This window comes from Bufo bufo, chromosome 3, assembly GCF_905171765.1.
Source record: "Bufo bufo chromosome 3, aBufBuf1.1, whole genome shotgun sequence".
NCBI classification, from domain to species: Eukaryota; Metazoa; Chordata; class Amphibia; order Anura; family Bufonidae; genus Bufo; species Bufo bufo.
The window spans coordinates 49,505,325-49,649,503 of NC_053391.1; positions in this window are offsets into that span (position 1 = coordinate 49,505,325).

A 144,179-nucleotide genomic window follows, 5' to 3' on the forward strand; every position below is an offset into this window, starting at 1 on the left:
GACGTTACATAACTTGAAAACTATGCAACCTAAGCCATCAGCTCTGTATCACAGATGGAGCGGCTGCCTGGTACATACAGTACAGCAGATTGTGTTGTTTTGTATTACGGCAGCTTTGCTGTTGCCCATTGACATACTGTAGCTCAGATCATGAATTCAGACATGGCGAGATCACGTTTCAGCGTTCTTTTAAAATAGCTCTGAAAACTGTCTGGCATCCTCCAGAGAATTCTAACTGTATGCTAGGTGCAGGAATAGCTATATTCTGCTCAGACATTGTATGCTAGTGCCTGGACTTCCAATTTGCAAGACATGAATTGATTTGGTAGAAGGTGTATGGGTTATTTTGAGGGCTACGAAGCTTGGTAGGAGAAAGAGGAGATGGCATGAATAAGGAAATGCTTGTTATTTACCACCCTAGTGATTACACCTAGGGTGGACGGATCGCCCTGGGGGCCAGCTGTCAGGAGGGTGCCAGTTGCAATGAGTGCTTCCATCAATAAAGATGGAAGCGCTCCTTGCTAGAGCGCTCAGGAGCTGCTGGTTCTATTACTTACTGACTGCTTAGCTCTCCACGCTCCTTCTATCCGGATCATTAGGAACGGGACAAAGTAGTTCCTTTTTTTTTAAAGTTTATTAACACTGAGGGGCACAGAGAGGGCATTACTACTGTGAAGGGGCCAAGGGTGCACCTAGCCTTCTGCTGCCTGAGGCGAACTCAAACGGTGCCTCCCCCACTGCCAAATTCTCCACCTAACCCCTTCCCTCCAGCCCTACTGTTAAAGTTATACTTGAAAAACATTACATACAGCGCTACAAAACATACAGGGTATTACATCACCACATACCTCTTACATCCAGTGATCTTCTTATGAAGACATTCTGTTTCCTTATCTTCTCCATTCACACCAGACCGCCAGGATGAATCCTTTCAGATATCTCTTGTCTCTGCAAAGTTTGGCACACAAACATCTTAATTTCCTACTTTTTCATCCTCCTCCCACCTTATGAACAGCTGATCCTGCCACCTCTAATACTATACCCAGTGCACTCCCCAATACTATACTGCAGAAGGTCCACCTGAAAATACTAATACCACATAGATAGTGCCCCTTTCAATAAGTGCCCTAAAAATAGCTGTGCTTAGCAAATGCCATAAACATAGTGTCCTCCAAAAATAATTGTGATAAGCTGATGCCGTGCCAGGTCCCCCCCCCCACCCCAACTGTAACAGTGCTCCCAAAAGTCCCACCAATAGTAATAATTCTCTGCCAGAGTGCACTATGTTGTAACAGTGCCCCCAATGGTAATAATGTCCCTCATTTTGCCCCCAGATGTAATAATGCCCCCATAATTTGTATGTTCTCACCGTGTTTGCGTGGGTGTCCTCCGGGTTCTCCGGTTTCCTCCCACACTCCAAAGACATACTGATAGGGACCTTAGATTGTGAGCCCCATTGGGGACAGTTGGATCATAATGTCTGTAAAGTGCTGCGGAATATAGTAGCGCTATATAAGTGCATAACATAAATATTTTTTTATAATAATAGTGATCATACTAGTAGTCATGTTCCCTATAGTCCCCCAGTAGTAATAAAGCCCACCATAATGCCCCCATTAGTAATACTGCCCCCTTTAATGCATGCCTGTACAAAAAAATAACCCCCTTAGGCCCCTGCACACGAACGTGTGCACCCCGTGGTCGTGCTGCGGCCTGCAAAATGCGGGCTGCAATGCACGAACACAGTCCGTGGGGCAGCTACAGCGGATCACGGACCCATTCACTTGAATGGGTCCGCGATCCGGCCGTTCCGCAAAAAGATAGGACATGTTCTATCTTTTTGCGGAACGGAAGTACGGGACAAAACCCCACAGAAGCACTCCGTAGTGCTTCCGTAGGTTTCCATTCCGTGCTTCCGTTCCGCACCATTCCGCATCTCCGCATTTCAAGTGAATGGGTCCGCATCCGTGATGCGGAATGCCCACGGAATGGCACTCGTGTATTGCGGATCCGCAAATGCGGTCCGCAATACGGCAACGGGGTGCACACGTTCGTGTGCAGGGGGCCTTATAATGTGATCCAGTACAAAAAAATGGCACCTTATAATGTTTGCCAGCACAAAAGTCCCCCTTACAAGGTGTGCCAGTACAAAATACTCCCTTATAATGTGTGCCAGTACAAAAATGACCCCTTATGTTGAGCAATACAAAAAATGGTCCATTGTAACATGTGCCAGTACAAAAAATACCCTTTTAGTGCCCCCCATAGAATGAATGTCCCCATAGTGCCCCCTTAGATTGTGTGCCAGTACAAAAAATACCCCCTTATTATGTGTGCCAGTACAAAAATGCTCACTTATAATGTGTGTCAGTACAAGAAAATTACCTCCTTTTAGTGCCCTCAGTAGAACAAATGTCCCCATAGTTACCCCCTTATGATGTGTGTCAGTACAAAAATGCTTCTCTTTCAGCTCCCAATGCACCCATAGTGCTTCCTCCAGTACAGTATAATGACCCCCACCCCATTGTAGCCCAACAGAATGCTGCCAAATAAAAATAATAAACTCGATACTTACCTCCATTCTGCTGTCAGCAATGTGGTGCAAGACACAGATCTCTTCCGGTCCGTGCCCTGAGCTCTGTGCAAATCGGCTCAGGCAGTGCGATAATAATGACACCGGCCTCTGATAGGCTACAGGAACTAGGACTAAAGCCTATTAGAGGGAACGGTGGGGCAGGGAGACATTGCTCCTGTGGCCGCAGGTGCAGCCATTAACTGTATCGCTGTCCTGAGAACAGCAATGCAGTTGAATATGCAGAGATGGACAATACTACTAGTGTTGAACAAATCGAAGTATCTGAAGTGGACTTTGTTCCGAATTTGAAGAAAAATTGGACTTTCCTCGCGCTTCGTGGTGACAAATACATTTTCCCTAAAATGACATTAAAAACAAAAAAATACAAACTCCCCTCATTAATTTGCGCCCGAAGAGGCAGCTGCCATCGTGATTGAAAATACTACACAAAATCTTGCGCGTGGTGTCTTCAATCAAGATGGTCGCAAGGGGTTCTACGCGATCAAATGGATAAGGTGAATATATATTTTTTTTACCGGATTAACCTTTGAAAGCACTTAATCTCAGATGCTGAGATCAGCGATGAACGCAGCATCTCAGGGGCTCACTGATGGGTAGGTGGCGCCATCGACGTTCCCCGTCAGTTCACCCGACATACAAAGAAATGCGCTTCGTGACAAAGTAATTCGTCATGAAGTTAATTTCTTTGTAAAATTCGATGAAGCAGCCGAATCAAATTTTCCATAACTTCTCTCATCTCTAATTACTACTGTCAGGGGTTCATAGAAAAGGGCATTTCTACTGTGAGGGGGCATAACTACTCTGAAGGAGGCACAGAGGACATAACTTCTTTGAGGAGGGGGGCACAATGTGGGCATAACTACTGTAAGAGGGCACAATGTGGGCATAACTACTGTAAAGGGGGCACAATGTGGGCATAACTACTGTGAGGGGGGCACAATTTTGACATAACTACTGTGAAGGGGCACAGTGTGGGCATAACTGCTGTGAAGGGGTGCATGGAGGGCATAAATACTGTGAAGCGGCACAATGTGGGCATAACTAATGTTAGGGGGCACAATAGAGGCACAACCACTATGAGGGGGGGGAAATTAAGGCATAACAACTGTGAGGGGCACAATGTTTTAAAGTATTGGGCGCTGCCAGAGAAAGGAACCGACCCGGGTGCCAAACACCTTAGGCACACCACTGCTGAGGACAATTATCGGGTCATAAACTATCTCCATAAGGGCACCTGTCGCAGTGATCACATACGGCAGGTGATCACTGATACTAGGGGCGTGTCCCCGTTGTACAGTGCCTCAATCAATTTTATTGCACTATTAAAATGGTCCTGAAATTTTTCTACGATCATGGTGGAAGTGTATCTCTGTCACAGCTGCAATCCTATCGGAGATCTAGTGAGCACAGTGCCTGTGTGATCCCCTACAGATTATAGTACATCAAAGCATGTGAACCACCTCAGCCCTATGACATTCTCCTAGTCTGTAAGGTGCGAGGAGGGGGCTAATACTTTTTAAACAAAGCTCACCTTATGGAGCATTTTTGCTTACTCATCCCTAGCATATGATGAACTTTTGTGCCGCTGCCAAACCAAGGCCGTGGACTGAAAGGAAACGGTTCAGTTCAGAGAGCAAAAGTTGAACATAAAATAATGAACGGTATGACGGGAAAGTGAGAAAAGGAAAACATTATTGCATATAGAATTTCTCCCGAAGTTAAGGGGCGCTGTATACATAAGAAATACAGAGCTCGCGTATAGAGGAGCTTCGAACTGACTCCGTATTCATCTTTGTCACTGCATTTGAAGGCGAAAGTAAATTCCGGTGCCAAGGAAAATGTGCAACTCTATAGACAGAGCACCCAGGCCGGCTGCAGTATTGACTCGACCTGTATCATCTGATTTTCTCAGTCTCCCCGGAGAAACGGCTTGTATCTTGTCTGCAGATATTCCAGCTCTGCAAAATATGCTTCCATTTATTTTATGAGCTAACACTGACCTCTGAAAGCCATGAAACCCTTTCCCTTATTTAGTAAAATTCTCTCCGCAGCCACATCTTCATCAGCTTCATACCTTTTTATAGGACGCAGCTTGAACGTTGCTAGAAAAAGTTCCTGGGAAAGTTCAAAAGACGTTCAGATTTTTATGGTAATGTCCTATAGATGCATAAAGATAGTACTTTGATGAGTGGTGTGATTGTAAAGGGACAGTATAGAAATACTTATAAAATGGTGTGTAGCCAATGCTAAAAAGGGGAATTGCAATGGGCCGCCCCCCAGGGCCGATCGTGTCCCAGGTTTATAGGAATGCCAAGTGTTGTGGTGTGGTCTCAATAATTACTGTGTGTGTCACAGTGCTCCTACCTGGATACTGTCGATCCCCAGGGTAATGCTCCGGAGCAATAAAGGGGAAAGTTGTAGGAGGTGGAGAATAAGTCGAGTCCCCTCCCCCACTGACAGCAGCATTGTCCCCATTTAAATGTCTAACCTTTTGTTGACGTTTGCAGGACAGGAGCAGTAAGGCTGGCGTTGGAGGAAGACAGCCTTTTGGTAGAAGGTAGAATGGAGTGGGTAAAAGGAGGTGTCACGTCACAGTTCACAGGTTTCCGATGGTCACATGGTAAAAGGTATAATAGATGTAGTGTGTACCGATATATAGTATATACAGCAGTGTAGTGATATGTGAGGTGCGAAGTATAAATTACACCTCATACCCAGGTTCTTAGCTATGGGGGTCTCAGAAGTCTCAATTGAGACTGGGCCCCTAAGTCATGACATAAGCAACACACATTATAAAGGGGTATTTTTAAATATTTTTTTTGCACTGGCGCACATTGTAAGAAGCTGTTTTTTGTATTGGCACACATTAGGGGGCATTTTTCTACTGGCACACATTATAAGGAGAATTATTACTACCGGGGAACATAGTTACTTGTGTGGGCACTATAGGGGCATTATCACTTCTGAGGCACAATAAGGAAGATTACTACTATTGGGAGCACTGTTAACACTAAGTGCACTCTGGCAGGTAATTATTTCTATTGGTGGGGTGGGACTTTGGGGAGCACTATTACTTTGCAGAGCCCCCTAACACAGTATAGGTTTGGCACAATTATTTTTAAGGCACATTATGTTTACACTATTACTGTCAGAGACACTATTTGCTCAGCACAGTTATTTTTGTGCCTATAATTATTGAAGGGGGCACTATTTGCGTGGTACTAGTATTTTTAGGGGGACTGTTTCTGTAGTATAGTGTTGGTGAGCACAGATGTCTGTTTGTCAAACTGTGAGAGACAAGAAAAGGTCAAAATAAATCATCATGGTGGTCTGGCCCGAATGGAGAAGATGAAGAAAGAGAACATCTACATTAGAGGAGATGTCACTAGATATAAGAGGTATGGGGCGCTGTAATGCCCTGTATGTTTTGGAGCGCTGTATGTAATGTTTTCCAAGTATGCTTTTAACAGAAGGGCTGGAGAGAAGGGGATAAGGTTGAGAATTTGGCATGGGGAGGTGCTGTTTAAATTTTTGCCTCAGGCAGCAGAAAGGGTAGGCGCGCCCCTTACCCTTTCCACAAAGTACTGAGGAAGGGGGGCCCAAGCTGAGCTCCTGCACTAGGTCTTTAGCTACACTGCTGCTCGTACCTCACATATCAGTACATTGCTGTATATGCTATACAGTATATTTGTACACACTGCATCTATTATACCGTAAAATATATGCAGTGTGTGTACAGGTATAAAAGTATATACAGCAGTGTACTGATATGTAAGGTACAAGGTACTTTATAATTGATGCAGTGTGTACAGGTATATGTGGTCAGTTATACATTATGATTAGGGATGAGCGAACCCGAACTGTATAGTTCGGGTTCGTACCGAATTTTGGGGTGTCCGTGACACGGACCCGAACCCGAACATTTTCGTAAAAGTCCGGGTTCGGGTTCGGTGTTCGGTGTTTTCTTGGCGCTTTTTGAAAGGCTGCAAAGCAGCCAATCAACAAGCGTCATACTACTTGCCCCAAGAGGCCATCACAGCCTTGCCTACTATTGGCATGGCTGTGATTGGCCAGTGCAGCATGTGACCCAGCCTCTATATAAGCTTGGGTCACGTAGCGCTGCACGTCACTCTGCTGATACAAGCGTAGGGAGAGGTTGCAGCTGCGACGTTAGGGCGAGATTAGGCAGTGATTAACTCCTCCAAAAGACTTAATTCAGTGATCGATCTCCAGCTGTGGATCATTGAAGTGCTGATATTGAATTGCTCACTTGTTTTAGGCTGCCCAGAGCGTTTTTATATCACTTTTTTCTGGGGTGATTGGCGGCCATTTTGTGGCTTGTGGTGCGCCAGCACAAGCTGCCACCAAGTACATTTAACCATCAATAGTGTGGTTATTTTTTGCTATATCCTACATCAGCTGCAGGCTGAGCCTGTGTCACCCAAGTGCATTTAACCATCAATAGTGTGGTTATTTTTTGGCCATATACTACATCAGGGGCAAGTGAGCCTGTCACCCAGCGCCTAAAAAATAGCCCTGACATTTATATTCCTCCAAATCAGTACTGTTTTAGCTGGTCAAGTTATTTGTAGTGACCGTAAAAGCACAGTTTTTGTTCTGGGTTGAAAAACAATTCACAAATTTGCCATTCTCAAAATTAGTAGTTTCTGCTATATCAGGCCTACTTTAAATCTATCCCAAAAAGGATATCTTAGATTGAAGGTGCTGATAGTGTCATTCTGAAAAACTTAACACACACGCTACAGTGCAGATACAAGTCTAATTCTGTGATTAAACGTATACCTGTCACACAGCGCCTAAAAAATAGGCCTCACATTTATATTCAGCTAAATCTGTCATTACTGGTGTGCCTGTATTAGTGTAATACGGTACCTAAATAGATAGCCAGACAGTGTTAGGTGTCTGTAAAAAAAGGCCTGAATTTTAATTCAATACATTGGCCCGAATAATTTTTTTCTTATTGTGGTGAACGGGAACAATGAGGAAAACATCTAGTAAGGGACGCGGACGTGGACATGGTCGTGGTGGTGTTAGTGGACCCTCTGGTGCTGGGAGAGGACGTGGCCGTTCTGCCACAGCCACACGTCCTAGTGTACCAACTACCTCAGGTCCCAGTAGCCGCCAGAATTTACAGGGATATTTGGTGGGGCCCAATGCCGTTCTAAGGATGGTAAGGCCTGAGCAGGTACAGGCATTAGTCAATTTTGGTGGCCGACAGTGCATCCAGCACGTTCACATTATCTCCCACCCAGTCTTCTGCAGAAAGCGCACAGATGGCGCATGAAAACCAAGCCCATCAGTCTGTCACATCACCCCCATGCATATCAGGGAAACTGTCTGAGCCTCAAGTTATGCAGCAGTCTCTTATGCTGTTTGAAGACTCTGCTGCCAGGGTTTCCCAAAAGCATCCACCTAGCCCTTCCCCAGGGGTGGAAGAGATAGAATGCACTAACGCACAACCACTTATGTTTCCTGATGATGAGGACATGGGAATACCACCTCAGCACGTCTCTGATGATGACGAAACACAGGTGCCAACTGCTGCGTCTTTCTGCAGTGTGCAGACTGAACAGGAGGTCAGGGATCAAGACTGGGTGGAAGACGATGCAGGGGACGATGAGGTCCTAGACCCCACATGGAATGAAGGTCGTGCCACTGACTTTCACAGTTCGGAGGAAGAGGCAGTGGTGAGACCGAACCAACAGCGTAGCAAAAGACAAAGAGGGAGCAGTGGGCAAAATCAGAACACCCGCCGCCAAGAGACTCCGCCTGCTACTGACCGCCGCCATCTGGGACCGAGCACCCCGAAGGCAGCTTCAAGGAGTTCCCTGGCATGGCACTTCTTCAAACAATGTGCTGACGACAAGACCCGAGTGGTTTGCACGCTGTGCCATCAGAGCCTGAAGCGAGGCATTAACGTTCTGAACCTTAGCTAAACCTGCATGACCAGGCACCTGCATGCAAAGCATGAACTGCAGTGGAGTAAACACCTTAAAAACAAGGAAGTCACTCAGGCTCCCCCTGCTACCTCTTCTGCTGCTGCCGCCTCGGCCTCTTCTGCTGCTGCCGCCTCGGCCTCTTCCTCCGCCTCTGGAGGAACGTTGGCACCTGCCGCCCAGCAAACATGGGATGTACCACCAACACCACCACCTGCGTCACCAAGCATCTCAACCATGTCACACGGCAGCGTTCAGCTCTCCATCTCACAAACATTTGAGAGAAAGCGTAAATTCCCACCTAGCCACCCTCGATCCCTGGCCCTGAATGCCAGCATTTCTAAACTACTGGCCTATGAAATGCTGTCATTTAGGCTGGTGGACACAGACAGCTTCAAACAGCTCATGTCGCTTGCTGTCCCACAGTATGTTGTTCCCAGCCGCCACTACTTCTCCAAGAGAGCCGTGCCTTCCCTGCACAACCAAGTGTCCGATAAAATCAAGTGTGCACTGCGCAACGCCATCTGTGGCAAGGTCCACCTAACCACAGAAACGTGGACCAGTAAGCATGGCCAGGGACGCTATATCTCCCTAACTGCACACTGGGTAAATGTAGTGGCGGCTGGGCCCCAGGCGGAGAGCTGTTTGGCGCACGTCCTTCCGCCGCCAAGGATCGCAGGGCAACATTCTTTGCCTCCTGTCTCCTCCTCCTCCTACTCAGCTTCCTCCTCCTCTTCTTCCACCTGCTCATCCAGTCAGCCACACACCTTCACCACCAACTTCAGCACAGCCCGGGGTAAACGTCAGCAGGCCGTTCTGAAACTCATATGTTTGGGGAACAGGCCCCACACCGCACAGGAGTTGTGGCGGGGTATAGAACAACAGACCGACGAGTGGTTGCTGCCGGTGAGCCTCAAGCCCGGCCTGGTGGTGTGCGATAATGGGCGAAATCTCGTTGCAGCTCTGGGACTAGCCGGTTTGAAGCACATCCCTTGCCTGGCGCATGTGCTGAATTTGGTGGTGCAGAAGTTCATTCGCAACTACCCCGACATGTCAGAGCTAATGCATAAAGTGCGGGCCGTCTGTTCGCGCTTCCGGCGTTCACACCCTGCCGCTGCTCGCCTGTCTGCGCTACAGCGTAACTTCGGCCTTCCCGCTCACCGCCTCATATGCGACGTGCCCACCAGGTGGAACTCCACCTTGCACATGCTGGACAGACTGTGCGAGCAGCAGCAGGCCATAGTGGAGTTTCAGCTGCAGCACGCACGGGTCAGTCGAACTGCGGAACAGCCCCACTTCACCACCAATGACTGGGCCTCCATGCGAGACCTGTGTGCCCTGTTGCGCTGTTTCGAGTACTCCACCAACATGGCCAGGGGCGATGACGCCGTTATCAGCGTTACAATACCACTTCTATGTCTCCTTGAGAAAACACTTAGGGCGATGATGGAAGAGGAGGTGGCCCAGGAGGAAGAGGGGTCATTTTTAGCACTTTCAGGCCAGTCTCTTCGAAGTGACTCAGAGGGAGGTTTTTTGCAACAGCAGAGGCCAGGTACAAATGTGGCCAGACAGGGCCCACTACTGGAGGACGAGGAGGACGAGGATGAGGAGGAGGTGGAGGAGGATGAGGATGAAGCATGTTCACAGCGGGGTGGCACCCAAAGCAGCTCGGCCCATCACTGGTGCGTGGCTGGGGGGAAACACAGGACGATGACGATACGCCTCCCACAGAGGACAGCTTGTCCTTACCTCTGGGCAGCCTGGCACACATGAGCGACTACATGCTGCAGTGCCTGCGCAACGACAGCAGAGTTGCCCACATTTTAACGTGTGCGGACTACTGGGTTGCCACCCTGCTGGATCCCCGGTACAAAGACAATGTGCCCACCTTACTTCCTACACTGGCGCGTGATAGGAAGATGCGCGAGTACAAGCGCACGTTGGTAGACGCGCTACTGAGAGCATTCCCAAATGTCACAGGGGAACCAGTGGAAGCCCAAGGCGAAGGCAGAGGAGGAGCAAGAGGTCGCCAACGCAGCTGTGTCACGGCCAGCTCTTCTGAGGGCAGGGTTAGCATGGCAGAGATGTGGAAAAGTTTTGTCACCACGCCACAGCTAACTGCACCACCACCTGATACGGAACGTGTTAGCAGGAGGCAACATTTCACTAACATGGTGGAACAGTACCTGTGCACACCCCTCCACGTACTGACTGATGGTTCGGCCCCATTCAACTTCTGGGTCTCCAAATTGTCCACGTGGCCAGAGCTAGCCTTTTATGCCTTGGAGGTGCTGGCCTGCCCGGCGGCCAGCGTTTTGTCTGAACGTGTATTCAGCACGGCAGGGGGCGTCATTACAGACAAACACAGCCGCCTGTCTACAGCCAATGTGGACAAGCTGACGCTCATAAAAATGAACCAGGCATGGATCCCACAGGACCTGTCCATCCCTTGTGCAGATTAGACATTAACTACCTCCCCTTAACAATATATTATTGTACTCCAGGGCACTTCCTCATTCAATCCTATTTTTATTTTCATTTTACCATTATATTGCGGGGCAACCCAAAGTTGAATGAACCTCTCCTCTGTCTGGGTGCCGGGGCCTAAATATGTGACAGTGGCCTGTTCCAGTGGTGGGTGACGTGAAGCCTGATTCTCTGCTATAACATGAAGACTGATTCTGTGCTGACATGAAGCCAGATTCTCTGTTACGGGACATCTCTCCTCTGTCTGGGTGCCAGGGCCTAAATGTGTGACAGAGGCCTCTTCCAGTGGTGGGTGACGTGAAGCCTGATTATCTGCTATGACATGAAGACTGATTCTGTGCTGACATGAAGCCAGATTTTCTGTTACGGGACCTCTCTCCTCTGTCTCGGTGCCGGGGCCTAAATATGTGACAGTGGCCTGTTCCAGTGGTGGGTGACGTGAAGCCTGATTCTCTGCTATGACATGAAGACTGATTCTGTGCTGACATGAAGCCAGATTCTCTGTTACGGGACATCTCTCCTCTGTCTGGGTGCCAGGGCCTAAATGTGTGACAGTGGCCTCTTCCAGTGGTGGGTGACGTGAAGCCTGATTATCTGCTATGACATGAAGACTGATTCTGTGCTGACATGAAGCCAGATTCTCTGTTACGGGACCTCTCTCCTCTGTCTGGGTGCCGGGGCCTAAATATGTGACAGTGGCCTGTTCCAGTGGTGGGTGACGTGAAGCCTGATTCTCTGCTATGACATGAAGACTGATTCTGTGCTGACATGAAGCCAGATTCTCTGTTACGGGACCTCTCTCCTCTGTCTGGGTGCCAGGGCCTAAATGTGTGACAGAGGCCTCTTCCAGTGGTGGGTGACGTGAAGCCTGATTATCTGCTATGACATGAAGACTGATTCTGTGCTGACATGAAGCCAGATTTTCTGTTACGGGACCTCTCTCCTCTGTCTGGGTGCCGGGGCCTAAATATGTGACAGTGGCCTGTTCCAGTGGTGGGTGACGTGAAGCCTGATTCTCTGCTATGACATGAAGACTGATTCTGTGCTGACATGAAGCCAGATTCTCTGTTACGGGACCGCTCTCCTCTGTCTGGGTGCCAGGGCCTAAATGTGTGACAGTGGCCTGTTCCAGTGGTGGGTGACGTGAAGCTTGATTCTCTGCTATGACATGAAGACTGTTTCTGTGCTGACATGAAGCCAGATTCTCTGTTACGGGACCGCTCTCCTCTGTCTGGGTGCCAGGGCCTAAATGTGTGACAGTGGCCTGTTCCAGTGGTGGGTGACGTGAAGCCTGATTCTCTGCTATGACATGAAGACTGATTCTCTGCTGACATGAAGCCAGATTCTCTGCTACGGCATGAAGAGACTGATTCTCTGCTGACGTGAAGACCGACTCTCTGCTATGGGACCTCTGTCCAATTGATATTGGTTAATTTTTATTTTTTTTATTTTTATTTTAATTAATTTCCCTATCCACATTTGTTTGCAGGGGATTTACCTACATGTTGCTGCCTTTTGCAGCCCTCTAGCTCTTTCCTGGGCTGTTTTACAGCCTTTTTAGTGCCGAAAAGTTCGGGTCCCCATTGACTTCAATGGGGTTCGGGACGAAGTTCGGGTCGGGTTCGGATCCCGAACCCAAACATTTCCGGGAAGTTCGCCCGAACTTCTCGAACCCGAACATCCAGGTGTTCGCTCAACTCTAATTATGATCACTGTGTGAGATACTGTCATGGTCCCTCCTATGACAGAGGTGAGAAGATCTGAGAGACTGGCGGCACGTGAGGGTATCTGACAGTCTTTCTGTTTTCATCTTGCAGTGTTGTTGTTTGGTAATGACCATACCTCTTGTCAGGTGCAGCTTGTGATCATTACTGAGGCTCTATTTAGTTCTGAAACACACTGCTTCCCCTGCGGTTGATATTTCCTGCTGGAGTTGGTTGAGCTGGTGTATTATTCCTTTGGATCTCCTGCTGCTCCATTCTTCTCTAAGCTAAGTGCATCTTGTTTTGCATTTTGTTGTTCGCTTGTGTTTGTTGTTTTCTAGGCCTCAGGAAGACGCTAGTTCTTTCATCTGGGAAGGAACCAGTAGTCTCATTCCCTGCCACCGCTCCTAGGGCTTTTCAGGGTCTCCAGGGCTAAGGTTACGGTGCTGTGAGTATTTCCACCTTCAGGGTCTAATCATATTGGCAGGAGTCAGGGAGAGGTCTAGGGATTCCTAGGAGCTCACCATCCCTCTCCCTTAGCTTTGAGGCCTAGACTCCGGTCTATTTCCTTCTGTGTGTTATCTGGTGTTTTCCCCTCCCCATTAACTGTGACAGGTACATGAGATATTAGGGGTTGTAGTTATCTGCAGTACCATATGTGAATGAGGTTTGAGGTACTTCTCAGTTATAATGTACAGTCCTGATCAAAAGTTTAAGACCACTTGAAAAATGGCAAAAAATCATATTTAGCATGGCTGGATCTTAACAAGGTTCCAAGTAGAGCTTCAACATGCAACAAGAAGAAATGGGAGTGAGACAAAACATTTTTTGAGCATTCAATTTAATGAAAACAACGAATAAACTGAAACAGGTTGTTTTTCAGCTGATCAAAAGTTTAGGACCACATGCCTTTAAAAGGCCAAATCTGTGCAAAGATGTGGATTCATTGTCATTTTCTGTCAGGTAGTCACACGTTGTGATGGCAAAGGCAAAAAAACTCTCCCTTTTTGAACGTGGTCGGGTTTTTGAACTGCATAAGCAGGGTCTCTCACAGCGCGCCATCGCTGCTGAGGTGGGACGCAGTAAGACAGTCATTTGGAATTTCTTAAATTCTTAAATGATCCTGTCGGTTATGGAACAAAAAAGTCAAGTGGAAGACCCCCAAAAATGTCATCAGCACTGAGCCGGAGGATCCAATTGGCTGTCCGTCAAGACACTGGACGATCCTCGACCCAAATTAAGGCCCTTACTGGTGCTGACTGCAGCCCCATAACCATCAGACGGCATCTGAGACTGAAGGGCTTCAAAAACAAAAAAAGTCTTCAAAGACCTCGTCTCCTTGAACGCCACAGAATTGCTCTTTTGGACTTTGCAAGAGAGCACCAAACATGGGACATTCAAAGGTGGAAGAAAGTTTTATTCTCTGATGAGAAAAAATTTAACCTTGATGGTCCTGATGGTTTCCAACGTTACTGGCATGACAAGCAGATCCCACCTGAAATGTTTTCTACGCGCCACATTGGAAGGGGCGCCATAATGGTCTGGGGTGCTTTTTCCTTCAGTGGAACAATGGAGCTTCAGGAAGTTCAGGGTCGTCAAACGGCCGCTGGCTATGTCCAGATGTTGCAGAGAGCATTCCTCATGACTAAGGGCCCTTGTCTGTGTGGTAACGACTGTGTTTTTCAACAGGACAACGCTACAGTACACAATGCCTGCAGGACAAGGGACTTCTTCCAGGAGAATAGCATCACTCTTTTGGCCCATCCTGCGTGTTCCCCTGATCTAAATCCAATTGAGAACCTTTGGGGATGGATGGCAAGGGAAGTTTACAAAAATGGACAACTGTTCCAGACAGTAGATGACCTTCGTGCGGCTGTCTTCACCACTTGGAGAAATGTTCCCACTCACCTCATGGAAACGCTTGCATCAAGCATGCCGAAAGAAATTTTTGAAGTGATAAACAATAACGGCGGAGCTACTCATTACTGAGTTCATGTTTGGAAGTTGGATTTCTGTTTTGGGGGGGGGGGGGTTAGTTTTTTTTGGAGGTGTGGTCCTAAACTTTTGATCAGCTAAAAAACAGCCTGTTTCAGTTTATTCGTTGTTTTCATTAAATTGAATGCTCAAAAAATGTTTTGTCTCACTCCCATTTCTTCTTGTTGCATGTTGAAGCTCTACTTGGAACCTTGTTAAGATCCAGCCATGCTAAATATGATTTTTTGCCATTTTTCAAGTGGTCTTAAACTTTTGATCAGGACTGTATAAGGTGGCACTTGAGGTATGAGAATCAATGAGGCATGAGGTACTACTTCTACATGGAAAAGGGGACTGGGGGGCACATGGAAAGAAAAGTGGAGGACCTCCTTTTACCCTGTCCATTCTCAATGGCTATCTTCTCTGACAGTTCTTTATGTCATCACTAGTGTTGAACGAATCAAAGTCAAAGAAATTGAATTCAATCCAAATTTCAGGAAACATTAGATTTGCCACAAATCCGAATTTCATCGTGCTTCATGATAACGAATCCGATTTTTTTCTAAAATGGCTGCTGCACATGTTACAAAGTGAAAGTAAGAAGCCCGGGACAGAGATATGACCCATAATGCCGTGCAGCCAGTCAATCAGCAGATATATAAAAATCCTAATCCTGTCCGGTCTCCACAATTTTACAGTGAACTAAGCATAGGGACAGATGTGCCAAGTGCTAGGGACAGTGTTTAACAAAGCTTAAATGGTAGAATATTGGATAGGGACAGTACAGGGACAATGTTCAGACACTGTATGGAGAACATAGGGAGAGCACAGGGAGACTGCAGGGACAGTGCAGGGTCTGTGTAATTGTCCTGTGCATATTGTTCCACTGCTGCACCATTTATACTTCATCTGTTCTGTTATATATAGACCGTGCATCAGACTTGGTCTCAACAGCCATTCTAATATATTGGCATGTGTACCTACGTCATCTGCTGCGCCATCAATAATTTATCCGTTCAGTTATACATAGGCATACTGTCAGTATTTTGCATTAGGATTTGATAATGATTTGGAAGCCAAAAGCAGGAACGGGTCTAAAACACAGAAGACATGCAAATATTTCCATTACATGTTATCTCTGTTTTGGACCCACTCCGGTTTTTGCCTTACCAATACTGATCAAACGCTGACCAAATACTGCTCAAACTACAGGATCCACTTTTTTTGGGCAGTTCTTCTGATAGAACAGAGTAATAGAAAAAAAACCTGGGATGTGAACACAGCCTTACTGCTGACACCCTCCCCACTGTCATGGGCCACTACGTAAATTTTGGGCCACTGCACGGTGAAGTCCACCACGATAAATTTAGAGCTGACGCTCACATTGAAGTTCATAACTGTTATTTGGTCAGTTATTTCCATCACTTATTGTGAGCCAAGCCTAGTCTCTGATTAGGTATCAAGAATAGATCTGCACCTGTTCTGTGGGTTTGACCTGCACCTGGTATGGGCCACAATAACTGATGAGAATAACTGACCAAACAAGTGAAGTGTGAACTAAGCCTAATAGTGATGCACACGCATTCTACATGTAACACAACTACTTTATTGGCGCTGCCTCCATGTCCTTATTTTGTTACTAAAGAGTCATTGGGACACCCGCAGGGGCACACAGCATTTTTTTTTTTTGCTTTACTGAAGGATGCTGTATGCTTGTTTTGTTTAGCTGGGGTTAGCTAGGAATGTTGGTGGCCTGCACGATAATGTTCACGGCCATATATGTGACCTGCCTGTTATTCAGACACACAGTAACTGTTTCGCTACCAGAAAGGACCAGCAATGCATGTTGCTGCAAATCACAGTGATGTACACCAGGATACATTTTCCCTAAAGTTTAACTGCAGCCTGGGATGGACCTGATTTAATGTGGTTCGTGATAAATTACTTCGGATTGAAGCACATTTTTTGGAAAAATTCAACAAAGCGACCTAATCAAATTTTTTCAAACTTTGCTCATCTATAGTCATCACAGGCCATCACAAGTCCTTTATGTTTTCACAGGTCCTTTAGCTTTATTCTTTAGCTTTCTGAGCCTGCGGACTACACTGATGATGCAGGGTTATCAAAATCAGTGCAGTTATTGTTTAATCTTGTCAGGCAGTCCCCTGACAGACTGGGGTGCTGCCTGACAGGGATTCTGGACAGGAGATTGTATTAAATGTAATTTGGGAGCAGGGCCTTTCATCCATAGTGAGGGTTCCTTCCCCACAGACCCAAAAGAAGCTGTGTGGTCTGCCTCTATTGGAAGTAAGCCACTCAACAGGGTCACATGTGCCACTAAAGTCAATAAAAAGTCTCCGCTGTGACGTGTCCCCATGATGCACTTCACAGTTCACTGCTGGTTAATGTGCCACTTGAGAGCATTTTAATCCATAAGTTTACAGAAGGAGACTGGAGGATCACTGAAGAGACCCAGGGATCTATAACAGAGAGGTGGGGAGCAAGTGAGCATGATTTTTTCAAAAGCAGGCTGGGAATTCACAGTAGAAAAAAATATTCCAAAAGCCGGATAGCTCCTTTAAGGCTATCTTCTCTCAGTTCAGTGGATGTATGTAACCTGTGTAGACCCAGTAGGAGCCAGATCAAAAGGCTGGAGTGGTAGTGGCTCTGGCACTTACAGTCAATAACAGTGGCTCACTCTGTTGATAACTAGGGCCGTGCAGTACACTCATTCCTACCTCAGGGCACACCCTGATTCTGGGGCTCCTGACTGATGGCGATTGGGGTGCCCATAATGGTAAGTGTCTGGATGGGTGCAAGGCAGGGCCGACCATTTGTAGGATTTGCACCCTGCAGTGGGAACTGCAATACTTATTTTCCAGAGTTTTGCATACCTGTAAAGATCGTGGAAAGGTTCCAAAGTCTTTATAAAGTGATCAGGGTCTACTACTCCTATTATCATCATAGTTTGCATTGGTCTGTATACAGCTATTTGGAAAATACTGCACTGTGACTTGCCTTGGAACTGTGCCTTGATATTTTTGGATGTACTTCAACTCCCATTCTGTATTTTAGTAAAAAGATACTTGGCTATTTGCTACAACTGGTCTGGTCTGGTTACTGACTCCCGCACCATTTGGTGACCACAACACAACATCTTCTGCCTTGCATAAAACTCAAGGGAACCTTAAGTAGGAGCCCCAACACTCCTATCCTCCGCTCCTGCTCCCCCGGGGCTTGCGGCAATATGAATGTTGCTAACAACATCAGTTCTCGGTATAGACTGCACTTTTAAAAGCTTCTTCTTTTGCTTTGGAGGACATACCAGGCCAGTCCAAAACTATTATTTCTTCTCAGCCTACAATTGGCCAACAATCTAGGACTCCATAGGAAAGGGATCCAACATGCATGACCATTAGTTTCCTAACAGCTTATTGCCTTCTCTCCACTTACATGAAATATGAATTCTTGGCTGATCCGACCATGCATATTAATGAGTGAGTCAAGAGAACCCCATAAAGGCATTCAACAAGTTATAAACTGTATGGGTTTTATTAGAAAAAAAAAGTCACCATTTTTGCTTCCAAAAATTACACCAATCTTATGCATGAGTAGTACCCCAGAATGACTCCCGCGAAAAGTTAATTACAATGGACAAACTAAATGCAATGTTTATTGAGTCAAGTCTTGTAATTTGTTATGTACACGCACTTAATGGCATTGTATGGACAACATAGGGTTAACAATTGGAAAATTGTATTTGGTTGTCAGAGGATGGACCAGGTCTGCCCCCTGACTGGTTACTGTTGCTGCTATTCAGACAATATTGAACTGTGATATACTGCGGAACTGTGTCTTGCTGCTGTATGTACTACTACCCCTATCATCAACTTAGTAAAGAGAGACTTTATTTATTACAACTGACAGGTCTGATCATTGCCTCTGATATCCATTGGTCCTGCCTTGCACCCAGCAAATCATCCAACAATAAGGGCAGCCTAACCAACACCTGGCAGGAGTCTCAATACCAGGTTGTGCCCTGAGGGATGAAATGGTGCGCCCTCCAGGCCCTAAGGATGCAAAACCATTACTCTCATCTTCCACTCACTCCTCCTGGGCCACTGCACATGGGCTGTGTCTGGTTTCCTAGGGTGGGTTTCGTATTACCTTGAAAGTTTTTGTGGAGAAAACAAAGGTTCTCAATGGGCGTCTGACTCCCATCGCCCCATCAAACAGCATCCCAGTCTGTGGAAGTCTGCTCCTATGTATTCAAGACACCTGCCCATATGGGAGTGTACCTGATCAATAGGTTTTAGTTCTTTTGTGTCCTGCAAAGGTGCACTACATGTCTTGCTCGTTCTCCCATGTACTGACGTCTGTATGACTCCAGATTTGACCATTTGATGCCTGACATGACCTCTGCCTGATCTCTGCACTGACCCTAAGCTGCCTGCCCTGATCCTTGTACTGTTTATTGGATTGCGTGAACTCTGCCTGCCCTGACCTCGGCTTGTTCCTGACTACAGTTTTGCCTGACCCCTTGGGGCTCTGCACCACTGTCTGTCTGAGGAAGAAGACGGCAAATACGTTTCATATCACTGACTTTAAATCTGGCTGCGGCTCTCCATGGTCATCCCATTACCAGTGTGTTTTCCTATTGTACTCAAGAAAAACAACTTCCCAAACAAACTGTATGGTTATTCCCTGTTTCTCCCGTTACTGGCAGACATCATACAATGACAATATTATTGAACGTGATGTAAAATACACAGATATTACTGAAGTACAAGACCTTAAGATGACTCTTCTTATTAGTGTTCTTATATTACTGGCCAGGGTCCAGGACGATGTTATGAGAAACATTTCTTTCTCAGCCCATTTAACCTTACATTAACCGGTCGCTGATGTTCTAGAGTCTAGACTCTTGGGCACAAGTCCAGTCAGAGAACTCGAAAACAATGCACTTTAACAGTGCGAGGGACTAAATAATTGCCTAATGGTCCCAGACAAATTGTACATCTTGACAACTGAGCCCTTTTGTTATTCAGTGAATCATCTTAATAGAATTTATGGGAAGCGAGATAGAAGGGATAATTCTACCTTTTGCACTTGAAATATGGATTAGATTTGTATATTCTTTGCTTTACCTAATTTGTACTGACCTTTAGGTACAATTTTTTTTATCTCAATTTATATCCAAAGCTGCTTTTAAAATTCTCTTGGTTGCACATGGCACCAGACAGCTGAGCTCTATTTTGATAGCTGTTTTGATTCCTATTCTCTGCTAGAATGAAACTAGATGGATTCCAAATTTAGAACTTTGGATGTAAGAAAAGCCCATTTTGTGTAACTCCAAATGAAAACAAAACATTTGTTAAGTTAAAGGGTCTGTTCCTATCACTACTTGTTAGAAGGTCGCCTTGACAATAGGCCGATCACAAAGTATTCTCCAGTAATCGGCTGCATTCTGCAGAGAAATTTGGGCCTAGAGTCTAGGCCAAGATCAGCATCCCCTACACTGGTCTTGATGGGCATTGCGAACAGGCCTCGTCATAAATGAAATGCCTCCTTCGGCCAGCTACGAGCTATGAGCTGGCATAGTTTTCAGTCACCGTTTACATCAGTGTCTGATGTAAATGAGGATGAATGTGTTGGGGCCCATGACCACTTCCATGGACCACCCTCATCATGCCCCCTTTTAAAAAAAACTGGCAAGGGGGACTGCTAGTTAAGACTAAATCTAGTTGCAATAACATTTAAAAAGTCCCCAAACTTAATGTATAATGAGTTCCAAATGTATAATGATTCAGCTGAATTGTATACTTCAGGTTGATGCTTAGTGAAATGGGACGTGACCAGTGGTTAAAACATCAGATCTTTTTTGGACTTTTACTAGAAGGACGTGAAATGAAGCACTTACAGTTCTGTTTTCCACATAGACAAAGGACTCTTAGGGGGGCTTTAACAGGGAAAAGTTGGACTGGCCAAGGACTTTAGGTACTGAAGGTTTTATTGAGTTTTTAAAACAAGAAGCACAATATGTATATAATATAAAGTTGCTGACATTGACAGAACTGAGTGATGCAGTTGTACGTAATTGATACCAGAGAAAGCATGATGGTTCACATGCATTTTTTTGAGTAAGAGCTAATTTCAGAAGAATCATAATGATTCTTGATTTTGGAATCCCTGTGGTGATTCACGTTTTGTTAGCCCATGTTCCTTGTAATGTGTATGTTGACAGTCTGAAATGGATTTAATTTCAGATTATTCAGTTTTTTTTGGATTGGTTTCAGCAGACATCATAATGTATTTCTTTAGCAAGTTTCCAAAAAGCCTTGATGGTCAAGAGATAATACTTATTACACTTGATTCTTTCTATGTGCACCATCCAAGAGTTTTCTAGGATACTAATGACCTACTATATCCTTAGGGCAGGTCATGAATATCAGATCATTGGGGATCCCTCTTCTGGCTCTGGCACCCACACCAATCAGCTGCTAGCAGGCAGTATAGACTGCAGAATCAACACCATGGATAGAGTTGGAAGCATACAGCTATGTGCACTTTGTAGTGTCTGTGCTGGATTACTACAGCTCAGCAACCATTCTAGGGAAAGGCTAGGTCAACAATATCTAAATCCTGTTAAACCCCTTTAAACTGTTTCCAGAAATAGGCAATGACTGAGCACTAGTTTAACCCAGCAGACAGTTTTAAAGTGGACCCGTCATCTCCCCTGACATGTCTGTTATTATGCCACCAATGTATGTGAGAGAAGTCTCGGATGAGTGCGAGCGGTAGTTTCTTGTAGAAGCAATGGAAGATGGTGAACTCGCTATAATCATTCCCCTAGTGACACCAGTTGCATGTAGAATTCCAGTGAGAGAGATGCAATGCATATGCCTTTAGGTTATTTATTGAATGTACCTTAAGAAATGATGATAGAGGTCAAAGGAAACTCTTCTCTCCAGCTGTGTGACACATATCTGACATGTGAGCTCACAGAAGAGGAGGAGTTACAAGATATATTACAGCATAGATAACTTAATAAAGGCAAATAAAACAATGCCCGCAAGTTGGCAGCAAAGTAAACTAAGTAAATAGTTAACAGACAAAACACAATACCATTATGATGGATTGTTTGTTTTTTGTTTTTGCTGCCAGTTTATTGATAGATTACTGGGAGGGGCTGACGAAGATCAAGTGGTCATGGTCCACATTGGAATCAATGACAAAGTTAGGTAGGTGTAGTGTCCTTAAAAATGATTTTAGGGATTTAGGTCACAAGCTCAGGGCAAGAACCTCAAAGGTAGTATTTTCCACACCAAAACGGCAACGGGGAAATTAGGGAGATTAATAAGTGACTCAAGAACTGGTGTAGGAAGGAAGGGTTTGGGTTCTTGGAGAACTGGGCCGACTTCTCTGTCGGCTACAGTATCTATTGTAAGGGTGCAGCTGTTTTGGGGAAGAAGATGGATAGAAGGTTGGAGGAGTGTTTAAACTAGGGACTGGGGGAGAGAGGGTAATTACATAATAGGAGGGAAGATAGAGACATGGAGAGAGGTAATGGAACTGGGGGAGGAATGTAAGGACGGTCTAGAACAGTTCATAAGAAAAGGTGTGGGAAAATAAAATAAAAATCTTAATTGTATGTATACTGTAGGAAGACGCAAGGGACCGTCATTGATGGAAGGTATGTGTCACCGAGGTTCCTGGCCTCGGTGAGGTAAGAGTCGGTAGTTTTAAGTGTCAGCGGCAGTTAGTGCTGATTGACACTGTTTGTTGTTAGTATGGCTGTAAAGTCGATCCGGGACGGCTCTTACTGGGAGTAGCCAAAGTGCTGGGTGGGTGGCTCCTCACCACGCTCCAGGCCGGGTCTTTATGGCCTATATAAAAACCCAGCCAGCAGTCTCAGCTGGGGGTGGATGATCCTCCATCTGACAGGGAAGCTGTGGAGACTCTGTTTTGGAATCTGTGAATTGGTGCCGTGCTAAAGGCTTTAAAGCCGCATGCTGGAAAACAGGCACCTAAAGCCTGCTGTGGATGGCTGGGGGAAAACTGCTAACCAGGTGAAGATTTTGTTCTATGGATATTGCATGGTGTAAACAAACACCAAGACTGTGAATGGTCATTTTGTGTTTCCTTATGTGTGAACAAACACCAAACTGTTTAAGTTAAAGACTTTGTGATTGCCTCTATACTGCATCCGCCAACCTGTCTACCAGAGCAAAATACTAATGCCAGAAGCCTGACTAATAAAACTGGTGAACTGGAGTAGTAATGACTGAGGAGGACTATGATATAGTGGGAATAACTGATACATGGCTGGATGATAGCTACGACTGGGCGGTTATTGTAAAGGGTTACAATCTGTTTAGAGAGGATCTTCAAAACCGGAGAGGGGGAGGGGTCTGCCTGTATGTAAAGTCCTGTCTAAAGCCCACACTCCGGGAAGATATAAGTAAGGGACATGAACATGTGGAGTCACTGTGGGTAGAAATACATGGAGCCAAAAACAATAATAAATTACTAATAGGAGTTTATTATTAGCCACCGAATATACCAGAGTCCACAGAAAATCTACTACTAAAGAAGATAGATGAGGCGGCAAATCATGAGATCATCAGATATAGACTGGGAAACTGAAACTTGTAGACCATATAAACAAAACAGGTTCTTGGCAATAACCAAAGACAATCAGCTTTCCCAACTGGTTGGACTAGTCTAGACTAGACGAGAGGGACGACCATACTGGACTTAGTACTAACTAATAGACCTGACAGAAAAACAGATGTGCAGGTTGGGGGACACCTGGGAAATAGTGACCATAAAATAATAACCTTCCAATTGTAATTAAAAAGAGTGTTTCTTCAGGGAGGCACAAAAATACCAAACTTCAAAAAAGTTAAATTTCATCAGCTAAGAGAGGCCATTGGCCTCATTAACTGGGACAATGTGCAGCGACAGGGACCACAGGGGCAAAGTGCGAGTGTGGTGGCCTGGTGGGTATAGTAGTTGGTACTCATGTTTCTGCAGCTCTCTGGGCCGGCGTGCAGTGAGTAGAAGGATAGCACAGGATTCCTTTAGGGCACACTCTGATGTTGAGCGATCTCCTGCCGGATGTTGGTTGAAGTGCCGTTGATGGTCTGGATTTTAGGTGCAGGGAAGGCAAGGTGCAAGTACTTGTAGGTGATTAGTTTGCACAATAAGGAGACCAGTTTTCTTAACAAATTCCCAGTGCTTTATTGAAGCTAATCCAAAGGTCATCAATGTGCACAAAAGTCATTTACAGCAATGCAGCTTCTACAATGGCTCAGGTTAGTTCCCAAAAGTTGCATAAGTTTTTTTTTTCCTTTATAGAAATCAATCTTTCTCTCTTGTTTCTCCAGGCTGGAGGGATGTACTGTATAGTCATATACTTCGCTTCACAATAGCTGCGGTATCCTCTCTAGGAATACAGACTCCTGACAGGTGGCCTTTCTTTCTTTGGTAATGGTGGGCAGCTTGGAATCTCTCCACCAAATGCAGAGGAGGCTAGAGCCTGATAAAAAAACAATTACCTTCCTTTGCCAATATTCTCACTCCCTCTCTGGGTTGCCTGGATCTTTTGTAATCTTTCCCTTTTATGGGCTGGTACATGAAACTAACTCTGGAGTCAGGATAACTCTCCACATTGGCTGCTGAGGTGTTGCTTCTACATCAGATAACACACTTCACTTCACTGCTCTACACTAACTTCCTTCCTCTTACAGAGAGAAGGGTGGAGTCAGCCCTGGGAGGTTTGTTAGAGCCGCCTCCTTCCTATGCAACTTTATGGGAACTCAGTTACAAGCACATTTTCCTGAAACACAATTACAGGTAAAACTCGAAAAAATTGAATATCGTGCAAAGTTCATTTATTTCAGTAATGCAACTTAAAAGGTGAAACTAATATATGAGACAGGCTCATTACATGCAAAGCGAGATATTTCAAGCCTTTATTTGTTATAATTTGGATGATTATGGCTTACAGCTTAAGAAACCCCACAGTCACAATTTTGAGGTCCCCTTTGCTAAGGGGATATGGATTAATTAGCTGACTAGAGGGTGACACTTTGAGCCTAGAATATTAAACCTTTTCACAAAATTCAAATTTTAAGCTGCATTAATGCAATTCCTTTTAATTTGCATTACTGAAATAAATGGACTTTTGCAGTTTCACCTGTATAGTGTCTAGCAATGTGTTTCAAGGCACTGCAAATGTCCTCAAAAATAAAAATGCAGCCACAAAATGGGATATTTTTAAAACCTTATAGGAATAAAAGGGTAAGGAACAAGAAAAAAACAATGTGGATACATTGAAATGTCAAGGTCGCAATAAATAACAAAGAAAGCATTTAAATCAATAAAACGAGAGGGCAGCAAAGGGAATATTGAAAAACTATAAAGAAAAAAAAAGAAAAAATGTAAAAGACAAATAAAAGCAGCCAAACTGGAGACAGAGAGATTCACTGCCAAAGAGAGTAAAACTAACTCTAAAATGTTGTTGTAAAGGGTGTCGGCCCTTTACATAGTGATGAGGGGGGAGTTGCAAAGAGTGATGAGGAGAAAGCAAAGCTAATAATGTTTTCTCTACTGTATTCACTGAGGAAAATTAACTGTCAGATGAAATGCAGAATATAAAAGTAAATTCCCCATTAAAAGTGGCCTATCTGACCCAGGAAGAAGTGCAGCGAAATCTTAAAAAGATTCAAATAGACAAAGTGCCAGGATCAGATGGCATACACTCCCATATCCTAAGAGAGACTCTATATTGACAGGGACTGTTCTACAGGATTGGCGCTTAGCAAATGAGATGCCAATATTCAAAAAGGGGTAAAAAAAGAGAGCACGGAAACTATAGGCCGGTAAGTTTCACATCTGTCATGGGTAAACTTTTTGAAGGTTTTCTAAGAGATGCTATTCTGTAGTATCTCAATAAAAATAACAGAATAATGCCATATCAGCAAGGCTAATTTAATCAGTTTCTCTGAGCAGGTAAATTCTACGTTTGACCGGGGTGAGTCAATGGATGATGCCACATGAAATTATATGCCACATGAAAGTTTAGTATCTAAAATGAGAATTCTTGGACTGGGAGAAAATTTCTGTATGTGGGTAAGTAACTGGCGCAGTGATAGTAAACAGAGGGTGGTTATTAACTGTACTGTCACGGCGGGGAGTGGGGGAAATCCCCCACCGTGCGGTATCAAAGGGTAAAAGGGATCAGCCTGGCCAAAAGGAGTAATAAGGGAGCAGGTCACCTCCTACAACATCCCTAATCCTCTCCCTGACTCCTCACCATATGTGCGGACCCCGATGGTGGAACAGCTCATACCCTAGATACCTAATATCCTGAGTCGCCCTGGAAATCCCTCACTTAGGAGCAGGGGAGAGACGACCTGTTCATGCCAGCAATGGAGGAACAGGAGTCTCTATCTAAGGCCAGGCTGCAAGGAGAGGGGAAAACATACAGCTATAGAGATGGCAGGTAAGCGACACCCATAACACACTTACCTACCACAGACACACTGACTGGAACCCATGCACAAGTGCTGATGTCCACACCATAAAAGGACACAGCACACACCACAAACCACACAGGAACCCAGGACACCATAGCTGAAATAACGTGAGACACCACAAGAACATCTATGACCACAAGGGTGGCCCTCACTGGACAGATGGTAAAGCCAGACAAGGAGCTTAACTCCAGCACACACCAAGGCTGGAGTACCACATAGCTACAGGCTTCCAGCAGAGACTAAATAGCCCAAACAGCCACAGCCACCAACACATAAACCCAGTATTCACAAAACACTAGGAAGGGAGTTAACCCTTCCAACACCAGACAGAGGAATGAAGCCACTTAAAGGGGAAGTGCACACACAAGCATAGAAAGCTACACGTTGCCGAAGGCGACAACATGCGTGGCAACCATGTCATGGCAATCACCCAGAAGGCCGAGACACTGCCACTGAATGCTCTCACAGCAACACGTTGCCGTGGGCAACTGCAAGTGTGGCAACAGTGTCACAGCTTACACCATAGGCCGTGACAGGTACACACTCAGATTGGGTCACTGTCACTAGTGGGGTACCACAGGGGACAATATTGGGCCCTATTCTCTTCAATATATTTATTAATGATCTTGGAGAGGTCTTGCACAATAAAATATAAATTTTTGCAGATGACACTAAACTGTGTAAAGTAATTAACACTGAAGAGGACAGTATACTGCTACAGAGGGATCTGGATAGATTGGAGGCTTGGGCAGATAAGTGGCAGATGAGGTCTAACACTGACAAATGTAAAGTTAAGCACATGGGAAGGAATAATGCAAGTCACTTGTACATACTAAATGGTAAAACACTGGGTAAGGCCTCATGCACACGACCGTTGTTGTGTTCCGTTCCGCAAAATGGGGTTCCGTTGTTCCGTGATCCGTTTCGGTTTTTGTTTCCGTGTGTTTTCCTTTATTTATGGAGGATCACCAGACATAAAGGAAAGTAAAAAAAAATCTAAGACAGGTTTGCCATGCAAATAATAGTAAAAAAAAGGACACGGACGCGGATGACAATCTTGTGTGCCTCCGTGTTTTTTAGCGGTCCTATTGACTTGAATGAGTCCGCGAACCGTTTTCCGCGAAAATAATAGGACAGGTTATATTTTTTTGACGGACTGGAACCACGGATCACGGACGCGGACAAGCCGAGTTTTCCACGGACCTATCACGGTCGGCGTGGCTATCACATACGTGACACAGAGGGAGGGAACAAGGAAGGCCCTGCCCAAGTGAGAGGGAAGATGGTGACCCCTGACTCACCTGGCGGCTGGCACCTGGCTGCCCTGACGTCCCTAGACGGGTTCCTCACCCGTACGCCGATCACGTGCCTAAAGCCCTGGCTTTCCCTGAGCTGAGCCCTAGGTAGTGAACAGGGCGATGGGAACACTAGTCCGCACCACTAGCTCTAAGGGAAAACACCAAGGGAAGGACAGACAACACAGACTCAACATATAATCCCAGGTGGGTGACAACAGGAGACAACAATAAGCCCAACAGGGATCCGGAGGGTAGCACACAGGAACAACAACCAGGATTAACCACTCCAGTGGGTCAGTATAGATGTCCAGGCAGGAAGCTCTATAACTGGCAACTAGAGAAGTGTGAGGGGAGAATATAAGGAGGTAGGGAGTGGCAGACACGAAACAGCTGAGGAGGAGAAGCTACGGATCCCTGAGAGAGACAAAAAGGATAGCAAGGCAAACACAGAAAACAATAACTAAGAAACACCATGATCTTTAGCTATAGAGCGCGCAGCCACCCGCTGCGACTTCCTGACCCCGGGTATAACGGAGTCAGACGTGGCTCTTGATACCCTCGTGACAGTACCCCCCCTTTCACGAGGGGCCTCCGGACACTCAGGACCAGGTCTCTCCGGATGAGAGGCATGGAAAGTCTGAATTAACCTGTTGGCGTTTACCTCTGACGCTGGAACCCACATTCTTTCCTCGGGACCGTAACCCCTCCAATGCACAAGATACTGAAGAGAGCGGCGGACCCGACGAGAATCAACAATTCTGGCTATTTGAAACTCCAGATTACCATCCACAATAACAGGAGGAGGTGGCAGCGGCGATGGTTCTAGAGGTGGAACATACTTCTTGAGTAACGATTTATGGAAGACGTTATGGATCTTAAAAGTCTGAGGTAGCTCCAGGCGAAAAGCCACAGGGTTAATGACGGTTACTATTTTATAGGGACCAATGAACCTAGGACCCAGTTTCCAAGAAGGAACCTTCAACTTAATATTCCTAGTAGACAACCACACATAGTCATTCACTCCTAGGTCCGGACCTGGCGACCGTTTCTTATCGGCCATGCATTTATATTTACCACTCATCTTTTTCAAGTTAACTTGCACCTTCTGCCATACCGATGAAAGAGATGAAGAAAACCTTTCCTCTTCGGGAACCCCAGAAGACCCCCCCTCTTTGAAAGTACAAAATTGGGGATGAAAACCGTATGCACCAAGGAATGGTGACTTGCCGGTGGACTCCTGATAATGATTATTTATGGCAAACTCAGCTAACGGTAAGTATGATGACCACAACTCTTGGTTTTCAGACACAAAACACCTTAAATATGTTTCTAGGTTTTGGTTGGTACGCTCAGTCTGTCCATTCGACTGAGGATGGAAAGCTGAGGAAAAGGACAAGTGAACCCACAAACGGGAACAAAAAGCTTTCCAAAACTTAGAAATAAACTGGGTTCCCCGATCCGAAACCACATCGGAAGGGACCCCGTGAAGCTTCACGATTTCACTGATAAACACCTGAGCAAGAGTTTTAGCATTAGGAAGTGCGGGTAACGCAATAAAGTGTACCATTTTGCTAAACCTGTCTACTACTACCAAGATAACTGTTTTACCCGCCGACAACGGTAAGTCAGTGATGAAATCCATAGACAGATGTGTCCATGGCCTATTGGGAATGAAAAGTGGCAATAACGACCCTGCTGGACGTGTATGAGAGACTTTCGCGCGTGCACAAGTAGAACAAGTAGACACGAAATCCATTACATCCTGACGCAACCTTGGCCACCAAAAACGACGAGATAAAAGCTCCAAGGTTGCTTTACTACCCGGGTGTCCAGCAAGTGCCGAATTATGATGTTCTTTTAATAATTCAAGACGCAGGTTTAACGGTACAAACAATTTCTCTGAGGGGCAAGAGGCCGGGGCGTCCCCCTGAGCCTCTAACACCTTTCCCTCTAGAACAGAGTGTACAGCAGAGACAACCACTCCTCTTTGTAAAATAGGTACCGGATCACAAACATTACCCCCTCCAGGGAAACTACGAGATAATGCGTCTGCCTTGGTATTTTTTGCCCCAGGACGATAGGTGATTACAAAGTTAAATCTGGTAAAGAATAGCGACCACCTAGCTTGTCTAGGGGTGAGACGTTTAGCCGATTCTAGGTACAGAAGGTTCTTGTGATCCGTAATCACCGTGACGGGGTGGACTGCTCCCTCTAAGAAGTGACGCCACTCTTCAAGCGCCAGTTTAATCGCCAACAGTTCCCTATTTCCAATATCATAATTCTTCTCTGCAGAAGATAATTTTTTGGAAAAGAAAGCGCAAGGACGCCATTTGCCAGGAGACGGACCCTGAGACAATACAGCTCCCACTCCCACCTCTGACGCATCTACCTCGACAATAAAAGGCTGGGAGACATCAGGTTGAATTAGAACAGGTGCCGAGGTAAACCTCTCCTTTAGAGAGGAAAATGCATCTTTAGCGGCGTCAGACCATTTGGAAAAATCCGTCCCCTTCCTAGTCATGTCGGTAAGGGGTTTAACGATCACTGAATAATTTTTAATGAACTTTCTATAGAAATTAGCGAAACCCAAAAACCATTGTAGGGCTTTAAGGTTCTCAGGAAGATCCCAATCTAAAATTGCTTGGACCTTCCCAGGATCCATGCAGAAACCTGAAGCAGATAATAGATATCCCAGGAACTGTAATTCCTGAACAGCGAAGACACATTTTTCAATTTTCGCATATAATTTATTCGTCCGTAGGACCTGCAGTACTTGCCTGACATGCACCTCATGTGTTTTCAGATCAGCCGAATAAATTAAGATATCATCTAGGTATATGACTACAAACCTGCCGATGAGATGACTAAAAATATCATTAACGAAATGTTGGAAGACAGCAGGGGCATTGGTCAGACCGAAAGGCATAACAAGATTTTCATAATGCCCCTCAGGGGTGTTAAAAGCTGTCTTCCACTCATCCCCTTCCCTGATACGAATCAGATTGTAGGCCCCCCTAAGATCAAGTTTGGAGAACCACTTAGCACCCGCAATCTGATTAAAAAGGTCAGGAATGAGAGGAAGAGGGTATGGGTCACGGATGGTTATCTGGTTTAACTCACGGAAATCTAAGCAAGGACGCAGGCCCCCATCTTTCTTTTTAACAAAGAAAAACCCTGCAGCCACGGGTGAAGAAGAGGGTCTGATGTGTCCCTTAGCCAGACTCTCGGAGATATAATCTTTCATGGCTTGTCTCTCGGGACCCGAAAGATTATACAACCTGGACTTGGGTAATTTTGCCCCGGGAATCAGGTTAACCGGGCAATCATAAGGACGATGAGGTGGTAGTTTCTGACAACCCTTTTCAGAAAAAACGTCCTCAAAGTCCGAAATAAATGTAGGTAGGGAAGCTATGGAGGCGATTAAGCAATTGTTATTTAAGCAATTCTCTCTGCAATGCTCACTCCACTCCAATATCTCCCTGGCCTGCCAATCCACCACTGGATTGTGCGCTACCAACCAGGGAAGACCCAATACCACCGGAGAGGGAAGGCCCTCCAGAACGTAACATGAAAGACACTCATTATGGTGGTCCCCTACCCGAAGGTGTAAATTACGAACAATGTGGGTGAGGTTTCTCTGAGACAGAGGAGCAGAATCTATAGCGAATACGGGAATAGGTCTCTGCAGCGTACAGAGAGACAAACCCATAGTGCGGGCAAAATGGGCATCAATCAAGTTTACCCCTGCTCCACTGTCTAGAAAAACAGAAATAGACTCCGTCTTAACACCAAAAACAATGACCGCTGGTAACACAAATTGAGATGTTCGTATGGAGGAAACATATACCCCCCGGCTGACATCCTCCGCACAGCCCGGGGTTAGTAGTTTTCCGACGGTCTTTTGTTTTTGAGAAAGGAGGGACAGACATTAATGAAATGACCCCTCCCCCCACAGAAAAAACAAGCCCCCCCCCTACGGCGAACCTCGGGAGGACGGACCTGACGAGAAGTTCCGCCTAGCTGCATAGGCTCATCTAAGTCAGTACAGACTGACTGTTGCTTGGGAGAGGTAACCAATTGCTCCGGAATTTTCGATCTCTCCCTAAGACGTCTATCTATTCTGATAGAGAGGGACATAACAGCATCAAGGGAAAGGGGGGTCTCATACAGCGCCAGTGCATCCTTAACCCTTTCAGATAACCCAGAGCAGAACTGACTCCTGAGAGCCGGGTCGTTCCACTGAGTATCCGTAGCCCACCTACGGAACTCTGAGCAATATTCCTCTGCTGACCGATCTCCCTGTAGGAGTCTCCGTAACTTTGACTCAGCCAGGGCGACTCGGTCAGGGTCATCATATATGAGACCCAAAGCCCCAAAAAATCCCTCCACTGACCGAAGAGCCTGAGAACCAGGGGGTAACGAGAACGCCCAGGATTGCGGATCCCCCTGAAGCAGGGAAATGACAATCCCAACCCGCTGTTCTTCATGACCTGAGGAGTAAGGGCGCAACTTAAAATATAATTTGCAGGCCTCACGGAACGTTGCAAATTTGTCCCTTCCCCCAGAAAATCTGTCGGGAAGAGCAACCTTGGGTTCAGTGACAACCTGGTTACCCATAGCAACCGCTGGGGGTGCGGTCTGCTGCATTTGCTGCTGTTGTTGGAGAACAGACGCCTTCAATCCTGCCACCTCCAAAGACAGGCTTTGAAGCTGTTCTGCCAAGGCATCAATAGGATCCATATTGGATTCTAAGTAGAGAAAAAAAAACAACAAATAAAAAATTATATAATTTTTTATTTTTTTTTCTCAAAAAGTAATGGCCAGTTATAATATCACGGTCGGCGTGGCTATCACATACGTGACACAGAGGGAGGGAACAAGGAAGGCCCTGCCCAAGTGAGAGGGAAGATGGTGACCCCTGACTCACCTGGCGGCTGGCACCTGGCTGCCCTGACGTCCCTAGACGGGTTCCTCACCCGTACGCCGATCACGTGCCTAAAGCCCTGGCTTTCCCTGAGCTGAGCCCTAGGTAGTGAACAGGGCGATGGGAACACTAGTCCGCACCACTAGCTCTAAGGGAAAACACCAAGGGAAGGACAGACAACACAGACTCAACATATAATCCCAGGTGGGTGACAACAGGAGACAACAATAAGCCCAACAGGGATCCGGAGGGTAGCACACAGGAACAACAACCAGGATTAACCACTCCAGTGGGTCAGTATAGATGTCCAGGCAGGAAGCTCTATAACTGGCAACTAGAGAAGTGTGAGGGGAGAATATAAGGAGGTAGGGAGTGGCAGACACGAAACAGCTGAGGAAGAGAAGCTACGGATCCCTGAGAGAGACAAAAAGGATAGCAAGGCAAACACAGAAAACAATAACTAAGAAACACCATGATCTTTAGCTATAGAGCGCGCAGCCACCCGCTGCGACTTCCTGACCCCGGGTATAACGGAGTCAGACGTGGCTCTTGATACCCTCGTGACAGGACCCATTGAAAGTCAATGGGTCCGCAGAAAATCATGAAAAACGGAACAACGGACACGGAATAAAACAACGGTCGTGTGCATGAGGCCTAACACTGACATAGAAAAGGACTTAGGAATTTTAGTTGACAGCAAACTAAGCTGCTGCCAAGGCCAATAAGGTAATGGTTTGCATTAAAAGGGGCATAGATGCCCGTGATGAGAACATAGTCCTGCCACTTTACAAATTACTAGTTAGACCATACATGGAAAATTGTGTACAGTTCTAGTCTCCTGTGAGCAAGGCAGACCAGCCCACCGAATGCAAAAATACTAAAATACTAAATTAATTGTATGAAAGCTTCTCTCACAACATATGTCAAACATGTCCTATACCTTTTATGTGGGCATCTTCAGATTTTACAACATTAATTTATCTGTGGCATTTCCTATAAGTACAACCCTGCAATATACATCATAAGATGCTGTTACGCACAATAAATCTGCAAGCAATTTGTGGATGGATATAAAAGAAATAAACAAACTGTATCACTACAACAAGTCAAAGAAATATAGTGCTACCATAAAACTGCTACCTTCTTTATTGGGGAGAAAACATCCTCTTTCATGCATGGAAAATCCTTTGTATAATTAGTTTCTCGTCTGGATTTTTGGAATCCTCTTTAGAAGGGATAAAAGTGAGCGGCTGGAATATAAAAGTAAACAACTGATCAAATAAAAGCTAAGGCATTCTGTGACCCCAGATAGATAGCACATGTAGTGTACAGAGAGAAGTATATTTATAAGGGGGGTATCACATGTAGAGGAGTTTTTTGTTTTTTTTCCCCAGTAGGGTATGTAGTACCCCAGACCTGGGACTGCTTCAATTTTGTAAATAGCTTTCTATTATTTCATATTTTAAGGTTATGTATTATTTTATATGTTTCTGGCCGTTTTTTTCAGCAATGTATGGATGGCAATATTTGACAAACAATGGGGCTAATGTCACAATGTAGGGGGAGGGGAGGTATATAGAATGACAACAGAAGGAAAATGACCAGAAACTTGGCCTCACGGCTAGGGAAAGGGAAAGTTCACCACCTAGGAAACCCTAAACCTAGCCCTGACCCCTGTCAGTATGAATAGACCCTGAAGGTGGGAATATTCATACACAGTAAACCTAGGCCCTAGTAACCCTGAATAGCCCTAGGAGTGGTGATAGGGTCTCAGACCACTGGTTCCTTCCCAGATGAACAAATCAGCGTCTCCCTGAGGCCTAGTAAACAACGAGCAAATGGGAACAACAAAATACAAAGGGAAGTACACTTACAGTTGCAAGAAAAAGTATGTCAACCCTTTGGAATGATATGGATTTCTGCACAAATTTGTCATAAAATGTGATCTGATTTTCATCTAAGTCACAACAATAGACAATCACAGTCTGCTTAAACTAATAACACACAAAGAATTAAATGTTACCATGTTTTTATTGAACACACCATGTAAAAATTCACAGTGCAGGTGGAAAAAGTATGTGAACCGTTGGATTTAATAATTGGTTGAACCTCCTTTGGCAGCAATAACTTCAACCAAATGTTTCCTGTAGTTACAGATCAGACGTGCACAATGGTCAGGAGTAATTCTTGACCATTCCTCTTTACAGATCTGTTTCAGTTAAGCAATATTCTTGGGATGTCTGGTGTGAATCGCTTTCTTGAGGTCATGCCACAGCATCTCAATCGGGTTGAGGTCATTACTCTGACTGGGCCACTCCAGAAGGCATATTTTCTTCTGTTTAAGCCATTCTGTTGTTGATTTACTTTTATGCTTTGGGTCGTTGTCCTGTTGCAACACCCATCTCTGTTGAGCTTCAGCTGGTGGACAGATGGCCTTAAGTTCTCCTGCAAAATGTCTTGATAAACTTGGGAATTCATTTTTCCTTTGATGATAGCAATCCGTCCAGGCCCTGACGCAGCAAAGCAGCCCCAAACCATGATGCCCCCATCACCATACTTCACAGTTGGGATGAGGTTTTGATGTTGGTGTGCTGTGCCTCTTTTTCTCCACACTTAGTGTTGTTTGTTTCTTCGAAACAACTCAACTTTGGTTTCATCTGTCCACAGAATATTTTGGAACATCCAGGTGCTCTTGTGCAAACTGTAAACGTGCAGCAATGTTTTTTTTGGACAGCAGTGGCTTTCTCTGTGGTATCCTCCCATGAAATCTATTCTTTTTTTGTGTTTTACGTATCGTAGATTCGCTAACAGTGATGTTAGCATATGCCAGAGACTTTTGTAAGTCTTTAGCTGACACTCTAGGATTCTTCTTCACCTCATTGAGCAGTCTGCGCTGTGCTCTTGCAGTCATATTTACAGGATGGCCACTCCTAGGGAGAGTAGCAGCAGTGCTGAACTTTCTCCATTTATAGACAATTTGTCTTACCGTGGACTGATGAACAGCAAGGCTTTTGGAGATACTTTTATAACCCTTTTCCAGCTTTCTGTAAGTTAACAATTCTTAATCGTAGGTCTTCTGAGAGCTATTTTGTGCGAGGCATCCTTCACATCAGGCAATGCTTCTTTTGAAAAGCAAACCCAGAACTGGTGTGTGTTTTTTATAGGGCAGGGCAGCTGTATAGTGAAGTATATAGTGGGCTCAGCATGCATGTTGGTACTTGCATCCCTGGATCCGATGAAAGCTGTCATGGCACCGGACGGGGTTTGAAGCAGAGTGTGCCTGGCGTGCATGCTGTACCTGCGCTCCCTGGACTTTGTGTGGCTATCATGGCCCATAACGGGTAGGTACTAGTGTTAGGGACCACTCATAGAGGCGACCTTGACGTGGTGAGTGGCTTATTACGCTTTGGCCAAAATGTACACCAATGCCTCATTCAACATCCAGCATAGAGGCAGGGCAGAGTGCTGGTTGCAGAGTGCTATTGCATTTGTGTTTTTGTGTTTTTATGTGTATTTCGCATTAGCGATGTGCACCTGCATACAGGGTTGTGCTGACTGAACCCCCCACATTTTTTCTTTGTAGTATATATTGGAGGCGTGGCGATCTCCATGCAGTCATGCACACCTGACCAGTTAGTCTGCCCTGGAGGCTGGTTTTAAAGTCAGTATAAAACTGAGTCTGCTTTTACAGCGCCTACCAGTAGCCATTTGGCTCCAGGAGAAGTATATAGTGGGCTCAGCATGCATGTTGGTACTTGCATCCCTGGATCCGATGAAAGCTGTCACGGCACCGGACGGGGTTAAAAGCAGAGTGTGCCTGGCGTGCATGCTGTACCTGCGCTCCCTGGACTTTGTGTGGCTATCATGGCCCATAACAGGTAGGTACTAGTGTTAGGGACCACTCATAGAGGCGACCTTGACGTGGTGAGTGGCTTATTACGCTTTGGCCAAAATGTACACCAATGCCTCATTCAACATCCAGCATAGAGGCAGGGCAGAGTGCTGGTTGCAGAGTGCTATTGCATTTGTGTTTTTGCGTTTGTATGTGTATTTCGCCATAGCGATGTTCACCTGCATACAGGGTTGTGCTGACTGAACCCCCCACAACAATTCTTAATCATAGGTCTTCTGAGAGCTCTTTTGTGCGAGGCATCATTCACATCAGGTAAGGCTTCTTGTGAAAAGCAAACCCAGAACTGGTGTGTGTTTTTTATAGGGCAGGGCAGCTGTAACCAACACCTCCAATCTCATCTCATTGATTGGACTCCAGTTGTCTGACACCTCACTCCAATTAGTTCTTGGAGATGTCATTAGTCTAGGGGTTCACATACTTTTTCCACCTGCACTCTGAATGTTTACATGGTGTGTTCAATAAAAACATGGTAACGTTTAATTCTTTGTGTGTTATTAGTTTAAGCAGACTGTGATTGTCTATTGTTGTGACTTAGATGAAGATCAGATCATATTTTATAACCAATTTGTGCAGAAATCCATATCATTCCAAAGGGTTCACATACTTTTTCTTGCAATTGTATCTTCAATAGAAAATGGATGAGCAGGGACTCAGATGAAGACCACACACCAGCTCTTCCAACTCCAGGCAGATAATATCAACCGCATGGTATGAAGTCCAGACTAAATACAGGAGCAGTAATGACCACAAGCTACACCTGAGACAAGAGGTGTGGGTTGTCATTACCAAGAACAACACTGCAGCAAGTAAACAGATAGGTTGTCAGATAACTTAACATGCAGACAGTCGCTCAGTTCTTCTAACCTCTGTCACAGGGGGGACCGTGACAGCTAACCACCCTGTTCCTCACCTCTTGGTAGAAGTGGGCTGGTCCTGCTTCATTCCATGTGGAGCTGCAGTTCCTGTGTAACCATAGAGTAGAGTGAAAGCACAAGCCTGAGCTCCTGCTCCTAAACAGGATTCTCCGGAGGGATCAACTTACTCTAAGCCTCAAGTGAAGTCTTGAGATGCAATACAGCAATTCTACCTGCATCACCTGATGCAATGTGAGGGACTACGACTGACACCCACCACCCAGAACATCACTAGGCCAGTACAACCTAAGTACTAAATGGCCACCATCCAAACTGCCTCCATAATCCTTACTGGTGCCAGAGAAGTTTTACACTTGAAATCTACTGCTATTGGATGTATTTGAAATTCTGTTCTACGGTGCACTCAGTAAAAAAGACTATTATACTTATTTTTCTGGCCTGATTCTTAAAAACTGTATTTCCACTGCACTGATCCTCAGGGAGCAACAGCCTGACACCGGGACGCAGCACTTCACCAGGGCCACTACCATTCCCATCCTTTGCACTGGCTCATCTGGGGCTCGCTGCAGGTACTTTAGAATATACCTGTAGGAATCACAGAAGATATGATATGACAACAAGGATTCAGAACATCATGACTTGGGAAGGGGTTCAGAGATCAAAATCTCCAGACGGCTACCTGTACTACCTGCAGATAACTCTGCCCCTACATTATTAACTCCTTAAAGGGGTTTTATGGAAGTTTACTACTGATGAATCTCAATCTTTAGGATAGGTCATTAATATCAGATTACCAGATGAATAATTTTTTGGGGTAGCATGAAAAAACAACAATTCTGTCATTATTGTGGCCTTCACAATGTGGTACAGATAATATAGGAATTTAATCATGAGGGGAATTTTTGAAGTCAGTTTTTTTGCATTGATGTAATTTTCAACAGATTTCTTAAATGTTACACATTCTGGTCTTGATTGCTGTAATTTATTACTTATTGGTCTTCCTCTCACTAAACTCTCCCCCTTCAGTCTGTCCTAAATGCTGCAGCCAGGCTCATCTATCTATCTATCTATCTATCTATCTATCTATCTATCTTCTATCTATCCACTATAGTGATGCTTCTAGCCTGTGCCAGTCACTTTACTGGTTGCCCATCCACCACAGAATACAGTTCAAACTCCCCCCCCCCCCTTACACACAAAGCTCTCTACAGAGCTGCTCCTCCATACATCTCCTCCCTCATTTCCGTCTACCACCCTACTAATGCTCTCCATTCTGCCAGTGATCTAAGATTAACATCCTAAATCAATCCTACCTCTCACTCCCTTTCAAGACTTTTCTTGAGCTGCATCTACTCTCTGGAATGTTCTGCCCCGAAATATCAGGTCAGTTCCCAACTTCTCTAATGTTCCCAACTTCAAACGTGCCTTAAAAACACATCTTCCTCAAGCTTCGTAAACTGACTGTTCCCCTTGTAACCCCCCCCCAACTCTTGTTCTTCAGACCTGAACTTGATCTTCTGACAGTAATCCCCACACCCAAGGCACTAGCACATGCAGTTTGACCTACACCACTCCTTGTAGTACAAAGATGGCTGGACCACATCATATAATAGTCAACTATCTATTGTGTCACCCCCACTTCCTCATAGATTGCAAGCTCTTGCGAGCAGGGCCCTCACTCCTAGTGTTTCAGTTGTACATTAGCTGGTAACTTTGTGATGTCTTTTGTTTTGTACATGAACCCTCTGAATTGTAAATCACTGTGAAATATGGTGGCAATAAATAAATAAAGATTATTAAGTGTTCTTGCATGGCAAGACCACTTACTGTTATCTCACATATACAGTCCTGATCAAAAGTTTAAGACCACTTGAAAAATGGCAAAAAATCATATTTAGCATGGCTGGATCTTAACAAGGTTCCAAGTAGAGCTTCAACATGCAACAAGAAGAAATGGGAGTGAGACAAAACATTTTTTGAGCATTCAATTTAATGAAAACAACGAATAAACTGAAACAGGCTGTTTTTCAGCTGATCAAAGGTTTAGGACCACACCTCCAAAAAAAACAACGAAACCCCCCCAAAACAGAAATCCAACTTCCAAACATGAACTCAGTAATGAGTAGCTCTGCCGTTATTGTTTATCACTTCAAAAATTCGTTTCGGCATGCTTGATGCAAGCGTTTCCGTGAGATGAGTGGGAACATTTCTCCAAGTGGTGAAGACAGCCGCACGAAGGCCATCTACTGTCTGGAACTGTTGTCCATTTTTGTAAACTTCCCTTGCCATCCATCCCCAAAGGTTCTCAATTGGATTTAGATCAGGGGAACACGCAGGATGGGCCAAAAGAGTGATGTTATTCTCCTGGAAGAAGTCCCTTGTCCTGCGGGCATTGTGTACGTAGCGTTGTCCTGTTGAAAAACCCAGTCGAATGCTCTCTGCAACATCTGGACATAGCCAGCGGCCGTTTGACGACCCTGCACTTCCTGAAGCTCCATTGCTCCATTGTTCCACTGAAGGAAAAAGCACCCCAGACCATTATGGCCCCCCCTCCACTGTGACACGTAGAAAACATCTCAGGTGGGATCTGCTTGTCATGCCAGTAACATTGGAAACCATGAGGACCATAAAGGTTAAATTTTTTCTCATTAGAGAATAAAACTTTCTTCCACCTTTGAATGTCCCATGTTTGGTGCTCTCTTGCAAAGTCCAAACGAGCGGTTCTGTGGCGTTCAAAGAGACGAGGTCTTTGAAAAAGTTTTTAGTTTTTGAAGCCCTTCAGTCTCAGATGCCGTCTGATGGTTATGGGGCTGCAGTCAGCACCAGTAAGGGCCTTAATTTGGGTCGAGGATCGTCCAGTGTCTTGACAGACAGCCAATTGGATCCTCTGGCTCAGTGCTGATGACATTTTTTGGGGTCTTCCACTTGACTTTTTTGTTCCATAACCCTCAGGATCATTTAAGAAATTCCAAATGACTGTCTTACTGCGTACCACCTTAGCAGCGATGGCGTGCTGTGAGAGACCCTGCTTATGCAGTTCAACAACCCGACCACGTTAAAAAAGGGAGAGTTTTTTTTGCCTTTGCCATCACAACGTTTGACTACCTGACAGAAAATGACAATGAATCCACATCTTTGCACAGATTTGGCCTTTTAAAGGCATGTAGTCCTAAAATTTGGATCAGCTGAAAAACAGCCTGTTTCAGTTTAATCGTTATTTTCAATTAATTGAATGCTCAAAAAATGTTTTGTCTCACTCTCATTTCTTCTTGTTGCATGTTGAAGCTCTACTTGGAACCTTGTTAAGATCCAACAATGTAAAATATGATTTTTTGCCATTTTTCAAGTGGTCTTAAACTTTTGATCAGGACTGTATATTCTTATTATTATAGCTAAATTTACCACCCTACAAATTTACCACCCTAACTCCTCCCACAGTTTTTACACTACATAGACAGTAATATATACCGAAACGTGCGGATTGTTCCTGATTGGTGTGCTATTACTTTGTAGAACGTTTCGCCAAATGGTTCACGAAATATAGTCGTTTTTGTGGCAAAATTGGTCCCATAGGAATAAATGGCGGAATGTTTAAAACTAGAGTGGGAGCTTAAAAAAACTAGAGTGTGAGCTGAAAAATCAGCCACCACTCCCTCATTTTCAAGCCCACCTACACAAATCTTATATCAAAACGTTCAGCTATCCCTGCTGCCACTAAAAATGTCCAGTTTATGTCTAGTTTTCACAATATGACCAATTGTTTGCAACTCACGCCACCCATTGACATTCATTGAAACTCCACTCTAGCCACCTCAAATTTGAAGGGCAATTTCTAAACTGTGACTGTGCCTTTATATTTAATATTTCAGAGACATACTATGCATCAAAATGTAGGTCTGGGTCTTGTGATTCTCACAATTTAAAGCGCTTCGGTGTAGGATTTATAATTTTTAACCTACAACCGTTTGAAGATGGCAACCGCCAGTGAAGTGAGCAAGTTGCAGAAGTTTGTTTTTAACCGCTCTTCTCTGCCCTTGCTGTAGAGTGAGTTGCCATAGGAACCCAGGTGTGTGAGCAGCCAGCAGAGTGACAAAAGCTAGAGTTTGAGCTGAAAACTCTGGACATGATTTCTAAACTGCCACCACACCCTTATTTTCAAGCCCACCTACACAAATCGGCTGCTAATCTTTTTATAAATGTATGTTTTAATGTAACTGTGAAGCACTTTGGGCAACAACATTGCAATTAAATGTGCTATATAAATAAATAAAAGTTGAAATGCATTTCTTACTCTATCAAGCTTGCCATGTGCACTTTTTAAAATTGATCAATCAATTGGTTAGTGTAATGTTTACTATCTTTACTCACTCCAAACACTCCACACAGTTTTTCTGCCCACTCCATAAATTTACTCTGCCCAGTCCAACCTTTCCACAATTACTCCAGCCACTCCAACCACACAACAGTTACTCAAGCCACTCCACCCAGTTACTCCGCCCACTCCAGTTATAGACTACTGGTGGAGGCAAGAACACCACACAATTTCACCAGAAATTTTAGCTTTTCTAGTTATTACTATTATAAAAATGTCATGTGCCAAAACGTGTGACTTTTTTCTGCCAGAATTTTGGTGCAATTAATGATTTTTTTTTTGCCAGTGTGGTTAAAGAGACTGTCAGCCAATCCCTACATAGGATGATTACTTAAGTATTATTTTCTTCAGTTCTTGCTGCTTGGCTGTTATTTTTTTTATCTGCGACTACAGCTTAGCTACATGCCTACAGAGAGTCTTATGTAATCTAAGTCACACCCACTGCTTTATTATTGGTTTCAGGCTGTTGCTCTGTCTCTTCTGATTGGCTGCTGTGTACAATATAAAGACAAGTCCATCAGATGATCACCATGAAGTCAGTGCTTGGAGAGCTAATTTTCAGTATGGCAAGAGCAGCATAATTATGAAGTACTGGCTACTAGATCACTAGTGGAAATAAAATGATTATCGAGTAGTTTCCCTATGCCATATAAAAATGAGCCCTAACAAGAGAAACCTGGATAGTCACTTTAATTTTATTCTACAAGTCATTATTATTGTGGTTATACATGGAAATATATTTTTTCCTTTACTACTTTAGCACAATAAAATCTATTTCTATGAGCAAAACTTTTTTTCATTTTAAACTTTTTATCTTGTACAAGGCCTCATAGGCATATACATCTTGCAGGTCATGGCAACCCATCAGCATCTCAGGATCATATCACAGAACCGGTGGGGTAATAGTGGGAGCATATACCCTTTATCATACTCATTAGGTTTCATGTTTACAATGGTGGTAAATGACCGGGATCGGTGTTATCTTTTGATGTCAGCTGCCCTTGTGATGCAGAGTGTTACAAAGCGGATGAGAATCCACTGTGCCACTTGAACACATTTTGTTTAGTGCTATTCCTAAGGGTGTATACAGGGATCTGGACCTTGCTGCAGGGAAACCCAGAGGCTGCTACCTCATAGAGACACTGGTGCAGAACACCGAGGGATCAGGCAAAAACCCTTTTCAGGGAACAGGCCATGGTCAGGGCAGGCAAAGTTCATTCAATCTGCTAAACTGCCTGAGGTCAGGGCAGGCAGCTCAGGGTAATATCAGAGATTAGTCAGAGGTCAGGTTGAGCAGCAAAGGGACAAATCTGGAAAAGAGGAGCTAGTTGGTACATGGGCAGACAAATGTAGAACAGCACTCCTCTGCAGGACATTAGTGAACTGTAACCTATTGCTCAGGCACCCTCCCGCAAGGCAAGGTGCTGAAGGTTCCCTTGGGTTTCTATCCATAGCTTTGGAGGAATAGTGCGTGCGTGCCCTACGGGCAGTGAGGGGCACTGCCGGTAAGAAGCAGGCTGCGACCTGCAAGGAAGAACAGCCAGGCAGCTATGGTGGCTGGGCCCGTTGAGGAAGAGGAGAGTGGAGCTGTAGGTGTGTAGAGCAGTGCCCATGTCCACCAGGGAGTACTGAGCGATGGTGGGCACAGAGACTTGCCGACAGGGTAATTGGGCAAAGGATCTTCTGATGAACTTTGGGTTTTAACACAGTTACTGGCCTCACAGGTCCAGCAGAAGACAACCCCATTTGGAGGTGACTGGAATCAAAGAGGTCTATTCACAAAATACGTTTTATATGGAAGGCTCAAGGAACCCCAGTAGAGTACTGTAACTCCCAATGAAACAGAGACTCTCAGCACTCTCTACTGAGCTGACAGAGGGAACAGGAAGTCTTATCAAAATCCTCCACCACCCCCACTAATGTACAGTACGCTTATATAACAAGACAGTCCCTTTTATTTGCAGTGGAACCGTACCATCACAACGTAGGAAGAACAGGAGTCAGACATTGTTATGGAAAAGAGGTTTGTATAATGCAGACTGCTGTCATTTGTTTCATGATTTATCATGGAAATTATTTAGTAAACCACTTGAGCTGGATTTTATTTCCCCCCCCCCCTAAACAAGTTTGTATTTAAAGGGAAACAATATGTGGCGGCCATGGTTTCTTTCATTCCCAGCCAAAATCATCTGTCCTGTGCTGAGATGCGAACTGGAATGAAGCCATCATTATAAAAGAAATGGAGTGGATTCAATTTTTAATGACTTTACAGCTAGGGATGAGCGGTCTCGTGGATGTTCAGGTTCAGCCGAACTTCGGGTCAATGTCCGAACCCCATTGAAGTCAATGTTGACCTGAACTTTGATGCACTAAAATGGCTGTAAAATAGTCGTAGTAAGGCCTCTTGCACACGACAGTTGTTTTTCTCGGCCTACGTTCCGTTTTTTTTTTTGCGGATAGGATGGGGACCCATTCATTTCAATGGGTCAGCAAAAAAATGCTGATAGTTCATCCGTTTGTGTTCCGCGTCCGTTGTCCGTGTTTCCCTTCACCAAAAAAAATAGTGCATGTCCTACTTTTTTCACATTTGCGGACAAGGATAGGCATTTATTACAAGGGATCTGTGGAAAAAACTGATCCTCCCAAGAAAACGGATACCGCATCAGTTTTTTTTGGCGGACGCACAATTTGCGGACGCAAAAAACAATGGCCGTGTGAATGAGGCCTCAGGGCTAGAGGGCTGCATAAGGAAGCAAAATGGGGGTAAGAGAAGAACAGCTGCCCTGCAAACAAATATGGATAGGGAAATGATAGGGAAATGACTTAAAATAAGAGAATAGAAAAAAATGTAAAATAATAATCTTGAACTAGGAGGCGGAGGAGTAGGAAGTTGAGGAGGCAGTGGACGTGGCGGTGTACTGTAGGTAGAAGTGGTGGTGGAGGAGGAGGAAGAGGTAGCCAACACTGTTTTTGTTGTTTTTAAATTTTTATTTCTTTCCCTTTATTTATTTATTTTTTCCATTTAAAAAATAAATAAATTTGGGAAGACCCCAAAACATTGGGAAATAGAAAAGAGAATGCAAAGAGAAAGTGCACTGTAGTATAACAATGGCTGGGTGAGGCCTGTATACTTGTCTACTCAGCACAAGGTACAGACAAGTCCTGTGGGATCCATGCCTGGTTAATTTTAATGAACGTGAGCTTGTCCACGTTGGCTGTGGACAGGCGGCTGCGCTTGTCTGTGATTACCCCCCCCCCGATGTACTAAACACACGTTCGGACAATGCACTTTCTGCAGGGCAGGCCAGCACCTCCAAGGCGTAAAGGGCAAGCTCAGGTCATGTGCCCAATTTGGAGACCCAGAAGTTGAATGGGGCAGACCAATCAGTCAGTACGTGTAGACATGTGCACACGTACTGTTCCACCATGTTGCTGAAATGCTGCCTCCTGCTAAGACGTTCCGTATCAGCTGGTAGTGTTGGTTGTTGTGGCGTGCTGACAAAGCTTTTCCACATTTCGGCCATGCTAGCCCTCCCTTCTGAGGTGCCCCAGCTGCGTTGGAGACTTCTTCCTCCTCCTCCTCTGCCATTGCCTTGTGCTTTCACTGAGCCACCGCTGTCAGGTGTGAATGCCATCAGCAGCACGTCTACCAGCGTGTGCTTGTATGCGCGCATCTTCCAATCACTCTCCAGTGACAGAATTAAGGACAGCACAATTGTCCTTGTAGCGGATATCCAGCAGGGTGGCCACCCAGTAATCAGCACTGGTTAGAATGTGGGCAACTCGGCGGTCGTTGCGCAGGCACTGCAGCATGTAGTCGCTGATGTGTGCCAGGCTGCCCAGAGGCAACGACAAGCTGTCCTCTGTGGGAGGTGTATCGTCTGTGTCCTTTGTATCCTCCCAGCCAAGATCCATTGATGCCCATAAGCTGCTTTGGGTGCCACCCTGCTGTGAACACGGTTTCTCCTCCTCATCATCCTCCTCATCCTGCAGAACTGTGCCCTGGCTGGACAGTTGTGTACCTGGCCTCTGTGGGTGCAGGAACCCACCCTTCAAGCCACTTGTGAATGACTGGCCTGATAACCGTGGAAATTATCCCTCTTCCTACTGTGCCACATCTTCTTCCATCATCAACCGAAGTGTTTTTTCAAGGAGACAAAGAAGTGGGATAGTAATGCTGAGGACTGCATCATCGGCACTGGCCATGTTGGTAGGGTACTCGAAACAGGACAACACAGCACACACGTCCCGAATGGAGGCCCACTCGTTGGTGGTGAAATGGTGCTGTTCCGCAGAGCGACTCACCCGTGCGTGCTGCAGCTGAAACTCCACTATGGCCTGCTGCTGCTCACACAGTCTGGCCAGCATGTGCAAGGTGGAGTTCCACCTTGTGGGTACATCGCATATGAGGCGGTGATCGGGAAGGCGATGTACCCAGCGCAGACAGGCGAGCAGCAGCAGGGTAAGAACGCCGAAAGCGCTCACAGACGGCCCGCACTTTCTGCAGCAGCTCTGACATATCGGGGTAATTTTTCAGGAACCTCTGCACCACCAAATTCAGCACATGTGCCAGGCAAGGAATGTGCATCAAACCGGTTGCGAGATTTGCCCCAGAGCTACTATGAGATTTCACCCATTATCGGACACCACCAGGCCAGGCTTGAGGCTAAGTGGCACCAACCACTCATCGGTCTGTTGTTCAATACCCGTCCACAGCTCCTGCGCGGTGTGGGGTTTCTCCCCCAAACAGATGAGTTTCAAAACAGCCTGCTGTCGTTTCCCCCTGGCTGTGCTGAAGTTGGTGGTGAAGGTGTTACGCTGACCGGATGAGGAGACGGTAGAGGATGAGGAAGCGGAGTAGGAGGGGGAAGCAACAGGAGGCAATGAGAAATTTCTTGCAATCCTCGGTGGCGGTAGGACATGTGCCAAATTGCTATCCGCCCAGCCGCCACTGCATTTACCCAGTGTGCAGTTTAGGGAGATATAACGTCCCTGCCCGTGCTTACTGGTCCACGTATTGGTAGTTATGTAGACCTTGCCACAGATGCCATTGCGCAGTGCACACCTGATTTTGTCCGCAACTTGGTTGTGCAGGGCAGGGATGGCTCGCCTGGAAAAGTAGTGGAGGCTGGGAACCACCATAAGGTTTTTCAAAAGTCTCTGTCTCCACCAGACAGAATGGCAGCATTTCAAAGGCCAGGAATTTTAAAATACTGGCATTCAGGGCCAGGGATCGCGGGTGGGTAGGGGGGTACTTACTCTTTCTCTCCAGTGTTTGGGGGATGGACAGCTGAACGCTTCCATGGGACAGTGTGGACATGCTGGGTGATGGTGATGGAGGTGGTGGTGTTGCTGCCACATCCTCTGTTTGCCACTGTCACTCCAGAGGGGGAGGAAGAAGCCGAGACCGCAGCAGAAGAGGGAGCAAGAGGAGCCTAAGATCTTTTGTATTTTTTCAGGTGTGTACTCCACTGCAGCTCGTGCTTTGCATTTGGATGCCTAGTCATGCAGGTGGTGCTCAGGTTTAGAACATTTATGCCTCGCTTCAGGCTCTGATTGCACAGCGTGCAAACCACTTGCGTCTTGTCGTCAGCACATTGTCTGAAGAACTGCCACACCAGGGAACTCCTTGAAGCTGGCTTTGGTGTTCTCAGTCCCTGGGTGCGGTGGGCAGTAGCAGGCATACTGGCTAGGATATGGCCACTCTGTTTTTGCACCCTACTCCCTCTTTTGCTGTGCAGCTGGCGCTGTGAGACCACCGCCTCTTCCTCCGAACTGCACACGTCACTCACATGACCTTGATTCCATGTGGGGTCTAGGACCTCATAATCCTGCACATCATCTTTCGCCCACTCTTCACCCCTGCCCTCCTTGCCGGTCTGCACACGGAAGAAAGCCGCAGCACCTGTGTTTCGTCATCATCATCAGAGACGTGCTGCGGTGGTCCTTCCATGTCCACATCCTGAAACATAAGTGGTTGGGCATCAGTGCACTCAATCTCTTCCACTTCTGGTGCAGGGCTAGGTGGATGGCCCATGGAAACCCTGCCAGCAGAGTCATCAAAAAGCATAAGAGACTGCTGCATGACTTGGGGCTCAGTCTGCTTGGCTGATTTGCAAGGGGGTGATGTAAAAAACAGATGCCCATTGGCTGCAGGTGCCAACTCTGTGGTTTCAGCAGGGGACCGGGTGGGAGACAATGTGAAGGAACTGGAGGCACTGTCAGCCACCCAATCTACTACCGCCTCTACTTGTTCTGGCCTCACCATTCATACACCTGTATTCGGGCCTACAAAATGACGCTGAACGTCCTGTCGCCTACGTGCACCTGAGGAAGGTGTTTCTTTTGGGCATGTAGCTGGCTCAACCAGCACCAGCAGCACCATGACCAGGGCCTCATCCCTTATTTGATGCTCCCCTCATTCTTTGAGGTCACCCACTGAACCAACAGACGGATTAACTAATTTCCGTGTCACATATGCAGCGCACGTGTATCTCACACCAAAAATGGGTATATGTCACCAGCCGAACTAACAGTCAGATTAACTATATTAACTTCCCTGTCAGGTATAAAGTGCACGTGTATTTCAAACCAAAAATGGGTATATGTCACCCACCGAACTAACAGACGGATTAACTATATTAATTTCCCTGTCACATATGCAGTGCACGTGTATCTCACACCAAAAATGGGCATATGTCACTGGCCGAACTAACAGTCAGATTAACTATATTAATTTCCCTGTCGCGTATAACGTGCACGTATATCGCACACCAAAAATGGGTATATTTCACCCACCGAACTAACAGACGGATAAACTATATTAATTTCCCTGTCACATATGCAGTGCATGACAGCTCTGTCATTCCAGCTACTTGTTCTTGGGGTGCAAGTGCTATGTTGAAAAACCTTTAGTGGCTTATATCTTTGGAAAAAGAAAAATATATTCACACTTCACTGCTGCAGTTTTTTCTGGTGAAAGCGTATAGGGGCGTATTTCATTAAAAAAAGAAGAACATATACGCACTGAACTGTTGCAGTTCTTTCTGGGGAAAGCGTATAGGGGCATATTTCAATAAACAAAGAAGAAAATATACGCACTGCACTGTTGCAGATATTTCTGTGGAAAGCGTATAGGGGCGTATTTCAGTCTTACAAGAAAAATATATATGCAGTTCACTCAAAGTTTTTTCTGGTAAAAGCGTATAGGGGCATATTTCACTAAAACAACTAAAAAAATACGCATTTCACTGGTGCAGGTATTTGTGGCAAAAGGATTTAGTGGCCTATTTCAATACAGAAAGAAACATATATATGCACTTCACTGGTGCATTTATTTCTGCTAAAAGCGTTTACTGGGCTATTTCAGTACAAAAAGAAAAATATATTCTCAGTTCACATCAGCGGTTATATGTGTTGAAAGTGTACAGAAAGAAAAAAATATACTCACTTCACTGGTGCACTTATTTGTGGCAAAAGGGTTTAGTGCCCTATTTCATTATAGAGAGAAAAAAAAAATATGCACTTCACTGGTGCAGTTATTTGTGGCAAAAGGTTTTAGTGGCCTATTTCAGTACAGAAAGGAAAAAATATACGCACTTCACTGGTACATTTATTTCTGCTAAAAGCCTTTACTGGCCTATTTCAGTACAAAAAGAAAAATATATATTCTCAGTTCACTTCTGCAGTTATGTCTTTAAAGCATTTACTGGCCTATTTCAGTACAAATAGATAAATATATTCTTAGTTCATGTCGGCAGTTATATGTGTTGAAAGCAAACAGAACGAAAAAATATACTCACTTCACTGGTGCACTTATTTGTGGCAAAAGGATTTAGTGCCCTATTTCATTATAGAAAGAAAAAAATATACGCACTTCACTTGTACAGTTATTTGTGTCAAAAGCATTTAGTGGCCTATTTCAATACAGAAAGAAAAAAATATACGCACTTCACTGATGCACTTATTTGTGGCAAAAGGGTTTAGTGGCCTATTTCATTATAGAAAGAAAAAAATGTACGCACTTCTCTAGTGCACTTATTTGTGGCAAAAGGGTTTAGTGGCCTATTTCATTATAGAAAGAAAAAAATATACGCACTTCACTGGTGCAGTTATTTGTGGCAAAAGGGTTTAGTGCCCTATTTCATTATAGAAAGAAAAAAATATACAAACTTCACTGGTGCAGTTATTTGTGGAAAAAGCATTTAGTGGCCTATTTCAGTACAGAAATAAAAAAATATACGCACTTCACTGGTGCACTTATTTGTGGCAAAAGGGTTTAGTGCCCTATTTCATTATAGAAAAAAATATATACGCACTTCACTGGTGCACTAATTTGTGGCAAAAGGGTTTAGTGCCCTATTTCATTATAAAAAGAAAATAATATACGCACTTCACTGGTGCAGTTATTTGTGGCAAAAGCATTTAGTGGCCAATTTCAGTACAGAAAGAAAAAATATACGCACTTCACTGGTGCACTTATTTGTGGCAAAAGCGTTTAGTGGCCTATTTCATTATAGAAAGAAAAAATATACGCACTTCACTGGTGCAGTTATTTGTTGCAAAAGGGTTTAGTGGCCTATTTCAATACAGAAAGAAAAATATATACGCACTTCACTGGTGCACTTATTTGTGGCAAAAGGGTTTAGTGGCCTATTTCATTGTAGAAAGAAAAAATATACGCACTTCACTGGTGCAGTTATTTGTGGCAAAACCGTTTAGTAGCCTATTTTAGTACAGAAAGAAAAAAATATACGCACTTCACTGGTGCAGTTATTTGTGGCAAAAGGGTTTAGTGGCCTATTTCAGTACAGAAAGAAAAATATATACGCACTTCACTGGTGCATTTATTTCTGCTGAAAGCGTTTACTGGCCTATTTCAGTAAAAAAAGAATAATATATTCTCAGTTCACGTCGGCGGTTATATGTGTTGAAAGCATGGCTGGGAGTCAGCAGGGTGGCAGCAGTGGGAGGTCGGGAGCCAAACGTGCCCGGGGTAGACCACCAGCTTCAGAGCAGTCTACCTGCCCGGAAAGTAGTGGTGCAGGGGTTCACGGAAGTAGCGACGGTAGCAGTCAGTGCGGCGGTTATATGTGTTATTTAGCATTTCAGTACAAAAAGAAAAATATATTCTCAGTTCACTTTGGCGGTTATTTGTGTTGAAAGCGTTTAGTGGCCTATTTCAGTACAAAAAGAAAAATACATTCTCAGTTCACGTCGGCGGCTGTTATATGTCTTTAAAGCGTTTAGCGGCCTATTTCAGTCCAAAAAGGAAAAATATATACGCATTTCACTTTTGCAGTTATATGTGGTGAAAGCGTTCAGTGCCCTATTTCAGTACAAAAAGGAGAAAAAATATACACACTTCACTGGTGCATTTATTTCTGCTAAAAGCGTTTACTGTCCTTTTTCAGTACAAAAAGAAAAATATATACGCATTTCACTTCTGCAGTTATTATTTCAGTACAAAAACAAAATATATTCAGCGTTCACTTTTGCAGTTATATGTGGTAAAACCTTTAGTGATGTATTTCGGTTGAAAAACAAAATATATTCAGCATTCAGCGCTGCAGTAATATTTGTGGTAAAATCTTAATTGACATATTTCGGTGGAAAAACTAATTTTATTCAGCGTTCAGCACTGCGGTTATATGCGGTAAAATCTTTATTGAAGTATTTCAGTCGAAACACAAAATTTATTCAGCCGTCAGCGCTGTGGTTATATGCGGTAAAATCCTTCAGCGGAGTGAATAGATGCCGGATGCCCAGAACGCTCCATAACCTTACCAGGAGCTGCTGTCTGGAGCAGCAGTTCATTTCTGAGACGTCCGTGTGGGGGGGGAATCTGAAGACCCTCTCCATCTCAGTACTCCGTTATATGCGGTAAAAACTTTTGTGACTTATTTCGATGGAAAAACAAATTTTATTCAGCGTTCAGCGCTGCGGTTATATGCGGTAAAATCTTTTGTGATGTATTTCTGTGGAAAAACTAATCTTATTCCGCGTTCAGCGCTGTAGTAATATGCAGTAAAATCTTTTGTGATGTACGGTATTTCAGCAGAAAAACTAATTGTATTCAGCGTTCAGCGCTGCAGTTATATACGGTAAAATCTTTTGTGACTTATTTCTGTGGAAAAACAAATTGTAATCAGCGTTCAGCGCTGTAGTTATATGCGGTAAAATCTCCATGATTTCTCCATGGTAAATCTACACATTTTTAAAATAATCCTTTAGCGGAGCGAATAGATGTTGGATGACCGGGACCCTCCATGACCTTCCCAGGAGCTCCTGTCGGGAGCAGCGGTTCATTTATGAGATGTCCGTATAGTGCGGGGGGAATCCGAAGACCCTCTCAATCTCCGTGCTCGGTTATATGTGGTAAAATCTTTTCTGACTTTTTTTTCAGTGGAAAAACTAATTTTATTCAGCGTTCAGCGCTGCAGTTATATGCGGTAAAATCTTTTGGGGCGTATTTAGGTGGAAAAACACATTTTATTCAGCGTTCAGTGCTGCAGTTATATGCAGTAAAATCTTTTGTGACTTACTTCGGTGGAAAAACTAATTGTATTCAGCGTTCAGTGCTGCAGTCATATGCGGTAAAATCTTTTGTGACTTATTTCAGTTGAAAAACAAATTTAATTCAGCGTTCATTGCTGTAGTAATATGTGGTAAAATCTTTATTGAAGTATGTTGGTCGAAAAACATAATTAATTCAGTGGTCAGCGGTGCGGTTATATGCGGTAAAATCTTTATTGAAGTATTTCGATTGATAAACAAAATTTATTCTGCGGTCAGCGCTGCGGTTATATGCAGTAAAATCTTTAGTGACATATCTTGATGAACTTCACGACTCTTCCGGGCTCAAAGCTATCTTTACGCTTTGTCTTCTCATTGTCTGTAGCTACTAGAGGCCTGTTCATGCCAGGCAGGTTCCCCAGAAGTATCTTGGTCGATCGACACTCTGTCATTGTGCCATTCTGTGGTTTCCTCATGCTGCTGCCACCTCCAGACTCGGTCAATGTGCCACTCTGTGGCCTACTCATGCTGCTGCCTCCTCCAGATTCAGTCATTGTGTCACTCTGTGGCCTCCTCCTGCTGCTGCTGCTGACACCTCCAGACTCTGTCAATGTGCCACTCTGTGGCCTCCTCCTGCTGCTGCTGCTGACACCTCCAGACTCTGTCAATGTGCCACTCTGTGGCCTACTCTTGCTGCTGCCACCATCAGACTCTGTCGTTGTGCCACTCTGTGGCCTACTCATGCTGCTACCACCTCCAGATTCGGTCATTGTGCCACTCTGTGGCCTCCTCCTGATGCTGCTGCTGCCGACACCTCCAGACTCTGTCATTGTGCCTCTCTGTGACTTCCTCATGCTGCTGCCACTTCCAGACTCTGTCATTGTGCCACTCTGTGGCCTACTCATGCTGCTGCCACCTCCAGACTCGGTCATTGTGCCACTCTGTGGCCTCCTCCTGATGCTGCTGCTGCCGACACCTCCAAACTCTGTCATTGTGCCACTCTGTGGCCTACTCATGCTGCTCCCACCTCCAGACTCGGTCATTGTTCCACTCTGTGGACTCCTCCTGATGCTGCTGCTGCCGACACCTCCAGACTCTGTCATTGTACCACTCTGTGGTCTCCTCATGCTGCTTCCACCTCACCGCCATGTCATAGGTCTACTCTGTGGACTTCTCATGCTGTTCCCACCCTTCCCCACTTCATGACTGGTCCACTATTTTGGCTTTTGGCCTGGCTGACATAATTTATTTGACACTTCTTCTGATCTGTCAGAAGAAAGGAAAAATGAGACGCACAACGAATCCTGTCTGTATAGCTGCTTTAAGGCCTGTATGGTCCCATCAGAATTGTCTTATGATTTGGTAGCCAAAAGCAGGCGTGGGTAGAAAACACAGAAGACATGCAAATATTCGGTTCACGTGTTATTTCTGTTTTAGATCCACTCCTGTTTTTTTTTTGCATTAGCAATACTGATGGATTACTGACCAAATGCTAACCGAGTGAGGACGGATGCTCAACAGACAGGATCCGTTTTTTGAGGAGTTATTGTTGTGACGGATCAGAGGAAGGGCAAAATAATCAGTGACGTCAACACAAACTTACTGCTGACACCCTCTCCACTCTGTCGGGGAACCCTACTTTTATAAGCGTTTAATAGAATAGGTTCTGTAGACATCTATGTGGAATCAGCTGACGACGGTGTAAAAGGAGTGTGCTTCTTCTTGACGCTAACATCGACTTGTAAGGCTGAGTCCATACTTGAGTTATTTTGTCAGTTTTGGCCCTGTGACTGCCAAAATAAGGGAAGTGTGCAGTGATTCTAAGAGCGACACCTGTCATGTGCTTGTCATACTGACTCACAGTTGTGTTTCACTACCACAGCAGACTCCCTATGCGTGTTACTGCAAGGCACAGTGTTCTACACCCCTATAAAGGCTCTCTGCAGCCCAGAAATAGCAGTTTTTTAACGTGATTCGCCGCAAATAAATTTGGATCAAAGCAAATTTTTCAAAAAAATTTGGCGAACCAGTCGAATCAGATGTTTTTAAAATTCCCTCATCTTTAGTCAACGGCCGAACTGACAGTCAGATTAACTGTATTAATTTCCCTGTCACCGTATAAAGTGCACGTGCATCTCACACCAAAAATGGGTATATGTCACCAACCGAACAAACAGACGGATTAACTATATTAATTTCCCTGTCACGTATGCAGTGCAGGTGTACCTCACACCAAAAATGGGAATATGTCACCCACTGAACTAACAGACAGATTAACTATATTAATTTCCCTGTCATGTATAAAGTGCACGTGTATCTTACACCAAAAATGGGTATATGTCACCCATCGAACTAACAGACAGATTAACTATTATATTTTTGTGTCAGGGATTGCAAAGCTGGTGTATTGCACCCACAAAAAATCATTATAGGTCACCCACAAAACAGATTCCTAACACTCTCCCTCGCTTCAGCTGCCTACTTCCTGTACCTGAACTTCTCAGAGCTGATGGGCGGTGCTACACGTGATCCAGCTTGTATAGAGGCTGGGTCACATGATTCACCTGCCAATCACAGCCATGCCATTACTAGGTATGGCTGTGATGGCTTCTAAGTGCCCACAGCTTAAAAGCTTGTTGATTGGCTGCCCTGCAGCCTTTCAAAAGCTTTATTAAATGCCCGAACACCGAACTCGAAGCCGAACTTTTCGCTCAACACTATTTACAGCGCTTTTGAATTATAATTAAAAAGTGTAATATAACAAAATAGATGATTATTATTGATATTTTAACTTATTAGAGAAAAACTAAAAAATAATTCCACTCAATATTTAAAATACAATGGATTTCCTTAACCCCTTAAGGACTTAGGACGTATCGGTACGGCATGGATCCCGAGTCCTTAAGGACCCATGACGTACCGGTACGTCATAACTTGAAATCTGTATTCCGGCGCCCGAGGGGTTAATCGGAATGGGATTTCGGCTGAAATCATTCAGCCGGCATCCCGTAACAATGCAGGGGGGGGTCATTTGACCCCCACGCATCGGCGATCGCAGAAAACCGCAGGTCAATTCAGACCTGCGGTTTGCTGCGCTTTGTGCAGTTTCTGATCCCCGCGGGCCCTGACCGCGGGGATCAGAAGCTTTAGTGTCCCTAAAATATATATTTTACATCCCCCCCTGCACCCCTGCATGATTTTTTGCCGGCGGGTGGTGCAGGGGGGGAGTTGTGGGCGGTGGGGGCGGTGCGGGAGGCGGGCGGTGCGGCAGGCGGGATCGCGATCCCCCGCCCGCCTCCCCTTGTATAATCGTTGGTGTCTAGTGGGTATACCAGGGTGCCAGCACATTGCTGGCACCCTGGTATAAACGGCTGACATCGATGATGCGATGTCAGCCGTTTAACCCTTTCCATACAGCGGTCCGTACGGACCGCTGTATGGAAAAAGTTAACAGTAAGAGGGAGCTCCCTCCCTCTCCCATCGGGGGGCTGCTGTGCCTTTGCAGCCCCCCGATGGAGAGGGAGAGAGCCCCCAGACAGCCCCCCGACAGATCCCCTCCTTACCCTTCCCCGTCTGCGCAGTTCTGAGCAGATGGGGAAGGTTCCCATGGCAACAGGACGCCTCTCAGGCATCCTGCTGTCCATGGTGCTGAACAGATCTGTGCTGAAAGGCAGAGATCTGTTCAGACAAAGTGTAAGTAAAATACAGTACAGAACAATATATATTGTTCTGTACTGTATTATACAGACATCAGACCCACTGGATCTTCAAGAACCAAGTGGGTCTGGGCCTAAAAAAAAAAGTGAAAAAAAGTGAAAAAAAAGTAAAAATCCAAAAACACATTTATCACTGATTAAAAATGAAAAAAATAAAATTCCCTACACATGTTTGGTATCGCCGCGTCCGTAACGACCTGATCTATAAAACAGTCATGTTACTTTCCCCGCACGGTGAACGCCATAAAAATAAAAAAATAAAAACTATTAGGAAATTAAAATTTTGCCCACCTTACTTCCCAAAAAAGGTAATAAAAGTGATCAAAAAAGTCGCATGTACGCCAAAATAGTACTAATCAAACCGTCATCTCATCCCGCAAAAATCATACCCTACCCAAGATAATCGTCCAAAAACTGAAAAAACTATGGCTCTTAGAATATGGAAACACTAAAACATGATTCTTTTGGTTTCAAAAATGAAATCATTGTGTAAAACTTAAATAAATAAATAAAAAGTATACATATTAGGTATTGCCGCGTCCGTATCGACCGGCTCTATAAAAATATCACATGACCTAACCCCTCAGGTGACCACCGTAAAAAAATAAAAATAAAAACGGTGTAAAAAAAGCAATTTTTTGTCATCTTACGTCACAAAAAGTGTAATAGCAAGCGATCAAAAAGTCATATGCACCCCAAAAAAGTGCCACTCAAACCGTCATCTCATCCCGCAAAAAATGAGACCCTACTTAAGATAATCGCCCAAAAACTGAAAAAACTATGGCTCTTAGACTATGGAGACACTAAAACATTTTTTTTGTTTTAAAAATGAAATCATTGTGTAAAACTTACATAAATAAAAAAAATTGTATACATATTAGGTATCGCCGCGTCCGTGACAACCTGCTCTATAAAATTACCACATGATCTAACCTGTCAGATGAATGTTGTAAATAACAAAAAAAAAAAACGTGCCAAAAAATCTATTTCTTGTTACCTTGCCGCACAAAAAAGTGTAATATAGAGCAACCAAAAATCATATGTACCCTAAACTAGTACCAACAAAACTGCCACCCTATCCCGTAGTTTCTAAAATGGGGTCACTTTTTTGGAGTTTCTACTCTAGGGGTGCATCAGGGGGGCTTCAAATGGGACATGGTGTCAAAAAAACCAGTCCAGCAAAATCTGCCTTCCAAAAACCGTATGGCATTCCTTTCCTTCTGCGCCCTGCCGTGTGCCCGTACAGCGGTTTACGACCACATATGGGGTGTTTCTGTAAACTACAGAATCAGGGCCATAAATAATGAGTTTTGTTTGGCTGTTAACCCTTGCTTTGTAACTGGAAAAAAAATATTAAAATGGAAAATCTGCCAAAAAAGTGAAATTTTGAAATTGTATCTCTATTTTCCATTAAATCTTGTGCAACACCTAAAGGGTTAACAAAGTTTGTAAAATCAGTTTTGAATACCTTGAGGGGTGTAGTTTCTTAGATGGGGTCACTTTTATGGAGTTTCTACTCTAGGGGTGCATCAGGGGGGCTTCAAATGGGACATGGTGTCAAAAAACCAGTCCAGCAAAATCTGGCTTCCAAAAACCATACGGCGCACCTTTCCCTCTACGCCCTACTGTGTGCCCGTACAGTAGTTTACAGCCACATATGGGGTGTTTCTGTAAACTACAGAATCAGGGCCATAAATAATGAGTTTTGTTTGGCTGTTAACCCTTGCTTTGTAACTGGAAAAAAAATATTAAAATGGAAAATCTGCCAAAAAAGTGAAATTTTGAAATTGTATCTCTATTTTACATTAAATCTTGTGCAACACCTAAAGGGTTAACAAAGTTTGTAAAATCAGTTTTGAATACCTTGAGGGGTGTAGTTTCTTAGATGGGGTCACTTTTATGGAGTTTCTACTCTAGGGGTGCATCAGGGGGGCTTCAAATGGGACATGGTGTCAAAAAAACAGTCCAGCAAAATCTGGCTTCCAAAAACCATACGGCGCACCTTTCACTCTGCGCCCCGCTGTGTGCCCGTACAGTAGTTTACGGTCACATATGGGGTGTTTCTGTAAACGGCAGAGTCAGGGCAATAAAGATACAGTCTTGTTTGGCTGTTAACCCTTGCTTTGTTAGTGGAAAAAATGGGTTAAAATGGAAAATTAGGCAAAAAAAAGAAATTCGCAAATTTCATCCCCATTTGCCAATAACTCTTGTGCAACACCTAAAGTGTTAACGAAGTTTGTAAAATCAGTTTTGAATACCTTGAGGGGTGTAGTTTATAGAATGGGGTCATTTTTGGGCGGTTTCTATTATGTAAGCCTCGCAAAGTGACTTCAGACCTGTAGTGGTCCCTAAAAATTGGGTTTTTGTAAATTTCTGAAAAATTTCAAGATTTGCTTCTAAACTTCTAAGCCTTATAACATCCCCAAAAAATAAAATATCAATCCCAAAATGCTACAAACATGAAGTAGACATATGGGGAATGTAAAGTAATCACAATTTTTGGGGGTATTACTATGTATTACTGAAGTAGAGAAACTGAAAGTTTGAAATTTGCTAATTTTTCTAAATTTTTGGTAAATATGGTATTTTTTTATGCAAAAAAATTAACTTTTTTGACCCAATTTTAGCAGTGTCATGAAGTACAATATGTGATGAAAAAACAATCTCAGAACGGCCTGGATAAGTCAATGCGTTTTAAAGTTATGAGCACTTAAAGTGACACTGGTCAGATTTGCAAAAAATGGCCAAGTCCTTAAGGTGAAATAGGGCTGAGTCCTTAAGGGGTTAAAGAGCATCTGTCTGCAGATTTGCAGCCTTCTCACAGCTTTGACTTGGCCTATGCAGAGGATAGTTCATCAGATAAAATATCTCGGAAACACCTTAAATGCCATAAGACTGTCGAAAGTTGAATAATAAATTCCCCCCATAGTTTCCCTATGACAGGCAAGGTCATAGGTATCCTTGCTACCATTTCGATGGGTATTTTTGCCAGCCACATAAGGCGCTTTTTAGATAGCATTTTATGCTTGAAAATCTGGCATATGGGTCGAATGTAATGCCTTTCTTGAATGTAACTGCAAAACATCCTATGGCACAATGTGACCATCAAATCCTATGTAAACTAAAATTATACCAGGCAGTATACATTGTGTGGCATGATGCCTTTGTTCTGAATTGCATAATCAACATGTTAATGCATACCCCCAAATATAGGGGCAGACTGGAAACTTAAAGGGGTTTTCCGAGACTTTATAACTGATGACCTATCCTCAGGATAGGTCATCAGTATCTGATCTGTTGGGGTCCGACACCCAGGAACCCCGCGGATCAGCTATTTGAGAAGATAGCAGCACTCGCAGTAGTGTCACGGCCTTCTTAAAGCTTTCCCTAGGCCAGCGAGGACCCGTTCATTGATCACATGGCCTAGGCACAGCTCAGCCTCCCAGAAGTGAATAGGGCTGAGCACGATACCAAGCACAGCCACTATACAATGAACAGCACTGTGCATGGTTAGCAGGGAGAAGGCTGTGGCACTACTGCGAGCAACGGTGCATTCTCAAACAGCTGATTGGACCCCCACCGATCATATACTTATGCCCTATCTAGAGGATAGGTCATCAGTTATAAAGTCTTGGAAACCCCTTTTAAAGTGACCATGAAAAAAAACCTAAAAGTGGTCCCATGTTGTAGGTGGGTCCAAACTGACAGAAGGCAGAGCAACACAAATAGGCAGGGACAACAGTAATACCATAGTGCAGAACAAAATACTGTCCCAGCAGAAACAAATACCACAGTGCAGCATAAAATATTGCCGTGTGTACCACAGTATGAAAGTATCATTGTCCTGAGGACAGCAATGCAGTTGAATTCAGGTGGGCACCGATACTCCTACATTAATTAATGCCAAGAACATGAGATCTTTATGTACCTGGATGGCAACCATGAGGAGGGCTTTGGCGGCAACCTGGTCATCAGTGTAGCTGGCCAGCTAAGACCTATCCTAGGTTGCTAATACGGCTTATATGTTTATACAACTAGACCTGCCAATAACATTAATACAGTTCCTATGTTTATGTGTTAAAGCAGAGTTATTTACTGTGATTTCATGTTTTGGATGTCATGTAACAGTTATATTTTGTGTTCACAAAAGCAGAAAAGATAATATGCCTTTAAGATTCATTATATAATGTAAGGTAAGCTCAATGACACAGCAGAAACAACAGAAAGCATAGAGTTAAACTGTTGTTGCTGGGCAGGAGTCTTGACCAATCACAGCCAGCCTCACACACAACCTGTGTGGGAAATTCCCCTAGCAGCAGCTGCTAAAATCATTACACCAGAAGAGAGGAGCCGAACAGACATACACTCCACTATGAGCTGTCTTTTATGGAATCAGAGAGGCCAAAATAGTTATTTAGAACAGTTATATAATGTTCCTATTGTTAGTATTGTGATTATAACTGTATACTGAACCAGAATATAACAAATAGGCCAGCACTACTCACTGTATCTTCAGTAATTCCAATACGTGGTTGTGCCTGCGCGTTGGAACCCGGTCCAGGGGTTCCCATAGTTGCCAACGATATATAGAGAAGCCACGGCACTCCAATGGATCAAGTTCAATTCCTTTTATTACACCTTATGCAGCGATGTTTCAACCAAATGGTCTTTATCAAGCTGACAAAGCTTGATAAAAGACCGTTTGGTTGAAACGTCGCTGCATAAGGTGTAATAAAAGGAATTTAATTTGATCCATTGGAGTGCCGTGGCTTCGTTGTATACTGAACCAGTTATATGTGTGCTTACTTACAGTTCCACCAAATTCCAAATACCATACAATTGCAAATTCTATGCAAATTCCATATTGCAATCCAAATTGCATACAACCATACCAGATCAAACTCAACCAATCTGCAAATAGTTACTGCTAAATGCATACTGCAAAGTGCAAACCAAGTTGAGCAAGTAGAACTATTAGTTAGACCTCAGATATACCTCTCAGAGAGATCATAAAGTGCTTAAATAACTTAAAGTGAGAGTACAGATACCGAAGAGAGAAATATATCCACCATTTTACGTTGAATGACAAGGATGAACAGTTGAACCACCATCTTATGCATACTGCCATTTCATGATAGTTTATTCCATGTGCGTTTTGTACATGGACTATCTACTGCGGAGGCGGCAGTGTTATATGAAGAAAAGTTGAAGTTAATAAAGAAGTTATTTCAAGCATTTGGTGTGCTCTTTAAACCTACTGTTTCCATAGAACGGCGCTAGAGGAATTACAGAGTAATAGACAGTCTGGTTAGACCAAAAAGTCAGAGATATCAGAATTCTTCTAATGCCACAGCACAAAAGGCACTTCATAGTACTGCGCCGGCCACAATCAGCCCACTGGAAAATTTCCCTTTAGGGTCTATGGCCCCCCAAATGTATAACCGCAGAACACTTATTTGGCATATATTGGATAAATGCATGCCATGTTTAGATGTACAGTTCTAAACTTGACTGTGAGAGCAGAAAAGTCATTGATAGCCATTGAAAAAGTCAATTAAACATTTCCCGCCATTGTTTACTTATTGCACTAAGAATCTAGATAAGGATTGCTACATCTGTATGTGTCAGGGGCATTACTGGCTCACACTCGCTAGAGTCATGTGAATCACGTTACAACCAAATTTTAGTATCTCTTCTTTGTGTTTTTAAACCTCTCTCACCCCGCTGCTAATTATTTTTACTTTGCTGGAAAACCTCTATGACTGTGTGAATGGAAACAGGAGCTCTGTGTTTAAAAAAACACAACTCCGACCGCCTATAAAGACATTATATTACATCTCAGTGGGGTGAGTGGCCCATTCTTATTTTAGCCATGGAGCTGTTTGTAGTTTGGGTATATGCCTATTTAAAGGGGTATTCCCATAAATTTAAAGGGGTTTTCCAGGAGTTTGATACTGATGACTTATACTTAGGTCGATATTGATGGCCGATTCTGAGGATAGGTCATCAACATCAATGATCAAACATCTAGAAAGCCCCTATAAATCAGTTTTTTGCTCACATATTTGGAAGACTTGCTTCTAGGGATGAGCGAACCCGGTGAAGTTCTGGTTCGCCAAGTTCGGCCGAACTTCAGGTCAAAGTTCGGGTTCGGGACCCGAACTTGACCCGAACACCGAACCCCATTAAAGTCAATTGGGACCCGAACTTCACTTAATTATTTTCCGTTATAACAGAAAATAATAGCATTCTTAAGATAGAATGCTAAATAAAATGGCCATTGAGGGGTTAAAAATAATTAAAAAAACTCACCTCATCCACTTGATCGTGCAGCCGGTATCCTCTTCTTTCTTCAGGACCTGCAAAAGGACCTGCGATGACATCACTGCGCTCACCACGTGGTGAGCGTGCAGACGTCATCGTAGGTCCTTTTGCAGGTCCTGAAGAAAGAAGAGGATACTGGCTGCGCGATCAAGTGGATGAGGTGATTTTAAAAAAAATATTTTTAACCCCTCAATGGCCATTTTATTTAGCATTCTATCTTAAGAATGCTATTATTTTCTGCTATAACCATGTTACAACGGAAAATAATAAAATCACCCGAACACCGAACCCGAACTTCAGTGAAAAAGTCCAGGTTCGGGTCCGGGTACCCGAACTCGCAAAGTTCAGTACGAACCCGAACTGCAGTTCGGGTTTGCTCAACCCTACTTGATTCCTTTTCTGTGGGCGGGCAGCATCTCACATGAGAAAATGAAGGACCTGCATTTCCCATGATGCATTGTAACAAAATTGTTAACCTCTTCCTCCTCTGCATAGATACATATGGTATATTGAAGAATAAATGAAAGGTGCCTGGAAGGTGTCACCTACATCACTAATGAGATCACTGAAAGGAGTAAAGGAGCAGGGCAACTACTGTTAATCCTCTGCTGAATGTAGGGGTAGGAGGATGAGAAGAATAAACAGAAGGGGGCGTTACAGGAGATATGTAATGTACATTAAAAAATGAATGATTTTTACTGCATGTGCACTCATTGCCATAAAAAGTAAAGCATCAACAAGTTTTTTTTGGAATTACACTTTTATGTGCGAATGTACTGATGATGTATATCAGTGATTACAATATTAGAGCGAAAGGACACATTTATTGGTAAAAACTGAACAAAAGGAGGCTCTAGGACCCTTCTGGGCAGCCTCTAACCTGGATACAAGATGAGGTACGGTTGGGCCTGGAGGCATACAGGTTCCGTATGGTATCCTGCAGCATATTTGTCTACAGATTTGACAGTTGGGCCTGTAGAACCTGCACACTGAAGCTGGTATCCCAACTGGTCCCATAAATGCTCGCTAGGCAATAAATCTGATGACCAGGCAGCCAAGGAAGTGTTGTAATCTGGTGGAGACATTCCTGGGAAACACCTGCTGTGTGTGGGCGAGCATTATCCTGCTGAAAAATGCGACTTGGAAGCCCTGCCAGGAGAGGAACACATGTGGCTGCAGGATGTCCTGCACATATCACTGAGCTGTAAGTGTCCCTCTTATCACTACTAGGGGTGATGGATTGTCGTATACGCTGGCCTCCAGGTAATCACACCAGCAGTTGGGGCAGTGTGTCGCTCCACAGCAAAGGCAGGATTGAAGAGCTCACCACAAGGCCTCCTTAATTGAATCCAATAGTCGTCAAATCCAAAACAGAACCTAAAGACCATCACTAATGACAATATGGATTTAGTCCATAGGAGTCCAGGTTTCTTGTTCACGACAGCACTGCAAACTAAGGCAACGGTGGCTGGTTGTCAATGAGAGGACACGCAATAGTTGCATTGACATCAAATTTCCTTCTGCTAAATGCTAGAAATGGTCTGTCCAGAAACAGTGGTGTGTAATGAAGGGGCCACCTGTATATGGATGCTGGACAACAAAACTGTGATGCTTTTTGGCAGATAAAACAATCGTTTCTACTAGTGGCCTGTCTGGGCTGTCCAGAGCCTGTTTGCTGAATGTGCGTGCCATCACATAACCATTGCCCCAAACACTTCCTAACAACAACTAGGTCAGTACGGCCTAGATGGTGGACAATTTGTCGTAATGACCATCATGCTTTTCTAGTCCAAGTATAAATATGTGGCCCCTCTCAAAGTACGTCAACTAGACCAAATGTCTTCGAGTGGGTCATAGAGACATGTCTAGCACTCAATGATCTCTCACTAAGAGGTACAGTATTCCACAGTAGCCTCTGAGAGACTTTTTATAGGGCAGTGGGATGAGGCACTTTTATGCCCTCTTGTGGCAAGACCCAGTGTGTAATAAGACCACACCTATAATCATTTAAATATCTGCAGAAAGCCCGTGCCAGGGGAGGACAGGAGTGGTAGTGGTGGCGTGGATGGTGGTAGTAGTACTCCCTCTTCACTCTGGCACTCTCTGGATGGTGCAGTGAAGGGAGGGGTGCCCCTTTTCTTCCCCCATGGAGACACCCTGGTTTAGGGTCTCCTGCCTGGTGGTAGGTGGGGTGCCCTTGGTGTTGGCAGGTTTTGGGGTGTAAGGCAGAGATCCCTTGAGGTACTGGGAGGGAACAATGGCATGACAGTGTAGGGAGACGATGCAAGGCAATGATGAGGCTGGCTTTGGAGCAACAAGTCCACAGTATTTTACTAAAGAAACTTGGAGCATGGCATAGACAGACACTTTCAAAAGTGGGCTCAGTCTTCACAGGTTGCATAGACAGTTTTCCCAAGGCTAAATAAAGGATGCATTTCTGAGTCTCTTTCCATCTGATCCAAGCAAGCATCCCAACTTGGCCAAAGGGGTGTAAATGCGGATCCGCAAATGAGGATGCGGACAACACATTCCGGCCCCATTGAAAATGAATCAGTCTGCACCCGTTCCGCAAAATTGCGGAACGGATGCGGACCCATTTTGCGGACGTGTGAATGGACCCTAACACATGGCCAGTCTGTCTCTGAAGTATGGAAGGGTGCCTGAAATGTATCCCCTGCCAAATGCACTGAAATTCACAGCTAACATACATGCGTAATGCAGTTATGCCCCAGGTTGATATTCAGTGACCCAGTGGTTCACTGCTAAAAGGGGTTAACATACTTTTACTGTCATATTTGTGATCCCAAAAGTTGTATATGCGAGAGAGAGAGTTAATTTACCTTCACTGACTTTTTGTCCATGCACTGTACCTTGAAATGTCTTGAGGTTAGCTTGTCTTACAGTGAATTTTCTGGTTGCTTTTTGCTTGCAGGGGATGGTCAGTCCCTGTCTGCTGCTTGTCTTTGCAACTCTCGCTGCACACACTGAATACAGCTCCTCACTCATCAGCCACCTCTTCCAGACTCTGAATTGTTTCCAGATCAGAGGGGTGAGACCAGCCTGCACCTAGCAACTGAATATAGGGTTGGTAAATTAACTCTCTCTCTCGCATATACAACTGTTGGGATCACAAATATGACAGTAAAAGTATGTTAACCCCTTTTAGCAGTGAACCACCGGGTCACTGCATATCAACCTGGGGCATAACTGCATTACGAGTTTTGCAGCATTCTAGCATTATATCCCTTTAAGGAAAAAGTTAATGCTTAGCTCTGAGTTTTCATTTTCCTATTTGAAGGGACGACAAGCTTGATTAGATGTGCAATTACAGCCTCGGAGAATGACTGCAGTCAGCATTGCCGGCTAGTAATTAGTAAAGTAATTCTGCTTTGACTTGATGCCAAACCGTGCAGCAAAATATTTAATCGAGACATTGTGTAGATAATAATTACTGATCTCATTCCACTTCTGTAAGGAACATTTTAGTTAGCATCAAATTATGTGAAGTCTGAAAAGCTGATGACTTTCTTGTGTAGAACTAAACCATCATGTAGTTATAACTGAGATTTCTTCTAACCATATTGACCATATAACAACTTATATTACCTATGGGAAATCTGAATGGCATACGCAGAGGTGAGGGGTAGTGTTGGACACGAATATTCGAATCGCAAATATTAATCGCGAATATCAGCACTTCGAGAATTCGCGAATATTTAGACTATAGTGATACATATTTGGAATTTCGAATATTCTAGTTTTTATTTTCATCAGTAACCTCCCTTCTTGCTTGTGGGCCAATGAGAAGGCTGCAATGTCTTTGTCTGAGCTTAGCAACAGCCCTAGCAACCAATAGGAAAGTTCCCTACCCCTTACTATATAAGAACCTCCCCAGCAGCCATTTTCTACAGTTTTTGAAAGTTCTGAGAGAGAGAGACACAGCAGTGACATTGCTGTGCTCTGTGCTTTCCACACTACATTAGATAGATAGTTAGATAGCTTATATATATAATACAGATAGTTAGTGGGAGATAGTCAGTGTAGGTTATATCCTGATATAGTGTAGCTGATAGGTTCTGCTGTCCATACATACATGCAGACCTGCTAAAATGTGAAGTTTCACGTATTGTGCAAAAATATTCGCATCATTAGTGCCGATTAGCACAATCGCAAATATATTAGAGCACTCTATCTGCATATAAAGCCATTTTTAATGTTCTGCCGTGCCAACCATTTTCTTGGAAAATGTAGCAAAAGTGACCCACACCTGTATTTCGCGTGCATTACGCGAATATTACATTGCCGATTTTTCGCAATCAAGAAAATAATCTTGAATTCGCGAATATATATCGAATATTCGTGAAATATTGCGAATTCGAAAATAGCCCCTGCTGCTCATTACTAGTGAGGGGGCATCTTCTGGTGGTGCTTAACACTACCACACCCCTTGGCGCCTGGGACAGGAGGACCCCATTTCCTTTCTATGATCTGTGGGTTAATTTCCAACACCCTCGTCAGCTCACATGGTAGGGTGGAAAACATTGTAGACTTTGTGCAGGCAGCAACCAAGTCTGTTCTTTCCAGGAACTCCATATCATATGCCTTAGCTTCCTCTAGGGTACATACCGCCGTCCCTTAGCAGCCGAGCGTTCGTCATTGGAGTCAATCACCTTGGTACCATCTGCACGCATTCTGCACCCTGGACGCAGACAACAGAGCGGTAGGAGTACAGGTTCTTTTTGGGTGCCGCCGAGTACCCTCTTTTTTGATTATTTGGGTGCCGCTGTGCACAATGACCTGTTATACCGCCGCTCTGACTATTCAATTTATTTATGTATTTTGGGCCTATTTTTCTTAAATTCTTTAGTAAAAGTTATGTTTTAATACAATCAATAAATCACTAATCCTTTAGTTATTGATATTTGATATTTAGTGAACTTTATCCATAGGACCTAGTCCAATAATCCGTTTGACATAGTTGAACTAAGGAATGGCGGGATTTTTGGCTGGGGGGTTAGATACAGATTCATGGTTAAAAGAAGCCAAGGGGGTGTTTTCGGACAGTACATATACACAAAAAAAGTTTATTCCCTCATTCAAGGCGGCATTTAAAGAGCTACAAAAATTATATAAGGAGCATCTTACATGTTGGTGGGAGGTCCAAAGCCTGGACAACTACATTAAGCATGCTATAGTGCCCAGGGGCCTTAGAATTACACTAACACCGGCCCAGAGAAACTGTAGCCAGGGGTTTAATAATCGTTGGGAAGAGATAGCTACTAAGAGTTCACTTCAATTCATGACCTTATTACTAGAGGAAGAGAAACATAATCTAGTGAGTCTTGATAGTAAATTGAAATCTCAGATAGAGGTAGCCCAAACCTTTTCAGCGGATCCCGAATTTATTAACAAAGAAGTACAATTACAGGCATCTATTGAAAAATTTCAATATTTTCTACAGGAACGCAAGCACAGGCAGTTCAATAAAGATCTCCAAGAATTCAAAGACAAGAAAGCATACCTAGTTTTGAAAGACAAACCACAACCTAGGGAGCACGTTTCTGACTTATCTAACACTGAGACTGACCAATCGTGTAGCGAACGCGAATACACAGGCCCCAATACTGGAACAGAAATCCCTCTAGGAAAGACCGAGGCAGAGGTAGAGGCGGACGAGGCAGGGGTCAATCAAGTATACCACAGAGTACTTTTTTAGAACAGGGAGTAGCATACCATCTCAGGAACCGCACCAACTCTCGAGACCGGACGGCCCAAAAGTAATCAATCTGTCTAGTAGGGCCCTCTCGGACGTTGAAATGACGGTTCTAAGTAAAGGCCTCTCATTTGTCCCAACGCGTGACTTTGATCTGTTCACATGGACAAAAGATGTGCAGCTGTTTGTTCGAAAACTGCGCTGGCCTAAGCTATATAAGAATAATGATAGACGTAAGTGCAGGGAACTGGGAATCCCACCTGACCTATTGCCAGATGTTCAACTGCTGCATAGTTTGGCGGAGGGTAGCTTAAGAGCGGAAGGCGAGGGCCCCTTTACTACACTCACTAACAAAAGTAGAAAGATGCCCCCTATGATGGACGTATCATGCTTGGATGTTTTTCTACAGCTTGTCCTAGAGGACCTTTCAACATTGCCTCCAGCTCACCAGACTCCAAATTGTACAAAGGAGGAACGGGAAGCCATCAAATCACTAAAGGATGACCCTACACTCATTATAAAACCCTCAGACAAGGGAGGCAATGTGGTGGCTAAGAACCGGTCGGATTATGAGATCATGTGCAATCAGATCCTGAAAGACAAAGACAATTATGCTTTCTTAACCTCCAATCCGACCGATTCATATCTGACCGAATTAAGAATGATCCTTGTAGAAGCAAAGAGTAACCGATTGATCAGTGAGGTTGAATATGAATTTCTATTCCCTAGGTTCCCTACCACAGCAACATTCTACAGCCTACCGAAGATACACAAAGGCACCAAGCCATTAAAAGGTAGACCTTTAGTATCTCGAATAGGAAGTGTATATCAGAACCTGGGGATATACATTGATAAAATCCTCATGCCATTCGTCACCTCGCTCCCTTCCTATACAAGGGATACAACAGATCTCCTAAAAAGGCTTGATGGCATCACTGTAGATGCAAACTCTTGGTTGGCCAGTATTGATGTGGAGGCCCTGTATTCATCAATTCCTCATGAAGCGGGCCTTGAGGCAGTACAATATTTTTTGGGTATGAGGGGACAGCAGTATATCCAGCACAATAATTTTGTTCTCAAATTGCTGCGGTTTCTCCTTACCCATAATTTCTTTCTTTACAGTGGCAAGATTTACCACCAGCTCAGGGGCACAGCAATGGGTTGTTCCTGTGCGCCATCTTATGCCAACCTGTTCCTGGGCTGGTGGGAATCTACCACTGTATTCAGTGATGCGGGGTCGTCGAGTCCTGGGGACATTTTAATATGGGCCTGGTACATCGACGACATCTTCATCATCTGGAATAATTCCAAGGAGGCATTTACTGAGTTTGTGGACAGGCTGAACTGTAATCCAATGGTCCATGAGATTGAACAGAGGTCATTACCATTTTTAGACATCTGCATTTCCAGGGGTGAATCAGAAGAACTAAAGACTACAATATACAGAAAGCCCACGCCCACAGACTCAGTTCTTCACTGGTCCAGCGGACACCCTACATCACTGAAGATGGGTATTCCCGGTGGACAGTATTTACGCCTGCGCCGCAATTGCTCTGACCACAAAGAGTTTGTGAGGCAGGCCAAGGACCTCAGACAGAGGTTTCTTTCAAGAGGTTATCCCGATAAAGTGCTGCGACAGGGCTATCAAAAAGCTTTGGCAGTACCACGTGCTAATCTTCTGTCACCAAAGGCAAAAACAGTTGGAGATCAGAAGATTCGCCTCATTGCCACCTTTGATAGGAGGTCAAACAGTGTTAGAGAAGTCCTACACAAACATTGGTCCATTCTCCTTATGGACCCGGACATCCGAGACACTGTACACGAGTACCCTCAGATTACGTTTAGGAGAGGACAGAGCCTGGAGGATACCCTGGTCCACAGTCACCTCCCGTTGGCACCAGCAACAGGCACCTGGTTAGACCGTAGGCCATTAGGTTGCTTTAGGTGTGGCGGTGGTTGCGTGGCATGTGGCACGCTTAGACCCTGCAAGACTTTTGAGAGCACAAACCTACAACGCTAATTCGAAATCCGTGACTTCATTAATTGCCGCAGCAGTGGCGTAATTTACAAGCTAACATGCATATGCAAAATGGAGTACATAGGAAAAACTAAAAGGGAGTTGCGTAGACGCATAGGCGAACACCTGGGAGACATAGCAAATAAGAGAGACACAGCAGTCTCCAGACATATACACGAGGTCCACAACGGGAACCCCAAATGCCTGAGTGCCATAGGGATAGAACTGGTGAAACGACCAATAAGAGGAGACGATTGGGACCGCATACTTTTGCAGCACGAGACCCGATGGATCTTTAGGCTGCGTACAGTATCACCTACCGGTTTGAACGAGCAACTTAATTTCAGTTGTTTCGTTTGAAATGTTCCAGTCAATCCCACAAAATTGAACAGCATGTTTAACCATGCCTCAAAATTGAGGCATTAATAAACGAGGCATTATAAAGCACATGTTATTAATTGACATATATGTTATTGACACCAGACGTGCTTATTTGTCATTATCCCAGTCAATCCCACACGTAAAATAGAACTGCATTTTTCAATCATGCCTCAAAATTGAGGCAACAAAAATAATGGAATTATAAGCACGTATTATTACCCTATATCTTTTTTACAGTAGACGTGCTTATATGCTATTACCCCACTTTGATGAATGGACAATATACTGTGCGATTATAACTAATATTTAGAAGTGATATGTTACTGTGCCCCAATTTTGGCTCGGTCCTCCGTAGGATCTGAGCTCTGAACCCTGGATCTTTAATCCTTTTTTCTTTATTTATATATCAAAATGCTATAAATGCCTATTCCTCAGTATGGTCTATATCATAAGACCATCCAGCGACTGGTTGCTGGGGACGCGCCCGGACTCCTGGTAATCAGTGTCAGCTGACCGCCCTGTTAATACAGGACGTTCGGACACGCTCACGTCATCTAGTTTGAGCGGCGTCCCAAGTGATCCCAAGGGGGACCAGAGCGCATGCGCCGAGGGGTCGGGATGGTGCGCGTGCGCGCACGAGCACCAAGCCAGTGCGCATGCGCATAGGTCTTAGCTTCGTCATACGCATCGAACAGATGACGCGGCACGCCGGACAGGTGACAGCCTCATCTGGCATTTAAATACTGCCGGGAAACTGAGCGCGGGTGCGATCTATTGCTCGTGGCTTATCTGAGGATGCCCGGACTAAGGAAGAGGAGCATTAGCCAGCACTCCATCCAGTAGTCCATTGACGATCATTTGGGTGTGTTATATCTGATATCACCCGATCGTCTCAAGTAATTGAGTCCTAGCTATATATCTCCCCTGATGATGATTTTTGCTGAAACATGCATGTAGGGAGCGGGACTAGAGTAGAGCCACATAGGGCCAGGTCACAGGGAAAGGTCCCAGACGGGGTCGCCCTTATAAGGACGAGTGCCCTGTGGTTAGGCTGCTATCCCTTATAAGTATCAGGGCAAGCCTTAGACCACTCAACAGGGCCAAATTAGGGCTGAATTTGAACCCTGCCGTCCCTTAACAGCCGAGCGTCCGTCATTGGAGTCAATCACCTTGGTACCATCTGGACGCATTCTGCACCCTGGACGCAGACAACAGAGCGGTAGGAGTACAGGTTCTTTTTGGGTGCCGCCGAGTACCCTCTTTTTTGATTATTTGGGTGCCGCCGTGCACAATGACCTGTTATACCGCCGATCTGACTATTCAATTTATTTATGTATTTTGTGCCTATTTTTCTTAAATTCTTTAGTAAAAGTTATGTTTTAATACAATCAACAAATCACTAATCCTTTAGTTATTGATATTTGATATTTAGTGAACTTTATCCATAGGACCTAGTCCAATAATCCGTTTGATACATACAGTACCACCTTGGGAGTTCCAGTTGGTCAACTGGTCAAAAATAGAAGTTACTGCTTCAGTGAGGGTTAAGACTGGAATGATCATTTCCCATGAATAGGCTAACACAATGTAAAATTGTTCTCTGAAGACCCCTTTTTAAACAACTTACAGATATTTTGATGATCTCAGTCTTTGGGCTCATGCACACGAACGTATTTTCTTTGTGTCCGTTCCATTATTTTTGCCGACCGTAAACAGAACCATTCATTTTAATGGATGCGCAAAAAAAAACAAAGTTACTCCGTGTGCATTCCGTTTCCGTATATCCGTATTTTCGTTCCGCAAAAAAATAGAACATGTCCTATTATTGTCCACATACGAACAAGGATATTACTGTTCTATTAGGGGCCAGCTGTTCCGTTCCGCAAAATACAGTGTCACTACCAGAGCTTTGAGACGTTCTCACAGCTCTGTTTCTCCACCCCTGTGATGATGTCACTACTAGAGCTTGGAGGAGTTCTCACTGCTCTGTTTCTCCGCCCCTGTGATGAGGTCTTTACTTTCTGTTTCCTTCCTCCCAGCTGTTCCTCCTGCGTTTGATTTCCCTGCCTTTAAATCACCCCTCCTCCTTTGTAGGGTGTGGATTATATTTCTCATTTGAGTTGTAGCTCTTGCTTGAGTATCTTCAATTGTAAGCTATCATTTCACTGCACCTGTGTTCTGCTGCAGCAAGTACCCCGGATTTTGCCAGCCGTCTTTGGATCCGTCTTCTCTGCTGCTGCAGCTCCTTCAGCTAAGTGTGCAGACATTGTAGTGTATCTGTTTATTTTCTGACTGGATCCGAGGCGACCACGGTTCCCTCCATATACTGAGCAGGGCACCGGTGGCCGTGCCCCTTCCACTATTGTAGGGGTTACAGTGGTCATCAGTCTTAGGTACGCGGGCATGCCTCGTTCCACCATTTGGATCAGGGCATGTGCTTAGCAGCATAGGGAGAGCTTTGAGGGTCTGACAAGGGTCTCCCTTTATCCTCCCTAGTTTGGGTCCGGTCAGTAGCTCTATTTACTGTGTATGCTCTTGTTGCTCACATACAGCCGTGACATTATAATCCACCAAAACCGTCCTTTTTGACATGGATCCGCTTTCTGGCCTGGTTGACCGCATGCAGGGTCTTTCTTTGGAGGTAGCGGATCTCCGTCAATCTATGACTCAGCTTCAAGCATTGGGCTCTGCTCCGACCCATGGAGTCTGTTGCGAGCCAAAGGTCTCACTTCCGGAAACGTTCTCCGGGGGCAGTGAGAATTTTGTTCGCTTCAGAGAGGCATGCAAACTCCATTTTTGCTTGTGTCCCCACTCCTCTGGTAATGAGGAGCAGAGGGTGAGGATTGTCATCTCCCTGCTCAGGGGTAATGCTCAGACTTGGGCTTTTTCGCTGCCATCAGGGGATCCCTCCCTTCGATCCGTGGAAAGATTTTTTGTGGCCCTGGGGCAGATATACGATGACCCGGATCGTGTTGCTCTGGCCGAATCTAACTTACGTTTTTTATGCCAGAACAAACTGTCTGCGGAGCTTTATTGTTCTGAATTTCGGAGATGGGCAGCTGATTCAGGTTGGAATGATGCTGCACTCCGGAGTCAGTTCTGTCATGGTCTCTCAGAGAGATTGAAACATGCGTTTGCTTTCCATGAGAGACCAACGTCCTTAGAGTCTGCCATGTCATTGGCGGTACGCCTTGACAGGCGTCTAAGAGAAAGAAACGAGACCTCTCTGTCCAGCCATTGTCAGTCTAGGGGCAGTGGTGCGGACTCATTCAGTGTGCAGGGGCCTCATCCTGTCTCGCTCCCCTCTGAGGAGGAGCCCATGCAGCTAGGTCGACTTGCCCCTGATAATAGAGGATTTAGTCCTCAGAGTATGGTATGTTTTTGTTGTGGGGGCATAGGTCATTTGGCAAATGTTTGTCCGTCTAGGAGATTCTTGAACTGTACTAAGAGCGATAATAAGAGAAAAACCTCAAAAGGTAAATCATCAAACTCTGCTTCATCTGCTACTTTGGGCAAAGTTGATGTAGGAATTGATGCTTTTCCTCTGACCTGCAGTTCCCGTTTTCTCCTGTCTGCCAGGGTGGCGCTAGAGAGCAAAGTCATTTCTTGTGAGATTTTTGTCGATAGTGGAGCGGCCGTCAATCTTATTGACACTCAATTTGTAGCCATGCATGGTTTTCAGGTTTGCACATTAGAAAAGGATATACCTGTTTTTGCTATTGACTCTGCTCCACTCTCACAGAGATCTCTGAAGGGCATTGTTCACAATATCCGGTTAGCTGTAGGTGACACTCATGTGGAGGATATATCTTGTTTTGTCCTTAACGGATTGCCTTCTCCTCTAGTTTTGGGGTTACCCTGGCTCACTAGACATAACCCCACTATTGATTGGCAAGGAAGGCAAATAAATGAGTGGAGTGACTTTTGTAGAGAGAATTGTCTCACAGCGACTTTTGCAGAGGTGTCTACTAAAACTGTGCCATCATTTCTCTCTGATTTCTCGGACGTGTTTTCCGAGAGCGGTGTTCAGGAGCTACCTCCTCACCGGGAGTTTGACTGTCCCATTAACCTCATTCCCGGCGCCAAGCTGCCAAAAGCACGCCTCTACAATCTCTCACAACCGGAAAGAATCGCAATGCGAACCTATATCTCCGAGAGTCTCGATAAGGGGCATATTCGTCCCTCAAAATCACCTGTTGCCGCGGGTTTTTTTTTTGTTAAAAAAAAAGATGGCTCTCTGAGACCTTGCCTAGATTTTAGGGAGCTGAACCGTATCACGATTCGCGATCCCTATCCCCTTCCTCTGATCCCGGACCTCTTCAACCAAATTGTTGGGGCCAAGGTTTTTTCCAAATTGGATTTGAGAGGCGCGTACAACCTGGTCAGGGTCAGAGAGGGGGATGAATGGAAAACGGCCTTTAATACCCCTAACGGGCATTTCGAGAATCTCGTTATGCCTTTCGGCCTGATGAATGCTCCGGCCGTCTTCCAGCATTTTGTTAACAGTATTTTCTACCATTTAATGGGGAAATTTGTATTGGTGTATCTTGATGATATTTTGATTTTTTCCCCTGATGTTCAGACCCATCAGGATCATCTTTTTCAGGTTCTGCAGATTCTGCGGGAAAATAAATTGTACGCCAAGCTGGAGAAATGTCTTTTTATGGTATCGGGAGAAATATAATCCACACCCTACAAAGGAGGAGGGGTGATTTAAAGGCAGGGAAATCAAACGCAGGAGGAACAGCTGGGAGGAAGGAAACAGAAAGTAAAGACCTCATCACAGGGGCGGAGAAACAGAGCAGTGAGAACTCCTCCAAGCTCTAGTAGTGACATCATCACAGGGGTGGAGAAACACCCTACAATCGGGTATCGGAGATTCAATTTCTGGGTTTTCTCCTCTCTGCTTCTGGTTTTCGCATGGATCCGGAGAAGGTCTGTGCTGTACTTGAGTGGGAGCTTCCTGAGAATCAGAAGGCATTGATGCGCTTTCTGGGTTTTGCGAACTATTACAGAAAGTTCATTTTGAATTATTCCTCTGTTGTCAAACCCCTCACTGACATGACAAAAAAGGGGGCGGATTTTTCCTCTTGGTCGGAGGAGGCGCTTGCAGCTTTTTCTAAGATTAAAGAGAGTTTTGCGTCTGCTCCCGTCTTGGTGCATCCCGATGTTTCCCACCTTTTATTGTTGAGGTGGATGCTTCCGAGGTGGGTGTGGGTGCGGTTTTGTCCCAGGGCCCTTCTCCTGCCAAATGGCGACTCTGTGCCTTTTTCTCTAAAAAACTCTCCCCGGCAGAGAAAAACTATGATGTGGGAGATAGGGAGTTGTTGGCTTTCGAGGAATGGTGCTATTGGTTGGAGGGGGCCAGGCACCCTATCACCGTTTTTACCGACCATAAGAATCTGGCATACTTGGAGTCGGCCAGGCGTATGAATCCGAGACAGGCCAGATGGTCTCTGTTCTTCTCCAGATTCAATTTTGTCGTTACATTCCGCCCTGGGATCAAAAATGTGAAGGCTGATGCTCTCTCTCGCTGTTTTCCGGGAGGAGGAAACTCCGAGGACCCGGGTCCCATTTTGGCGGAGGGGGTAGTTGTTTCTGCTCTATATTCTGATTTGGAGGCTGAGGTCCAGGCTGCCCAGACTGAGGCACCTGCCCGTTGTCATTCTGGGAAGTTGTTTGTGCCTCCTGAGCTACGTCACAAACTCTTCAAGGAGCATCATGATACTGTTCTTGCTGGTCACCCCGGGAGTAGAGCCAACGTAGATCTCATTGCTCGGAGATTTTGGTGGCCGGCTCTTCGTAAGTCGGTGGAGGGTTTTGTGGCTGCTTGTGAGACGTGCGCTCGCGCTAAGGTCCCTCGTTCACGGCCTTCAGGTTCCCTTCTCCCGTTACCCATACCTTCCCGTCCTTGGACACACCTGTCCATGGACTTTATCACGGATCTTCCTCGTTCCTCAGGGAAGTCGGTGATCCTGGTGGTGGTGGACCGTTTTAGCAAGATGGCTCATTTCGTACCTTTCCCTGGTTTACCCAATGCTAAAACGTTGGCGCAAGCTTTTGTCGACCATATTGTTAAATTGCATGGCATTCCCTCTGATATTGTTTCCGATAGAGGCACGCAGTTTGTGTCCAGATTCTGGAAGGCTTTCTGTTCTCGCCTGGGGGTTCGGCTGTCCTTCTCTTCTGCTTTTCACCCGTAGTCGAATGGTCAGACTGAGCGCCTCAATCAGAATCTGGAGACATATTTGCACTGTTTTGTGGCAGAGAACCAGGAGGATTGGTGTTCATTTCTCCCTCTTGCTGAGTTTGCTCTGAACAACCGTCGTCAGGAATCTTCTGATAAGTCACCATTCTTTGGTGCATATGGGTTCCATCCGCAGTTTGGGACATTCTCGGGAGGGGCTCTTTCTGGTTTACCTGAGGAGGAGAGATTTTCCTCGTCTTTGTCTACCATTTGGCAAAAGATTCAGAGTAATCTTAGAAAGATGAGTGAGAAGTATAAGCGTGTGGCTGATAAGAGACGTGTGCCTGTTCCGGACCTGAATGTGGGTGATCTGGTGTGGTTGTCTACAAGAAATATTAAACTGAAGGTTCCCTCCTGGAAATTGGGTCCCAAGTTTATTGGGCCTTATAAAATCTTGTCAGTCATCAATCCTGTTGCCTTCCGTCTTGATCTTCCACGGGTTTGAAAGATACATAATGTATTTCACAGATCTCTCTTAAAACCATATGTCCAGCCCACGGTACCCTCCTCTTTGCCTCCTCCTCCGATTTTGGTTGATGGCAATCTGGAGTTTGAGGTTTCCAGAATTGTGGACTCTCGCATTGTCCGCGGTTCTCTTCAGTACCTCGTTCATTGGAAGGGTTATGGTCCTGAGGAGAGGATGTGGGTTCCGGTGTCGGACATTAAAGCCACTCGCCTCAACAGGGCATTTCATAGGGCTCATCCTGAGAAGGTGGGTCCTGGGTGTCCGGAGTCCACCCGTAGAGGGGGGGGGGGTACTGTCACTACCAGAGCTTTGAGACGTTCTCACAGCTCTGTTTCTCCACCCCTGTGATGATGTCACTACTAGAGCTTGGAGGAGTTCTCACTGCTCTGTTTCTCCGCCCCTGTGATGAGGTCTTTACTTTCTGTTTCCTTCCTCCCAGCTGTTCCTCCTGCGTTTGATTTCCCTGCCTTTAAATCACCCCTCCTCCTTTGTAGGGTGTGGATTATATTTCTCATTTGAGTTGTAGCTCTTGCTTGAGTATCTTCACTTGTAAGCTATCATTTCACTGGACCTGTGTTCTGCTGCAGCAAGTACTCCGGATTTTGCCAGCCGTCTTTGGACCCGTCTTCTCTGCTGCTGCAGCTCCTTCAGCTAAGTGTGCAGACATTGTAGTGTATCTGTTTATTTTCTGACTGGATCCGAGGCGACCACGGTTCCCTCCATATACTGAGCAGAGCACCGGTGGCCGTGCCCCTTCCACTATTGTAGGGGTTACAGTGGTCATCAGTCTTAGGTACGCGGGCATGCCTCGTTCCACCATTTGGATCCGGGCATGTGCTTAGCAGCATAGGGAGAGCTTTGAGGGTCTGACAGGGGTCTCCCTTTATCCTCCCTAACGGACGTCATGCGTATTTTTTTGCGGATCCGTTTATTGCGGTCGTGTGTATGAGCACTTCAGCTGTGATATGTAGATGAATCCATTACATAATAGTTTAAATAGCTCTATTAAGTGGTAGTATGTGTTTGGAAGAATTATTTAAGCGGATCAGGCTGAGTTCTTATACCAGGCGGGGGTCTAGTCCACCTTGGTCTCATCTCTTTCTCTTTACCTATTAAAAAAAAAAAAAGGGGCAGAATTGCTGCTCACTGCTCTCTGCCCCTTTGGCTTTTATTGATTTTTCTCCGCCATCGGAGCCTGTGGAGTACCGATCCAATGAGTATATCGGATGCATACTCCACATGCTCAAAAAGTCGAGCAGAGATTGTGAAAGCAGAAGTTGCACAAATGCTCTGAGCAGCGATGCTGCTCTTTCATTTTTTCAACACAGGTTTAGTTACCCTTCAAAGAATTTAAATAGATAGAAACAGTTTACTACAGTGCAAAATAACAAAAAGAAGTAGTATTCAACATACTGATTTCTGCCACTGCCAATGCTTCCCTGGTCCGCCGCTTGTCTCTGTTCTTCCTGCTCCAGCAATGGCATCTCGACATAGGAATGTAACTTCTACAGCCAATCGCTGGCTGAAAAAGTGACCTCGGTGGTTTAGACAGGTCAGGGCTACTCGCGATTGGCTGCAGCGGTCACCCTGACATGTCATCCTTCCTGGAACAGGAAGAACAGATATCGACGGGGAACCAGAGGAGCATCGGCACTGGAGCGGCAGGTAGGCGGTAAGAAGAGGATTACTCCTTTTGTTATTTTACACTGTTGTAAATTGTATGTCAAAGATTTCATGAGTATTGTCAACTTCTTTACCATCATATCAAGAAATGCACTTTGTAAAGATTTTTCATATTTAATAGAACATATCAAAAGTTTTGATTAGTGTGGGCCCAAGCACTGAGACCCCCACAGATTGCTAAAACAAGGAGTAAGAGGCGCTCAGCTAAACACCATTTCTAGTCGCTGCTAAAGATGGAACTGAAGACGGACTCAGATTTTCTATTGAAGTTGTCTTCAGCGGTGAGGAGGAAGAGCGCTCTGTGAGCCTATCCAAGACTGGGGCTACACGGCGACATAGGATCTAATAGTTGTCAATGGTGTCACAGTGCGACACGCGGCATGCCGTGACTGCATCATGACAATCGCAGAAAATCCAGGCTTGTTGTAGGTCGCAAGTCACACACAACTTTTTCTCCATTCACTTTAAAGTGAGTCGCACATGACATGCGACTCGCCTGCAACTTTTCTGTGACTTGCTGTCTTCGTGATGCATGTCGCTGTGTGGCCCCATCCTAAATCTTCGTTTTAGCCGGGTTCTCTGCACTTGGACCTCCACTGGACAAACCTTTGATATTTCACTATGAAATATGAAAAGTTTTTACAAAGTGCAATTACCGGTACTCTTTGAATGTGCAGTGTCCCACTACGTGTGAAAAGGGGACACTTCAAACCATTTGTGTAGGTCATCTTATGCCATTGTCTATTTTTCTCTGTAATAGCTGCAAACTCCTCACAAAAGGCTGGTAACTGCATTTACCCACTGTTACCACTAGGTGGAGCGGTCACATCATGTATATAGTAAGAGGCAGACACAGGAAGTTAGTTGGGAGATGAGAGTTTAGTGTAGGAGAGGAAAGAATGTAGTTTTTGCTGGGCACTCCCCAGAAGGGCAAGATAGATAGGAAACCAAGCCCAAGGACTACTGGATCCCTTCATTTTGTAGTGCCACCGTCCTGGAGTCAGAGACGAAGTGAACTTATGGTATTGAAGCAACCTGTTCAAATAATGGAGCAGATGAGTAATGCCTGCCGCTAGGGAGACCGCCCTGTTGGTTGCAAAAGTCTAGTTCAGAAGATCCAAAGCACTGAAAAGAGTTTTCAGAGCAAGTTAAGGAAGAAAGGAAAGTATCACCATCTCTCTGATTGAGTTGGAACCTGCACACCACTGTCTCAACGTGCCTGTTTGGAGTTGCAGCTGACCTCCATTTTCTGTACCAAGGCATTATTTGCATGGATGCTAACTACCTTAAGGCAAATATTTCAAGTAAAGTTCTTGTTGGTTCAACTCCTGACTCTCCTTATTCCATACCATCTCTCAACACACCTCACGGTGCTGGCGTCACGAACACCAGGGACCCTGCCTCCAAGGCACCCAAAGCACCCACACCACCAAGGGCACCTCAAACACCATCTGGCTGGAAATCCCTGTACAAACAGAGAGTTCCCCGAAGGATTTTGTGCCGTCCTTCCCTTCACTGCACGCAAGCCCAGGGAGCTACAGAACAGTGAGTAACACTACTACCCCCATCGGCCCACCATACCACTCACTCACATTGCCCCTGCAGTCCGGTCGACGCAAATGTGATTGCACAATCCGCAATGTCAAACACGGGCATTCAGCAGAGAGAAAATCCTACATCAGACCAGCACTCTCAGACAAGAGATCCACAGATTTTGACACAAGGGCTTGCATGATATTAGAAGAAAGTGGTTGCTTTTTGCCGTACATAGCGCCACTCTTTTTCATATATTGTGACTGCTACTGCAGCCCCATTGAAGTAATTCACCCAGTAATAATTCTCCCTCAATGGCCACCCATAACCAAATCACAGGGTGCCAAGCAGTTGTCATGGTGGCAGCCGAGGCCTAATAAAGGCCTCCAAGCTTGCAATGTTAGTACCCTTTTTACAGGGTATAATAAGAGAGTAGTAAAAATATAATACAGTGTAATACAGCTTAATGTCAGGTTCAAGTCCTCCTAGGGAGACTATAGAAATGTAAACAAAAAGTTTTGAAAAATATAAAAAAGCATATATTGCCAATAAAAAAAACACCCTTTTCACCTATCATTAAGACAAAAAAAATAAACCATAATTGGTATTTTTCACTGCTGGAAAAATCACAAACATTACAGTATCATGTTATTCATCCTGTACAGTGAATGCTATAAACAAAAAATTGCACAATGTCAGGATAGCTTTTTTTGCTCAGCTCGGCTACCAAATAAAATTGAATATGAAATGATAAAAAAAAAGTTGTATGTATCCCAAAAGGGTACCAATAAAAACTACAGCTCACTCCTTAAAAAAAGGCCTTTACTTAGCTGCCGTGCTTATCTGTGTAGGAATAAAACGTAAAAAAAATTCTAAAAAATGCATAAAACAACAAAAACTTCAAAAGTTTGGTAATGCAGTAATCATAAGGACCCAAAGTATAAGATCATCATGTCATTTTTAACTGTATAGGGAATGCCATATCAAACCAAACCGAATAAACAATTTAGGAATTGAATTTTATTTTCATTCCATCCCCACAAGATCTTTTTTTCACAGTTTCGCAATACATTATATTGAAAATTAATTAGTGCCAATAAAAAATACAACTCATTGCGCAATCAGCAAGGCCTCATACAGCGATGTCGACTGGAAAAATTAAAAAGTTATGGTTTTTGGATGGCGTAAAGGAAAATAAGAAAATGGTGCTGTCCTTAAGATCATTTGCAATGGATATTTACCAATATATATAGGTGCATGATACATACTTAGCCAGTGTCCCATTTCAAGAAAACACCTTCTGCATAGTAAAGTGCATAAACCGATTTTTTTATTTCTGGTAACTGATTCATATTGAATGGAAAGCATGCTCCGTTTTGCACAGTATTTCCACAGAAATCTGGATTGAATACAAAAATGTGTTTCTATTTTGAAAATCACGTGTTGCCATTGTCTGATTGTAGGCTTTGTATCCTATTACTGCATGAATGGCTTTAAACCTCCAGGGTATTGTATTTCTATGACTTTCTATTGGAAAAATAATGCAGCAATGCAAGTTCAGACCTTTTACCTAAAATCACCCAGCTTGTAATGGAAATTAATATTTATGTTTGGGTATAGATGGGAAACTGAAACCTGTATATCTCATAAAGGAAACAGGTTCTTGGCAATAACCAAAGACAATTACCTTTCCCAACTGTTTCAGGACCCAACTAGAAGGACGGCCATACTAGACTTAGTATTAACCAATAGACCTGACAGAACAACAGATGTGCAGGTCGGGGGACACCTGGGAAATAGTGACCATAAAGTAATAACCTTCCAATTGTCATTCAAAAGTGTTTCTTCAGGGAGGAACAACTAGGCCATAGGCCTAACTAAATGGGACAAAGTCCTCAAAAATAAAAATACACCCCCAAAATGGGATATTTTTAAAAGCATCCTAAAATCTAATTGTGAGAGGTACATACCTTATGGGAATAAAAGGTTAAGGAACAAGAAAAAAACTATGTGGATATATAGAACTGTAAAGAAAGCAATAAATGACAAAAAAGAAAGCATTTAAATTACTAAAACAGGAGGGTAGCGAGGAAGCACTGAAAAACTATAAGGAAAAAAATAGAATATGTAAAAAAACAAAAAAAAGCAGCCAAACTAGAGACCCTAAAATGTTCTTCAATTATGAAATGGTAAAAAGTATAAATCTGAAGGTGTCGGCCCTTTACAGAGTGATGAGGGGGGAGTTGCACAGAGTGATGAGGTGAAAGCAAAGCTATTAAATATTTTTTTCTCCACTGTATTCACTGAGGAAAAAAAACTGTCATATGAAATGCAGAATGTAAAAATAAATCCCCCATTAAAAGGGACCTATAGTGATGGCATTGCGGTTCGCCCGGTGGTCGGTTCGCGGTGAACTTTGAGTGTTCGTGATCCGCCGAACATGCGAACATATGGCAATGTTCGCATGCGCCATATTCTTTTGCATTGCGTCATTGACCCATGACACATACATCAGGTGGGACAGGACAGCCAATTGAGACGTTTCAGCACATGGGCACACCCCTACCCTATAACAGAACCTGATCTGGCAGCCATTTTACATTCTGTATTTTGTCAGTGTAGGGAGAGGTTGCTTTGTGGAGCAGGGACAAGGGACACCAAACGCTAGCTAACAGGGCCACAAAAGTCCTTTTAAGGACTGGTATAGGTGTGCTATCGATAGGTGTGATATACAGAGGGGTGTGATATACTTACAGTTGCAAGAAAAAGTATGTCAACCCTTTGGAATGATATGGATTTCTGCACAAATTGGTCATAAAATGTGATCTGATTTTCATCTAAGTCACAACAATAGACAATCACAGTCTGCTTAAACTAATAACACACAAAGAATTAAATGTTACCATGTTTTTATTGGACATACCATGTAAACATTCACAGTGCAGGTGGAAAAAGTATTTGAACCCCTAGACTAATGACATCTCCAAGAGCTAATTGGAGTGACGTGTCAGCCACCTGGAGTCCAATCAATGAGATGAGATTGGAGGTGTTGGTTACAGCTGCCCTGCCCTATAAAAAACACACACCAGTTCTGGGTTTGCTTTTCAAAAGAAGCATTGCCTGATGTGAAGGATGCCTCGCACAAAAGAGCTCTCAGAAGACCTACAATTAAGAATTGTTAACTTACATAAAGCTGGAAAAGGGTTATAAAAGTATCTCCAAAAGCCTTGCTGTTCATCAGTCCACGGTATGACAAATTGTCTATAAATGGAGAAAGTTCAGCACTGCTGCTACTCTCCCTAGGAGTGGCAATCCTGTAAATATGACTGCAAGAGCACAGTACAGACTGCTCAATGAGGTGAAGAAGCATCCTAGAGTGTCAGCTAAAGACTTACAAAAGTCTCTGGCATATGCTAACATCCCTGTTAGAGAATCTACAATACGTAAAACACTAAACAAGAATGGATTTCATGGGAGGATACCACAGAGGAAGCCACTGCTGTAAAAAAAAAAAACATTGCTGCACATTTACAGTTTGCACAAGAGCACCTGGATGTTCCACAGCAGTACTGGCAAAATATTCTGTGGACAGATGAAACCAAAGTTGAGTTGTTTGGAAGAAACACACAACACTATGTGTGGAGAAAAAGAGGCACAGCACACCAACATCAAACCCTCATCCCAACTGTGAAGTATGGTGGTGGGGGCATCATGGTTTGGGGCTGCTTTGCTGCGTCAGGGCCTGGACGGATTGCTATCATCGAAGGAAAAATGAATTCCCAAGTTTATCAAGACATTTTGCAGGAGAACTTAAGGCCATCTGTCCACCAGCTGAAGCTCAACAGAAGATGGGTGTTGCAACAGGACAACGACCCAAAGCATAGAAGTAAATCAACAACAGAAGAAAATACGCCTTCTGGAGTGGCCCTGTTACGGTGTAGTGTCAATCGAGGCTCACCTGAGTCTGAGGACACCCGAGCTGGAAGTATGGAGTCCAGTGGCAGAGGCCCACAGCAGGAGGAGGCAGGTAGCGCGGTCGATCAGTCCGGGTCGGCAGCAGAGATGGCAGCGAGGTAACAGCAGGAGTAGACGGAGGCGTGGTCGGTGGTAAGCAGTAAGTCAATGCAGGCGGCAATTCAGCGAGGTCAAAAACGGTCCGGGTTGGCAACGATGGTAAATCAGCAATAGCGGTGGAGGAGCAGAGAGGAAGCTTGCTACAGGCTTGGAGGCACAATAACCAGCAAAGGGCTGTGTTCAAGGGCTGGGTTTTATAGGGAAGTAGCAGGTGCAAGAGATTGGAATAATCAGCAGGTCAAGGCAAGGACAAGAGAGGTAGTTAGAAGTTAGCTAGAGAACAGTCCAGGGAGAGACGGTAGCCTAGTGGGTAGAGCTACCGCCTGGGACATGACTGGCCACAGGTTCGAGTCCTGACAGTACTCCCCCCCTTCCAAGGTGACCTCCGGGCACCGCAGGGGAAGGCTTATCTGGGTGACTCAGATGGAACTCCCTGACAAGTCTGGGGGCATGAATGTTCTTCTGGAGGATAACCTTTCCAGGAAATCAAGTATTGGATTTTGCCCCGGTGGAGTCTGGAGTCAAGGATCTTTGAGACAATGTACTCTTCTTCGCCTTGTACCCTTACTGGTGGTGGGGGGGGGGGGAGGATGGCAGCCAGGGAAGGTGTTCTCTACAAACGGCTTGAGAAGGGAGCAATGGAAGACTGGGTGCACCCTGATGGAATGTGGGAGGTCTAGCCGGAAGGTGACTTCATTAATCCGGCCAGAGATCCGGAAAGGCCCCAAGTATTTTTGGCCCAATTTCTGAGTAGGTACCTTCAGTCTTAGGTTTCTTGTGGAGAGCCACACTTGATCTCCTATCTGAAAGTCCGGAGCGGGTCTACGACGTTTGTCTGTCGCCCGCTTAAAGCGTCTCTGAGCCTCAAGGAGATTATTGGAAATGTTCTCTTGTGCCTCTTGTAAATTTGCCAGGCGTTCGGCCACAGCTGGAAGCGTGGAGGTGATGGGCAGGCGTGGGATGAAAGCTGGATGCAGGCCAGTGTTGGCGTAGAAAGGACTGTAATGGGTGGAACTGTGTTCCGCATTATTGTAGGAAAACTCGGCCGTAGGAAGGTGGTCCAACCAGTCATCCTGCAAATGAGTGATGAAACAACGTAGGTACTGCTCGAGGGTCTGGTTTGTTCTCTCTGTCTGCCCATTAGACTGGGGATGGAAAGCGGAGGACAGGTTTACCGTGATCCCAAGGGCCAGGCAGAAGTCTTTCCAGAATTTAGAGGTGAATTGCACTCCTCGGTCAGAGACCACATCATCTGGAACCCCGTGTAACCTAAAGATTTCACGGAATACTAGGTCAGCCGTCTGTTTGGCGGTGGGTAGGCCCTTGCAGGGGATGAAATGGGCCATCTTGGTAAGGCGGTCCACGACGACCAGGATGGTGTTCATCCCTTTTGAAGGGGGTAGGTCAACCACAAAGTCCATAGAAATTGAACCCCAAGGGCGGGAGGGGATGGGGAGTGGTCGCAGCAGCCCCACGGGTGAAGAGCGGGGAGTCTTGTTGCGGGCACAGACCGTGCATGAGGAGACAAACCTTTTAGTATCTTTCTTATATGTCGGCCACCAGAAGGAGCGGGACAGGAGTTCCTGGGTCTTTCTTGTACCTGGATGGCCAGCCAACTTGGTATCGCGGTTATATTTTAGTACATCGAGCCGTGCCATTTCTGGTACGTACAGTTGTCGACCCAGGTATACCCAGAAGCCACCCTTGAGGGTGAGGTTGACGTCTTCTGCTGGGTGGGTGAGGAAGGGGTCCTTTTCATAAGCCTTCTTGATTGACCCCAGGAGTTCCTTTGGGTAAGTAGCTCCTAAGACATTTTTCTCGGGTAGAATGCTGGCTTGGCCCTTGTTGTCCTGTGAAGGTTCAGAGAACATCCTGGAAAGGGCATCTGCTTTGCCATTCTTCGACCCAGGGCGATATGTGATAATGAAATTGAATCGAGAAAAAAAAAAACTCCATCTGGCTTGTCTGGCGGAAAGCCTCTTGGCAGAACGGATGAATTCGAGGTTTCGGTGGTCAGTGAACACAGTTATGGGATTGATGGCCCCCTCCAATAGATGTCTCCACTCCGAGAAGGCATCTTTGATTGCCAGTAACTCCTTATTCCCGATGTCATAGTTCCTCTCTGCGGGGGACATTTGGCGAGAGAAGAAGGCGCAAGGGTGTAAAAGCATCTTTTCTCCCGTACGTTGTGATAGGACAGCGCCTACTGCGGTGTCGGAAGCGTCCACTTCGATTGTGAATGGCAGTTCGGGATTAGGATGGATCAGAATTGGAGCAGACGTGAAGAGGGATTTCAGCTTGGTGAAGGCTTCCTGTGCTTCGGGTGTCCAGGAAAAGGGCACAGTCTTTTTGGTTAAGTGGGTAATTGGAGAAATGATTTTTGAGAAGTTCCGAATGAATTTTCGGTAAAAGTTGGCGAAGCCGACAAACCTCTGTATTTCTTTTTCGTTCTTAGGGGGAGGCCAATCTATTACAGCCTGAATTTTCAGAGGATCCATACTAAGCCCTTCCGGGGAGATGATGTAACCGAGAAACTGGGTGGTGGTCTGTTCGAACTCGCATTTCTCGAGCTTGATGTAAAGGGACTGCTCGCAAAGTCTTTGTAACACCCTGCGGACATGTTCGCGATGTTGATCGAGATTTTCCGAGAAAATTAAAATATCGTCCAGGTATACCACTACGAACAGATCCAGCATGTCCCTAAGGACGTCATTAATGAAATGTTGGAAAGTGGCTGGGGCATTGCAAAGTCCGAAGGGCATAACTAAATATTCAAAATGTCCATATCGTGTGCGAAAGGCGGTCTTCCATTCATCTCCGGGGCGAATGCGAACCAGATTATAGGCCCCTCGAAGATCGAGTTTCGTAAAGACTTTCGCCGCCCGGAGTCTCTCTAGAAGTTCCGAAATCAAGGGGAGAGGGTAACGGTTTTTTACCGTAACATCATTCAGCTTGCGATAGTCAATGCAAGGGCGTAGAGAGGAGTCTTTTTTCTCCACGAAGAAGAAGGGTGCTCCCGCGGGGGAGGTGGAGGGTCGAATGAAGCCCTTCTTTAGGTCCTCGTCCAAGTAGTCCTTCAGGGCCTTGAGTTCAGGCTCCGAGAGGGAGTAGATGCTGCCGAAGGGTATTTCAGCCCCAGGTAATAATTCAATTGGGCAGTCGTATGGTCGATGCGGGGGCAGCTTGTCTGCGTTCTTTTTTTCACAGACATCCTGAAACTCACTATATTGTGGAGGCAACAGCTCCTTGACCGTTGGTTCCGAGATGATAGATACTTTGGGTGTTGGGGAAGCAGGTTCATGCAGACAGTTCGAAGAGCAGAACTCGGATGTGAACCGTAGACAGCGGGTTTCCCAGTCCACCGAAGGGTTGTGAGTGGCTAACCACGGGATGCCCAAGATCACCGGAAACTTGGGGGAGGAAATCAAAGAGAAGTGGATCGTCTCGTGGTGGTCGGTTTTAATGTGGAGCTGTAAATCTGTGGTCTGATGTGTAACGGGTCCCGAGGAGAGTAGGGACCCATCCACTGTTTCCAGATCGATGGGGGCTGTCTTGGTTACAAGCGGAATGTTGTTCTCGTGAGTAAAAGTTTGATCCATAAAATTGTCGCCAGCCCCGGAGTCGAGCATTGCAGAACAGAGAAGTTGTCGATCCCCGATGGTAATGACAATTGGAATGGTGAAGTGGGACCCGGTGGCTGCTAACTCAGTTGTCTCTGCCGTCACCGGTGGGATTGCGGCCTGCCGCTGCTCTCGCAGTTTAGTGACGGCAATGGTTCTGCGGGATTTGTTGGGGCATTTGATGGCAATGTGCCCTGGCTCCCCACAGTAGAGGCAGAGGCAGAGGCCAGTCGTCGTTCTTTTTCTGCTACGGACAGAGTTTTGCGCACTGCGTCAACCATCATCGGCTCGATGGGAGGTTGGGCGACCTGCTGGGTAGTAGAGTAAGTGGGTCTGTCGCCTTGGAACCAGAGCCTTTCTTTCCTTCTCTCGGTGAGCCTCTGATCAATACGGACACACACCTGAATGAAGTCGTCCAAATCGTCCGGGGCTTCAAGTCTGGCAAGTTCATCTTTGATCGCCTCCGATAGACCTCGCCGAAATTGGCTCCTTTGAGCAGCTGGGTTCCAGTTGGTGTCTGAGACCCAGCGGCGGAACTCGGCGGCGTACTCGGCGACAGAGCGTCTTCCCTGTCGAAGACTGTGTAGTCTTGCCTCAGCTGTTGCACAGCGATTGGGGTCATCAAAGACCTGGCTCATAGCTGTGATGAAAACATCCAGATCGTGCAGCAGACGGCTATTGGTTTCCACGTATGGAGACGCCCATGCCAGGGCCTCATCCGTCAGGAGGTTAACAATGAACAATACTTTCTTCTCGTCAGTGGAAAAGGGGGCCGGATGCATCCGGAAGTAGATACGGCACTGATTGAGAAAGCCCCGGTACTGGTGACGATCTCCATTGAATTTCGAGGGTAGTGGCATGCGGGTGTCTGCAGCCGCGCCGCGTATGTCCAGGAGTTGCCGTTGGAGCTCAATGATCTCCCCCTGTTGACTCTGTACCAGGCCTTGGATTTGCGAAAATTTCTCCTGGTAGGTGGTGCCGAACTCTTGCAGCTCAGACACCTGCTTGCGCAGGGTGGCGACTGCGGACTCCATTTTTTTTGGGCTGGTTATTCTGTTATGGTGTAGTGTCAATCGAGGCTCACCTGAGTCTGAGGACACCCGAGCTGGAAGTATGGAGTCCAGTGGCAGAGGCCCACAGCAGGAGGAGGCAGGTAGCGCGGTCGATCAGTCCGGGTCGGCAGCAGAGATGGCAGCGAGGTAACAGCAGGAGTAGACGGAGGCGTGGTCGGTGGTAAGCAGTAAGTCAATGCAGGCGGCAATTCAGCGAGGTCAAAAACGGTCCGGGTTGGCAACGATGGTAAATCAGCAATAGCGGTGGAGGAGCAGAGAGGAAGCTTGCTACAGGCTTGGAGGCACAATAACCAGCAAAGGGCTGTGTTCAAGGGCTGGGTTTTATAGGGAAGTAGCAGGTGCAAGAGATTGGAATAATCAGCAGGTCAAGGCAAGGACAAGAGAGGTAGTTAGAAGTTAGCTAGAGAACAGTCCAGGGAGAGACGGTAGCCTAGTGGGTAGAGCTACCGCCTGGGACATGACTGGCCACAGGTTCGAGTCCTGACAGGCCCAGTCAGAGTCCTGACCTCAACCCGATTGAGATGCTGTGGCATGACCTCAAGAAAGCGATTCACACCAGACATCCCAAGAATATTGCTGAACTGAAACCGTTCTGTAAAGAGGAATGGTCAAGAATTACTCCTGACCGTTGTGCACATCTGATCTGCAACTACAGGAAATGTTTGGATGAAGTTATTGCTGCCAAAGGAGGTTCAACCAGTTATTAAATCCAAGGGTTCACATACTTTCTCCACCTGCACTGTGAATGTTTACATGGTGTGTTCAATAAAAAGATGGTAACATTTAATTCTTTGTGTGTTATTAGTTTAAGCAGACTGTGATTGTCTATTGTTGTGACTTAGATGAAGATCAGATGACATTTTAAAACCAAATTGCGCAGAAATCCATATTATTCCAAAGGGGTCACATACTTTTTCTTGCAACTGTATAATATACTTTATAACATAGAAAGTATATTATAGTGCATTTGTACTGTGCAGCAGTTGTGTGCGGTTCTGCTGCGATACCGCAGCTATATAGAGGGACAAACGCTATTGGAACAACTAATTGCAATGGGTGTGATATACCAGTTGCCCCCCAAAAAAACTGATTGAGGCAGGGGTGTGATATACCTATAATATACTTTCTATATAGTGCATTTGAATTGTGCAGCAGTTGTGCAAAAAACTGATTGAGGGGTGTGTTATACCTGCTTCCACAAAAGATTGATTAAGGGGTTAGATATACCTGCTTCCACCAAATATTGATGGAGGCCTGCAATATACCTGCTTCCACAAATACTGCTCTTCTCTAGGGACTTTGGCACAGGGTCATTTTAAAAATGACAGGCAGAGGAAGAGGCAGGTCATTCCGCAGCGGTGGTAGGGGTTGGGTAGGAGCGAGATTCCTTCTCCCTGGCTGTGAGCGGTCCGCTCTGATTGGATCGCACTCACAGCCAGGGAGAAGGAGACGCCCACAGCAGAAGACTGTGTCTCCCCCCCATTGCTAGTTTACTGCTCATTATAATACAGCATGCCAAATCATCTTGGGGGCCACAGGGGACAAATGGGGGGCTTTTGAAGAAAAGAAACACCCATGGCATCAGTGGGGGCCGCCCTACAAGGTAATACCATAATTAGCCTATGTCAAAACTGATGAAAGGTCCTCTTTAAGAAGGCACCTCCCATCACCGAGCCCAGTGGGAGCAACGCCGTCAGAACCCACAAAGCCACACTCCCTTGCTCCATGTCCTGCCTCTTCTCATTCTCCTCTCTCCTTCCATTTGTCCTCCACTCCACCTTCCACCGGGCCATCGTCGCGTTCATCTGGCATAAGGTAGGCTTCTGTGGCCGAAATGTTCAAGCGTAAAAAGATGATGACGCCAGATAACCCTCTTGCCCAACGGCTGACTGCTGGCTTGTCGGAACTGCTAGCCTGCCAACTACTGCCATATAAACTGGTGGACTCGGAGGCCTTTAGAAAATTTGTGGCCTTTGGCACACACCACAATGGAAGGTCCCCAGAATGAAATATTTCTCCCAGTAGGGCATTCCAGAGCTATATGGCCACATTCAGCGGCAAGTGAATATATCTCTGGCACACAGTGTCGACGCCAATATACATCTGACCACAGACACATGATCTAGCAAACACGGGTAGGGTACATAAATTTTAATGGCCACTGGGTGAACCTTCTGACGTCTGTCAAGCATGTAACCTGTGGCTCCCGTGTGGATTTGGTGTTACCGCCATGGATTGCATGCAGGCCTGCCTCTTCTTCTCCTCCTCTTACTCCATCCTCCATTTCCTCCTCGGCTGACTCCTCCTTTTCCACTGCTACCGCCTCTTCTGCTGCGCCCCCCAAGCTCCCCAGAACCTATGCGACGTGCCAGGTGAGACGTTGTCATGCTGTGCTGCGGATGTTGTGCCTGGAAGCCAAGAGCCACACCGGTCCTGCACTACTTTCAGCTCTGTGGCCACAGGCCGATCAGTGGCTAACCCCGCTCAATTTAACAGTTTGTAAAGTGGTGTGCGACAACGGTGCCAATCTGCTAAATGCGCTGAAACAGGGAAAAATGACACACGTGCCGTGCATGGCACACATCCTGAACTTAGTCGTGCAGCGATTAGTTGCCAAATACCCCGGGGTCCAGGACGTCTTGCGTCAAGCCAGAAATATTTTAGGCCATTTTAGAAGATCTTATATGGCCATGGCTCGACTTGCCCGTCAGACGTATGGTTTGTGACAGTCCAACGCCCTGGAATTCCACCTTGTATATGCTTGATAGGCTGCCCCAGCAGCAACGTGCCGTTAACGACTACCTGTACGAACTCTGCAGCAGGACAGGTTCTGGGGAGCTTGGTTTCTTTTCACTGCGCCAGTGGCTGCTCATGCGCGACGCATGCAGACTTCTGCGGCCGTTTGATGAGATCACCAAACTGGTCAGTTGCAGCCAGGGTGCCATCAGTGACATCGTACCTTACACCTTCTTTCTGGAGTGTGCATTGCATCATGTCATTGATCAAGCCATCGAGGAGCAGGAGCCGGAAGATGAAGAAGTCGCAATGCTGAATGAATTCCCACGGGGGGCTACTCCATCTGAGACAAGTCAGCAGGAGTCTGAAGAGGAGTCAGAGGAGGATGATGGCTGGGGGGAGGAGGAGGAGGAGAAAGAAGAGCAGGCTTTGAGGGGGACTTCAAACTTTTCGGGGATCCATGGTGTTGTCTGTGGCTGGGGGGAGGAGACCAAGGACGACATTCTCCTGGGCGATAAGCAGGAGCCAGGGCGCTCCACCGCTTCCAATTTAGTGCAAATGGGGACCTTATGCTCCAGTGTTTGAAGAGGGACCCCCGTATAAAAAGCATAAAGGGCAAGGACCAGTACTGGGTGGCAACGTACTTAGACCCCCGGTACAAACACAAAATTGCGGACATGTTACCAGCATCACAGAGGGCTGGCAGAATTCAGAATTTCCAGGCCTTGCTGCGAGAGATGCTGCATTCTACTGTTGCGGGCGCTGGCAGAGAAATTTCCACCCACAGCAAAACAGGTGTGGGTACCAATCCTACCGCGCCTGCAAGAAGAGGGCGGTTTGAAGATGTGTTGGTCACTACGGATATGAGATCATTCTTGCAGCCTACCCATCGACAGCTGCCCTCCAGATCCAGCCTCAGGGAATGCCTAGAACAACAGGTGTCCGGCTACATCGGGTTAACGGCCGATGTGGGCGCTCTGAGAAGCGAGGAACCCCTGGACTACTAGGTGTGCAGGCTTGACCTGTGGCCAGAGCTGGCACAATTTGCCATGGAACTCTTGGCTTGCCCCTGGTCGAGTGTCCTGTCCGAAAGGACGTTCAGCGCAGCAGGGGGGATCGTGACCGATAAGCGCACTCGCATAGCTCACGACAGTGTGGACTACCTCACATTTCTAAAAATGAATGAGGCATGGATCTCGGAGGAATTTAACACCTGTGACGACCACGTGTAATTGAATTTCCTCATGCCAGCCCACACACCACATAGAACAAAGAATGGTCCTTGTCTTATGTATATACAGCGGCATAAAAGGCCTTTTCTGTCAAGTGAATGCCTAATTTTTGGGGCCTCTACTCCAGTAGCCTACAGTAACATTTTTATCCAGTGACTGCCTAATGTACCTCCAGCCACAGAATCACAAGTTATTTTGTGTCAGGTGAATGCCTAATTTTTGGGGCCTGTACTCCAGTTGTATTTTTATCCAGTGACTGCCTAATGTACCTCCAGCCACAGAATCAAATTTTTGGGGCCTGTACTCCAGTGGACTACTGTAAAATTTGTATCCATTGAACGCCTAATGTACCTCCAGCCATATCAGCCAAAGTTCTTTTCTGTCCGGTGAATGACACATTTTTTGGGCCAGTACTCCACTGGCCTACAGTAACAATTTTAACCAGTGAATGCCTAATGTACCTCCAGCCATATCAGCCAAAGTTCTATTTTGTCCGGAGAATACAACATTTTTGGGGCCTGTACTCCAGTGGCCTACAGTAACATTTTTATCCAGTGAACGCCTAATGTATCTCCAGCCACATTAGCCAAAGTTCTTTTCTGTCCGTAATAATGCCCATTGTGCCCCCTTCACAGTAATAATGCCCATTGTGCCCCCTAATAGTAGTAATGCCCACTGTGCTAGTAATGCCCTCTGTGCCCCCCCATAGTAAAAATCCCCATTGTGCCTCCTTTTCAGTAATAATGCCCACTGTGCCTCCTTCACAGTAATAATGCCCCCTGTGCCCCCTTCATTGTAGTAATGCCCTCTGGCTCTGTGCCCTTTCCATAATAGAAATGCCCATTGAGCCCCTTCACATTATTAATGCCCTCTGTGCCCCTCCATAGTAGTAATGCCCTCTGTGCCCCCTCCATAGTAGTAATGCCCTCTGTGCCCCCTCTATAGTAATAAAGTCCTTTGTGCCCCGTCCATAGTAATAAATCCCTCTGTATTAAAAAGTATTACTGTATTAAACAGTAACTACTCACCTTTTCCTGCTCCTGAAGCTCACATAACTCCCTGCAGGCACAGACAGCGGTAAATGACAGGACCTCAGCTCCCAGCGCTCCAGCAATGAGCGCTTCCATCTGTATTGATGGAAGCGCTTATTGCTTCTGGCACCCCCTGAGAGCCGACACCCAGGGCGGACCGCCTCCCACGCCCCCCTTTAGTATGCCACTGCCCTTATTTCTGATATTTGCGGACTCTATACTGACAGGGAATGTCCCACAGGATTGGCACATAGCAAATGTGGTGCCAAGATTCAAAAAGGGTCCAAAAACAGAGCCCAGAAACTATAGGCCAGCAAGTTTAACATCTGTCGTGGGTAAACTATTTGAAGGTTTTGTAAGAGATGCCATCTTGGAGTACCTCAATGAAAATAAGTAAATAACACCATATCAGCATGGCTTTATGAGGGATCGGTCATGTCAAACTAATTTAATCAGTTTCTATGAGGAGGTAAGTTTTAGACTTGACAGCGGCGAATCAATGGATGTCGTGTATCTGGACTTCTCCAAAGCATTTGACACTGTACTGCATAAAAGATTAGTATATAAAATGAGAATGCTTGGGCTGGGAGAAAATGTCTGTATGTGGGTAAGTAACTGGCTCAGTGATAGAAAACAGAGGGTGGTTATTAACTGTACACACTCAGATTGGGTCACTGTCACTAGTGGAGTACCTCAGGGGTCAGTATTGGGCTCTATTCTTTTCAATATATTTTTATTAATGATCTTGTAGAAGGCTTGCACATTAAAATATCAATTTTTGCAGATGACACTAAACTGTGTAAAGTAATTAACATGGAAGAGGACCGTATACAGTATATATTGTGGGGACAAGCTCTGGTAGACAGGATTAGCGGACGCAGTATAGAGGCAACAACAAGTTATTTGGATCAAACAGTTCAGTGTTTTATTCACACTTTAGGAAAGTGACAAAACAAGCAGTCATATTCAAACCAAAAAGTCACCTTGCAGTGTTGGTGGTAATTCACACCAGGCGGCAATTCTGCCTCAAAGAGTCCTTGCTGATAGCAGCACCAACCTGTTTTCAAGCCAAACAGGTAGAAAGCCTTCATCCCAGCTTCTGAGCCCTGCTGCCTATTTAAGGATAGCCAGGTGCTGCCAAAACCCAGACTGGCATTTAAAATCTGGTCCGGTATTTGACCTCACATGGCTGTATATCAGCCCAGCAGCATATGCTGGGAGGAAAATACCTGTTTTTCCAGACCAAACATCTCACTGTGTCACATACCCCCCCTTTGTTCAATCCTGAGGGGGTGAACACACGCCAGACAGTGTACCCGGGACAGGGCATCCACGTTTCCCTGTAACCGGCCTGCCCTGTGTTCCACAAGTTTTGTAGGGAGAGAAACCATCGGGTGACCCGGGTATTTATGTCCTTGGCCTGTCTCATCCACTTGAGAGGGGAGTGGTCAGTCACCAGGCGGAATTTTCTTCCCAATAAATAATAGTGGAGAGATTCTAGTGCCCACTTGATAGCCAAGCACTCTTTCTTCACTATACTATACCGGGTCTCGGCTGGGGTGAGCTTACAGCTGATGAAGACAATGGGATGCTCCCCCCCCCGTTGACTTCCTGAGACAGTACAGCACCAAGGCCTATTTCGGAGGCATCGGTGTGTACTATAAACTTCCTTTTGAAGTCGGCCGCACAGGGCCGACTTCAAAGTGGAGAAAGCCTCTTCCGCCCGATCATCCCAGCGAACCATCATTGACTTGTGTCCCTTCAAGAGACCTTTCAAGGGCGCGGCTAGAGTAGCAAAGTGAGGAACAAACCTCATATAATAGCCCACCATTCCCAGGATTGACTTTATTTGCCTAGTGGTGACAGGTCGGGGCCAATTCCGTATTGCCTCTATTTTGTTCACTTGGGGGTTTGATGACTCCGCTCCCAATGACATACCCCAGGTACTTAGTCTCTTCTAACCTTATCACACATTTTTTTGGGTTAGCGGTTAGGCCAGCTTTCCGAAGGGAGTCCACTACAGCCTTCCACTAGCCAGGTGATTTTAATTAGCCTAGTATGCAGTAGCAGGGGTTAAATTAACCTACCATGCTCTCAGTTGGAGTTCCTGTGAGCTTCAGAGCAGGTGAGCTTTGACAACTGTTCACATGGTGCGGTGCTACATGGGGGCCGCTGTGCTGTTTTCCTGGCTGGTTGGTGGGACCCAGAGCTAGGTTTGGCATGGTCAGGCAGCAGGGGTGCTGTTTGGCCACTTGGTTCCGCCGCCGGCCGGGATCGCGCTACAGCGCTGGCGGTCGCCGTGTAGCTCCGCACCAATTTTTAGGTTAGGACCCACTCATAGAGGCAACCTTGGCGTGGTGAGTGGGCTTATTGCCTTTTGATCAAAATGTACACAAATGCCTCATTTAGCATGTAGCATGGAGGTAGTACACATGCGCTATTTAGTGCTGTCTCCTGCAGGAATGCAGGGATGAGATCATAGCATTAGCAGTGGATGTGCGATTCATTTCTTTTTCTCTCTCATTATTTAATACTTTGGGTAGGTGACTTTACCAGCCGGCACTGTGGATGACAATATCGTCCAGGTAACCCGAAGTGTACCGACGATGTGGACGAAAAACAATGTCCATTAGTCGCTGAAAAGTGGTGGGGGCGCCATGCAGACCAAAGGGTAAGACCTTATACTGATACAGCCCCTCAGGCGTGATTAAGGCATTTTCTCTTTGGCAGCCTCCATTAAGGGCACCTGCCAGTACCCTTTCGTGAGGTCCAAAACAGAAAAATACCGGGCCTGTCCTAACCTCTCGATGAGCTCATCCACCCGGGGCATGGGATATGCATCGAAAGTTGTTACAAAACTGCAACGTCCCGTCCGGCTTGGGTATCAATACTACAGGACTGGCCCGCTCACTTTTTGACTCCTCAATTACGTCTAGCTGCAAAATTAGTTGCACCTCCTCCAATATGGCTTGTTGCTGAGCCTCGGGGGCACCCGGTATGGTTTTAATCAGACTTTTGCCTGAGGCTCAGTGACAATGTCATGCTGGATTATGGAAGTGCATCCAGGGAGGTCCGAGAACACATCCATGTTCCGACTAACAAACTCCCTGGCCTCCTGAGTCTGTTTAGAGAAGAGGCTGTCAGCAATTTTTACTGTGGCAGCCCCCTCTCTTGCATCAGACAGAGGGGCCGGTACCTCTTCTCCTAGAAAACCCGACAGTGGGCTGTCTTCTGTACAGGTTCGCCTTGATTAAAATGGTTCTTTTACCGCAAATACTTTATAAAATCACGGCTTGCCCCATTTGGATTGAGGACTCTTTTTTTCAGACTTATTGAAAGTATTCTTAATGATTTGATTTAGGGAAGGAAGAGAGTCTGGATCAAACAAAAATATCTATGGCTCTCAGAGGAAGATGGTGGTTTATCCCTTCCATATTTTCAAGGATATTATCTTGCCGCCCAGATCCAGTGTTATATGAGTGACATAGGCAATAGAATACATCTTTTTACAAAAGAATTTCCAGGTCTTCAGCAAGACATTTTCAGCATCTTAGAATCAGGCTATATGGGAATACAAGGGAAAAAAATTATTATTAGTAGGGCAATGCATAGGGTTTGGGAAAAAGTTAAAACGATATTAGGGATCACAGACACTTTATCCTTCACACCTCTTTGGCACAACGCTAAATTTAGGGAATTTATGTTAATTGAGGATTATAGGTATTGGGAAAATTTGGGTATTATAAGAGTCACTCAAATAGTCTCCACTGGAGAGATAAAAAAGATGGAGGAATTGTGTGGTCCAAATAAACACGGGTTAATGGCTAATTTTAGATATGCTCAGTTAAGACACACGTTCTCACACACTCAGAATAAAAGTTATTTGACCGTGAAAGCACATGAGTTCACAGATTTTTGTTATAATTCTAGGGACAATAAAGTCTCTATATCACAGATTTATAAAAAAAATTAGAAGGTTTAAGTAATGTAATTAAGTTTAATAGTGAAGTAAAATGGGGTCAAGACATTAGGAAAAATAATGCATTAAACTGGAAGACTATATAGAAGAATATAAAAAAAGCCATATGATATGGACATGTCCACTGATCCAGTGTTTTTGGGGTAGGGTGTTTGAGGAGCTAGTTTGTAGATCTCATATCAGACCTCCTTTTGATGTCTCTTTGACAGTGTTGCGCCTTTTCCCTTTATCACTGGAAGCGTCTAGGAAAGTGGACATTTTCTGGCTTATAACTCTGCTATTAGCCAGAGTGGTTATAGCAAGAAAATGGGGCTCAAATCTGCAACCTGAATTTGAAGAGTGGAAAAGTTTAGTTGGAAAAGTCAAAAGCTTTGAGAAAATTGCAAGTCAGAATCGTCGGAAAAAAATTAAATGGGCTCAAACCTGGGTATATTGGTCTTAGTTCATAGCCCGTATTAGGCCGATATACAACTTGCGGTATGCACGGTCGCACATTGCGAGGGGGAAGGGGGGTTCTGGTCCATGGCTCTCGAGACAATCGGATATTAAGGGTGGAAGTGGGGTGGGGACTTTGGGTTGGGATTAGGGAGATAAATGGAAATTTTCTTTTTTTTTCTTATATATTATTAATATAGACAGAGTGTGGGAATCTTGATGGCTTTATATTTGTCATAGATTTGCTCTGTTTCCTATTCAACTATAAGAAGCATCTCACTGTAATAGGGTTAAATGTGACATTGCTGTAAAATACCCCATACTGTATTTTTTTTTAAGATTGTAAAATAAAATTTATTTAAAAAAAATAATAAAATTAAAAAAAATCGGATCCGGTATTTGAACTCACCTGGCTGTAAATCAGCCCAGCAGCACATGCTGGGAGGTAAATACCTGTTTTCCCAGATGAAACCTCTCACTGTGTCACTATATATATACAGAGTGGGCCATTTATATGGATACACCTTAATAAAATGGGAATGGTTGGTGATATTAACTTCCTGTTTGTGGCACATTAGTAAATGTGAGGGGGGAAATTTTTCAAGATGGGTGGTGACTATGGTGGCCATTTTGAAGTCGGCCATTTGGAATCCAACTTTTGTTTTTTCAATAGGAAGAGGGTCATGTGACACATCAAACTTATTGGGAATTTCACACAAAAAACAATGGTGTGCTTGGTTTTAACGTAACTTTATTCTTTCATGAGTTATTTACAAGTTTCTCTTTGTTTACAGCCATTGACATGTCGCCGAGGTTAACACGTGAGGAGCGGATAGAAATTGTGTTGATGTCTGGTGAACGCAGTAACCGGGTCATTGCAGTAGATTTCAATGCAAGACACCCTACGAGACCACCCATCTCCCATGCTACAGTTAGCAAACTGCTTGCTAAGTTTCGTGAAACTGGTTCAGTGTTGGATTTGCCAAAATGTGGACGCATGAAATCTGTCTCTAATGAAGAAACATCAGTGGCTGTCCTAGCTTCATTCTCAAGAGCCCACAGCGTAGCACTCATCGCATGTCACTGGAGAGTGGCATTAGTCGAACATCCCTTCGGCGGATATTAGCTACTCACAAATGGCACCCTTACAAACTCCAGCTACTGCAGCATCTCAACGAGGATGACCCAGATCGGCGCACTGAATTTGCAGAATGGGCAAAACAAAAATTGGAACAGGACCCTCACTTTACGCAGAAGATTTAGTTCAGTGATGAGGCAAACTTTTATGTGAATGGTGAAGTTAACAAACAAAACCACCGCTATTGGTCTGACACTAACCCACATTGGATAGATCCCTCCAAGAAAAAATTGATGGTATGGTGTGGTATATGGGGTACAAAGATAGTGGGGCCATTCTTCATCAATGGAAACCTCAAGGCCACTGGATATGCGAAATTGCTACATGATGATGTGTTTCCCTCTTTATGCACTGAAGCTGGCACGTTCCCTGAGTTTTTCCAGCAAGATGGTGCACCACCACATTATGGGTTTCAGGTCCGAGCATTCCTAGATGAACAGTTTCCTGGAAAGTGGATTGGTCGTCGTGGGCCAGTTGAATGGCCCCCAAGGTCTCCCGATCTGACCCCCTTAGACTTTTATCTTTGGGGTCATCTGAAGGCAATTGTCTATGCTGTGAAGATACGAGATGTGCAGCACCTGAAACTATGGATACTGGAAGCCTGTGCTAGCATTTCTCCTCCGGTGTTGCTATCAGTGTGTGAAGAGTGGGAGAAGAGGGTTGCATTGACAATCCAACACAATGGGCAGCACATTGAACACATTTTATAAGTGGTCAGAAACTTGTAAATAACTCATGAAAGAATAAAGTTACGTTAAAACCAAGCACACCAATATTTTTCTTGTGAATTTCCGAATAAGTTTAATGTGTCACATGACCCTCTTCCTATTGAAAAAACAAAAGTTGGATTCAAAATGGCCGACTTCAAAATGGCCGCCATGGTCACCACCCATCTTGAAAAGTTTCCCCCCTCACATATACTAATGTGCCACAAACAGGAAGTTAATATCACCAACCATTCCCATTTTATTAAGGTGTATCCATATAAATGGCCCACCCTGTGTATATATATATATATATATATATATATATATAAATATAGTGTGTGTATATACTACAGAGGACAGTATACTGCTACAGATGGATCTGTATAGATTGGAAGCTTGGGCAGAGAGTGGCAGATTAGGTTTAACACGGACAAATGTAAGGTTATGCACATGGGAAGGAATAATGCAAGTCACCCGTACATACTAAATGGTAAAACACTGGGTAACACTAACATGGAAAAGGACCTAGGAATTTTAGTGAACAGCAAACTAAGCTGTAGAAACCAGTGTCAGGCAGCTGCTGCCAAGGCCAATAAGATAATGGGTTGCATCAAAAGGGGCATAGATGCCCATGATGAGAACATAGTCCTACCACTTTACAAATCACTGGTCAGACCACACATGGAGTACTGTGTACAGTTCTGGGCTCCTGTGAACAAGGCAGACATAGCAGAGCTGGAAAGGGTTCAGAGGAGGGCAACTAAAGTAATAACTGGAATGGGGGCACTACAGTACCCTAAAAGATTATCAAAATTAGGTTTATTGACTTTAGAAAAAAGACGACTGAGGGGAGATCTAATAGCTTTGTATAAATATATCAGGGGTCAGTACAGAGATCTCTCCCATCATCTATTTATCCCCAGGACTGTGACTGTGACAAGGGGACATCCTCTGCGTCTGGAGGAAAGAAGGTTTGTACACAAACATAGAAGAGGATTCTTTACGGTAAGAGCAGTGAGACTATGGAACTCTCTGCCTGAGGAGGTGGTGATGGTGGATCAACTTGCAGGATAACAGGGCGAACTGGATGGACAGAGGTCTTTTTTCGGCCTGTAAGGATCCGTACTCACTTGACGAGTGTACGGAGTCAGGGACACCCCAAAGTTCATCAAAGTCTTCTTTATTTAGGCTTTTCCAAATAAGTACAGCCAATAATTCTAGATCACAGCCGGGTCAAACAATCATAGCACCCACTGACAGTGTTACCTGACACTGAATACTTTCTTCCCCAGACTGAGACACACCTAAGTCCAGCAGCAAGATTAAATAGAATCCCTGGACATGAACATGCCCCAAGTCCCGAACTGGAGCATGGGGAACCGGTACCCACCCAGCATATTGCCTGTTCCCAGTAAAAGCCCGACCCAGACTAGCTGGAACCAACTATGCTATCTATCATGGTGTCCACCAACTACCTTAGTGGACACCTAATCTAAGGGCCTTTTACTCCACCAAGGCTGGGCAACTTTTAGAATGCTTCCTGCAGCATTCTGGGTGACACATATTTCCCATCATAAATGACTCCTGTCACTGCCTCAAAAGCCTTATAAACTATGTTACTATGGTAATTTAACCCCTTCTACCCTAAGCCAGTTTTCACCTTAAGATTCAAGCCATTTTTTGCAAATGTGACGTGTCACTTCATGTAGCAATAATTTTGGAATACTTTTACTTATCCAAGCCATTCTGAGAATGTTTTCTAAACACACATTTTACTGCATGAGAGCGGTAAACTTGAGTGAATATATTTCACCTTTAATGACAAAAAAATCTAAAATTTACAAAAGATTTGGAAAAATTAGCAATTTTCAAAATTTCAATTTCTCTGCTTTTAAGACGGATAATGATACCTCGTATTAAGACTGGTTACAGCCTGCATTTGTGGGCGGGGCTGCCGGCCTATTTATTCCCTCGTGACCTCACCTCTGGACGGTCGCTTCAGGCTGGCTTCTCCGTTCCGCCCCGTCACTTCCGGTTCGCGGTCGCGTCACTTCCGGGACTGCGGTTGCAGGGTTTCCAGACTTCCCGTTCAGCCAGGTAGCGACTCTTCAAGTTTCTGGGTTCTCCAGGTATCTCGCATATGTTATCGTACTATCTCCACAAGTGTCGTTTTTGCTCTCACATGTCTTAGGTGGTCTACCGCGACCGCCCAGGCTCGTTTTGCTATCTTCCTGGTTCGCCCAGGCTCTTTTTCTGTCATCCTGGGTCGCCCAGACTTGTATTATTCCAGTCTCCTTGGTTCGCTCGGGCTCGCCTTATCGCTGTCTTCCTGGCTCGCCCAGGTTCACGCTGTCTCTGTCGTCCTGGATCGCCCAGGCTCGCTCTGTTCCTGTCGTCCTGGTTCGCCCAGGCTCGCTCTGTTCCTGTCGTCCTGGATCGCCCAGGCTCGCTCTGTTCCTGTCGTCCTGGATCGCCCAGGCTCGCTCTGTTCCTGTCGTCCTGGATCGCCCAGGCTCGCTCTGTTCCTGTCGTCCTGGATCGCCCAGGCTCGCTCTGTTCCTGTCGTCCTGGATCGCCCAGGCTCGCTCTGTTCCTGTCGTCCTGGATCGCCCAGGCTCGCTCTGTTCCTGTCATCCTGGATCGCCCAGGCTCACTCTGTCCCTGTCGTCCTGGATCGCCCAGGCTCACGCTGTCCCTGTCATCCTGGATCGCCCAGGCTCGCTCTGTCCCTGTCTTCCCGGTTCGCCCAGGCTCACGCTGTCCCTGTCATCCTGGATCGCCCAGGCTCGCTCTGTCCCTGTCGTCCTGGATCGCCCAGGCTCGCTCTGTCACTGTCGTCCTTGATTCACCCTTTCACGTTCCTTATAAGCGCTCTTGAGCACGTCAGGTCCACCTGGTCAGGCACCTCTCAGTTCACTCCTGTTGCAGGGTCATTTTCCTTCCTGCTTTGCACAGGCATCGGTTCCGGTCTGCCTCCTCCTGGATCACCTGGTCCTGTTTCTCGCCTTCCGTGCTCCTGCTCGCACGGGTCACCTCGTGGTCACAGCATGTGCCTATTCTAGAATTTTTCATTCGACTCACCCAGGTCCTTCCAGCAGGCACCAGAGGCGTTCAGTTCCTCTTGTCGCCTGTTCACCCGCCCCCGCCCGCGGCACTTACTGGCCTTTTCCCAGCACTCTGCATTTCGCCCGTGGTCCCGCTCTCGTCCACGGTCCTCTCCCATCTTTTCTCCCCACCTTGGTCCTTTTCTTTTCTTCTTTCGCTGGTCGGCTCCTAAAGCGGTGTTTATTCGTGCCTGTCTTTGCTTACGTCCACAGGTAAATTTTTTCCCCGTACTCTCTCCAGTACCCTCCTGTTGCGAGTTCCAGTTTTGCTGCGATTCGGGTAGGATCACGTTTTCTTCACGCCTCTCTCCTCATTTCATGCCGGTCCTTTGTTCATTAAAAAAATTTTTTATTTTTTTTTCCTCCTCCTCTCTCCTCCCCTTTGTCTTCTGTTTGTTTTGACTTTTCTTTAACAGGTTCAAGATGTCACAACCATCGGATATTGAGGACTCCTTCTCGGGTCCCGGCTCATCAGTTTCAGGGCACGCTGGGAGCCCATCTCTCAGGCGTTGGACTGTCCCTAAACTAATCGCTGAGCTGAATAAGAAGGGTATTATTCCCCATCCAGCTTCGGCCCGAAAGGAGGAACTCTATCGCCTCCTGAGGACCGAGCCAGGGAGCGGCAATTCCCAGTCCTCCCTCTCTTCCATCCAGCTGTCGCTGCACCAGCTGCAAGCCACCATCAGCAGCCTCGTCGGTTCTTTGGCGGACGTCCAATCCAGAGTTGCGGAGCTGGAGTCTCGTGGCTCAGAGGATCCCCCGTCCGCAATCTCTGCGATTGTTCCCTCGTCTTCCCAGGAGCCTGCGTTGAGTACGCTCAGCGCTGGTCCTGTTGTTGCCCCAGCCTACTTTGTCCCTGAGGGTATCAAGAAGGACATTTTAGCTGGGAAGGACATCAACTTGGCGTCCATCCTGATAGCTTCCCAGGATGTGGCCGAAAATAGAGTTATTAACTGCGGGGAGGTTGCAGTGCTACTCAGGGCCAAAGATGCCCGCCTGAATAGAAAGCTTTCTATTCCAGAATTCGTGCTGGCATTTAGCCTTTATCGCGATGTGGTCTGCTCAGCCCATCCGCTCAGGCGGGAGGAACTGGATACATATCTTTACCGCCTGACGGATCTGGGATACAAATATGGCGGCTTTAATTTTTACGATTATCATCGTTCATTTTCCGCCAAGGCTGCGGCAGCCTTGGCCCAGTTTCAGTTTGTCACCAACTGGGCCATATTGGACATGGAGCTCTTTTTCCGACATTTCGCCGGGCTGAGAGCTCCCACCTGCACGACATGCCAGTCCATCTTGCACACGGTCGACTGGTGCCCCTTGCTGGCCACTCCGGGTCTTGACCGGGCCCTCCCGGGTCCTTCCGGCCAAAGAAGCCAGCCGTCCGTGGACAAGTTGGGCAGGCCCATCGTGTTCCTAGGACAGAGCCAGGTGTGCAACAATTTTAATGCAGGCGGGTGCGGTTTCGGCAGCTGCAGAGCCTTACACGTCTGCTCCCTGTGCTTTAGGGCTCACCCCCGTTCTTCCTGTCCTAAGAAACCCTCTAAGTCATGACTAGCCGACATCAACGTCGACTTGCTGGCTGTCCTCTTACAGGAGCACCCCGATCAGCATCTGGTCCAGTTCCTCCTTTCAGGATTCAGGAGGGGTTTCCACACTGGGTTGATTGCCCTCCCTCTTGAGTCCTGGGAGGGGAAAAACCTGCAGTCAGCCATGCACGATCCGGGCGCAGTCGACAGCTTGTTGTTGACAGAAGTCCAGAAAGGGTTCCTGCTGGGCCCATTCGACTCCATCCCTTTTGATGTCTGGAGGATTAGCCCGATCGGGTTAGTCTCAAAGGAATCCTCAAATAAAAAAAGGTTAATTTACGACCTGTCTGCGCCCCATATGTCCTCCACTCCCAGCTTGAATTCCCTGATTCCATCGGAAGAGTTCTCAATGTCCTATTCCACCATAGGGGAAGCAATTAAATTCATCTTGCAGTCAGGAAGAGGGGCCCTTCTCGCTAAGGCAGATATAGCGGATGCCTTCAAGTTGCTTCCTATCGCACCTCATCTCTGGGGATTTTATGGCATTAAGTGGGGTCACAAGTATTATTTTGCCAATAGACTTACCTTTGGCTCCAAGAGCAGCCCTTGGTTATTTGACCAGTTCGCGGGCGCTCTGCACTGGATCTTGGGTCACCACGGGGGTTTGGATATGGTCATCCACTATCTCGACGACTACTTAATTGTCCAAGACCCCCGGGGTGAAGCCTCCGGGCTGGACGTCCTCCTCCAGCTGTTTTCCAGTCTCCAGGTTCCAGTCGCCACTTCCAAGACCGAGGGCCCTGGCACGAGGGTCACCTTCCTGGGCATCGTGTTAGATTCCGTCGCCATGGAGGCTAGTCTACCGGAGGCGAAATTGGCTAGGATCAGAGCTGCAGTCTCCACCGCGGCTTCCTCCCGGGTTCTTACCAAGCTGGAGTTGCAGTCTCTCCTGGGTTCCCTCAATTTCGCCTCCCAGATCATGCCCCAGGGGAGATCCTTCGTGTCTAGGCTCCTCTCTCTTCTCCCCTCGGCACAGGACCAGGATTCCGTCGTCCATCTTGACAACCAAGCGGTCGCGGATCTCCTCATGTGGCACTCCTTTCTGACTTCCTGGAATGGCATTTCCCTTTTTGTGCCCTCCTTGGATGCCTTTTCCCCAAGGATTCAGTCCGACGCCGCCGCCTCTCGCGGGTTTGCGGCCATTTTTCACCCACACTGGCTGGTTGGCAAGTGGCCGGCGGAATTCTCCCTCGATGGCGAGTCCCTCAAATCTTCCCCTCTTCTGGAGCTGTACCCGCTGGTGGCGGCCGCCCAGGTCTGGGGCCCCCTCTGGGCCAACAAACCCGTAGCTTTCATCACGGATAGCCTAATCCTGGTAGAGGTTCTCTCCAAAGGCAGGGCCAAATCACCTAGGATCATGTCCCTCCTCCGCAGGTTGGTTTGGCTTTCCCTACGGCACAACTTTCATATATTCCCTTCCCACATCGCGGGGGCTGAGAATGTGGCGGCAGACGCCTTGTCCCGTTTTAACTACACCGTCTTCTTCCAGGCAATGCCAGACGCAGATCCGGTGGGCACGCCCATTCCCCCCCTGAGCCTCCTGACCATGGACTAGGACAGCTGGTGGCATCCGCAAAGAAGTTGGTCCAGGGATCCTTGGCCAAGAACACCGCCAGGAACTATCTCACGGGCTACAGGGCGTTCCGGCGCTTCATGCTCAGCCACCCGCAGAACGGCCAGGACTATGTGACCTTTGTCATGGCATTCATCGCCCACTGCCATCTCCACCTACACCTCACTTCCAATTCCATCAAGGGGTACCTAGCAGGTGTCCAGCACTACAGGCTGCTTGCCGATCCCACCTGCCAATCAATTTTGGCAACCCTCAGGGGCATACAAAAAATCAGCCCATGCCCAGTAGCGCGGAGACAGCCGATTTCTGGGGAGTTATTTCAAAGTCTGTCTCTAGCCCTAGACGGTTTCCCCTTTGGGCACCCAGCAAGCCTTGTCATCAAGGCTGCAATCTATCTCGGGTTTTATGGCTTCCTAAGACCAGGGGAATTTACTTCCAGTGCCTTGACGCGCTCCACCCTCCTTAAACGCCATCTCGTCCGGCAAGGTGACCAGTTTTCCCTTTTTCTCCCTTCATCCAAGACTAGTCAATCAGGTCCTCCCGTCGAGATTAGGTTCTTTCCCACAGCAAACTCCTGGTGCCCCATCAAGGTACTGGGGGCCCTGACCGAGTTTCTCCTTCCTCTAGCACCAGAGGATCCGCTACTTCCCCTCCAGGGCAGACCTCTCTCCGCGTCCCAGTTCATGTCCCACGTTCGCACATTAGCGGCAGGGCTAGGGCATAACCCAGACACGATTTCAGGGCATTCTTTCCGTATAGGAGCCGCCTCCGCGGCCTCCAAACACCGGGTTCCCGCGCATATTATCCGCAGGATGGGGCGCTGGCGTTCTTCATGCTTTGCCAGGTATATACCTAACCCGCAGGTCGAGATTGCCAGGGCTTTTGGTTCACTGGCCTTGTAAGTTGTCCAGTTTACTCAATAAACATTTTTTCACTCCTAACGCGTTGGTAATCTTCTTGCCCACATATACAGGCCTACCCCGATCTGGCTCCGGGCACAGTTCAGCCATAATAGGTCTGGAGGGTGGTAGGTCCCCCCCCCAACTCCAAGCTGACGTACACCTCAGCCCCTACCACAAGTATTAAGGCTGGTTACAGCCTGCATTTGTGGGCGGGGCTGCCGGCCTATTTATTCCCTCGTGACCTCACCTCTGGACGGTCGCTTCAGGCCCCACCCTCCCGACCCTTCTTCTTTTATTCCACTCTCTTGGGTGGCCCACATATACAGGCCTACCCCGATCTGGCTCCGGGCACAGTTCAGCCATAATAGGTCTGGAGGGTGGTAGGTCCCCCCCCAACTCCAAGCTGACGTACACCTCAGCCCCTACCACAAATAAAATAGTTATTGCTTTACATTTCCCATATGTCTACTTTATGTTGCCATCATTTAGTAAATGTCATTTTATTTTTGTTGTTAGATGCAGTCTTGAGCGATAGATCATAGATCCGAAGTCGATTCGTTAAGAAACTTTGATTTTAATGCTGTTTGCATGCAAGATCAAATTGTAAGGGCTGCGCGTAGGCAAAATTCGAATTGCCTGAAGTCACACGAGACTTTGGTGAATTAAACTCTTGTCTGCATCTTTAAAAACATTTTAAATTAGGAATCTGAAATCAGGTTTGGTACCGAGTAGGGCTGCACGATATGGGAATTTTGTGCGATTGCGATTAGGGCCCTAAAAATTGCGATAACGATGTGCGATGCGATATTTTAAGGGAATTGTGCTAGAGGTCTATTTGCTTGGATTTTCCCATATGAGCCGCTGACGCGGCTGGGTATGACATAGTTATAGGGGATCTGTGGATGGCACTGTTATGGGGGATCTGTGGATGGCATTGTTGTGGGAGATCTGTGGATGGCACTGTTATGGAGGGGATCTGTGGATGGCACTGTTGTGGGGGATCTGTGGATGGCACTGTTGTGGGGGATCTGTGGATGACGCTGTGTTGTGGGGGATCTGTGGATGGCACTATTGTGGGGGATCTGTGGATGACGCTGTGTTATGGGGGATCTGTGGATGACGCTGTGTTGTGGGGGATCTGTGGATGGCACTGTTGTGGGGGATCTGTGGAGGACGCTGTTATGGGGTGGATCTGTGGAGGACGCTGTTATGGTGTGGATCTGTGGAGGACGCTGTTATGGTGTGGATCTGTGGAGGACGCTGTTATGGGGTGGATCTGTGGAGGACGCTGTTATGGGGTGGATCTGTGGAGGACGCTGTTATGGGGTGGATCTGTGGAGGACGCTGTTATGGGGTGGATCTGTGGAGGACGCTGTTATGGGGTGGATCTGTGGAGGACGCTGTTATGGGGTGGATCTGTGGAGGACGCTGTTATGGGGTGGATCTGTGGAGGACGCTGTTATGGGGTGGATCTGTGGAGGACGCTGTTATGGGGTGGATCTGTGGAGGACGCTGTTATGGGGTGGATCTGTGGAGGACGCTGTTATGGGGTGGATCTGTGGAGGATGCTGTTATGGGGTGGATCTGTGGAGGACGCTGTTATGGGGTGGATCTGTGGAGGACGCTGTTATGGGGTGGGTCTGTGGAGGAGGCTGTTATGGGGGGGATCTGTGGAGGACGCTGTTATGTGGGGGATCTGTGGAGGACGCTGTTATGGGGGATCTGTGGAGGACGCTGTTATGGGGTGGATCTGTGGAGGACGCTGTTATGGGGGGGATCTGTGGAGGACGCTGTTATGGGGGGGATGTGTGCTATGACACATAGGGCCATGAGGGGGGGGGGGCAGCATAAGACATATAGCATCTTATGCTGGTCCCCCTCATGGCCCTATGTGTCCCCTCATGTGTCCTAAACTGTGCACATAACTGGCTTTGTGTGTAAAGTATTTTACTAGTGTGTAAAACAAGCTCTCTCCTATTGATAACAGGTCCAGCCTCTGTACTCACTGTCACTATGAATGCACTACAGCGAGCGGCAGCGAGCTGGCCGGCCGACGCGTGACTGACGTCACTTAGTAACGCTCCTCCCACTTCAAGAAGCAGGAGCGTTACTAAGTGACGTCAGTCACGCGCCGGCCGGTCCGCTCGCTGCCGTTCGCTGCAGTGCATTCATCGTGACAGTGAGTACAGAGGCTGGACCTGTTATCAATAGGAGAGAGATTGTTTCACACACTAGTAAAATACTTTACACACAAAGCCAGTTATGTGTGCGGGGCCCCTTCATATATAATCGCGGCATTTTCGAGTCGGCCAAATCGCCATATCGCATTTGCCGATTATCGCGATTCGATTATTTTTTCAATTTATCGTGCAGCCCTAGTACCGAGGTACCAGCTGGTACCAATCCCGGCTTCGGATTCCTATTTTAAAATGTTTTTAAAGCTGCAGATAGGAATACCAAAGTCATTCACCAAAGTCTAGCAGCCCATACATTTTAGGGCTTGTTCACATCACCGTTATGTATTCCGTTGTGGCTTTCCATTATAACATGGTTCTGTTGTTTTCCGTCCAGCAAAACGGAAACCAGACGGATCCGTTATGCTTGCCCATATACTTCTATTATGACGGATCAAAACAGAATGCCTCTAAAGATTTCCGTCTTATGGATTCCGCCATTTTCCGTTATAACCATGTGATAACGGAAAGCCATAACGGAATACATAACGGTGATGTGAACAATCTCTTAATGCTGCATGGAGACAGCATTATAATTGAAGTTTTTGAATGAATCGACTTTGGATCTATGATCCGAAGCTCGATTCTCTCAAGACTAGTTAGATGGAGTACAATTTTAGACGCAATTTTTTAATTTTTAAGAAAATTTCCCAAACCTGCTTTTTAAAGGACCGATCCAGTTATGAAGTCTCTTTGTTGCGCTTACATAATAGAAACCACCCATAAATGACCCCATTTTAGAAACTCCACCCGTGAAGTTATTCAAATATGATTTGCAAACTTTGTTAAACCTTTAGGTGTTCAACAATTAAAGGAAAATAGAGGAGAGATTTCAAAATTACAATTCTTTTTCCAGATTTTTAATCCATTTTTTCCTGTAAGGCAGCAAAGGTTAACAGGTAAACAAAACTCAATATGTATAACCCTGATTCTGCATAAAAACCCAATATGTGGTAGTAAATTACTGTATGGGCATACAGCAGAAGGGAAGGAGCATCATATGGATTTTGGACAGCAGATTTCACTGGGATAATTTTAAGTTGGGATAAGGTGACAGTTGTATTGGTACAATTTTGTGGTACATATGATTTTTAATCGCTCAATATTATGCTTTTTTTGAGGAAAGGTAACAAAAAAGTGTCTGTTCTGGCTCAGTTTTTTTTTATTTTTATAGCATTCACTTGACAGGATAGCAAAAAATTCTTCTGTTGTTCCTAGAGGCTCATTTGCATATATTAAAACATCATTTTTATCAGCAATGCAGGCACATGAGAACATGGGACCAACACAGATGCCTTCAGCTGCCAAGGTCAGCCAGTGTCATAGGTACAAATCTGCTGACAGATTCCCTTTAAGTAGCACTGAGCAAATAGAGGGACTTCCACCAGTTAGTCAGAATGTAAAATGACTGAAAAAAGCATTTTATCTCTCTGGAAGACCCAGCTTGTCTATGACTTATACAGAGAGCCTACTGATTTCAATAGACACCATGTGTAATGCTTAATTTCTCCTGTGGTGGCACTGCAGGGAAATTAGACAGTTGCTGTTGTTTACCAAAGAGATTACAGCCGATTCTCTTAAAATATTTACAGTGATATAAGCTTACAGTATTGTATTAAAAACATAACTAAAAAAAATCTTCAAAACGTGCAATTTACAATTTTTGCTTTTATCTCAAAAGATTACAAAGCACGGGAGATAATATGATGTTGTTAAATCACTGTTTAAAGAGAAGTAACATTAGAGAATCCCAGCTGATTCAGAGCTCATACAGGGCCCATGTGCATCTGGCATGTAAAACATGTGGCATTTTCTCTCATCCCTCTCCACATTTGCTGTGATAATAACAAACATTAAAATATCAAACAGCAAAATGGCTGCCTCCATTACTTCAGTGCTGTGGTATTCAGACTGTCCACCAGCCTTCCCTTCCTCCTCCTGATTCTCCAGTACACAGAACCAGATTTTATAGAAACCAAAAGTCACGTAATCTTTTAGGAAGGGGCTAAGAAGTATATACACTGGGAACAATTGCCTTGTAGACTTTAGTGCTACTGTTTTTATATACATAAGATTTAATTTGGAAGCATAAAGAAGAAAAAGGAGTTTTCCAGGATGATCTGTCCTCAGGATAAGTCATCAATATCAGATTGGTGGAGATCTGATTTCGGATACCCAGGGGGTGAACCTAGCCTTTCTGCTGCCTGAAGAAAATTTGAAACGGCGCTTCCACCACGCTAATCTGCCATGGTTTGGACTAGCCCATAAAAAAACACCAGAGGAACCTCCTTTGGGCATGGTCTAAAATGATAACGGGCACCCAAAATCCTGGAGAAGACAACCCCAATTTGGAGGTGACTTTTGAGCCAACCGCTTGTCTATTTTTATGGGTTGATTCACTCATCACCCTCGTTCATATTCATATTATGCCCTGGATGTAGACCTGAATTTGCTCTGTATAGGTGGAGGATGGACCCTCAGAAATGAGTCTGTTGGGCTGAGGCAAACTGTTTTTTAGTTGGTTGAGGTCAAGCCATGGTTGACTAAGTAGAAGCACCACCATATCAACTTGCCTTACATGCCGCTGGTACTTTGCTTTATAGGATATTAATATGGATATTGATAGTCTTCTACTTTGTCCATTGCTGTGTGTTGAAGGCTTCTGCTTATGTCTTGAATAGAGGATCACCAGACAGGGGATCTTCATGATGTTTAGTTATTTTCACCCTTTAGCAGTCCATGTAATGCATCCGGTGACTCTATGACACACAGTCTATTATGTAACTGAACATCTCATTTTAGCTACTAAACCCTTCCAGAGAAGACATGACATACATCATCTAGGCATCTCAAGATTACCCAGTAACACACAGTATATTGATTCCTCCTACTCATCTGGAACTCAGATGAGGGTCTATAACTTACCTCCTTCCTTTCACATGAAATATTTCTCATCTAGCTTCATTAAATGCTCTTGATTATAATGTCCACTAATTCTTTGATCCACCAACAAGCATGCCTACACAGATACTTGCAAACAAATCCGCAGCACTTTCCTTTTGACATTTACCAACATGTGGCATTAGTCTACTATAGATCACTTAACCATGAAGGGAGCCACGAGGAATGTGTCTTAATTCATTCCCTCATTTAAGAAAATGGATGCAGATACCATGACTATGATCTTAGAACTGCTTTGAGTTAACATGTCTTACAATGAGAAACATGTTCAGCTATTACATATGTGAGGGTTATTATTTTGTAATTTTTTATTCACAAATGACTGGTACTATAAGTAGTATGTTCTGTGGTATACAAAGTGCTTCTGTGGGGAAGGCCACCCGAGTGGAGACATATGTATCACTTTCATCTATGTAATAACCAGGGGCATAGCTATAGGGGGTGCAGAGGTAGAAGTCGCTACCGGGCCCAGGAGCCTGAGGGGGGCCAAAGACCCTTATGCCATATAAGAAGACACTGGTATTATAGAAAGTGCATGGTAGTCAAGTTACACCTCTGGCTGGAAGGAAGGAGTTAGGTCAAGAATTTGGCATGGTGGTGGTGGTAGTGGTGGTGGGGGTGCAGTTTCAATTTGTGCCTCAGGCAGCACGAAGGCTATGTGCTTCCCTGCCCCTGGCCATAAAGCACTGAGGGAAGAGGGGCCCAAGCTGAACTCTTGCACCAGGGCACATGAGCCTTTAGCTACGCCCCTGGTAACAACAGTATTAAGTCTATCTATCTATCTATCTATCTATCTATCTATCTATCTATCTATCTATCATTCTGCAGCACTCTCAAGTATAGTTCAATGTGTTGTCTTTTATTCACTGGAAAAAACACAACATTTCAGTCCTATTACTGTGACTTTTTTCAAGCAACTATGTATGTATACATACAGGGCATAAGTAGACCAAAGTGCTCATTTAAAATTATCATTAACACAAAATATTAAATATATTCAATAAATATTCAATATGAACTATGAGGCACATTTATTAAGACTGGTGTTTTAGATGCCGGTCTTAATAACCCTATACCTGGCGAAGGATAAGCCGAAGTTATGTAAAACGATGTATCCAGCGCCGGTCTAAATGTAAGATAAGACGGGTCTGCCGGCTTGTCCACTTCTCTGCCCACTTTTTTTTAGGCCTGGCATGAGTAGGGAAAAGCAGCAGATTGCGGTGCAACTAACCGCTGCACCGCAATCTGCGCCTGAAATACTCCTAATAAACTTTAAAAGGGTTTTTTGGGAGAAAAATATTGATGGCTTATCTGCAGGAAAGGTCGTCAATATCTGATCAGTGAGAGTCCAACTCCTGACACAGCTGCCGATCAACCGATTGAAGAGGCCATGGCGCTCCTGACAATTAACCAAGCACAGCGCCATACATCTTATAGTGGCTGTGCTTGGTATTGCAGCCCAGGTCCATTCTCTTAAGGGCTTATGCACACGACTATGTATTTTGCGGTCCGCGAGGTCTATGTATTTTGCGACGTCTGTGTTGCATCAGTTTTTTTGTGGATCCATTATAACAATGTCTGACCTTGTCCACAAGACGGATAAGAATAGGACATTTTCTATCTTTTTTGTGGTGCTGCGGAACAGACATACGGATGCGGACAGCAAACAGGTGTGCAGTCCTCATTTTTTGCAGACCCATTGAAATGAATGAGTGTGCATCCAATCCGTGTGCATGAGCCCTTAATAGGACTGAGCTGCACACAGCCTAGGAAGAGATGGCCTCTGCAAACAGCTGATGGGTGGCAGAGCCAGGAGTTGGACCCCCACCTATCAGATATTGATAGCTTATCAATATTGTACTCCTAGAAAACCCCTTTAATGGAAACAGTATTCTTTTTTAATTTTGATTTGTTGAGAGACATTCTATGGTCCTTATGACCACATAAAAAAATATATATTATAAGTCATTTAAAATTTCATTATACACTGCTCAAAAAAATAAAGGGAACACTTAAACAACACAATGTAACTCCAAGTCAATTTCACTTCTGTGAAATCAAACTGTCCACTTAGGGAGCAAAACTGAGTGACAATCAATTTCACATGCTGTTGTGCAAATGGGATAGACAACAGGTGGAAATTATAGACAATTAGCAAGACACCCCCAATAAAGGAGTGGTTCTGCAGGTGGTAACCACAGACCACTTCTCAGTTCCTATGCTTCCTGGCTGATGTTTTGGTCACTTGTGAATGCTGGTGGTGCTTTCACTCTAGTGGTAGCATGAGACGGAGTCTACAACCCACACTCAGGTGGCTCAGGTAGTGCAGCTTATCCAGGATGGCACATCAATGCGAGCTGTGGCAAGAAGGTTTGCTGTGTCTGTCAGCGTAGTGTCCAGAGCATGGAGGCGCTACCAGGAGACAGGCCAGTACATCAGGAGACGTGGAGGAGGCCGTAGGAGGGCAACAACCCAGCAGCAGGACCGCTACCTCCGTCTTTGTGCAAGGAGGAACAGGAGGAGCACTGCCAGAGCCCTGCAAAATGACCTCCAGCAGGCCACAAATGTGCATGTGTCTGCTCAAACAGTCATAAACAGACTCCATGAGGGTGATATGAGGGCCCGATGTCCACAGGTGGGGGTTGTGCTTACAGCCCAACACCGTGCAGGACGTTTGGCATTTGCCAGAGAACACCAAGATTGGCAAATTCGCCACTGGTGCCTTGTGCTCTTCACAGATGAAAGCAGATTCACACTGAGCACATGTGACAGACGTGACAGAGTCTGGAGACGCGGTGGAGAACGTTCTGCTGCCTGCAACATCCTCCAGCATGACCGGTTTGGCATTGGGTCAGTAATGGTGTGGGGTGGCATTTCTTTGGAGGGCCGCACAGCCCTCCATGTGCTCGCCAGAGGTAGCCTCACTGCCATTAGGTACCGAGATGAGATCCTCAGGCCCCTTGTGAGACCATATGCTGGTGCGGTTGGCCCTGGGTTCCTCCTAATGCAAGACAATGCTAGACCTCATGTGGCTGGAGTGTGTCAGCAGTTCCTGCAAGACGAAGGCATTGATGTTATGGAGTGCCCCGCCCGTTCCCCAGACCTGAATCCAATTGAGCACATCTGGGACATCATGTCTCGCTCTATCCACCAACGTCACGTTGCACCACAGACTGTCCAGGAGTTGGCAGATGCTTTAGTCCAGGTCTGGGAGGAGATCCCTCAGGAAACCGTCCGTCACCTCATCAGGAGCATGCATAGGCGTTGTAGGGAGGTCATACAGGCACGTGGAGGCCACACACACTACTGAGCCTCATTTTGACTTGTTTTAAGGACATTACATCAAAGTTGGATCAGCCTGTAGTGTGTTTTTCCACTTTAATTTTGAGTGTGACTCCAAATCCAGACCTCCATGGGTTGAAAAATTTGATTTCCATTTTTTTATTTTTGTGTGATTTTGTTGTCAGCACATTCAACTATGTAAAGAACAAAGTATTTCAGAAGAATATTTAATTAACTCAGATCTAGGATGTGTTATTTTTGTGTTCCCTTTATTTTTTTGAGCAGTGTAGAATCCATACTGCCACCCATTTTATCAGAATCATGTCAGAATACAAATTGTCTCAACCCGTAAGAAATCGTAAAGAGTTAAATGTCTCTGCTGCCCATTTTCCCTCCTGTTTTTCTTTGGTATTGGAAGGGAGGTCTTGGCTTTGCGCTACTGGTATTCAGGGTAAATAAATACTGAGAAATACTTAGGGGTTTATGCACTTGGAGTATTCAATGATAGGTGAGTTATAGCGCTAAATGCTGATTTGGGTCATTGCCATATATAATAGTGAGGGTCCTTCTCTATAAAACTCCTCAGTTCTCAACACATGAATTGGAAAGAAAAACTGAGATTTAATGATCAGCAGGAAAGTGTATGAAAATCCATAGCTTTTTCATAAATCAAGAGAAGATATGCCAAGTTTAGGCTCCATGGGTGGCCCTCCATATGTACTGTGTTCTTCTCTTCAAAAATCAATACCTTCCCAGTAGAACATCAGGTACCTACAAGGTATATCAGCCAACATACTGTACAGGTACTATACCGAGTTAAAATGACTGCTCCTTGTGTCTAATCACACTGGTGATTGTCAGGAGGGAAGCATTTCTTCCCGTCAATCGCTCGCTAGTGGAGGAAACCGCTTCTATTACATGCAGTGATATCCTCCGCAGCATGGAGTAGCTTAGCAGATTGATATATAGTTTTATGGAAATAGATTCAAGATAACTTGGATTTCATCCATTTAAATTCCTGCTCATTCTAGGCTCTGAAGTCCAGGAGGTGGTCCTATCAGTGATTGACAGCCTTCCCTCTATGAGGAGGTGGTCCTATCAGTGATTGACAGCCTTCCCTCTATGAGGAGGAGGTCCTATCAGTGATTGACAGTCTTCCCTCTATGACTGTATATACAGAGCTAGTTGTCAATCACTGATAGGACCGCCATCTTAACTTCAAAGCCCAGAATGAACAGGAATTTAAATGAATTAAATCCAGGTTATGCTGAATATTTCCCCACAAAACTACATATCAAATTGCTCAGCATATCCCACTCTATAACTTGCTGCTTGCAGATTACTTTGCATTTTCATCATGACAGGTTCTCTTTAATAGCTATAGCTTTTTAGGATACCCAAATAATTTTCTTTTCAATTGGAGTAAACTGTTTAAAAGTACATGTCTCATTTTGTTTAGATCATTTTTATCTATACTCTGTTTGGTGATGAGGGTGAGTTAATCGGTATGGTTTGGGTTTGTAAGGGTGACATTTTTACTACATTTTTTCTAGTTTTTGCATGCATTTTTTCCTTACTTCCATCTTTTATTCATTTCTTCCTAACTTTTCTTGCTTCCTTACCTCCCTTTTTACTTTCTTTCTTCCCTTATTCCTTTCTTCCATTTTCCATTTTTCTTTCCCTCCTTCCGTCCTTCTTCACTTCTTTCTCCCTTCCATCCCTCTCTGTCTTCCTTCCTTCTGTCATTCCTTCCTTCCTTCCCTCCCTCCTTTCTTCCTTCCCTCCTTCCTTTCTTCCTTCCATTTTCCTTCCCTCCCTCCTTTCTTCTTGAATAAGGGCCAGAATAATACATTAAGGGTGCGACAATAGGTGTTGTAGAGGTGGTAATGACACCTGGGCCCTGCTGTCTAAAGTTGCCCAAAGGTTCCTTTGACACATAAGTAGACCCCCTTATTATAAATGACACATGGTAGGTAGAGACCTTTTAGAGTTTTTGCATTAGGGCTCAGGAGTTTGAAGTATTGTCTTTGAAAGACAAGCCCTACTGAAGAGAAAAGGCCCTTTTATGAGCCTGATATCAATTTTAAGCCCTTCACCCTGGGAAATCTGTCTGATCAAGCATACATACCTGGCCCCAAATGCTCAGTTCTGGCTCCTAGGGTCCAGATTGCCTTTTTCTCCAGTCTTCTAGCAAGTAAACGTACACTGCTGAAGTCAAAGACTGGCGACAGTGGTGATGTATCTGCCAAGCAGCACGTGAGGGGACATATCATAATTTCAGCCAGAAGCACACATGAAACTGTTCATGCCGGATGATGATTACCTGCAGTGTTGGAAGTTCAGAGAAGACAGCAGTGGATGTTAGGAGCCCGTAAGCACTCATTCAGCATGTCATTTACAGTCCCCTAGCCAAACTCATTTTGCTATCATTGTGCTGGAAATTGAAATATGGCTGAAGGTTTTTACCTCCTGATGACACAAAGGTCTGTCACTGGGGATAGTTTTTCTTACTTATTACAATGCAAAGGTTTCTGTGACTGATAGTTAGGGGGTGTCCGGGGGGGCCCAGCATAGCATTGAGACTACCCCAAACCTGGCCACTGCACATATGTGTAGAATACGTTTTTTCAATTAAATACTGATTGGCTCTTTTCCCTTTAATTAATATATTACCTTCTATATTCCTTGTAATGTAGTAAATTAGGCATGGTTAGTTAGCACATACAAAGCCATTTTGTCAGATGACCACCAGGCCACATTCCAGAGTGGTAACTCACAAGACATGCATACTGCACACTGGACATCCTTAGGAGAAAGGGCTGAAAGGTATACACCTTTGTGTACAAAGACAAAGAACAGAGCTCCAATGAGAACATCATCCAGGTAGGATGTTGTAGGTCACTATCTCTCTCTTGGACTGTCAGCCATGAGGCATAATGAGGGTAGAGTGGTGACGGGACCTCACCCATTGTGTTGCCGGCCAGGTGATTGATAATTATTTACCTTTAATATTTTACATGTGATTTTTTTCTGTTTTACCATATGTGTGTGTATATATATATACAACAAAATCACACAAAAATAAAAAAATGGAAATCAAATTGTTCAACCCATGGAGGTCTGGATTTGGAGTCACACTCAAAATTAAAGTGAAAAAACACACTACAGGCTGATCCAACTTTGATGTAATGTCCTTAAAACAAGTCAAAATAAGGCTCAGTAGTGTGTGTGGCCTCCACGTGCCTGTATGACCTCCCTACAACGCCTGTGCATGCTCCTGATGAGGTGGCGGACGGTCTCCTGAGGGATCTCCTCCCAGACCTGGACTAAAGCATTTGCCAACTCCTGGACAGTCTGTGGTGCAACGTGACGTTGGTGGATAGAGCGAGACATGATGTCCCAGATGTGCTCAATTGGATACAGGTCTGGGGAACGGGTGGGCCAGTCCATAGCATCAATGCCTTCGTCTTGCAGGAACTGCTGACACACTCCAGCCACATGAGGTCTAGCATTGTCTTGCATTAGGAGGAACCCAGGGCCAACCGCACCAGCATATGGTCTCACAAGGGGTCTGAGGATCTCATCTCGGTACCTAATGGCAGTCAGACTACCTCTGGCAAGCAAATGGAGGGCTGTGCGGTGGTGTACTCTGGCAAATGCCGAACGTCCTGCACGGTGTTGGGCTGTAAGCACAACCCCCACCTGTGGATGTCGGGCCCTCATATCACCCTCACGGAGTCTGTTTCTGACCATTTGAGCAGACACATGCACATTTGTGGCCTGCTGGAGGTCAAGAAGGGCTCCTCCTGTTCCTCCTTGCACAAAGGCGGAGGTAGCGGTCCTGCTGCTGGGTTGTTGCCCTCCTACGGCCTCCTCCACGTCTCCTGATGTACTGGCCTGTCTCCTGGTAGCGCCTCCATGCTCTGGACACTACGCTGACAGACACAGCAAACCTCATTTCCACAGCTCGTATTGATGTGCCATCCTGGATAAGCTGCACTACCTGAGCCACTTGTGTGGGTTGAAGACTCCGTCTCATGCTACCACTAGAGTGAACGAACCGCCAGCATTCAAAAGTGACCAAAATATCAGCCAGGAAGCATAGGAACTGAGAAGTGGTCTGTGGTCACCACCTGCAGAACCACTCCTTTATTGGGGGTGTCTTGCTAATTGCCTATAATTTCCACCTGTTGTCTATCCCATTTGCACAACAGCATGTGAAATTGATTGTCCCTCAGTGTTGCTTCCTAGGTGGACAGTTTGATTTCACAGAAGTGTGATTGACTTGGAGTTACATTGTGTTGTTTAAGTGTTCCCTTTATTTTTTTGAGCAGTGTGTGTATATATATATATATATATATATAAAAATATATATATATATATATTGTGGGAATTTGCTCTAGTAGACAGGCTAGCGGAAACAGTTCTGTGTTTTATTCACACATAAGGAAAAACAAAAAGTGACATTTGCAGTCTAGGTGTTTGTTCACACCATGAAAAGTCCACAGAACAAAAACCTTCACCTGGTTTGCAGTTTTTCCACCTGTTGTCCACAGCAGGCTTTAGGGGCCTGTTTCTCAGCATGCGGCTCCCAGCCCTTTCGCACGGCACAAGTTTTCAGATTCTAAAACACACAGGGACCGACAGCTCTCCACTTTCAGAGAGGAGTAATCCACACCCAGCTGAGACTGCTGGCTGGGTTTGATATAGGCCAGTAAAGACCCAGCCTGGAGCGTGGGTAGCAACAGCCACCCGCCCAGCGCTTTGGCTACTCCCAGTAAGAGCCGGCCCGGATCAGCTTACAGCCATACTAAAATAACAACGTGTCAACCAGCACTAGCTTCCGCTGACACTTGAAAATACTGTCTCTTAGTTCACCGAGGCCAGGAACCTCGTGACACATACCTTCCGTCAACGACAAACCCTTGCGCCTTCCTACAATATATATATATATAATTACACATAGCAAATATTTTTATCACTTAGTCCGTGTAAGCCTTATTATTCTCATATCTTCAAATTCACGTTAAAGGGAATGTGTTATATAATTTTCACCTATATAACTGCCCCAGAGAAGAATGCACATTCCAAACATACAGTACAAGTGTGTACTTTGTGTCTTTATTTCATATCCAATAAAAATGTTTTTATTCTGCTGGAAAACAGCTACCAAGTGCCAGGCTGGGTGGCTTCTGCTGTTTCTTGTGCTTAACCAGACTTAAAGGGTTTCTATCACTTTGTATCACATAATTAGCTGTCAGACACTAGCGATCTGCTAGTGTCTGCTCTGGCCAACCATCCTACTATAATCGCTTGTGGGGCAGCGGTTTTGCTAAAAAACGAACTTTTATAAATATGCTAATGAGCCTCTAGGTGCTATGTGGGCGTCATTAGCACCTAGAGGCTCCGTCTACCTTCATAAACAGCCGCCGCCCAGCGCGTCCCTCCAGCCCGCCCATGTCCTCCTCCGTGTGACGCAGCGGACGAATTCTCGCGCATGCGCCGTGCGTGGCTGTATTCGGCGCATGCGCATTGAATGTCTGACCGCTCCCAGCTCAGACATCTCAAATGCGCCGAATACAGCCGCGCACGGCGCATGCGCGAGAATTCGTCCGCTGCGTCACACGGAGGAGGACATGGGCGGGCTGGAGGGACGCGCTGGGCGGCGGCTGTTTATTAAGGTAGACGGAGCCTCTAGGTGCTAATGACGCCCACATAGCACCTAGAGGCTCATTAGCATATTTATAAAAGTTCGTTTTTTAGCAAAACCGCTGCCCCACAAGCGATTATAGTAGGATGGTTGGCCAGAGCAGACACTAGCAGATCGCTAGTGTCTGACAGCTAATTATGTGATACAAAGTGATAGAAACCCTTTAAGAAGAGAGGAGGGCTGCTATAGCTGATCATATCTTGTTAACAGCTAGAGATATGGGCCTGGTCTCATTTGAAAGCTGGCATTCCAAACAACACCAGCTTTAAAGCATTATATCCATTATATTGGAAGATATAGCTGTTAGAAATCACGATGGCAGAAAATGCAGTTGAACGTGAAAGTAAAAACAGGTTTCACTGATTTCACTCATGACTCGATTTCTAACAGCTATCTCCTCTGATGTAATTAATATAATGCTGCGATTCTGGTGTTATCTGAAATGCCAGCTTTCAAACAAGACCAGCTGCTACCAATACCAAGATATGAGCAGCTAAATCAGCCTCCATTCTTCTTAAGTCTGGTTTGCTTTGAGTACAGGGAACAGCAGACCCCATCCAGCGGGCACTTGGGAGCTGTTTTCCAGCAGAAAAAATGCCCTTTTTCTGGGCATGGAATAAAGACACAAAGTACACACAAGTATGTTTGGAATGTGTTTGCAATATTCTGTGGGGAAATGCTGTTAGTTATATAGGTGAAAATTACCTGACAGATTCCCTTTAAAATGCTGGATCCCCTGGACACTGTTGAGTTGGAGGGGATGGTAAGACATGGTGCACCCCCATGGCAAATAAGTCCAGGGAGTCAGGGTCTGCAGTAAACCAGTGTGCTTCTTTACTGGAGGCTCTCAAGTGCAAAACAATACAGGCAAGGCACTAAACTGGCTTCTCCAGTCTCCATCCTGACAGAAGAAGGTTCCATGCTGTAGGAAAGACCTGATATAGGGATCCCTCCCTTTCTTATAAGGCCGATACTGTGGCCAAAGGGCTGGTGGCTCGAGGTCTGCAGCAGAGTCGTTGGGCTGGGTATCCCATTTCAGCATCTTCTTCTGGTCATTTGTGATGACTGGTAGAGTCTCTCCTACTTTATATTGGTCCCTATCTGCAGACAACTAGGGGCTCAGACTTCAATGTTGCAGGTCATGGCTGCATAAACTTGTATTGCGCCTCAATCAAGTCAATAGGAATGACTAAGCAGTTTCCAGACGTAAACAACTGTTTGACAGAGTGTAAACAGATGTTCAAAAGTTCACTGTCTCTGGCTTTTCCCTGCAAAACTCAGATCTGCATAGTCCCTTATGACAGCAGTGGAAATTACTGGCTTCCTGGTTCACAGGCTGGTCTAACAGTAAAAAAGAACAGAAGGTATCATATAAAATGCAATTTAACAGTATAAAAAAGTAAGTTAATCCTTCAAAGAGTACTATATTAGTGAGTTGATCGCATTGCATAGCATTGCATAGCAGTAATAGGGGCAAATGTCCACAAACGTCTAGACTCCAAAGTACCCTTTCTCCAGGGCACTACATACTACTCTTTTAAAGGGCTTTTCTGGAACTTAGATACTGATGGCCTATGCTCGGCATACAGTACGTCTTCAATATCAGGACACCTGGAACCCTCACTGATCAGCTGTTTTGGGCAGTCATCGGTCCTGGAAACGATACAGTGGACAGAACTGGAAGCTCAATATTACATCCACTATGTGTCTGCTATGCTGAAAAAAATTATGTTTTAATACATTCAAATGAGGCTCTAGGAGCAACAGGGGCGTTGCCGTTACACCTAGAGGCTCTGCTTTCTCTGTAACTGCAGCGCCCTCTGCACTTTCATTGACAGGACCAGACATGAGCGTGTTTACACTGCCTGGCCCTATCAATTAAAAATGAGAGGGTGCGGCAGTTACAGAGAGGTGGGTCTCTAGGTGTAACACCCCTGTTGCTCCTAGAGGTTCATTTGCATATATATAAAAAAATTATCTCAGTAGTGCAGGCACATATGAACATGGGTCCAACACAGAGGCCTTCATCTGCCAAGCGCATATGCAACAGGTCAGCCAGTTTCATTGGTACAGATGCCCTTTAAAAAAAGTCCAAAATCAGTTGGCGCCTGAGAATCAGGATCCCCTTTCACACCCCGACAGGTTCACTTGAATTCATAACAGCAGCAACAACAAGAGTGTTATGCAGGCATCCTGTGTCCATAGCTGTCCTGCTTCTCTTTGTGGGCATGGATGCTGCATCGCTCACCTGCCTGGCCTCTCTCCCCACCGGCCGTCCATATCCATGATTTCTTCTGCTATCAGCAGCAGGTCTGGGCTTTGGCGTCCCACATGCAGGCTGCAGCCAGCTCCTTCTGCCTCGGCCATCTACTCTGCCCCTAGGTCATGGGTGCATGCTCTTGCAGATACTTAAAGGGCCAGCACACACGGCCAGATAAGCTCCAGCCTTTGTGTATTTAAGAACAAAGGGCTGGAGCTTCAGGTATTCTACTGTTACTCGGCCGAGCAAAGTTGTGGTAATTCAGTCTGTCTGGCAGTGTACCGAACCTCACCTGTTTAGCATTTCTGACTCTACACTGCCTGTTATGACTATTGTCTGCTTATTGTATTGACCGCCAGCTGCCTGCCATGACTTCAGACCTGTTTTATGCATTTTCACAAACTCTGCCTGCCCTGACCCGAGACTGTTTCTTGACCATTGGTTTAGCCTGATCCCTTGTTGCTTTGTGCTGGTTTCTCTGATCCCTGTGTAAAAGCTGCCAACTATGCAGGGACTATTCCAGATGGAAGCGGCCTGTTGGGTCCCCTGCAGCAAAGACCAGATCTCTGTATAGGAGTTAAAGGGTGAAAACTAGGGTACTGCCAGGGCAACATCCTTTAGGTTTAGCACAAAGCCAAACTGGTTAGTAAAAAACATTTTACCAAACTCGGGTTCAGTTCCAAGGTAGCACTTCGAACTGAAACCGAGTTCGGTAAAATGTTTTTAACAGTAGAAATTAATTTCTGAAATTATTACCTGAAGTCTCGCGAGACTTCGCAAAGTAATAACTTCGGCTCATAGGAGCCAATACATTCTAATACTGTACAGAGCACTCGCTCCGTACAGTATTCTAATGAAGTTTTATGTCAATCGACTTCAGATGTTTCATCCGAAGTCGATTCGCTCATCCCTAATCAGAATGTTTCATGCTATCAAATCCATATGCTGGAGTGTTAAGAAGTACCATTAGATGGGTTAAATGTTTTCCATCATCTTGATAGGCATCTACTCTGCTTTTTGAATGACATTACAAGTTCTTCATGAGCACAAGCTTAAGGCTTGCCACAGAGGACAAGCTTCACATAGACAAATTGCCTGAAGGATTCATAAAGTAATAATTACATGTAGCTTAATTCATTCTAAGCCTGACAGCGTGCCCTGTGCATGACTTTGAATTGTTTTCAAACTGAAATCAGAACCCTTGTTTCTGTGCTGCAGGCTATACTGTAGTGACGTACATGAAGATAGGCCGTTCTTCTGTCATTATTCAAGGGAGTGTTTCATTGTCGCTCCCGGGGTATTTCAAAACTATAGTTGAGCTTGGAGTATTATCATAAGATAACTGGATATTTATCCAATTAAAAATAATTGAAAACTGAGATTATCAAGAAAACTTTGTGCAGATGATCCTTTCCATACTGTTTTATGTTGGATTGTCTTGTCTTAATAGGCTCTGCAAGGAGGGACATACATGTTCAGATTTAGGCCCACCAGAGGTAATGACTCTGTGGTCCACCCTTCATCTATGCAGAACACATCATATACATTTTTAACTGCTTCACAATCTTTGTTGCTATCATCGTGCATGCAACACATATCAATAAGATCTACTAGGCTGTGTTACGGAAGCGGATTTGGATACATGGCATCACTGAACTGATTTGGCTTGGGGCGAATTCGAAGGGTGTTATCCTGACTGCCCCTTGTCTTCAACCTTTAACCCCTGGACTCCACTGCAGTGGAACCACCAGGCTGCCACCCCCTGGAGTAGTCTCAGTTAAGAAGCTGCAAACCCATGCTGAAGCACTGAAGTCTTAAGCAAAACTGGAGTCAAGAAACAAGCCAAAGTCAGGATAGGCAGAGTATAAGCAATCCAGTAAACAGTCCAAAGGTTAACATGGGCAGCATAGCATCAGAACGAGGAACAGGCAGAGATCAGGTCAGGCAGCAAAGGGTCAAATCTGGAAATAAGCAGAGTTCTGTACACAGACAGGCAAACAAGAAAACAACACACCTTTGCAGGTAACTGGCTAACTAGAACCTATTGCTCAGGCACCCTCACACAGGGGAAAGTGCTTTAAAAGCCCCAAGAAGGTCTTCCATAAGCTGTTTATAAGTAATAAAACAATAAAAAAAAAATATAAGATAAAAAAATTCTGAAAATACAAATAAATAAAATAGAAAGAAATATGTGCAAAATAAAAAAAAAAAGTGTAAGTGTCCCCTAAAGGTCTTTTTATGACCTATTATGTAGCAGAAATATATATATATATATATATATATATATATATATATATAAAAAAAGATTAAAAAAAGGTCACCATTATTGGCCCATAAAGAACTACTTATAATAATTTTGTCACGGTGGGAAGGATACAAGATACAATAAACACACAGATACCTCAAAACAATCATCTAGACCAGAAGCTGGGGATAAAGGTCACCTCCTGACAATTCCCTACCAGCTCTCCCTGGACTTCTGTGCCCACGTTCAGACCCTAAAGGTGGGAATCAACGTGCCCCCGTGGCTAAGGCTGAAGATTTCCTAAGGTCCCTGAGATGGTGGAAAGGGGGAAAGAGGCAGCCTGCTTCCTCAGGTCCTGGAGGAGGCAGGTGTCTCTCTAACAACCTAGACAGAACACAAAAAGGAAACCAAAACCAACTTATCTTGTAGCAGAGGAGCAACAGCAAATCCACCTTTCCACAGAGCAATATAGAAGCTATAACCTGCACAGAACACTGGGAAGGGGCGTAATTTAAACTCGCACAAACGACCCCACCCAGTGCACCTGAAGGGAGGCGGATACAGCTCAAATCCAAAACCAAAACAAACAAAAAACTACACATGTGCTGCTAATCTGGCAGACCTCCGCACATAACCTGAGCAGGGCATGAAAAATTTGTTTTGGTGTCAGTGTGCATATTTAAAGAAGAAGCTATAGTTTGGAAAAAAAATTACTTTTTGAAAATGCTTTGTACAGTTTACCGTTACCCCCAAATGAAACTAAAAAATATACGGTATTATAATGCCATATGTGTCACGCCAAAAAATGTTGCAAAAATTATTTTGGTAGTCCAGCAAAGGGTTAACCAATAAGCACTCTCCCCTCTAGTAAGGTAAAGTGCTTACTGGTTACTGCAGGGCATCTATAAAGGGAAGGGCAGTAGGCAGTAATAACCGGTGAGCGTCCTCTGCAGTAAGGGAAAGCGCTCAGTTATGAATAGGGAGTAGAAGGGAGGGAAATGTTGGCACTTATTGCCAATTATTTTTTAACAGGTTCCTGCAGGCATGGTCCCTGAAACAGAAGATTGATACTTTCCTGCTCCACACAACTCCTGTTGTCTCCATCTTCCGGTCCCTATGCTGTTTAAATCCGGCTGGCTATGGACATGGTCACATGCATCGCTCCAGCCAATGACTGGCTTCAGCGGGGAAACGTCTTGTGGCCACATCACTGCTGAAGCCAATCATTGGCTGGAGCGGTGCATGTAACCATACCCACAGCCAGCCAGATACAAAAAGTGCCGGGCCTGGAAGATGGAGACAGTGGGGGCAGCGAAGAGGCCTGGAGAGGTGTGGAGCAAGATAGTATAAATCTTCTGTTAACAGGGGCCATGCTGCAGGCACTTATTAAAAATTTATTTTTACTGGGAATTCCCTTTAACCCCTTAAGGACACAGCCTTTTTACACCTTAGGACCAGGCCATTTTTTGCAAATCTGACCAGAGTCCCTTTAAGTGCTGATAACTTTAAAACGCTTTGACTTATCCAGGCCGTTCTGAGATTGTTTTTTCGTCACATATTGTACTTCATGACACTGGTAAAATGAAGTCAAAAAATTATTATTTTTTGCACCAAAAAATACCTAATTTAACAAAAATTTGGAAAAATTAGAAAATTTTCAAAGTTTCAGTTTCTCTACTTCTGTAATACATAGTAATACCCCCAAAAATTGTGATGACTTTACATTCCCCATATGTCTACTTAATGTTTGAATTGTTTTGGGAATGATATTTTATTTTTTGGGGATGTTATAAGGCTTAGAAGTTTAGAAGCAAATCTTGAAATTTTTCAGAAATTTACAAAAACTAAATTTTTAGGGACCAGTTCAGGTCTGAAGTCACTTTGCGAGGCTTACATAATAGAAACCACCCAAAAATGTTGCACAAGAGTTATTGGCAAATGGGGATGAAATTTGTGAATTTAATTTTTTTGTCTAATTTTCCATTTTAACCCATTTTTTCCACTAACAAAGCAAGGGTTAACAGCCAAACAAGACTGTATCTTTATTGCCCTGACTCTGCCGTTTACAGAAACACCCAATATGTGGCCGTAAACTACTGTACGGCCACACAGCGGGGCGTAGAGTGAAAGGTGCGCTGTTTGGTTTTTGGAGGGCTGATTTTTATGGACTGGTTTATTTACACCATGTCCCATTTGAAGCCCCCTGATGCACCCCTAGAGTAGAAACTCCCTAAAAGTGACCCCATCTAAGAAACTACACCCCTCAAGGTATTCAAAACTGATTTTACATACGTCGTTAACCCTTTAGGTGTTGCACAAGAGTTATTGGCAAATGGGGATGAAATTTGCGAATTTCATTTTTTTGTCTAATTTTCCATTTTAACCCATTTTTTCCACTAACAAAGCAAGGGTTAACAGCCAAACAAGACTGTATCTTTATTGCCCTGACTCTGCCGTTTACAGAAACACCCAATATGTGGCCGTAAACTACTGTACGGCCACACAGCGGGGCGTAGAGGGAAAGGTGCGCCGTTTGGTTTTTGGAGGGCTGATTTTTATGGACTGGTTTATTTACACCATGTCCCATTTGAAGCCCCCTGATGCACCCCTAGAGTAGAAACTCCCTAAAAGTGACCCCATCTAAGAAACTACACCCCTCAAGGTATTCAAAACTGATTTTACATACGTCGTTAACCCTTTAGGTGTTGCACAAGAGTTATTGGCAAATGGGGATGAAATTTGAAAATTTCATTTTTTTGCCTTATTTTCCATTTTAACCCATTTTTTCCACTAACAAAGCAAGGGTTAACAGCCAAACAAGACTGTATCTTTATTGTCCTGACTCTGCCGTTTACAGAAACACCCAATATGTGGCCGTAAACTACTGTACGGCCACACAGCGGGGCGTAGAGGGAAAGGTGCGCCGTTTGGTTTTTGGAGGGCTGATTTTTATGGACCGGTTTATTTACACCGTGTCCTGTTTCAACCCCTCTGATGCACCCCTGGAGTTGAAACTCCCTAAAAGTGACCCCATCTAAGAAACTACACCCCTCAAGGTATTCAAAACTGATTTTGCATACGTCGTTAACCCTTTAGGTGTTGCACAAGAGTTATTGGCAAATGGGGATGAAATTAGAAAATTTCATTTTTTTGCCTTATTTTCCATTTTAACCCATTTTTTCCACTAACAAAGCAAGGGTTAACAGCCAAACAAGACTGTATCTTTATTGCCCTGACTCTGCCGTTTACAGAAACACCCAATATGTGGCCGTAAACTAATGTACGGCCACACAGCAGGGCGTAGAGTGAAAGGTGCGCCGTTTGGTTTTTGGAGGGCTGATTTTTATGGACCGGTTTATTTACACCGTGTCCTGTTTCAACCCCTCTGATGCACCCCTGGAGTAGAAACTCCCTAAAAGTGACCCCATTTTGGAAACTACGGGATAAGGTGGCATTTTTTTGGGGGCTATTTTTAGGGTAAATATGATTTTTGGTTGCTTTATATTACATTTTTGTGAGGCAAGGTTACCAAAAATTTAAATTCTGAAATTTCATCTCCATTTGCCATTAACTGTTGAGGAACACCTAAAGGGTTAATAAAGTTTGTATAATCAGTTTTGAATACCTTGAGGGGTGTAGTTTCTTAGATGGGGTCAGTTTTGGGGAGTTTTTACTCTAGAGTGCATCAGGGGGGCTTCAAAAGGGACATGGTGTCAATAAAAAAGGCCATCAAAATCGGCCTTCCAGAAACCATGTCGGTCCTTTCCTTTTGCGGCCTCCCTTTTACTGATACAGCAGTTTACGACCACAAATGTGGTGTTTCTGTAAACTGCAGTATCAGGGTAATAAATATTAAGTTTTGTTTGGTTGTTAACCCTTGTTTTGTTACCGGAAAAAACGGATTGAAATGGAAAAGTGCCAAAAATAGCGGTTTTGGCACCGTTTTTTTTTTTTTTTTTTGTGTTAATCTGGGGGGTTAGGTAATGGGATATTTTTATAGAGGAGATTCTTACGGACGCGGCAATACCTAATAAGTCTACTTTTTTTTTACAATTATTTAGGTTTTTGACTATATTATCTTTTTTGATACAAATCTTTTTTTTGGGTATCTCTAAAGTCTAAGGGTCATTTTTAAAAAAAATTTTTTATCCAATTATCTCATGTGGGGGCTCATTTTTTGCGGGATGAGCGGACGGTTTTATTGGCACTATTTTGGGGGCTATATGACTTTTTTTTTCGCTTGCTATTAAACTTTTTGTTATGTAAGGTGACAAAAAAATTCTTTTTTTGCACCTATTTATTTTTTATTTTTTGACCATGTTAATCTGGGGTTTGTGTAATGGGGTATTTTTATAGAGGAGATTCTTACGGCAATACCTAATAAGTCTACTTTTTTTACAATTATTTAGGTTTTAGACTATATTATCTTTTTTGATAAATTATTTTTTGGGTATCTCTAAAGTCTAAGGGTCATTTTAAAAATTTTTTTTTATCCAATTATCTCATGTGGGGGCTCATTTTTTGCGGGATGAGCGGACGGTTTTATTGGCACTATTTTGGGGGCTATATGACTTTTTGATCGCTTGCTATTAAACTTTTTATTATGTAAGGTGACAAAAAAAAAACTTTTTTTGCACCTTTTTTTTTTTTTTTTTTTCTTGACCGTGTTAATCTGGGGGGGTTGGTCATAGGGTAGTTTTATAGAGTAGATTATTACCGACGCGGCGATACCTAATATGTCTACTTTTAATAAATTTATTTTAGTTTTTTTGGGTGTCTCAGGTCTGAGAACCATTTTTTTTTATCCGATGTCAGTGCTAAATTGGGATATAAATTTAGTACTCCATGGAAGTGTGATACTCCCTGAAGCAACCGTCAATGCAGAGGCCCGGATGATCGGGGCACGTGTCGCACTGAGTAGTCGTGTCCTTCCGTATCCCCCTCCTGCGACACACTCTGCACTTTTTTTGGGTTCGTCCCTTCTTTCCAGTATGGGGGACCACACCTGGAAAGTGTTGGCCAGGGACGATCCGGGCACCTACAGTTCCCGAGGTACTCCGGCCTGCTCTTTCCCGGTCCGAAAAGATCAGGGCCTTGAGGACTGCCTCATAGAACTGGAGGAATGTCCCTGTGCTGCCAGCGCTTCGGGATAGTACAAAAGAGTTGTACATGGCAACCTGCACCAAGTAGACCGCAACTTTTTTGTACCATGCCCGGGTTTTGCGCATGGCATTATATGGCTTGAGGACTTGATCAGAGAGATCAACTCCTCCCATATACCGATTGTAGGCGACGATACAATCGGGCTTGAGGACCGTTGCCGCGGTACCTCGCACAGGGACAGGGGTGGTGCCGTTACCGTGGATTGTGGACAGCATAAGGACATCCCTCTTGTCCTTATACCTGACCAGCATACATATACATATGTATCAATATACATTGATACATATGCAAATTAATCTGAGATGAGTCAGAGCTTGAAAATATGACTCTTCTCTGGTCACACAAGTAAGATATGACTCTTTTCTGTTAATTTGCATATGTATCAAATCGTTTTTTTTACACAATAAAAGCACACAGAGCTATGGGGACTGGGTATTGCGGATGTGCTAGCGGCCATCTAGCAACCCATGTCCTCAGCTCTATACCCAAAATCCTGGTGACAGGTTCCCTTTAAGCACCTATAACACTGCATGATATTTGGGCCAATTACTGGGAACAAGTGTTCATAGGAACGCCCATTCCTGATAACTGGACTGTATAATCGTTTTGTCGATCAGCTGATAATCGAGTAATCATTAGTTTCTTGGACGGTTTGAATATTTCATCAGGATGAAAGATTACGATTATCATCAGTAGGATTGTGCTACCGATAGTAAAAAGAATTGATTGAGGGAGATATGACCACGGTAGTGATCATTGCTCCCCATTCATTTAGCATTGGCCTGTGTAATAGAACAATGCAAACGAGCGTCGATAGACATTTTTTTGTTCTGCGACCCCTTGAAGTAGAGAATTGTGATAATGCGACCCTCAGACCAAAAAAGTTTATGTACCCTTGCAGTAGGGTTAAAAGACCCTCAGACCAAAAAAGTTTATGTACCCTTGCAGTAGGGTTACACGACCCTCAGACCAAAAAAGTTGATGTACCCTTGCAGTAGAGTTACACGCACATAAGAGCAAAACCACTTGCTTATATTGTGTGCTACGAGTCTGTACGGCGAGCCGCAATGCCTTGTGTATTCTGACATCTTTCTACGGTGTAGTGTCCATGTAACATTATAAAATCAGTACTTATTAGTAGTGTTGAACGAATTGAAGTCAAACAAATTCGATTCACCACAAAGCTGAATTTCCTCACGCTTCGTAATAACGAATCAATTTTCCCTGAAATTGCAGCAAAAAAAATTACATACTCACCTCATTCATTTGCGTGTGAAGAGGCCTTCATGGCCATCTTGAGTGAAGATACCATGCAAAATATCACGCATAGTCACCACGCTGGCAAGTGTGATGATGTCATCACATCACCGCGCAAGATTTCTCACGGTGTCTTCAATTAAGATGGCCGTGACTGCCTCTACGTGATCAAATGGATGAGGTGAGTATTTATTTATTTATTTTACCCTGATTCACCCCTTAAAGGCCTAAATGGTAGCCTCAGATAGCGCGATCAGCAATGAACGCTGCATCTGAAGGGTTCAATGAAGGGGGGCGGCGCGATCGCAGTTCCCCATCATTGCACCTACTACATATAAAGAAAAGCAAATTTCTTTGTGAAATTCGGTGAAGCAGCCATATTGAATTTCCCATTACTTCACTTAGCACTACTTTGGTGGAGAATCAGAGCGTGGAGATGTTTCGGGGAACACGCCCCCTTCCTCAAGCATGCGTGGTAATAATCCTATATATTTTAATACCAATGAGATCAATCTCATTACATCATTAACCCCTTCCCAACATTCGCCGTGCACGTACTATAGATGTTGGGTCTTTATAGATGGCGTCTGCTTTGGAGCCGCCTGGTGACAGCTGTTTCATATAGCAGACACCCGCAGCTAATGTCCACAATTGGCGGTAATGCCGACTGCAGACATTTAATCCCACAGATGGCGTCCTCAAATGTAATCACGGCATCTGCGAGTGCTAAAACCTGGAAGCATGCGCAGGTCAGGGGCGCTTTCACCTGGCGGGAAACAGGGAAAGTGTCCGAAGCTAATAATGAACCTGTACAAGGTTTAGGCCTCTTGCAAGCGACCGTATGGATTTTCAGTGTTTTGTGATCCGTTTTTCCATTTTTTGTTTCAGTATCGTTTCCTTTTCTATTCTGCTTCCGTTCGGTTTCAAATTTTTGCGTATCGAAAACGGAAACGGAAGCATGACATATACAGTATACAGTAATTACATATAAAAATTGGGCTGGGCATAAAATTTTCAATAGATGGTTAAGAAAAAAACGGAACAGATAAGCAAGAAATACGGATGCATTCCGTACCCGTTCCGTTTTTTTTACAGCCCCATTGACTTGAATGGAGCCACGGAACATGATTTGCGGGCAATAATAGGACATGTTCTATCTTTGAATGGAACGGAAAAACGGAAATACGAAAACGGAATGCATACGGAGTACATTCCGTTTTTTTTTTGCGGGCCCATTGAAATGAATGGTTCCGTATACGGAACACAAAAAACGGAACTTAAACGTAAAAAAAACAACGTTCGCGTGCAAGAAGCCTTACAGGCTCATTATTTGTATATCCCAGTTCAGGCCAGCAGGTGGCACTAGTGAACTGTGAGATAGCGATTTCTGTATAGAATAATAGAGCGTTTTTATTTTATTTTGAAAAATATAAAAATTTTAAAAAATATAGAAATTAAAATCATCCCCCTATCCTCAAAATAAAAATAAATGAACAATTTTAAAAAAATTACATCTTGGGCATAGTTTATTGCAAAAACACCTGTACTATTAAAATGTAAAAAAAACGTATCCCATACGTTGAATGGCGTGACGGAAAAAAATTTGAATGGCTGATTTGCCATTGTTTCATCACTTTACTTCCCAAAACATTAAATAAAAAGTTATCAAAAAGTCATACACACCCCAAAATGGTATTATCAAAATCTACAGATCGTCCTGCAAAAAATTAACCCTCACACATACACATAGACATAGCTTTAAAAAAGTTATGGAGGTCAGAATACGGCGATGACAAGAAAAAAATAATTACTCAAAAGTTGTTTTTTTTTCAGTATTAAAAAGCAGGAAAACTATACGTATGTGGTATCACCGTAATTGTACTGACCTGGAGAATGAAGATCACAAGTCAGTTTTACCGCATAGTGAACACTGTAAAAATAAAACCTGTAAAACTGTGACAGATTTGCATTTTCCAAATTCCACCCTATTTGGAATTTTTTTCCAGCTTCCCACTACATTGTATGCAATATTAAATGGTGGTATTAGAAAGTACAATTTATCCTGCAAAAAATAAGCCCTCATACGGCTATGTAAATGGAAAAATTGAAAAGTTATGGCTCCAGAAAGGCAGGGGGTCAAAAAATGAAAATGCAAAACAGAAAATCACTGCATCAGGAAAGGGTTAAAATACTACAAAAATCACTTTTACAGACCTGCTCTCTAGATGCCGTTGTATTTCACCCTAGTCATTATATAACTTGCGGCAGAGGATTCTGGCAGGCAGTTCCGGACACAAACGGATGCATTTGTGAGACAGATCCGGATGCGGATCCGTCTGACAAATGCATTGCAATAACGGATCCGTCTTTCCGGTTGTCATCCGGTTTTCCAGAACACTTAGTACCGGATCCGGCATTAATACATTTCAAGTGTTCAGGATTTTTGGCCGGAGAGAAAATTTCAGCATGCTGTGGAATTTTCTCCGGCCAAAAAACGTAAGAAGGACTGAACTGAAGACATCATGATTAGGGATGAGCGAACCCGAACTGTATAGTTCGGGTTCGTAACGAATTTTGGGGTGTCCGTGACACGGATCCGAACATTTTCGTAATAGTCTGGGTTCGGGTTCGGTGTTCGGCGCTTTCTTGGCGCTTTTTGAAAGGCTGCAAAGCAGCCAATCAACAAGCGTCATACTACTTGCCCCAAGAGGCCATCACAGCCTTGCCTACTATTGGCATGGCTGTGATTGGCCAGTGCAGCATGTGACCCAGCCTCTATATAAGCTTGGGTCACGTAGCGCTGCACGTCACTCTGCTGATACAAGTGTAGGGAGAGGTTGCAGCTGCGACGTTAGGGCGAGATTAGGCAGTGATTAACTCTTCCAAAAGACTTCATTCTGTGATCGATCTACAGCTGTGGAATATTGAATTGCTCACTGTTTTTAGGCTGCCCAGAGCGTTTTTATATCACTTTTTTCTGGGGTGATCGGCGGCCATTTTGTGGCTTGTGGTGCGCCAGCACAAGCTACCACCAAGTGCCTTTAACTATCAATAGTGTGGTTATTTTTTGCTATATCCTACATCTGGTGCAGGCTGAGCCTGTGTCACCCAAGTGCATTTAACCATCAATAGTGTGGTTATTTTTTGGCCATATACTACATCAGGGGCAAGTTGATCCTGTCACCCAGCGCCTAAAAAATAGGCCTGACATTTATATTCATCCAAATCAGTACTGTTTTAGCTGGTCAAGTTATTTTTAGTGACCGTAAAAGCACAGTTTTTGTTCTGGGCCTCACATTTATATTCAGCTAAATCTGTCATTACTGGTGTGCCTGTATTAGTGTAATACGGTACCTAAATAGATAGCCAGACAGTGTTAGGTGTCTGTAAAAAAAAGGCCTGAATTTTATTTCAATACATATTCAATAATATTTTTCTTATTGTGGTGAACGTTAACAATGAGGAAAACATCTAGTAAGGGACGCGGACGCGGACGTGGACATGGTGGTGTTAGTGGACCCTCTGGAGCTGGGAGAGGACGTGGCCGTTCTGCCACAGCCACACGTCCTAGTGTACCAACTATCTCAGGTCCCAGTAGCCCGCCAGAATTTACAGGGATATTTGGTGGGGCCCAATGCCGTTCTAAGGATGGTAAGGCCTGAGCAGGTACAGGCATTAGTCAATTGGGTGGCCGACAGAGGATCCAGCACGTTCACATTATCTCCCACCCAGTCTTCTGCAGAAAGCGCACAGATGGCGCATGAAAACCAAGCCCATCAGTCTGTCACATCACCCCCATGCATATCAGGAAAACTGTCTGAGCCTCAAGTTATGCAGCAGTCTCTTATGCTGTTTGAAGACTCTGCTTCCAGGGTTTCCCAAGGGCATCCACCTAGCCCTTCCCCAGGGGTGGAAGAGATAGATTGCACTAACGCACAACCACTTATGTTTCCTGATGATGAGGACATGGGAATATCACCTCAGCACGTCTCTGATGATGACGAAACACAGGTGCCAACTGCTACGTCTTTCTGCAGTGTGCAGACTGAACAGGAGGTCAGGGATCAAGACTGGGTGGAAGACGATGCAGGGGACGATGAGGTCCTAGACCCCACATGGAATGAAGGTCGTGCCACTGACTTTAACAGTTGGGAGGAAAAGGCAGTGGTGAGACCGAGCCAACAGCGTAGCAAAAGACAAAGAGGGAGCAGTGGGCAAAATCAGAACACCTGCCGCCAAGAGACTCCGCCCGCTACTGACCGCCGCCATCTGGGACCGAGCACCCCAAAGGCAGCTTCAAGGAGTTCCCTGGCATGGCACTTCTTCAAACAATGTGCTGACGACAAGACCCGAGTGGTTTGCACGCTGTGCCATCAGAGCCTGAAGCGAGGCATTAACGTTCTGAACCTTAGCACAACCTGCATGACCAGGCACCTGCATGCAAAGCATGAACTGCAGTGGAGTAAACACCTTAAAAACAAGGAAGTCACTCAGGCTCCCCCTGCTACCTCTTCTGCTGCTGCCGCCTCGGCCTCTTCTGCTGCTGCCGCCGCCTCGGCCTCTTCCTCCGCCTCTGGAGGGACCTTGGCACTTGCCGCCCAGCAAACATGGGATGTACCACCAACACCACCACCTGCATCACCAAGCATCTCAACCATGTCACGCGGCAGCGTTCAGCTCTCCATCTCACAAACATTTGAGAGAAAGCGTAAATTCCCACCTAGCCACCCTCGATCCCTGGCCCTCAATGCCAGCATTTCTAAACTACTGGCCTATGAAATGCTGTCATTTAGGCTGGTGGACACAGACAGCTTCAAACAGCTCATGTCGCTTGCTGTCTCACAGTATGTTGTTCCCAGCCGGCACTACTTCTCCAAGAGAGCCGTGCCTTCCCTGCACAACCAAGTATCCGATAAAATCAAGTGTGCACTGCGCAACGCCATCTGTGGCAAGGTCCACCTAACCACAGATACGTGGACCAGTAAGCACGGCCAGGGACGCTATATCTCCCTAACTGCACACTGGGTAAATGTAGTGGCGGCTGGGCCCCAGGCGGAGAGCTGTTTGGCGCACGTCCTTCCGCCGCCAAGGATCGCAGGGCTACATTCTTTGCCTCCTGTTTCCTCCTCCTCCTACTCAGCTTCCTCCTCCTCTTCTTCCACCTGCTCATCCAGTCAGCCACACACCTTCACGACCAACTTCAGCACAGCCCGGGGTAAACGTCAGCAGGCCGTTCTGAAACTCATATGTTTGGGGGACAGGCCCCACACCGCACAGGAGTTGTGGCGGGGTATAGAAAAACAGACCGACGAGTGGTTGCTGCCGGTGAGCCTCAAGCCCGGCCTGGTGGTGTGCGATAATGGGCGAAATCTCGTTGCAGCTCTGGGACTAGCCGGTTTGACGTGCATCCCTTGCCTGGCGCATGTGCTGAATTTGGTGGTGCAGAAGTTCATTCACAACTACCCCGACATGTCAGAGCTGCTGCTGCGTCTGTTCGCGCTTCCGGCGTTCACACCCTGCCGCTGCTTGCCTGTCTGCGCTACAGCGTAACTTCGGCCTTCCCGCTCACCGCCTCATATGCGACGTGCCCACCAGGTGGAACTCCACCTTGCACATGCTGGACAGACTGTGCGAGCAGCAGCAGGCCATAGTGGAGTTTCAGCTGCAGCACGCACGGGTCAGTCGCACTGCGGATCAGCCCCACTTCACCACCAATGACTGGGCCTCCATGCGAGACCTGTGTGCCCTGTTGCGCTGTTTTGAGTACTCCACCAACATGGCCAGTGGCGATGACGCCGTTATCAGCGTTACAATACCACTTCTATGTCTCCTTGAGAAAACACTTAGGGCGATGATGGAAGAGGAGGTGGCCCAGGAGGAAGAGGAGGAAGAGGAGTCATTTTTAGCACTTTCAGGCCAGTCTCTTCGAAGTGACTCAGAGGGAGGTTTTTTGCAACAGCAGAGGCCAGGTACAAATGTGGCCAGACAGGGCCCACTACTGGAGGACGAGGAGGACGAGGATGAGGAGGAGGTGGAGGAGGATGAGGATGAAGCATGTTCACAGCGGGGTGGCACCCAACGCAGCTCGGGCCCATCACTGGTGCGTGGCTGGGGGGAAACACAGGACGATGACGATACGCCTCCCACAGAGGACAGCTTGTCATTACCTCTGGGCAGCCTGGCACACATGAGCGACTACATGCTGCAGTGCCTGCGCAACGACAGCAGAGTTGCCCACATTTTAACGTGTGCGGACTACTGGGTTGCCACCCTGCTGGATCCCCGGTACAAAGACAATGTGCCCACCTTACTTCCTACACTGGAGCGTGATAGGAAGATGCGCGAGTACAAGCGCACGTTGGTAGACGCGCTACTGAGAGCATTCCCAAATGTCACAGGGGAACCAGTGGAAGCCCAAGGCGAAGGCAGAGGAGGAGCAAGAGGTCGCCAACGCAGCTGTGTCACGGCCAGCTCCTCTGAGGGCAGGGTTAGCATGGCAGAGATGTGGAAAAGTTTTGTCACCACGCCACAGCTAACTGCACCACCACCTGAACGTGTTAGCAGGAGGCAACATTTCAATAAGATGGTGGAACAGTACCTGTGCACACCCCTCCACGTACTGACTGATGGTTCGGCCCCATTCAACTTCTGGGTCTCCAAATTGTCCACGTGGCCAGAGCTAGCCTTTTATGCCTTGGAGGTGCTGGCCTGCCCGGCGGCCAGCGTTTTGTCTGAACGTGTATTCAGCACGGCAGGGGGCGTTCATTACAGACAAACGCAGCCGCCTGTCTACAGCCAATGTGGACAAGCTGACGTTCATAAAAATGAACCAGGCATGGATCCCACAGGACCTGTCCATCCCTTGTGCAGATTAGACATTAACTACCTCCCCTTAACAATATATTGTACTCCAGGGCACTTCCTCATTCAATCCTATTTTTATTTTCATTTTACCATTATATTGCGGGGCAACCCAAAGTTGAATGAACCTCTCCTCTGTCTGGGTGCCGGAGCCTAAATTTGTGACAGTGGCCTGTTCCAGTGGTGGGTGACGTGAAGCCTGATTCTCTGCTATGACATGAAGACTGATTCTCTGCTGACATGAAGCCAGATTCTCTGTTACGGGACCTCTCTCCTCTGCCTGGGTGCCTGGGCCTAAATATGTGACAGTGGCCTGTTCCAGTGGTGGGTGACGTGAAGCCTGATTCTCTGCTATGACATGAAGACTGATTCTCTGCTGACATGAAGCCAGATTCTCTGTTACGGGACCTCTCTCCTCTGCCTGGGTGCCTGGGCCTAAATATGTGACAGTGGCCTGTTCCAGTGGTGGGTGACGTGAAGCCTGATTCTCTGCTATGACATGAAGACTGATTCTGTGCTGACATGAAGCCAGATTCTCTGTTACGGGACCTCTCTCCTCTGCCTGGGTGCCGGGGCCTAAATATGTGACAGTGGCCTGTTCCAGTGGTGGGTGACGTGAAGCCTGATTCTCTGCTATGACATGAAGACTGATTCTCTGCTGACATGAAGCCAGATTCTCTGTTACGGGACCTCTCTCCTCTGCCTGGGTGCCTGGGCCTAAATATGTGACAGTGGCCTGTTCCAGTGGTGGGTGACGTGAAGCCTGATTCTCTGCTATAACATGAAGACTGATTCTGTGCTGACATGAAGCCAGATTCTCTGTTACGGGACCTCTCTCCTCTGCCTGGGTGCCTGGGCCTAAATATGTGACAGTGGCCTGTTCCAGTGGTGGGTGACGTGAAGCCTGATTCTCTGCTATGACATGAAGACTGATTCTGTGCTGACATAAAGCCAGATTCTCTGTTACGGGACCTCTCTCCTCTGCCTGGGTGCCTGGGCCTAAATATGTGACAGTGGCCTGTTCCAGTGGTGGGTGACGTGAAGCCTGATTCTCTGCTATAACATGAAGACTGATTCTGTGCTGACATGAAGCCAGATTCTCTGTTACGGGACCTCTCTCCTCTGCCTGGGTGCCTGGGCCTAAATATGTTACAGTGGCCTGTTCCAGTGGTGGGTGACGTGAAGCCTGATTCTCTGCTATGACATAATGACTGATTCTCTGCTGACATGAAGCTAGATTCTCTGTTACGGGACCTCTCTCCTCTGCCTGGGTGCCTGGGCCTAAATATGTAACAGTGGCCTGTTCCAGTGGTGGGTGACGTGAAGCCTGATTCTCTGCTATGACATGAAGACTGATTCTCTGCTGACATGAAGCCAGATTCTCTGTTACGGGACCTCTCTCCTCTGCCTGGGTGCCTGGGCCTAAATATGTGACAGTGGCCTGTTCCAGTGGTGGGTGACGTGAAGCCTGATTCTCTGCTATGACATGAAGACTGATTCTCTGCTGACATGAAGCCAGATTCTCTGTTACGGGACCTCTCTCCTCTGCCTGGGTGCCTGGGCCTAAATATGTGACAGTGGCCTGTTCCAGTGGTGGGTGACGTGAAGCCTGATTCTCTGCTATGACATGAAGACTGATTCTGTGCTGACATGAAGCCAGATTCTCTGTTACGGGACCTCTCTCCTCTGCCTGGGTGCCTGGGCCTAAATATGTGACAGTGGCCTGTTCCAGTGGTGGGTGACGTGAAGCCTGATTCTCTGCTATAACATGAAGACTGATTTTGTGCTGACATGAAGCCAGATTCTCTGTTACAGGACCTCTCTCCTCTGCCTGAGTGCCTGGGCCTAAATATGTGACAGTGGCCTGTTCCAGTGGTGGGTGACGTGAAGCCTGATTCTCTGCTATGACATGAAGACTGATTCTCTGCTGACATGAAGCCAGATTCTCTGTTACGGGACCTCTCTCCTCTGCCTGGGTGCCTGGGCCTAAATATGTGACAGTGGCCTGTTCCAGTGGTGGGTGACGTGAAGCCTGATTCTCTGCTATGACATGAAGACTGATTCTGTGCTGACATGAAGCCAGATTCTCTGCTATGGCATGAAGAGACTGATTCTCTGCTGACGTGAAGCCAGATTCTCTGCTATGGGACCTCTGTCCAATTGATATTGGTTAATTTTTATTTTTATTTTTTTAATTTTTATTTTAATTCATTTCCCTATCCACATTTGTTTGCAGGGGATTTACCTACATGTTGCTGCCTTTTGCAGCCCTCTATCTCTTTCCTGGGCTGTTTTACAGCCTTTTTAGTGCCGAAAAGTTCGGGTCCCCATTGACTTCAATGGGGTTCGGGACGAAGTTCGGGTCGGGTTCGGATCCCGAACCCGAACATTTCCGGGAAGTTCGGCCGAACTTCTCGAACCCGAACATCCAGGTGTTCGCTCAACTCTAATCCTGATGCATACTGAACGGATTGCTCTCCATTCAGAATGCATTAGGATAAAATTGATCATTTTTTTTTACGGTATTGAGCCCCTGTGACGGAACTCAATACCGGAAAAGAAAAGCGCTAGTGTGAAAGTACCCTTGGGCTTCTTTCATCTATATGGTTCAGCCCCCGTCATTTAACCCCTGAAATGCCATGTTCAAGGCTGATCGCAGCATCTGTGACTCATATTCAGTCTTTCAGGGGTTTATCAGCGGTTAAAAAAAATAAAAAATTAATACCTTATCCACTTGCTTGTGGAGAGGCTGTCCGCTCCCGTCTTGATTGAAGAAAACCCACCAAAGGACCTGCAGTGAGCGTGATGACGTCACCACGTGATCACTCTGGGCATGCGCAAAGGTATCATCACTGACGTCATCAAGTTAGGCGCGGACAGCCTCTCCGTGAGCAAGTGGATGATGTGAGTATATTTTTTTTTTCATCCACCATTTTATAAAAAATTGATTTAAGGTGTATGCTTGCCCCAAAAAAACTCGCTCGGATGCGGACCCATTTACTTCAATGGGGCCGCAAAAGATGCGGACAGCACTCCGTGTGCTGTCCGCATCCGTTGCTCCGTTCCGAGGCCCCGCAAAAAAAATATAACATGTCCTATTCTTGTCCGTTTTGCGGACAAGAATAGGCATTTCTACAATGTGCCACCCGTTCCGTTCCGCGCGGTCGTGTGCATGAGGCCTTATGGTGCCTGTGCTTTTTGATACAGCCATTAACAGGGTTTATTACAAGGAAATATTTCTACATCTTATTTGCCCTTGTGCGGTGCAGTTATATGTTCTAAAGCATTTTTTTGCTTGTATTAGTGGGAAAAAAGGGCTTATTAGCGGTTGTGCGGTGAAGTGCGAAAATTACAGCCCTTTTTGTTGTGTATTAGTGGCAAAAGAAAAATATATTTGCCGTTCAGTGGTGCAGTTATATGTTCTAAAGCCTTTTGTGGCGTGCATTAGTGGCAAAAGTAAAATATATTTGCTGCTCAGTGGTGCAGTTATATGTTCTAAAGCCCTTTTTTGTGTGTATTAGTGGAGAAAAAAGTGGCTTATTAGTGAGTGGTGAGAAAATTACAGATGTTTTTGGGGTGTTCTAATATCCTTTTTATTTATTTATTTGATCTAACAGTATGTCAGACAGAGAAGTGCCAGGCCCTGCACAGGGGAGTGGAAGAGGCCTAAATGTTTCTGGAGCAGGCAGAGGTCGCAGCAGAGTAATTGGTCGTGGCAGCAGGGGTCACTTCAAGAGGCCTGAGCTCCCAGTGTCTGCTAGCGGTCAATCTTCGTCGCAAGTGACATCAGACACACCCAGCCAAAAGTCAGTGGGTTCGTCAGACACAACCCTTAGTTGGCATAGCCCGGGAGCAGGCCCTGTGCCCTCACCTGTCCTCAACCTGCCTCTGTCCTTTTCTGTTCCCTCAGCCAGAGAAGTATTGTGTGCTGTGGGCTGAGCTCCACTATAAAGTGAGGAAGAGATACTAGAAGACAGTCAGCAGCTACTGCCCAGCCAAGATGTGGAGGAGACATCCACAGCTTCCTCCGGTAGTCGGGCAAGTAGTGATGAGGAGAGTGGTGTGGGAGCTGGTGTTGCGAGTGGTCAGGCTCCTGACCCAGAGACTGTTGAGGAGGACATCAGTTATGTGCAGACAGTACTCGATGATGATGATGATGTAGCTGATCGCACTTGGGAGCCGAGTGATTTAGGGCCTTCATCCAGGGCCGGACTGGGACAAAAAATAGGCCCGGGCATTTTTGACTGAGCAGCCCAATCACATGACCCCCAACAGGCCCCACCCCCTTGCAGTCTAGGGGTGGAGCCAAAACCGGAAGCACAATTGAGGGGCAGGGCCAGCCACCAGTAAGATAGGAAGGCTTCAGCCAACACACAAGCTTTGCAACAACCAACATACAGACCTTGCAACAATATAGGAAGCTACAGAAAAGTCTTATAATATCCTCAGTGTATCTCAACCTCCCCATCCTCCACACCCTGTACAGGTCAGTGCCCCCGAAATAGCACTCACAGTTCTCCAGCAACTCTGGCAAATACCACCAATTCCGTACACAGGCGAACCACAACACCACCTCACTGACAGCTTTTTCCTGGTCTGTCAAAGACAATACTCTATTGGCTGGGAAGTCTGCTGTGATACGCAATTTCCTCTCCAAATTGAAAGCTTTGTTGGTAGCAGAGAATGCTGACACTCAGGTGGATGCTTGCAGAATGTGGAGCTAGCATACAGGTGATAACATGTTATCAGAGGCAGAGCAGACAGATGTAAACC